General features: G+C 44.3%; 1 protein-coding gene across 12 annotated transcripts; it reads right to left on the bottom strand.

The window, feature by feature from the left end:
- Positions 1-13,308: 13,308 nt before the first annotated feature.
- On the bottom strand, positions 13,309-101,313 carry LOC147426615 (endonuclease/exonuclease/phosphatase family protein). Of its 12 annotated transcripts, none has more exons than XR_015186238.1 (12): positions 101,124-101,309; positions 100,656-100,767; positions 17,596-17,835; positions 17,411-17,496; positions 16,860-16,975; positions 15,733-15,813; positions 15,449-15,655; positions 15,006-15,157; positions 14,338-14,915; positions 14,038-14,243; positions 13,915-13,947; positions 13,309-13,776 (listed from the first exon to the last, which is right to left on the bottom strand). XR_015186238.1 is itself a non-coding variant. In XM_086498695.1 (11 exons), the coding sequence occupies exons 1-11, from the start codon at positions 101,229-101,231 to the stop codon at positions 14,175-14,177; spliced, it is 1,632 nt and encodes a 543-aa protein (XP_086354821.1). In that variant the 5' UTR covers positions 101,232-101,309; the 3' UTR covers positions 13,309-14,174. The 12 variants fall into 12 exon arrangements, 7 of the variants coding, with proteins under 7 accessions (XP_086354821.1, XP_086354819.1, XP_086354823.1 ...); XR_015186237.1 differs by having other exon boundaries at positions 13,915-13,953; XR_015186235.1 differs by having other exon boundaries at positions 13,309-13,947.
- Positions 101,314-121,360: the final 20,047 nt, after the last annotated feature.

Genomic DNA, 121,360 nt, shown 5'->3' on the forward strand with positions numbered 1-121,360 from the left:
AGCCCCCTTAGAGACTTGGTTATCATAGGATTAATAGATCACTATGTACAAGATCTAGCAGCTCAGCACGCCTTCTATTCAATGGGAAATGAACATCCCTAGTTTGCTTGCCATATACACAATGTTCACACAAAGAAAAGTTATTAAACCTCAACACTGGAAAATAAACAAAACGTGCTCATATGGCCTGGCCGGCTATGTTACAACTCAGTAGGGATGGCAACTTGGCTATAGAAGTAAAATTTCCTTTTACAAAAGACACATGCATGGAGTACAAAGTAACATGCTTTTGACCTTCACGAACCACAAGATTGTCGTTTTTTCTCGTCCAAGAGCTATTTACAAACATTGTATTGTATTCCAAGTCATCCAGTTGTAGCCAACTCAAGAACATGTCCGATATTATTTAGCAAGAATTCCATGCCACTTGGAAGTACGAGCTTTATGTCTCCAATTCCAATAATCTCAAGCCCATGAGAATCACTCAATATGAATATACCTTGATATCCCTTTGCATAAGAGGAAAATCATTCCCTATGCAGCATAACATGGAAACGCACACTAGAATCTATCATCCAATTCTATGCATTATTGGCATCTTGTGTGGCTTCTTGAGTGAAATCTGAGACGAAACCAAGTATGCATTGTCTTACAAACATCATGAGTCTTAGGAGACTCTACAACGTTAATTGCCTCAAGCTTAGCCTTGCCCTTTGCATCACTATGTGAGACTTCTTAGTCGCATGAGACTTCTTTTCTCTTTGTGTAGCATGACAATCTTTCTTCACATGCCCTTTCTTACGGCAATAGTAGCACTCAACATTGCACATGGAACCACAAGATTTACTGCAAGAGTTCTTGCAATCATTAGACTTGGCACGATCATAAGTGCAACCTCTCTCTTTGCAAGATTGTAAAACATAAGCATCGCCACTCTTGGTAAACTCAATAGATTTCTTGCAAACCTCTTTAGTGAGAAAACTATCGACTACATCATAATAGACAAACTTGCCTTTAGGTGCAGAGTTACTTATGGATTTGCAAAAAGTATCCCATGAGGAAGATACAAAGTATAACAAGAAGATATAATGAACCTCTATATCAAAATTGAGTCCTTGCGACATCAATTGACTAAAGATAACATTGACTAATTTAAGTGTCTGGACATGATGCTACTATCTTTCACACCAAGCTCAAAAAGCTTCTTCATCAAAAGTAAATTTTCTTTACTTGCACTCATATATATTGCACCAATTTATCCCATAAGGATTTAGAGTAGCTTCACCAACCATAGTGAAATACATTGACTCTACAAGATGAAACAAATAAACGACTTTACCATCAAGTAATTTCCACTGGGAATCTATGTAACCATCACCCTCTTGGTGTTCAAACAATGACTCCAATTGACCTATCTGGGTTAAAACATTATGAATATGCTCCTTCTAGGTATTTAAGTTTGTGCTATTGAACTTCACAATGTTATAAATATTCTTTTTCTTAGAATTAGAAGCCATAAGTACCAAGTGTCAACTTTATGGCAAGGATTTGAAAAAAAATTAGTAGAGCTTCCCTAGTAAAATGAGAAAAATCTTAATATTATATTGGCATAAAAGAAACCAAAACATTGAACATATGCATAAAGTGTAACCATTGACTATGATTGCATGTAATTGATCAATCTTTGACAATAAATGATTGCCAACACAATGTCAAAAGCACTTGGTCCTCTCTATACATATCTTATGGCAAGGCCTCAAAAAAGGGATACCCCAACAACATGTATCACTGAAAGGATCTCAAATTTAAGAGTTCCCCATGTCAATAAAACCTCACGACAACCCTTCAAAGGCCTTAGCAAATACTCAAAACTATTTTCACGCTCAACAATGACCATCTACTGATCAAGTCTCAAAAATGATCAAGACTATTGTAAATGCTAATATGGCGGCTCCACAATCAGGGTACAAGATAGTATCCACAACTCAACGTACATAAAACGTAGTAATCAATGTTAGATGTAGCAAGATCCGTGCATAAACAAGCAGCAAAGAGATGCCAGCATAAGACACTGTCTAAACTCCCTGCACAAAAAAAAACACTCTCTCAAAAGAGCACAAAAATTGTCAAAATTGCACAAAGAATAAAACTATGCATAACCATAGAGCAATCACAATACTCTATACATCCCAATATGCTCCAAATCCATGTGACTGTCAAAAACTATGTGTAACCTGTAAACCTATACCTATGAGTCTTGTAATTAATGATATATGTAGAACATGTTGAAGCATTCAATGAAGCCGATCTATGGTTGTGCAAAAACTAGAGTCTCAGTCTCTCAATACACAAATAGCATATATCAATCCAAGGCACATATGGTTCTGAAGCCCTCTCTTAGTGTGCAAAAAAGGACGCTTCCATCTAGGCGACTGTATTTGTATGCTTGCATATGCGTGTGGCATATTATCCACATATTCTCGGTCCAATCCTTTGAGATAAAGCTTGTCCCTTCTAGGTCCAATCGTTATCAACGTTGAACCGGACAACAATGGTACCCGCAGCTATAGTGAACCTAGACCAACCTGCAATCAGATAGTCATATCTCCCAAAATGTGCGGAATTTGCAAAAAGTTTCTTCTGCAAAACTGTAGATCTTGAAAACATGAATGATGGTGTCACAAGAGTTCTTTTGAAAATCAAATTTGAAGGAAACCATAATGAAACTACAAAATTCTATTGCTATTAACTAATGACCTACAAGTAGTCTAAACGCTCAATCGTAAATCAATGAAGAATCTAAAAGGAGCACAAAAAATCAAACGCGGGAATAATGAAAATCAATTTGAAATAAGCTGTTTATAAAGGGCAAAACAAATATGCAAAAACAAGCTAAATTTTTCTTTGCAAATATTTATGCACATTACCCAAATGCTTCTTTGAGCCAAGTGCAAGCTCACAATTGCTCCTTTACACATTATGAGATGAAATGAAGATCACCTAACCTTCTCTAATTTCCTGCAACTAAGGCTTCATATCTTCAGCTTTTTGTGAAGCTCTCGTGCACGTGAGGTCGATGAAGTCTCTTTCCCCTTGGAGCTTTGATACGAGTTGAAGGATCTTGCAGGAGTGGTGTGTTGTGGGTGCTAGGGAGGAGAAGGGAGAACATAGTATGGATGGAGTCACAATGTAGCAATTTCCACAGACTCCTTAGTTATTCTTTTCATAAGGATTAGTTAGATGGGTATTCGTAGTTGTCCGCCTGGCCACTTGGCTGGCCACTTGGCCGTTATGTTGCCAACACAAAACATGAATTTTGTAGTTTCTATGGGTTGTGCTATTTAGCCCATGTTAGTTTCCTCTATGAAGGCAACTTTTGCCTCAAGAGAAATCACCAGCCATGGCTCATAACAATGATAAATTGGATGGGGAAAACTATCGAGTTTGGGTGTACAGGATGCAACATTTCCTTGTTGCAAAGGATTTTTGGAGCATTGTATGTGATTATGATGTAAGATTGGGTTCTACGTGTACACGTTCTGTGGATGATGATGGTGTAGCTTTTAGAAGTTCTATTGCTAAAGTTGTTTTGCCTACTATTGCACATGCATGTTGGGATGCTAAGAATGCATAGGCCCATGCGTTGGGTGCGCACTATGTTAAGTGTTCCCATTACTCCACACATTTTCTCAACACAAATAGCAAGTATGCATGGGATAGACTAGATTTTATGTATGAAAGTCCTAATTTGGCAAAATTTTCTTACCTACGTAATGTTGGAATTAGGGTTGCAGAGAAACGCACACAGCTTGGAGAAGACGAAGGAAGCTCAAGGCACACAATAGAGAGTGTGTTACTTAGTGTGAAATGGAAAGATAGATAGCCCTAGAGTGATGGGCGTATATATAATGCACGGGGGAAAAAACCTCCTAAGGAGGGAAAAAATGCCTCGGCGGTCCTAATGTGTTACACACATCACTACCAAATGTATATGGTAACAAATCCCCCCTGGAGTGATGCGGTGAACGAGAGCTGGCACATGAGTAGAGGGAAGTGCCATGCCCTGAGGACATGATCGTTCCACAAAGGGGAGTAAGCCCAAAGCTTTGCGGAAAGCTTCAAGCTTCTCACGAGACAATGCCTTTGTGAAAAGATCTGCAAGGTTGTCTTGTGTTGGCACATAAGCCAAGCTGATCTCTCCTGCTGAGAGCCTCTCCCTGACATAGTGGTAATGCACCTCAATGTACTTTGTGCGAGCATGAAAAATTGGGTTCCTCGCAACTGCCAATGCGCTCTGACTATCAATGTAGATAGTGTTGGCAGTGTCCTGTCCAACACCCAAATCAGCCATAAGGCGTCTAAGCCATACATACTCAACCGTAGCTGTGAAGACTGCCCTATACTTAGCCTCCCAACTCGAAGTGGCCACGGTAGGTTGCTTCTTGCTCAACCATGATATACATGAACTTCCAAGCATGAAACAAGAATCACTTGTGGACACTCGCGTGTCAAAACAACCAACCCAATCTGAGTCCGAAAAAGCATGTAAGTCTGGCGGCAATGATCCGCCCTTGGGATAAAACAAGCCAAGATGTAAAGTGCCACTAAGGTAGCGGAAAATCCTCTTGACAGCCTGCCAATGCTTAGACCCTGGGCTATGCATAAATCTGCTGACCTGTGAGACTGCAAACTGAATATCTGGTCTCGTGTTGCATACATAAATGAGGCAGCCAACAGCAGTTTGGTAAAGGAGACATCAGCAGGATCGCCAGCATCATGTAGACTCAACTTCAAACTTGTTTCCATGGGAGTGGCAATAGGTTTGCAATCCTCAAGTCCAAACTTACATAGCAATGTTTCTATGTAACTTTTCTGACACAAAGCAATACCACCATCACACTGCTTAAACTGTATACCCAAGTAATGATGCAACAGCCCCAAATCTTTCATCTTGAAAGTAGCATTCAAATTAGCCTTAAATTCAGCAATATGTCTCTCATTTGGTCCAGTGATCAGCAAATCATCGACATAAAGAACCACAATGAGAAATACATCATCCTCGCGTTGTACATACAATGTGCTTTCTGTTGGACTGTTACGAAAGCCTCGTTTCACCAAATGAGTGTCTGCTTTCTCATACCAAGTACTAGGAGATTGCTTCAACCCATACAAAGCCTTCTTACATCTGCACACTTTGTCCTCTTGTCCTTTTATGACAAAACCGGTAGGCTGCGTTACATAAACTTCCTCAAATATGTCACCATTCAAGAAAGCAGTAACAATGTCTGATTGATGTACATCCCAACCAAAATGAGCTGCCAATGCACATAGAAAACACACAGTAGTCATACGACAAGTGGGAGCAAAAGTCTCTTCATAATCAATGCCTTTTTGTTGTGCATAACCCTTTGCAACAAGTCGAGCCTTATGGCGATCGATCTCACCATCCGGTTTGCGTTTCAACTTGTACACCCACTTCGTACCAATGGCCTTTTTGCCAGGAGGCAAATCACATAAAATCCATGTGTCATTTTCTATAAGTGCATCATATTCTGATTGCATGGCAGCCATCCAATTTTCAGAATTCTGTGCTTCATCAAAAGACAGAGGCTCCTCAACATCATGTAAACTAGACACAGCCAAAGCATAACAATCTGATGCATAAGATGCATGGCGAGAGCCTGAACGAGTACGACTACAAAAAGGTGCATCCAATTTACTATCACGCAAAGTGTGCACCAGCCATTTTGGCATACCTCTAGTCTGCTCATTTTTAGCCCTTTCCTCATCAAGTACATCATGTACATCTGCATCAGTAATAGGTTGATCTAAAACATTTTTCAGAAACCTCCATAGGCTGTACATTTTCCTCATTGGAAATTACATTCGTATTTCCACCACTGAAAAGAGGCAACAAAATGTCTTAAATGTCCTGGGAGCTTACATTACTGTCTCTAGTACATGACAGCAAGGGTTGAACAGAATCTTCCACAAACACTACATCCCGTGAAACCAGAATACGTTTTGTTTGCGGATGATACAACTTGTAGCTGTTGCTTTCAGCACTATAACCAACAAAAATACATTTGACAGCCTTATCATCCAATTTTCTGCGCTGCACTTGTGGCACCAAAGCATATGCCAAACAGCCAAAAACACACATGTGCTCATAGAAGGCTTTCTATCATGCCATGCTTCATATGGAGTAATAGACTGCAAAGCTTTCGTAGGACACCTGTTAAGTACATAAGTGGCACACATGATGGCCTCAAGCCAAAAAGAATGCGGCAAAGCTTGACTTTTGACCATACATCGTGCCATTTCCGTCAGTGACCTGTTTTTCCTCTCAGCAACACCATTTTGTTGAGGTGTATAAGGCACTGTACATTGGTGTTTTATCCCACGACTAGCCAGAAATGCATTAAATTCATGAGACATATACTCCCCCCCTCGATCGGAACAGAGGGTGCCCATAGTACATTTCGAGACATTTTCAGCCATAGCTAGAAATTGTTTGAAGCACGTAAAAACTTCGGACTTCGCTGAAAGCGGAAATACCCATGCATGCCTGGAGTAATCATCGATGAAAGTCACGAAGTACAGGTAATTGCCCAAGGACGGAGTTTGCATGGGCCCACAAAATTCACTATACACAAGCTGCAACCTGCATGTGGCCCGAATTGAACCATCCTTTCGAAATTTAGAACGCTACATCTCACCCAAAATACAGCCTTCACAACATGTTTGACAGGTGCTTCAAGAGGCGGCAAACAAGCAACCATATCAGATTTCTGCAAACGCAGCAAACTGGCAAAATTCAGATGACCAAAACGTGCATGCCAAAGTTTTGCATCTGAAATAGCCCTTGAATCTGCAACAACATTTACAAAATTTTGTCCTTCCTTGTCATACAAAGTGAGCTTATACAGCCCACGTCACAAAAGCCCAGATGCAACAATTTCATCACCAAACTGAGATCATGAACTATACATCTGTCATCCACAAATTTGACTACAAGTCCAAGTCTAGCAGGTGCGGATACAGACAAGAGATTCTTCTTGATCCCAAGTACATAAAGTGCATCAACAAGTGTGAAAGAACTGCCATTAGCAGCAGTGAGCACAATCTTTCCAACTCCCTGAACTGGATAAGAGACGTTGTTGGCACAAGTGACTGAATTCCCATGAGGGACAGACTCGAGAGAGGTAAACAATTCACGATGTGAGGTAATGTGCTTTGTAGCACCACTGTCAAAATATCACACATGTGAATCTACAGCAACTCACAAGCAGGATTGTAAGTGCACTCTGCGCTAAAAGCCCATTCTACATCAACATCGGCAACACAGTCTCCTTTCACAAAAGACTCAACCATGGCTGCATTTGTAGTGGAACCAGCATTTGCAGTGGAACCACCCTCTTTCTTCTTAGCCTCTTTGGCCTTCAACTTAGGACACGACTTGATCAAGTGATCATTGGCTTTACAATAATGGCAACGCATCTTCTTTTTGCCCTTATCACCAGAATTTCCAAAAAAATTGCTTCCAGCAATAGCATTAGGAACAGAATTTTTGCCACTCGTAGCAGAATCATAAGAAGTGGCTGCATTGCTATTACCACCCTTTCTTTGAGAAGCAATAAAAGCCTATTCAACTGCACGCTGTCTAGTCCTTTTTTTTTTGGAAAGTGACTCTTGCAACAGCAATGTGCATAATGCATCAAACTTGATAACTTCTGGATTTCCTTGGGTCATAAGTCTCCAAGTACTAGCAAAAGTCTGGTAAGAATCTGGTAAGGCATCAAGAACATTCTGCACAAGGGTACTGTGTGAAATAACTTCACCTGTAGAAATAAGTTGCTTATTTATATCCTTGACACTAGCAAGGAAAGTGTCCATATCATCTTCCTCATGCATAATCTTCAACTCCAGCTCTTTACGCAGCAAAGCAATTTTAGCCTCATTGCGGCTTGCATAAAGACCTGCTAGAATATCCCAAGCCTGTTTTGCAGATTTTGCTGAACGGATATGAGGAACAATGGTGCGCTTTTCAGACAACGCAATCAATGCATGAGCCTGCGCGTCCTTAATATCCCAACGAGCTTGTTCTGCCGTAGGCAAAACAACTCTAATAGCTGCAATCCTTGCAGCAAGACCTGCAACATCCTCAACCTCGCCTACATCCTCAGAACCAGGACGTACATCAATGCCCTGCACAATGTTCCAGACACCCTTTGACACAAGAACATGTTGCATCATATAAGCCCACATAGGATAGTTGTCCCCATCCAACCTGTCCTCAGCAGCAAACATCTTGAACACATCTGTGTTGTTATTGTCAGCCATGGTAAATGCTGCACCTGATGTGAAAACTGCCCGAAAATAGGAGAAACAGAGTGGGAACAACCTGTGCTATAAAGCACAAACCGTAGAAGACTATAAGACACCTGTTATGCAGAAAACGGCATTGACGAAAATTCTGCACAAAATGACGAAATAGCCTGTGCAGTACTGCATGTAGTGGAAATGGAGGTCGAAATGAGCCCAAATCAAAATTTTGAGCAGACCAAGCTCTACGAGCTTGCCCAGAATATTTGTCGACGTGCGAACGCTTGCCAAAGCTCACTGAAATCAGAGAAAGTGAGAAGGCGTGTGCTGGAGCAGCAGGCAACTAAGCCCGAGAGGATGTGACCTGCTCTGATACCAATTGTTGGAAATAGGGTTGCAGAGAAACGCACACAACTTGGAGAAGACGAAGGAAGCTCAAGGCACACAATAGAGAGTGTGTTACTTAGTGTGCAATGGAAAGATAGATATCCCTAGAGTGATGGGCGTATATATAATGCACGGGGGGAAAAACCTCCTAAAGAGGGAAAAAATGCCCCGACGGTCCTAATGTGTTCACACACATCACTACCACATGTATATGGTAACACATAAGGAGTTAGAGTCCCAAGGTTCTGCAAGAGGATTCTATGGATGTATTTCTTAAGGAGATAAAAAATTCTCAATGAGCAGTTATATGTCCTGCATATGTGTAGTGAGCAACATGTCATCAACATAGAGTACACTGATCATAAATACAGCATCCGTATGCTTCATATACAAATTCTCCCGATTGGACTATTCTGAAAACCATGTGCAACCAAGTAAGCATGAATATTTTCAAACCAAACCATAGAGCTTTCTTCAAACTATACAAAGCCTTCTTAAATTTGCACACCTTGTTTTCCTACGCTTTTTGAATAAAACCACAAGACCACCATTCAAACCATTATGGTTGCCAATGCGAAAAATGCTTCAAATGGTAGTCATACAACAAGCTGGAGCAAAAGTCCCAACAAATTAATGTCGTTCTCTGGAGTATACCGTTTTGCCACAAGTCAAGCGTTATGACGATTAATACTATCACAAGGCTTACATTTTAACTGAGAAATCCAATTAGTACCAATGGTTTTTTTATATCAAGAGGCAAGTCACACAAAGACCATTTTCCATTCTTCGCAAGAGCATCATACTTAGATTTGATTGTAGGTAACTAATTTTTGAATTATGTGCTTCATCAAATGACAAAGGTTCTTCCTCATCATATTATAGATATAACAAAAACGTGACAATTTGATGCATAAGGATCATGCTAAAAACTTGAACAAAAGATGCACCCAATTTGCTATCACACAAGGTTTTCATTGGTCATTTTGGGGCATGCTCATTTTAAGCCCTATCCACACCAATTATATCTTGTAAATCTACATCAAAAAATGGCTGATCTGTAACATCATTTGAACTTGCAAAGGCCTCACATGTATCTCATCAAGATTTATATTCATACGTCCATAATTAAAAAAAGACAAAAATGTATCATATACATATATTTATCTCCTTCACACATGCTAACAAGGATTGAATTGCATCTTCCATAAAAGTAGCATCTCTATTAATCAAGAGACGCTTTGATTTGCAAATGATACAACATGTAGCCTTTTCTTTCTAGATTGTAACCAACAAGAATACATTTCATAGCCTTATCAACCAAACACATGCAAGTGTCCAATAGTCGGCTTCTTGCCATGCCAAGCCTCATATAGAGTGATAGACTACAATGCTTTAGTTGGATACCTGCTTAGTTATATGCAACACATGATAGCCTCAAGTCAAAACACATGAGAAAAAGCTTTGCTTTTGATCATACATCTTGCTATCTCTATAAAGTGATTGTTTTTCCTATTGGAATTCTATTGAGGTCTATATGGCATTGTAGATCGGTGTTTTATTTCATGACTCACCATAAGTGCATTGGATTATTTATCCATACAATCATCCCCTTGATCAAAACTAAGAATGTCCACAATTCAACTGGATATGTTTTCTATTATAAGTAACAAATTCTTGAAGAAAATGTTTTTAAGAGGATACACCCATGCATGCCTAGAGTAATCATCAACGAGTCATGAAGTACAAATGACTCCCAAATAATGGAGTATGCATCAGGCCACAAATATCACCATGGACAAGCTAAAATTTATGAGTAGCCGTATATAAAACCATCCTTAGGAAACTTAAAAACATTGTATTTTGCTTAAGTATAGCATTTGCATACACCTTTCAATTGTGCTTCAAGAGGGGCAATAAGCAACCATATCTAAAATTTGCAAAAATAACAAACTAGCAAAATTCAGATGATCAAAAAGCGTGAAAAAGTTTTGTATCTAAATCAACCTTCAAATCAAAGATTACACGTGCAAAATCTTCCACACATTTCTTGTAAGCATTGAGCTTTTAAAACGGGTATACAACCCATGAATAAAAGAGCCAAACCCCACAATCACCAAAATTGAGATCAACACTTAGATTGCGCATGTTACTTGATGGCATAATGATTTGCTTTAAAATTATGGCATTTTATCTTTCTTTTGCCTTTATCGATAGACTTCTCATACCTTAGCGTTGTTTGAAGAAGCTATAGTTTCGATGATAAGCTTGCTTCTTATAGAAAGATTAGAGGTAACAACAATGGTGTTCTTTTTTCTTTGTGTAGCGACAAAGAATTGTTAAATAACACAATGCTTAACTCTATTTTTTCTAAATTGGGCCTCTTGTAGCAATACAAAGACATTCCGTCGAACTTCACATCATCAAATCTATACTCTATCACAAACATAAAGGTAGAGGAAAAAGTTTGATAAGAACATGGCAAAGCATCAAGAAGTGTCTAGCAGAAGTCCTCTTGGGAATGAACTCATAAAGTGCTTTAAAGACTAGTTTGATTGCCTCTTTTGAAATCTTAAATTTTGGGCTTTTGCATCATTATTTGAACATAAATTTTGAGTAGGTTGATGGAGGTATTTCTTCATGTTAGCCAAAGCACATTAAGGTATTATTGCATAGATTCAGGTTTGAGGATTGCAAGCCTATTCCTACTCTTATGAAGACGTATCTGAAGCTTAGTTTTCATGGTACTTTAGACTACTTTGATGTCACTCTCTATTAGTGACATTGCTTGCCTAAATTATGTATGCATTAGGAGGCTAGATGTCTAATATATAGTCTCATAGGAGGGCAAATTTATGAAAGCCCAAGGTTTGCACATTATAATCCAATTAAGTGGATATTTTGCTACTTTAAGTGGTATTATACATCTTGGGTTGTTTTATCCCAAGAGGGGATTTTCATGCCTTTTCAAATTCGATTGGGTTGGTTGCTATGACATACGAGTGTCCACTAGTGGCTTTTACTTCATGTTGCTAGGTCATGCATATCTTGGTTGTACAAGAAGTAACCTACAATGGACACTTTTAGTTGTGAGGCTAAGTACAAGGCAACTGTGAAGCTTTCACAACTATTGTTGAGTGCCTTTGGCTCAAACGCCTTTTGACTAACTTGGGTGTTGCTTCTACTTCACTCACAATTAGAATGCTTGGGCAGATGCGACGAACCAGTACTCCAATCCTATTGTAGTAATCCCATCTACAATAAAGTTTCACTTTTAAACTTCACCAACAGAATTATCTAGATTACTCTCCTTGTTCATAATACAAAATATCATTTCCGGTGTACCATGCCATGCCTATTTTCTCATGGATCAACTAACGACATCAAAGACTCAAAAAACAATTGTGGAAGTTCTTGTCATCTACTCCCTTTTTACACATTATCAATGCTTTGATAGTGAAGAAGTTGCAATATAGGGTGGCAAGCCAAAGCGTACTAGAGTCCTCTACTTTCTTCTCCACATGCGAAATGATTATGTCTACATGAATATGGATGAATTAGCAACCTATTAAGAGCATAAACAATGAAGTTGAGACAAAGATCAATATCAAAATAATCAATACATGGTCAAATGCAACAAGTTGCCCATGTAATACCATAACTTTACAAAGAAGCTTAACAATGCAAACCAATAAAATAGGGTACCCTAAACCTTTGCGGTGTCGCCCAATCAACAAAATAAACAATCAAGAAACAAGTATCATTACTACCATTGTACTACAACAAAACCCATTAACATCAAACTTTAAAAAATAAGCTCCTGAAGAAAATGAATGGCTCACGTGTTAACCCCTAACTATATGCTTGAGATTCTCTGCCTACCTCTCAATACGTGTTTGGTATGCTATCACTTACCATCAGTTCTTCATAGAGCTTATTCATGGATGCAGAAGCATATGTGGAGAGATGTGACGAATGTCAATAAAGGAAAGCACCTATGCAAAGAGACAAAATGCCTTCACCACCTATGATGGGGCAAGAGCTTTTGCCAAAGGGGGAATAGACTTTGTGGGACCAATCGCACCTCCCGCATAACGTATGCATACTCGTATCATTGTGGCCACAGACTACCTAACCAAATGGGTTGAAGCCAAAGCGACACAGAAAAACACTACAAAAATGACAGCACAAAATGACACATAAAAATAATGCAAAAATGACAACACATTCATGTAATGTCTTTACTGAATATAGCTTACCAATTGAGATAGTGAGTGAGGAAGAAGCTATAGCAACACCATTACGAAGGAACAGAAATCTTTGAATTTGCAAAAAAGAATGAAACAGAAGTGTAAGAGAGAACCTTCGTATAAAGTGACATGTCAAATTAGGAGGGAAAATGTTGAGCAATCAGAAACATTTCATCACACGCTTTTGCCAATGATTACCGGAGTACCAAAGCTTCACCTCTATTTTTGTATCTACAAATTCAACCTTTATTTTCTAAAGGCTAGGACTCCCAAAATTGCCACAATGGGTGAAGAAATTTCATATTTGGGCCACTTGTCTTCTCCACACAAAACCTCTAGTTGACAGCCGTTATCCAAAGTGACATTTCCCGATCACATTGTATGCAATGGTGTACAAACTTTTATCCAGGGGGCCATTTTCCGATCACATTTTATACAAAGGTGAACAAACTAAGTACTCATTTACAAAAATACAGAAAGGTGCCCCAACCAGGAACAAAAAAATGATGTGTGTGGTAAGTTGCAACCACTGATGAAAGGCTGACTCGATTCAACGAATGAAGGGAGTCAACCGCACCTCCAGAAATGCCAGGTCAGAAAAATATGTGGTGATCAGGACTGAGAATCATCACAAACCCCCCCAAAAAAACACACAACACAAAGAAAGAAGGGAATCGGTAATTTTTTGTACCCACTTTTAGCTAATGCAGCTTCTTTCTAGATCTTGTGTAGACCGACACCAAAGGCTAGATCCGAGTCCAATCTCCACTGTAGATGCTCCTGTGTCTCTGACAGCCCGCCTAGCCAATTTGAGAATCTGATACGAAGTCCAAGTTGCATGACTCCACTGTCGCAAAAGGAGGAAGCAGATCCAGGCCACAGAAGGTGTGTGTGTGTGTGTGTGTGTGTGTGTGTGTGTGTAAGGAGTTGCAAATCCGGCGCGAAGAGGTCTCACCTTGAGCTTGAGAAAGGGTTATGCCTTTTCCACCTTCAGCTTGTTGAATCCGTGAAAAAGAACTTTAGTACCTTGAGGGACTACTGTTGACTTGAGACTATTGCATAAAAAATCAAATAATACCTCAAGTTTGAAGTTCCTTCACTCATTAAGATTTTAGTTTTGCATACTTTGGTCCAGATAGATGGTGCTAAGTGCTGGAGCATAGGGTATGGCCTCTTTAACATCCGTTCGTAAGCACCTGGTGAAACATAACTTACTTACCTTCTTGACTTCTCTGAGGCCCACTCAAAATGATCACACCGAGCTTCGGGATTAGACGCTGGTCCCTGCATAGACACAACAGAAACATCTGAGCACTTCTTTGCTGCCTGGATTAACATTCATTAATTCATTAATTTCAAAACAAGAGAATTTGCTGACCTCAGCACGTGCACAAACATAAAATCCACGTCCATGGTTTGGTCCACTTTTCTTTACTATGCGGGCCACACACGGTTCTCCATGTCTACAAAGTGGAATGCGGCGAGCCATAAGATCTTTAATTCTCTTCCATTGGGCCTGTGCATTCTTTTCTTTAGCATTGGCATCCATCGATTTGAGAGGGCTTAGCTTACTCTCAAGGTTCATATCCGTACAATTGTACTCATTTGTAGAATCATCAGGTTGGATTGAAGTTTCAAAGTTATATTGAACTTGAGAATCTTCATCGTGCAGTTCAGCATTACTGCAAGAACCTCTTACTTCCTGTGATTGGCCCGAAACACCTCCATTATCCAAAGTTTCGTTCATTAATACAGTATTGCGGCCTGAAGAACGTGCAAAAAATGCTGTCAAGTTGGTTTGGCTTGTTTTTTGGACTACCTTTGTCTTGAACTTTTGTGTTGCTTGCACCTTCAGAAGACGGGTTGACCTCTTGTCCACAGAACCTTCTTCAGAATCAACATGCAGACTTATGTCCACCATGTTCATGGACTGATCCCCTTTTTGAAGAATAGCATCTACATAGCCAAACAAAAACTTTGTGCCATTAAATGCATGTAGGTGAATAATGAGCTATGATGTGATACAGTTAAGCATCTCTCTCTTACAAATGCTCTGCTGACGACCACGTAACTGTGGTAAGAAACGAGCAGCAAAGGTTGGGACATCATGAGGCTTTACAAGTGGTTGCTTGTTCAGTAACAAAAACACAGGCACGTGGTCTGAACCTTCCAGCTTCAAGCTTCTACCTCCAGACCAACTGCCAAAGGAACACAAAAATGCGAAGATGGGATATTAAAGGGAACACTTCACTTGGTATGTGAAGATTTTCCTCCACTCCTAGATCTTGCACAAATCTGTGTCTTTAGCGGCACAAATGTACAAGCGTGTGTATATCCATTGTGCTTGGTATGGACATCTACACACGACATGTGCACAAATAAAAGAAATGAGACTGCCTAGAATGCATGATGAATAGAAAGCACTGTGTGTGCATAACCATGTATGAATAGGTGCTATCAAGCATTAAGAGTAGAAGGCTCTCACATACCGTGGTGTACTGTCCTCTTTGAAACGTTTGAACTCGAGCATTATGTCACAATCCTTCAATGAACAATGTGCGAACCCCTTGCACTCCACAGAAGAAACAACATCCGTATGCATACATGAGCCTGCTGCAAGAATAAGATCAATACGAGTCCCATAATTGAACTCTTCTGCACCTGATGCCTGTGACCAACATGTGTAAGCCCCCTTCCTGCAGTTTATAATAATTGCTCAGCTCAGCAACTACTTCTGAACAAACAATAATCACTCAATAGTGTTAAAACATACTTCAAGCCGTGGACAGCTCTATAAACATCTGTGAATAGGCCACCATTTGTGCTGAGCAGAGACCTTAACCATTTTCGACACCTGCAAAGTGAACAAACACCTTAAAATACGACATAAGGTTGCCCAACTGTTTGAAGCTTTGCCTACAAACCCAAATGCTATAGGCTTCTTTGCTAAAACTTTGAAATTTTCCAAAAGGGAACAGGCATGCGAATGCTAAATGCTCACGCTGTTAATTAGGTCCTACTTACCCAATGAGCACTATCCTTGAGCACAAAGCGCATACAACAGTGTATGCACACCCACTACACTTGCTGCTCATACCACTCCTTGCGCACGCTCACCCTCTCACTACATACAGACACGCACATCCTCCATGCCCATCCACCTGTCACTGCCCTGCTACTCACACAATACACAGCCTTTTGCCAAATATTTGCAATTGCAACCTTGTTTTCTTTTCTACAGTCTGCTCAAGGAATTTCCAAATATAAGAAACTATGAGGAGGATATCGTATTAGCAGTTTGCACAACACTGTTCTAGTAGGCAAGGGGATATATGAGGATCCGAAATATAATGGTTAAAGCCAAGATTACGTGCACCAGAGGATGAAAATGAACAGGCAAAAGGCCATCAAAATAGGGGACCTGCAATACTCCCTTGCAAGATGTGAGAGAAACATCTTATGGTGTAACTGTGGGGCAACGTATCATCTCAAACTGCAGAAGGAAGTTTTCCCCCAAAAGTAACTGAATATCGACACCCTTTCTGCTAAAGACTGTTATGTCGCTTCTGTGGGGAAAATTGTGTGAAAGACAGTAGTCACGACCCACGCACTCACAACCCATTGCTGCCTCATGGACCAGGTCGCACGCTAAGCACGTGAATGGCTAGTGCCCCAAGCGAAAAAGCAATAGTCCAAATGAAACTCCCAGTTTGTGGTTCTTAGCAAGCGCCAAGTGCTCTGAGACATGTCCAACCACTCTCCCCATAAAGAAACGCTTCACACCTTATCAATAGAAGCTATCGCTGGAGATGGATTTGCAGAAATGCCAATCAGGGTCCCAAAGGCAGAACTTTTAGTGGATTCCCAAATGCAAATGATTGATAAGTAGTAGGACCTTACGGGTTAGAATTAAAATGTGGTCCTGGATTGCATGAGTCAATGGGATAAGCTGATATATTTAGGTCTCCAACGACGATGAGCCTCTTGCCTGCTCTAAGTAGGCTTTCCCATCGACACTGCATCCAAAACAATGAGTAGATAATGAGAGACCACTCCAAACCCTTCTTACGTCCGGTAAAATTTTTACAAAGATTGTTGTGTTGTAAAAGGAAAAAAACGCTCTCTTTGGTGCATAGACAGCACCTTCTGATGAAGCACACACACATCCATAGGTAACATGTAGGTACATATGTTTCATATGCGTGATGTATACATCTACATAATGGTCTGTGGATACACACATCTGCCAACAACATCGACAAGTAGATTAAGGTTGTACTCTACGCAATGGTCATGCATGCAGCATTTGAATGAATGGTACAAAAGGGGGGACTTAGACATAGCAACCAACTTCTTTTGTAATCTACTCTTCAGTACTTCCTTTGCTGAATTCTTCAGCTGCACAGAACTTGCTAACCGTTTTCAAACTCCAAAATTGCAACAGTTCTTACCTGCAACACCTGGTAAAACTTCAACTTGAAGTCCATGCGTGCTGTGTCGTCTGGTTGGACACAAGGGCCATAGATGTTGAAAAGCACTAAGCAGCATCAATCAGAATAGTATGCTTAGAGCTCTAATCAGACACGCTCTAATATAGAAAAGGAAGGTAGAAATTACATAGCGTCTGATTACTAACCAAAAGACCCATGGTCTGTAACAATACAGCGGCCCTCTCTGTCTAATTGTAGAAGCTCTTCTTGTGTCATCCCCATGTTCAAAACGTTATCATAGTAGCCAACTCTATCAACACCCTCTATCTCACCCCTTTTAGAGAGGTGCAATAACCCAGTAAAACCTTCATCAGCAGCAAGAGGCAAAACTCCAGATGTGCATGGCTCACACGAGGTGATGGATGCCCTACAAAATGTTGCCACCCCTGAGGCAAATCAAGAATAATACATTATTCCCATCTACAAAATGCCAAGTGTTTGATGTAGAAAATTAAAAGCTTAACAAAAATGTTTAAATAGCAACTAAGAATTTTCAAACCTTCTAAAAACCCAATGACAATTATTGTACATGCATATTTGTGTTACATCTCTTTCACTCTAGCTCGCGCCTTCTTCACATCTTGCATTTTATAGAACAAGCAATTCTGCTGCATGCATTTACCTAGTGTAGTATCCAGTTGGGTGCAGAACTATGTATCAGAGCATCAATACATGCTCCCAATCTCACACACACTACACACAGCATAAATAGATACCAATGTCTTCATACCGAGTTTATGTGCTCTGGAGATAAACGGGCAGATTCACCCATGATGAAGCTTAGCACTAAAACAAGCATTAAAAAGAAAAAATGAAAACAATAAAAAGGCGGTTAACAGGGCATATGGACTACTGAAGATAAAGAATTAACCCTTACGTATAAAATACCCCACCACCAAATTTGAATTCTGCAAATAGTCCCACCCCTTTAGCCTACCAAGAAAATTTAAAGAAAGACGTGATGCATGGCCAGCAGGCCCTCTCTAGTCACAGTTGATCCATACGTGTTGACTAGGGAGAATCATGTGTCTTATAACATCCATCATGCACCTGTACCATCTATTTGCATCTGAATACTCTCAATCACTATGAATGAATGGATCTAGTGTCAAAGGTGTAGCGGAAAAAAGGTGAATCGGATGAGGAACTTGTCTGCAATTGCGATCAAGACACCTCTCTGTGAGGGGCAACCAAGAGGTCTCGAATCTATCGCAATGGATCTCCTCACCGTGAAGGCACAAGTGCGTACCGCCCACCGACCACGCACTGGATCTCGCCGGGGATGCACAACCGCTATGGAGGCTAGGGCAAGAGAGAGGGATCGCAAGCAGAGGTCATTACCTGCAGAAAACGCTAGAGAGAGAATGTGCAAAAACGCTAGAGAGAGAGAGAGAGTGCTCGCCAGAAACTGCAAACGTTAGAGAGAGAAAACGCTAGCAAAGGTGTTAGGTGCAGCCGAATGAATGTTTGCGCTTTGCTCAAGATGAGTGCTCCGAACTATGCTCAAGGTTCCTTTTGTTCTTATGGCAGGGAGAGCCTTCCGTTCTTAGTGAGAGAGTGCTATGATCACAAACAAAGTGAATGGACACTGTGCGTGCAAGTGTATGAGACTGAGAGATAGAGAGAGAAGAGAGATACGACACCAGAGACGTTGTAAAACCCTCCTCCGAAGGCCCCACTCTCGTCGACGAGAGTGGTCTAATTATGATTGCACAATCTGGTACAATGACGATGCATGGAAACTGATGCAACTTGGGACTATGCCGGTGACGACGACGGGGATGACGACGACGACGACGACTCTAGGGCTGAAATCTGCGGTCTTCTATCTGCTGTCCATAAAAACGCTATGGCTGAAAATCTGGGTGTCACGAGGACGTGGCAACTGCTAACGTTAGTTGTTGGTTTCTTTCCAATGATTTTTGTTTAATTTTCAAGACCCCCTTTTTGAAGTTGCAAATGGTCGGACATTGTATGGCCAATGTGAACGGTAGTTTCACCCGCAGACGGGAAGTTGGTCGGCACTGGAATTCGTAAAGTAAGAGGATGTCTAGGCTCAGAGCAAGATCATGTAGGTCCCCCCGTCGCACTTAGCAAGTTGGTGGATACTAGGAAGTGAACTCAATAAAGGCATAAAGTCAAGGTGGGATCACCAACAGAAAGTATCCGACAGTTGGGCCACATTGCACTTTTGGATGCGGTCCCAATGAGGATAGATGGTCAGAAGACCAGCGGGAGCCCGACGGAAGCATCTCCTAAAAATTAGGGAACTGCTATTTTGGGCCGTGAAATGTGTTCGCGTCATTATCTTCGGTATGACCAAGGGAACATTTTATTACTCTGCTGCAAAGTCAACTGATGCACAAGTTGAGAGATTTTTAAGCAGGAAGCCCAATGCGGGGAAATTGCATGTATGAGTGCCAAGTGGCACTTTGTGGTCAATTTACCAAGTCTAGGAGAACAGAACTCGTAACTGACTTTCTGGAGCAGTTTTGGAGGCTGTTAACACTGATTTTCAGCCATTTCTCTCCATTCTTGAGCTTCCCATGACTTTGCCTAGGTCCAAGGAGCTCATTTTCAGCATTGGAAGACATCATATGCGTGTTTACAAGGCTGTTTTTCTGCGTTTTCAGCGATACGCAGGTTTTGGCAGCCATGGAAATCTTCTCCTTTTTGCATCTATTTGTTCACAGATGCATTACAGGTTAAGGGCAGAAGAGGGGGCCCTCGATTTATGCTGGGAGGATGCTTCATTGAGAACCTATCACAGGTTAAGAGCTATGGAGTGCATGCTTTCCTCTCTATGTACAGTGTGGTGCTAGGAGTGATGACCTGCACACTACACACTGCTCTCTCTCTCCCCTACGTGCAGTTATGTGATGCCCCACAAGAGGGCTACTCATTTGATTGATGTACAGTTGTGTGGGTTCATGCTTTTGTGCTGAGGCAAGAGCCTCCTTGAGCAGGAACAGGGGTAGCTAGCTGCTGCTCCAAAGCAGGCACTGGTGAGGGTCATAACCTCACCGTACAGGTGCAAAATCAGCGTTGTGTATGCGCTGTAAATTCACTGTTTTTCAGCCGTACGGACGCCAGGACCATTGGGAATCGTGCCCCACTGGCAAAGGACAGTTAGGGGACTGTTTAGGGTTGAAAACAAGGCAAAAACCAGTAAATACAGCGTGCTGAATTTACTGTTTTTGGACAGGAATCAGAGGGTATACGACAGTGCAAGCGAGTTCCAGCAGGGGAATTGGTTTCGCGCAAGTTTTGGGGCTGTTATGCTGCCGAAATTTTGCCAAATCAAATGGTATCTAGGTGGATACACGTGAAGGATTCCCAGGACCTTACCTTGTAATTTACCCTCCTAAAGAATAAAGAAATACCGAAAGGGGCGCCAATTTTGGGGCCTACAGGTTGTCGGTGTCTGCTCGGAGCATTCTAGTTTCCGAGCCGTGTGTGTTTAAGTGTTAACTCCCGTCGCAGGTTCTCTTTGCAAAGTGCTCTGTGTGTGTGTTTAAAGTAAAGAATTTCGGGTGAAAGCCAACGCCTACCGCCCTACGGGCCGGTTTCACTGGGACTGTTTCGGGTGGCTGAAAACTCTGTTTTGGCTACGTTTTTGAGGGCTGAAAATGGCTATCTTCTGCAATGTCTAGGGCTGAATTCGATACTGTCTTGAATGCTGAAAACGCTGCTGCAAATGCTTCACTTAAGGCTGAAAATAAAACGCTAGCAGATTTGGGTAGCGCTAGCAAAAACGCTAGGCAATCTGTGAAGTTGGCGATGACTGCAACTGGAAAACGCTAGGGTCAGGGGGAGGTGATGATGAAGACCAAAAACGCTAGTGCTGAGGGTGGAAAACGCCAAGGGCTTGATGCTCTTGATGGTTCTTGCTGAGAAGGTGTCTGTTGAGCAGGGAGCTCCTGCTGCCTCTTCTGCCATTAAGTGCTAACTTGGGTTTGCTTATATACAAACTTAGCAAAATTCCCCTACCTACTTTTGTTGGAAAGTCACTTAAAAATAATAAGTGAAAAATGTCAAAAATAGGGAAAATAGGCTAAATGCACTAGAAAAATCCCCTAACTGATTCTAATGGATTCTGATGGGAGTACTGATGATCACGCTGTGTGCAACCAGAGGATATGCATCTATGCTAAGTGACTGGGCATGCACCGGTCTATGAATAGACTCACAAAAAGTGCCAGATCACTTCTAAATCTAGTCTGACTGGACTGACTGAACCCTTGTCGTGCTGTAGCTTGTCCACGGATACATAGGGTTGGATGTGTCACGTGACATCCCCTCCTTTTTAAAGTGAGGTACTGGTACCGAACTGTATGGCGTCGAGGGAGATCGCCAATAGCATCCGGAATCCTGGAAGGGACTCTTCGCCGGCCCACTCTGATGTATGGGTCGTGCGGTACTTGAACTTCATAAATGTCTGCAAAGCTTGCTTCTTTGGGCCGCACCGAAAGCAACACAAAGTCTTTTGTGGCTCCTTCAATGCTTCAACTTCGTCGAGAGTCATGCTTTTTCCTTCTTCAAGAATCTGCATGGCTGAAAATTCTTGAAACCACTTCCAACACAAAACCATGAACATACCTATTCCATGTAAAGTGAGTGGAAAAAATCTCGTCTTCCTCAGAGACTGTGCATGCAATACAGATGAACAAAGAGACGGAGTGCTAAACCATTCACCACATACACGCAAACAATGAGATCGAATCTTTCTCTTCTGATCTAAAGCAATCAACTGTGGCAATTCACAATGGAAATGCCCATGCTTGGTGTTCATACTTTCATGTGCTCGTTCGGAAACTGTGTCATGCCAAGGAAGAGACATGGAATGTGACTTCCTTACATACATACTTTTCAGCTTTGCATGAAAAATCCGCATACATTCGTGCTCATCCATGAGTGAAACGTGCTCAACATACAATATGTCATGCCTAGTAAAAGGGATCACATAAGGATGTTGACCAAAATACAAGAAACGATCACGAAAGAAACACTCGAACAGTGCGTGCGTATCAATCATGCGAACACATAATACTTCCTGTGAGGGTTCTTTGGACCTAGGCTCGAGAGCCAAGATCGATCCTTCGCGATTGATCAAATCTGCAACGAGGTTAGCTTCGCTAGAAAAAGCATCAACTAACACATCATCCTTGTGAACAATCACCTCTTCTTCATGCAACTCATCATGCTTGTGAGAAATCACATCTCGATCATGCAAATCATCATGCTTGTCTTTATCATCCAAATCATCATGCTGCTCACAATCATGCAAATCCTGTGTGTCATGCTTTGGAGAAAAAGAGACTGAGAGAGTCTCCTTCTCCTGAATCCTTTCAATCTTGTCCTGCATATTAGCAATGAGAGATAGAGAATGAACAATGTCCTCTCCATGAATGACAATGGGAGAATCACTTTTGGCATTGAGAGTGAAGGTATTAGCCTCCCAATCAATGAGAGGGTTAGCATCTCGAAACCATCGAATGCCCAAAATCATATCACATCCTGAGAGAGGAGAGACAACAAATCGTCTAGTGAAGGTAGCTTGTTGGATTGCAAACAACACATCAAGGCACTCCTTCGTGATGAGAGCGTCCATACCGGAAAGAAAGCCAGAGACCTCGATAGGAGATCTCTGACTAACTTCGAGACGGGCTCTCTCAACAAGAGAGGGACTGATCACATCATACATACTACTTGGATCAAACAATATGACAAAACGCTGCCCCGACGTACGACCATAATATTTAATGAGGGAATCATCAATGGGACGGTCATGAGAAACTTGGGGCACACCCGTCTTATCATTAATTGCATTGACAGAGGAAGTGGGTTCTGTGGATTCTTTAGATTTATTCGATTCAAGCTTAGGACATGTTCTTTTTATGTGACCCTTAATGTGACAATGAAAACAATGACCTTCCTTAGAATAAGTGCTTTGCTCTTCCGACGTGATATATCCTCCTACAATTCCTTGTGCTACCTTTTCATCTGGAGTAATTAGCAATTGTGTTAGCCTTACCCTTAGATTCATTGGAAGAATTCTTTTTTGAGAGACTGTTGGAAGATTGGTTAGAAGAGTTACCATTCTTACGAGTCTTACCGTTCTGAGGGTTCTGACAAGTCTGCGAGGTACTTGTGGAAGTCTTGTTCTCCTTAGGCTTTCCCTTGTTGTGCTTCATCTCCTGTGCGAGAGCAATCGCTACCGCCTTGTTGAAATCGATTGGATCGAAGACTTCTACATCAAACTTGATATAGTCATCTAACCCAAAAAAGAATGCCTCTTTGCGTTCATCATCCGACTTGCGTAATTGGGTACCTAGCTGCAAAACACGACTAGAAAAAGACAGGACTGGCATACCATGTTGCTTGAGATTGCGCCAATCCTCCTTCAATCGTGCGAGGTACTGAGGTGGCATAAACCGCGCCTTGAGCTTGTCTTGGAAATCAACCCAACTAAAAGAGAGGGGCGTGAATTCGTCGGCTTCCTCTAGGTGCGTGGCTAGCTGTGCCTCTTGCCATGAGTGGTACCAATTGATGGCATCACCGGCAAGGTACATTGCTGCCGTCAAAACTTTGCTATTTCTTGTCTTCTTAGTTGTCGCAAAATAAGCATTAAATTGATGCAACCAAGAATGAATAACCGTAGCATCCATCTTACCATCATACTTACTGAAAGTCAACTTACTGAAAGTCAACTTCTCTGTAACTGGATGGTTGGAATCCGCATCGTGGCTTGCACCACTTGAGGAACTCCGATCTTTGGGTGGTTCGGATTTCGAGGCAAGTACTTGTCGAATCAATTCTTGAGTGCGTAGTTCTCATTGAGCCTCACGCTCGATCTCCAAAGCCACTCTTTGAGCTGCACGCTCGGCCTCAAAGACCGCGCTTCGTGTTGCCTCTTCCGCCTTTCTTTGTTGTTTTCTTTCTTTGCGTTCGTCACGCTCGCGTTCTAAAGCAAGGCGATTATCTTCTTGTTGTGCGGCAAGTCTTGCGTTTCTTTCGTCGCGCTCACGGTCCTTAGCTGCTTGTTCTGCGCAAGGTTGGATCAAAACGTACGTACTAATTCGTTCCGTACCGTACGGACGTTATGTACAGATCCGTACCGTACGGAACGATTCGTACACCGTTTTTTTTTTTTTTTTTTTTTTTTTTAAAGGGGGGGGGGGGGGGGTTTGGGGTGTGTGTGGGAAGCCCGTACAATGCTGATTTAAAAGAAAAATCCAAATCTCTTGCAATAGTTACATAGTATATGGTTGTCTTGTAAAACATGTCTTTGAATGTCTCTATAAGTTGTTGGCTTCTCTCTTGTTTTTTAATGGAAATGTCCTAGAAAATTTAGTACTTTGCGGTTTTTTTACAAGAGTACGTATTTTTACGTACGTAAAAAATTTTCCTGTATGGAACAACGTACAGTACGTACATATACGCCACGTACAGTACGTTTGGTACCACCTTGGTTCTGCGGCAAGTCTTGCGTTTCTTTCGTCGCGCTCACGGTCCTTAGCTTCTTGTTGTTCTGATTTGCTTGCGAGTTGTGCCAACGCAACTCGATTCGTTTCTTGTTGTTGTGCCATCATGTCCAACATCGACTTGACCATCGCCTCCATAGACGTGGGTCCAACTCGTGGCGTAGATGGCGAAGGGGGAGGGTTGGAAAAATCCTTTGGTGGGGAGAATCCTTCGTCGCCTCTCTCATGCTCATCACCTGTATGCGAAGTATCCATTCCGCTTCGAGCGACGACCATGCACTATGATCTTAAGTTCATGAGGAACTTGGGTTCTTGAGGGTCTTGAGGTTCTTGAGGTTCTTGAGGTTTTCTTTTGCTTGCAAATCGCGTTTGCGAAGGATCTTCTCTTCACCCGAGTTCTACTCTTTTCCGCGGGCGCACCCCTTGGCGGCCTTGCGCTCACACCAAGGTTGCTTTGTCCCACCTCACGTCGATTGGCCGGCCGCTAAGTGCACGGTCCGCTCTCAATGAGTGAAAAGAGACACAGGGGGAGGTTGGACAAGCCCTTCTTTCTTGGGATTCCTATCACTCTTCAAAAAACACGATTACGAATCGACACACCCAAGCGAACTTGGGTTCGTGCGACCGCAACAAGCAAAAAAATTCTTGTGGTTCTTTCCTTGAGTGATACAGAACACTGCCAAAGCTCTGATACCAATGTTAGGTGCAACGGAATGAATGTTTGCGCTTTGCTCAAGATGAGTGCTTCAAACTGTGCTCAAGGTTCCTTTTGTTTTTATGGCAGGGAGAGCCTTCCGTTCTTAATGAGAGAGTGCTACGATCACAAACAAAGTGAATGGACACTGTGCGTGCAAGTGTATGAGACTGAGAGATAGAGAGAGAAGAGAGATACGACACCAGAGACGTAAAACCCTCCTCCGAAGGCCCCACTCTCGTCGGCGAGAGTGGTCTACTTATGATTGCACAATCTGGTACAATGACGATGCATGGAAACTGATGCAACTTGGGACTATGCCAGTGACGACGATGGGGATGACGACGACGACTCTAGGGCTGAAATCTGCGGTCTTCTATCTACTGTCCATAAAAACGCTATGGCTGAAAATCTCGGACTGTTTCGGGTGACTGAAAACTCTGTTTTGGCTGCATTTTTGAGGGCTGAAAATGGCTATCTTCTGCAATGTCTAGGGCTGAATTCGATACTGTCTTGAATGCTGAAAACGCTGCTGCAAATGCTTCACTTAAGGCTGAAAATGAAAACGCTGGCAGTTTTGGATAGCGCTAGCAAAAACGCTAGGCAATCTGGGAAGTTGGCGATGACTGCAACTGGAAAACGCCAGGGTCAGGGGGAGGTGATGATGAAGACCAAAAACGCTAGTGCTAAGGGTGGAAAACGCCAAGGGCTTGATGCTCTTGATGGTTCTTGCTGAGAGGATGCCTGTTGAGCGGGGAGCTCCTGCTGCCTCTTCTGCCATTGAGTGCTAACTTGGGTTTGCTTATATACAAACTTAGCAAAATTGCCCTACCTACTTTTGTTGGAAAGTCACTTAAAAATAATAAGTGAAAAATGTCAAAAATAGGGAAAATAGGCTAAATGCACTGGAAAAATCCCCTAACTGATTCTAATGGATTCTGATGGGAGTATTGATGATCATGCTGTGTGCAACCAGAGGATATGCATCTATGCTAAGTGACTAGGCATGCACGATCTACGAATAGACTCACAAAAAGTGCCAGATCACTTCTAAATCTAGACTGACTGAACCCTTGTCGTGTTGTAGCTTGTCCACGGACACATAGGGTTGGATGTGTCACGAGACAAAAGGAGAGCCCAAACACTGGTAGTCTGCATTCAACAACGTGCCAAAAGTACGGGGGGGGGGGGGGGGGGGGGGGGGGGGGGGGGGGGGGGGGGGCTGGGGCCCTACTCAGCCAAAAAACCCCACTATTCTGAAAAATGGCTGAATGACTAATAAATACGTAAACTCACTAAAAGTGACCTAGAACACAAATTTAGTGGCCTAAGTGCAGATGACTCAAGACTCTGACCCCGAGAAACCCTAGGAACTCATGCCAGCCTATTGGTTGAGCCCTATTGGTTGAGCAATACATTGATGTGCACCGCTGAGAATAGGTACGTCCACCTCAAGTACGGCCGGGCACAGCCACAAAACAACCCTCACTCCCTAATCTGCTCCTAGCAGATACCGGAGCTACGACCAGACAGGAAGTTGAACTCTAACACCCCCTCTCAGCTCCTGGACGTGGAAGGAGTCCAAGGGAGCTGGCATGAGAGGATAGTGTCGCCTGTGGAAGAGGTTTGGTGAAGATGTCAGTAGGATTATCCGACGTCGGGATGTACTCGTGTCGAATAGAGCCATCCTGTGTCTTCTCACGAGCAAAATAATATTGTATCTCTATATGCTTGGTCCGGGCGTGAAACACCGGATTCCTCGCAATGGCAATACAACTCCAATTGTCGAAGAACATAATGGTGGTCTGCTGCGGAAAGCCCATTTCCAAAAGTAGCCTCCGAATCCACACTAACTCACATGTAGTACTACAAACAGCACGGTCCTCTGCCTTTGTGGAAGACAAGGCAACTGTTGGCTATTTCTTGTTGCTCCATGAAACTGCTCCTGAGCCAAAAGAAAAGGTAAACCTGTGGTCGACTGTCGTCCATCTGGATCACCTCCCCAATCTGAGTCACTCCATCCTCGTAGAATGAGCTGGGGATCCGAACCTCCAGTTGCATAGTGAATGCTAAATGACTAGGTCGCCTTCAAATACCGCAGGACCCTGATGGCTTGCTGCATGTGTGACTTGGCGGGTTTTTGCATAAAAGAACTGAGTAGAACCATCGGGAAACTGACATCAAATCGGGTGTTGAGTACCCAAATGAGAGAACCAACCAGTTTCTGATACTCTGTTGAATCTGCTAAAAGAGGAAGATCAAACTGTGACAACATATGATTGGGATCCATGGGAGTAGAAATAAATTTGCACTCGGTCATACCAAATGCTTCCAATAATTCATGGATGTACCGCTCCTGAGAGAGGAAGATGCCCCCCTCTGTCTGCCTAACCTCCAATCCAAGAAAACGATGAAGCAAGCCAAGATCTATCATCTCAAACTCCTCAGATGTCACGTGACACATCTAACCCTATGTGCACGTGGACAAGCTACAGCATGACCAGGGTTCAGTTCAGTTAGAATAGGAAGTGATCTGGCACTTTTGTGAGTCTGTTCGCGGACCGTGCATGTCCAGACACTTAGATTAGATGCATATCCTTTGGTTGCACACAACATGACCATCAGATTCCAGTCAGATCTCATAAATAGCATTTTTACAGTGCATACACCTATTTTCCCTATTTTTGACATTTTTCACTTATTACTTTTAAGTGACTTTTGTTGGAAAGTAGGTAGGGCAATTTTGCTAAGTTTGTATATAAGCAAACCTAGCGCTAGCGCTTTCTGGCAGAAGAGGCAACAGGAGCACCTTGCTCAACAGGCAACTTCTCCGCAAGACTGACCCAGCGACAACTCTAGCATTTTCAGCATTGCACAAGGCCTAGCGTTTGCATCAGATCAGCCAACGTTTTTGCACTTGTAGATTCACGACGACAGTAGACAGACCCATAATCAGCCCAGCGTTTTTCATCAAGGACAGCCTAGCGTTACCAGATTTCCACCACAAGGACAGAACCAACCCTAGCGTTTTTGCTTCAGCATTACCTCCTAGCGTTTTGCAGATTCATCGCGACAAGATCATCCCTTGCACCAGCGTTTTCAGTTTTCAGCAGGCAGATCCCGCAGTAGACCCCCGAACCTCGCAGATCTCACCTTCCCGCAACAGATCCTCGCCGCACGGTCAGATCCCGCATACTTTGCAGATTCAGCCCGGAAAACGCAGATTTCAGCATCTGCGTTTTCAGGGCATCGTCGTCACATCGTCGTCATCGACATAGAGTCAAAATTCAGCAGATAAAGATTTGCAGATTTCAGCCCTTAGCCTTTTCAGATTTCAGCCCGTCTCATCGTCGTCCTCATCGTTGTCGACATCGTCGGCAAGTCCAAGCATTGTAGAGATTTGTGCAATCATAAGTAGACCGCTCTCGCCATAGAGAGTGGGGCCTTCGGAGGAGGGTTTGACAACATTCTGGTGCCGTATTCTCTTCTCTATCTCTCAGTCTCAATACCTTCATTCACAATGTTCACCACTTTGTTTGTGTCCATTGCACTCTCTCACTAGAGGAACGGAAGGCTCTCCCTTCCGTAAGTAAAAGGAACCCTTGAGCACAGTTCGGAGCACTCATCTTGAGCAAAGTTCAACATTCACTTCCGTTGCACCTTACATCAGACAAGGTTGCCATAATATGCGGATATGCTCAACATGGCTACCTGTAATCACAAGATCATCAGTGTAAAGGACCTCCCTCACGGAAAATGTACAAATCTGGATCAGCGGAAGATCTTTAGGAGTGTCGTTGGAAAAAGGAATCAATCTTCTCGTACCACACTCCAGGCGATTGCTTGAGGCCATAGAGAGCCTCGAGCAACCTACAAACCATGTCTGCAAATTCTGGATCCTCGAACCCTGGAGGTTGCTCCACATAAACCTCCTCCTCTAGGTCGCCATTGAGGAATGCCGAAACCACATCCATCTGAAAAACCGGCCACCCGTGAAGGGCAGCAAGGGCAAAAACAATCCGGATGGTCGCCATCCGTGCCGTCGGTGCGAAGGTCTCCTTGTCACAAACTGGTGACGTGGCAGCCAGTGTACACACACACACACCTTTCTCCCTTTGGCATGGACAGTCCCGGGAAAAGCAGGTTGAAAAGATAACGTGGCGCTGCCGTACGGTAAGCACACGAAAAATGCGGCGTCATTTGCGGAAGGCTGTACGGACGACAGCGGATTTTTCGGCAGCTTTTGACAACTTTTGGCTTTTGCTTTTATTCTACGCAAGAGATGAGAGAGAGAGAGAGAGAGAGAGAGAGAGAGAGAGAGAGAGAGAGAGAGAGAGAGAGAGAGAGAGAAGCTCTTGCTTTATTTTATAAAAGCATAAGAGAAAGAGAGAGAAAGAGCCTCTGCTTTATTTTATGAGGGCTTTTAAAATATACCCAAGCTTTTGAGTTTTAGCTTTTGGGGATCTGCTTTTGGCATCCCTTGTAAACCTTTATATAGGTAGTTGGGCTCTCACTTCTCAGAGCATCTGGACGCAGAGTCTGAGAGTGAGTCCCGGCTACCCACTTGTACTTTGCAACAGATTAATACAAAAAGAAATACCGAAAGGGGCGCCAGTCTTTGGGGCCAATATCTCTAGGCACGGAACTCCGTCGGGCCAGTGTCGAATCCATTGTGAACAATGAACTGTTTGAAGTGATTATTTGTGGTGTCGCAGTAGATTCTTGACTTGGAGTGTCCAAGTCTGTTACAGTGGTATCAAAGCACGGCCGATTTCTCTTCTACGGCAAATCCTTTTTTTTTTTCCCGCGGCACCTATGGCTTCAAGCAAACATCAGTCGACTCCCTCTGCATCTGGAGATGCAGGAAGGGATCGCAACGAAGATTCAGGCAAGGAGCATGACCCGCCTCGGCCTACTCAAGGAGAGCATCAAGAGATGGACCGTCGACAATTGATCGGCGATGAAACAAAGATGATGCTTAATTTTGCCAAGGAACCGAAATTGGCAAAATATCTGAGCAAGACTTCTTTTGAGGAGGTGCACACGCAGTGGCAGAAGACCACAAAACCACCCCGAAAACCCGCTCTCAAGAAGTATACAGAGAAAGAATTAGAAGAGGTGGTTGATGCACGAAATGTTCAGCTTTTTGACGCGCAAAACAAAGCTAAAAAGCGCTACAAAAAGCAAAAGAAAGGCACTAACTTCCCGGGTTATTTGGGTCGTCAGTCTACATTTGAAAAGGCAAAGAAACAAAAGAAGCGTGTTCGATTTGAAGGAGTACCCAGTTCTTCTTCTTCTTCTTCTTCTGATAGTTCTTCTAGCTCTTCTGACTCAAGCGAAGAAGACACAAAAGGCAAAAAGCGAAGCAAAAGCAACGCTTCGGAAAGGGCAAGAAAAAGGTAAAGAAGTCTAAATCTCGCCCCGTGGTTGGCAGTTCTACAGAGGACTCGTCTACAGACAGTTCGGACTCTGATGACAACTTTTACGCAAAGAAGAATAATTTTTATAAAGCCAACCAGTATGACTTTCTGGAAGACAAAAGCAAGAAAGTCCAAGGAAGGTGGACAGTCAATTAAATTTGACACGTATTCTGGTTATAGAGATTCTTCGAAAGCTTTGTCTTTTGTACAGCAGTTTGCCATCGCTTTCGTGGGAGGGCGTTACTCAGAGCACTCTAAGATTCAGAGAGCTACCTCTTACTTTAAGGGAAATGCTCAAACTTGGTGGTCCACTCTTCTATTAAACAAGACTGCGCCAGTTAAATGGCTGAAATTCAAGAGGCTTTTTATTTCTTCTTGGCTGACTGGAGAGTATGAACGCGATATACGAACTGCTTGGAACCATCTTTGGATGACCAAGAAGGATACAGTGGACGCTTATTCGAGAGATTCTGGAGCTCTTTTCTATCCGCCTCTTCATTTAAGAAGATCTCGTTCAAGGAACAGATTGAGCAGTTTACATTGGGTCTTCCTACAGAGATCCGAGATCACTGCTTGGAACAAAAGTCAGCTTCTATTCAGGAGTTGATGAGTCATGCGAAACGGGGTTTTGCCATTCACTCAGGCAGTTTGACCTACCCCACCGATGAGATCATGACACAAAGAGCTGAACAGACTTCGACAAATGAGAGTAGAAAGTGGAGGGGCAACCCAAAAAAGAAAGATGCACGACCCAAACTCACTCCTCAGGAGAGAGCTCGCTACATCATGGAAGGGAAGTGCTTTGGATGCGGGGGAACTGGACATATCTCCGCGAAGTGCCCTAAAAAGGCACAAAAAGAACAGAATGACAAGGACGACGAGAGGCCTGAGAGTTCGAGAGCAGCTGAGGAACGTGGAAGAAAAGGCAAGATGAAAACAGACTGGTTTCAGATTGCGTGGGCACCGATCCCAGCACGATGGACGAGAGTACAGAACTTTGCCGAGTTTGGGGCAAAGTGAAAGACCAAGAAGCCCTCATCTTCTTTGATGGAGGAGCCAAGGCCAACTTCATTTCATCGGAATCGGCGGCGCGGCTCGAGATCACTCCCGATCGGATGGGACCACTTGCAGAGGCAGTTCTAGCGGCACCCGGCAGGGACGTAGCCATTACACCTATCATTAGCAAACTTCGGTTGCATTGTCAAGGGTATTTGGGCCATGAGGACTTTTACATAATGCCTTTGGAAGGTTCTGATATTCTCTTGTGAATTCCTTGGTAAAAAGAACAACGCCGTGGTCGACTATTGGGCGAGGAAAGCGACATTGACCACAGAGAAGGGTAGAACCATTGTACTCGATATAAAACTTAAGGGCGAGTCTGTCCCTATTGTATCGGCTTCGACCATTTCCAAATTAATGAAATCCAATCTATTTGTTTACTCGATCTTTATGAAAGAGTTGAGTGATGATGATAGGACAAATATGTCTGAACTTGATAAAGAACGCCAAGATTTTCTCCACTCTCATGCCGATTGCTTCTCAGAGGGCCTGCCAGGCGAGTTACCACCTGCTCGTCCTGAAGATCATACCATTGATATGATACCTGGAAGCACACCACCAAACCGGCCACCTTACCGTGTGAGCCGAGCCCAGAACGAAGAGATTATGAACCAAGTGAAAGACCTCTTGGAAAAGGGTCTTGTCCAGCCTAGTACTTCACCATACTGCTCTCCAGTGTTGTTGGTTTTGAAGAAAGACGGAGCTTGGAGAATGTGCATCGATTATAGAGCTCTCAACAAAAATCACCATCAAGAACAGATTTCCGATTCCTAGGATCGATGATATATTCGACAGATTACAATGATCCTCTTGTTTTAGCAGGATTGATTTGAAGAGTGGATATCATCAAATCCGAATCACGCCGAGAGACGTCTACAAGACAACCTTTCGGACAACTTTTGAGTTTCTGGTGATGCCTTTTGGCCTAACCAATGCTCCTGCGACATTTAACCGGACGATGGACAGGATTTTTCAAGAGTACAGGCTATTTGTTGGCACTTTCTTTGACGATATCTGTAAGGTGCAGCGGAATGAATGTGGTATTTTCTCAAGATGAGTGATCCATATCTGCTCAAGGTTCCTTTTAGTTCTTATGGAAGGGAGAGCCTTCCGTTCTTTATGGAGAGTGCTATGATCAGGAACAAAGTCAGTGGATATTGTGCGTGCAAGTGTATGAGACTGAGAGAAAGAGAGAAGAGAGATACGACACCAGAGACGTTGTAAAACCCTTCTCCGAAGGCCCCACTCTTGTCGGCGAGAGTGGTCTACTATTGATTGCACAAAGTGGTAAATGATGATGCATGGAAACTGATGCAACTTGAGACTATGTCGGTGACGACGACAGTGACCTAAAGGCTGAATTCTGCAATCTTCTAACTGTTGTCCACAAAAATACAATAAGATGATCCATAGGATTGAGAGTGTTAGCCTCCCAATCAATGAGAAGGTTGAGTTCACGAAACCATCTTATGCCGAGAATCATATCACATCTTGAGAGAGGAGACACAAGAAATTTCCTACGAAAAGAAGCTTGTTGAATGGTAAACATCACATCAAGACACTCCTTCGTAATGAGAGAGTCCATACCAGGAGCGAAGCCAGAAACCTCGAGAGGAGATTTCTGACTAACCTCTAGGCGGGCTCTCTCAACAAGAGGGGGACTAATCACATCATGCATACTGTCTAGATCAAACAATATGATAAAACGTTGACCTTCTACATGACCATAACACTTCATGAGTGACTCATCAATGTGTGTGTCAGAGTCAGGAGAAGATGCAGGTTGGTTTGTGATAGTGCTTGTGGTTGCTGTGGGTGCCTTTTGTTCTTTAGGTGGAACTGTCTTAGGACAGGCCTTCTTAATGTGACCCTTGACGTGACATTGAAAACATCTACCTTCTTTAGCATAAATCACTTGTTCTTCAGTCGTGATGTATCCTCCTGCAATTCCTTGTGTAGCTTTTTCATCTGGGGTTAGCTTAGGTTTTGCAGGTGCTTTAGCTTTACCCTTAGATTCATTGTTAGAGTTCTTTTCGAGGAGTTAGAGGAAGATGGGCTAGAAGAATTACCATTCTTACCGTTCTTACCATTCTGTGTGTTGTGAGAATTCTGAGAGGTTCCTTGAGAAAACTTGTTCTCCTTAGGCTTTCCCTTGTTGTGCTTCATCTCTTGGGAGAGAGCGATCGCTACCGCCTTGTTGAGATCCGCAGGGTCAAAGACTTCGACATCAAACTTGATGTATTCGTCTAACCCAAAGAGAAAAGCCTCTTTGCGCTCATCATCCGATTTGCGTAATTGAGTGCCGAGCTGCAAAACACGGTTAGAAAAACTTAAAAGACATGACTGGCATACCATGTTGCTTGAGATTGCGCCAATCCTCTTTCAATCGTGCGAGGTACTGAGGTGGCATAAACCGCGCCTTGAGCTTGTCTTGGAAATCAGCCCAACTAAAAGAGAGGGGCATGAATTCGTCGGCTTCCTCTAGGTGCGCGGCTAGCTGTGCCTCTTGCCATACGTGGTACCAATTGATGGCATCATCGGCAAGGTACATAGCTGCCGTCAAAATTTTGCTATTTCCTGTTTTCTTAGTTGTCGCAAAATAAGCATTAAATTGATGCAACCAAGAATGAATAACCGTAGCATCCATCTTACCATCATACTTACTGAAAGTCAACTTCTCGGTGACTGGGTTGGTTGAATCCGCATCATGGCTTGCACCACTTGAGGAACTCCCACTATCTTTGGCTGGTTCGGTCGTTGAGGCTAGCACTTGTCGAAGCTATCCTTGACTGCGTAGCTCTCTTTGAGCTTCACGCTCGGCCTCCCTTTCTACTTTTCGTTCATCACGCTAGCGTTCGAAAGCAAGGCGATTTGTTTCTTGTTGTGCCATCGCAACTCGATTCGCTTCTTGTTGTTGTATTGCATTTCTTTCATTTCGTTCTTCGCGCTCGCGTTCCAAAGCAATGCGATTCGCTTCTTGTTGTGACAGCGCAATGCGATTCGCTTCTTGTTGTGCCAACATTATGTCCATCATTCACTTGACCATCATCTCCATAGGAGTTAGTACAACTCGTGGCGTAGATGGCGAAGGGGGAGGGTCGGAAAAATCTCTTGGTGGAAAAATCGTTCGTTGTCTCTCTCATGGTCATCACCTGCATGCGAAGTATCCATTCCGCTTCAGGTCACGACCATGCACTAGGATCTTTGGTTCTTAAATTCCCGAGGAACTCGGGTTCTTGAGGGTCTTGAGGTTCTTGAGGTTTTCTTTTGCTTGCAAATCGCGTTTGAGAAGGATTTTCTCTTCACCCGAGTTCTACTCTTTTTCGCGGGCGCACCCCTTGGCGGCCTTGCGCTCACACCAAGGTTGCTTTTTCCCACCTCACGTCGATTGGCCGGCCGCTAAGTGCACAGTCCGCTCTCAATGAGTGAAAAGAGACACAAGGGGAGGCTGGACAAGGCCTTCTTTCTTGGGATTCCTGTCACTCTTCAAAAAACACGATTAGGAATCGACACGCCCAAGCGAACTTGGGTTCGTGCGACCGCAACAAGCAAAAAAATTCTTGTGGTTCTTTCCTTGAGTGATACAGAACACTTCCAAAGCTCTGATACCAATGTAAGGTGCAACGGAATGAATGTTGTATTCTCTCAAGATGAGTGATCCATATTTGCTCAAGGTTCCTTTTAGTTCTTATGGAAGGGAGAGCCTTCCGTTCTTTATGGAGAGTGCTATGATCACGAACAAAGTGTGTGGATATTGTGCGTGCAAGTGTATGAGACTGAGAGAAAGAGAGAAGAGAGATACGACACCAGAGACAACGTAAAACCCTCCTCCGAAGGCCCCACTCTCATTGACGAGAGTGGTCTACTATTGATTGCACAAAGTGGTACAATGATGATACATAGATACTGATGCAACTTGGGACTATGTCGGTGACGACGAGTCACGACGGAGACGACAACGATGATCTGAAGGCTGAATTCTGCAATCTTCTAACTACTGTCCACAAAAACGTTATGGCTGAAAATATGGGGCTGATTCGGGGCTGCTGAAAACGCTGGTTTGGCTGCGTTTTAAGAGGCTGAAAATGACGATCTTCTGCAAGTATCTAGGGCTGAATTGGGTGCCGTCTTTAATGTTGAAAACGCTGGTACATCTGCTTCACTGAAGGCTGAAAATGAAAAACACTAGCAGCCTTTGTAGCGTTAGTGAAAACGCTAGGTATCCGGGGATGTTGGCGATGAGGGCAAAGCTGAAAAGGCCAACTTGGGGGAGATGATGGCGATGACCAAAAACGATAGGCTGATGGATAGGGGGAATCGCCAAGGGCTTGAAGGTGTCTGCTGAGAGAGGGGAGTACCTGCTGCCTGTGGCCTGTTGTGCTCCTTGCTCATCTGCCAAAGAATGCTAGCTTTGGTTTGCTTATATATTTTCTTACCCAATTTGCCCTACCTACTTTTGTTGGAAAGTCACTTAAATTAATAAGTGAAAAATGTCAAAAATAGGGAAAATAGGTTAAATGCACTGGAAAAATCCCCTAACTGATTCTAATTTCTAATGGATTCTGATGGAAATATTGATGATCATGCTGTGTGCAACCAAAGGATATGCATCTATGCTAAGTGACTGGGCATGCACGGTCTACGAATAGACTCACAAAAGTGCCAAAATACTTCTAATCTAGACTAACTGGACTTGACGGAAACCCTGTTATGGTGTAGCTTGTCCACGAACACACAGGGTTGGATGTTTTACGTGACAATATCATTGTTTTCTCCAAGGATGAGGTAGAACATAGAGATCATCTGCTTCAAGTCTTTCAGGCATTACGAAATCACAAGTTAGTGATTAATGCGAAGAAAAGTGAATTTTTCCTACCAGAGATACACTTTCTGGGACACATTGTGTCAGCAGCAAGAGTGCAGATGGATCCGGCCAAGATAGAGACTATCCGTGAGGCCCGATGATTTGAAGAATGTCCATGAAGTTAGAAGCTTCTTGGGATTGTGTTCGTACTACAGGCGGTTCATTCGAAAGTTTGCAGAGGTTGCTTCCCCTTTGCATATCTTGACACAGAAAGGTGTCCCTTTCTCGTGGGAACCCACAGAGGTGACTGCCTTTCAGGCATTGAAAGACAAATTGACTATAGGACCAGTTTTGAATTTGTCGGATTTGCAGAAGTCATTTGAAGTATATTGTGATGCTTGTGGTCGTAGTCTGGGTGCAGTCTTAATGCAAGAAGGCCATGTCATTGCTTACGAGAGTCGATTGTTCTCAAGGCCGGAATTGACAGCACAGATTTATGAGAAAGAGCTTTTGGCACTTATCCATGCTCTTACTCAGTGGCGGCACTACCTACTCGGAGCGAATTTTACTGTCTTTACAGACCATCAGAGTTTGCGCTACTTCTTGTCACAGAAGCAGCTATCGGAAAAGCAGATGCGGTGAGCGAACATCTTGTCACAGTTTCACTTCCAAATTGTCCATGTTCAGGGACAAAAGTATTTGGTGGCCGATGCTTTGTCTCGGAAGCCGTTAGTTCTGGCTATTTCCGCGATACACCATAGGAGCTTCGAGGATATGGTCGATTAGTATGCCACAGATACAGATTTTGCAGATATTTTCACACGGATACGGGATGGGGAAACAGTAGCCGGATATTCCATTTGGGATGGCTACTTGATGAGGAAAACCATGTTGTGCGTTACACAACCGTTGAGGGAAAAGGTTATGCCTGAATGCCACTGTCCGCCTTTTACGGGTCACCACAGCATTGCTACCACCTTGAAAGGGGTAGAGAGATACTTCTTTTGGCCAAGACTCTGGAAGGATGTGGACGAGTTTGTGTGCAGTTGCTTGGTATGCCACAAGGTCAAGTTTGACAGGCATAAAGCACAGGGATTGTTAGAGCCTTTGCCCATACCCACCCGCCCCTCGGAAAGTATTGCAATGGATTTCATTTTTGATCTTCCAGAACACAGAGTGGTCACGATGGTATCTAGATTGTTATTGACAGATTTAGCAAGCAGGCTCATTTCATTCCAGTGAAGAAAACAGTCAAGCCAGATCACTTAGCAAGATTGTTTGTGGCCCAGATCTTTAGATTACATGGCATGCCCGAGACGATTGTCTCCGACAAGGACCCCAGATTCACGAGTTTGTTTTGGAAGGCAATTTGGGAGAACATTGGCACGCGGTTGCAGTTCTCGTCATCTTTCCACCCGCAGACTGACGAGGAATCTAAGATCGCCAATTCAGTGGTTTTAGATTTATTGAAGTCTTATATCTCGGATCAGAAGACTCAATGGAAAAGGTATCTACCTTTGGTGGAATTTGCCTACAACACGATACACTCTTCGATAGGGAAGGCGCCATTTGAGATTATTGAAGGTGCTGCGAAGGTTCCACCCTTCCTAAGCTCCAAAGATAAGATTGTTGAAGTTGATGAGTTTACGCGCGACTTAGACACGGCTTTTGCCAAGGTCCGCGAGGCTTTGCAGAAATCTCAGGAAAGACAACGAAAAGGCAGCGGATCACCATCGTCGCGGTTTGAAATTAAAGGAGGATGATTGGGTGCGGTGCTCTTACGTTTTGAGAAGGCACGCTTGAGAAAGAAGAAGGGACATGAGAGGCTTTTTCCAAAGCTTAGTATGAGATACTACGGACCTTTCCAGATCTCCAAAAAGATCAATGGTGTCTCCTTCCGACTAAAACTGCCTGACACTTGGAGGATTCACAATGCATTTCATGTGAGTCTCTTGAAACCTTTTAAAGGTGATGTGCCTGAAGATGGGGAGCCTGATGAGCAACCCGGAGTGGAGGAAAACGAGGAGATCCTTGTTCCTGAATAGATTTTGGCACATAAAGAAAGAAAGAATAAGGGTAAAGTAAGAAGGCAGTTCTTGGTTAAATTCAAGAACTATCCTACATTGGATGCGAAGTGGATGGAGGAGGAGGACCTAGCAGATACTCCTCAGATTGTGAACCTTTACCTTGAAGCTTTTGGTTTAGCATAGTCTACTCCAAATGAAACCCCGAATTCAAATTGGCGGAAGATTTGGTGCAGTGGGTTGCACAAGAGGGAAGTTACTCCGCTCCTTCGTCAACAGATGCCTCGAATTTTTGAATATTGAAGTCACTGATGTCTCTTTGAGCTTCAGGGATACTGAGAGCTGACAGTATTCTGCTCTATGACTTTAGGAAATGAAATTCCGGAATATGAAATTGATTTGTTCTTGACTTGTTTTTAAGTGCAGGAACTGATAGACGAAATGACTGCAACATTTTGGTCTGAATGATCTCGAATAGACATGGTTGCAATAGGGGTTAGTCAATCGGGTATCTCGATTGCTAACTGCATTGCCGATAAATCATGGTCTAAGATCCGCATGAATGTTGAATGTGATTGTCATGTGATGTCCTGTGATGTCTTGTGATGTCAAGTTATGTCCTGTGATGTCCTGTGATGTCAAGTTATGTCCTGTGATATCATGTGATGTGACTGTTGATTGGTACATGTGCTAGATGTGTGTTCCTAGTGCGTCGGTACTAACAGTCAGTGTCTGCTAAGGCAGTTTATGGCTTCTATCTGTTTTGCAGGCGTAATCGAGGGCGATTACAATGCTTTCAAAAGGGGGGTATGTCACAAACTGGTGACCTGGTAGCTAGTGTACACACACACACCTTTCCCCCTTTGGCATGGATAGCCACAGGGAAAAGCAGGCTGAAAAGATAACGTGGCACTACCATACGGTAAGCACCCGGAAAATGCGGCGTCATTTGCGGAAGGCTATACAGACGGCCACGTGGCAGGCTGTACGGACGCCAGCGGATTTTTTGGCAGCTTTTGGCTTTTGCTTTTATTTGCGAGAGAGAGAGAGAGAGAGAGAGAGAGAGAGAGAGAGAGAGAGAGAGAGAGAGAGAGAGAGAGAGAGAGAGAAGCTCTTCCTTTATTTTATAAAAGCATAAGAGAAAGAGAGAGAAAGAGCCTCTGCTTTATTTTATGAGGGCTTTTAAAATATACCCAAGCTTTTGATTTTCAGCTTTTGGGGCTCTGCTTTTGGCATCCCTTGTAAACCTTTATATAGGTAGTTGGGCTCTCACTTCCCAGAGCATCTGGACGCAGAGTCTGAGAGTGAGTCCCGGCTACCCTCTTGTACTTTGCAACAGATTAATACAAAAAGAAATACCGAAAGGGGCACCAGTCTTTGGGGCCAATATCTCTGGGCATGGAACTCCGCAGGAAGTCTGTTACACTCCTCGTAGTCTACACCGGGTTTCTGGGAAAAGCCTTTGGCAACAAGTCTTGCCTTATGCTTGTCCAAGAACCATCAGCTTTGTACTTGTCTTGTACCCACTTGACCTTGATCACTTTTCGCTTGGCAAACCGCGGAACCAACACCCATGTGTTGTTCTTCTTAATGGAATCAATCTCTTTCTGCATGGCCAACTTCCACTGAGGTAGTGAAACTGCCTCCTCGACTGTAAGAGGAACTCTATCCTGGATCACTGAAGACATCAATGCATAGTTCACTTGTAGTAACGGGACATCTATCTCGACAAGTCGAAGTCGATGTGAGCCTCGTGTAGTACCGACTTCACACCAATCGGGTGGAAAATCTAAGGTTGCTAAATCTCGCAAGGTCTCCAATAACCACTTCGGCAACTTGTCAAGCTTGCTCCCCTCGGGGGGAGCCACTGGCAAATCTGTCTCTACATCGGCACTGTGATGAGATCCACTGTCAACTGCATCTATCGGAATGGGTGCATCCTCCTCCGTGGCTTGAGGGACAGGGGTAGGAGAAGAGGGCACATCATAGGGCAAGTCAAAATCTAGGTCTCCAAGAATGGGAAAATCGAGAGTCGTCGTGGAAGGTTTGGAAGTGGAAGCCCCCTCTGAAGGTAAGGTCTCGTTGAAGACAACTCCTTTGGATCATAAAGTTGATATCCCACTGAAAGAGAGTCATAGCCGACAAAGATCATTCAGCGGGTCTTGGGGTCAAACTTCCCCCTTTGCTCCTTCGGTACATGGACATAGGCATCGCTCCCAAAAATTCTGAAATGGGAGACGTCGGGCTTCTTACCAAGGTCCAAAATAGGCTTCAAATGGTGTCATCGTTGGAACTGAAGAGGTCAGAGATCTGTTGATGGTGTGGACAGCCGTCGCAACTGCCTCAATCCACAAGGACTTAGGTAAATCTCGATGCTCAAGCATGCTCTTGGCCATCCCTACTACTATCCTGTTCTTCCGCTCCACAACTCCATTCTCTGAAGGTGTATTGTATTCGCAAGCTCTCGCTTGATACCATGGTCCGTACAAAACTAAATGAAAGCATTGGAGGTAAATTCCCCACTTTATTTGATCTAATGGTCTTCAATACATGATTGCTTTCCTTCTCCACAAGAGTACGTCAATTCTTGAAGAGGCCAAAAGCCTCATGCTTATTCTGTAAAAAATGTGCCCAAGTAAAGCGGCCAAAGTCATCCACCAATAACATGAAGTAAAGAGCCTTGCCGAGGGAAGGGGTCTGCATAGGTCCACAAAGGTCGGTGTGAACCAACTCTAGCACGGCAATGGCTCGGCGTGTAGAAAGCCTCGGGATGGATTCTCGATGTTGTTTCCCACAAATGCAGGCAATGCATTTCCCATGCTTATGTCCAGCATCTGGTAAGCGTTGCAGCATCTGTTCTCGAAAAGCAAGTCGAAGGGCATCATTCTTCAAATGGCCAAACCTATAATGCCATAAATCACCTGTGGGTATCCGTGTCGAGGAAGAGAGAGCGTGGAGCCGATAGAGGCCGTTCTCTACCGAGCCCCCTCTGACTTCTATACCGGTCTGCCGATCCCGTATAGATACTGAGTCCTCTGTGAAGATCACCTCCATGCCAAGCTTGCACACCTCGTGCACTGACATAAGATGAAAACCCAGCTTTGGAGCATAAAGTACCTTGGAGGTATGCATACCTCCTCTGTCGCGTCGGGAATGAGCTCCATGGAACCCTCGCTGTGAATAGGAATTTCAGATTTGTCGCCGATGAAGATAGTACCACAGTGTCGCCACATGTTGGACAATAGATCCTTCGTAGGTGTCATGTGCCGTGAGGCACCACTATCAAGGATCCAATCACGACTATCTCGAGGGGAATGGGTCACCATTGCCTCCAATGTCCTCGGAGAGTCCGTCGAAGGGAGAATTTCCAATTGAACAAGGGCCGGTGATTATACTACTGCCGCCGAGAAAGTCAAAGCCTCTCCAACTCGCTTTGGAAACTTCCTCCAATAAATGTCCTTTCTCACCACAATTGTTGCAATGCTACTCCGCCTTCAAAGCGTCAAGCTCGGCATCACTCTTCTTGTCTTTGGTGTTGGTGCTTTTCTTCTTACCCTTCTGCTTCTTGTTGTTGTTGTTGTTGTTGTTGGAAGAACCGGTCAAGGCTTCGGAGCCTGACTTCTTCCCCTTTTGGAATTGTTCCTCTTGGTCTAAAACCATTGGAACAAACACTCCCAAATGATAGTATTCAGCCTCCACTAGTAATCAAGGAAGAGTAGAAGTTGGTATATCGGGGAGGCAATTGAGCCAAAAGCTGAATGGCCATGTCCTCCAAACTGATAAGCTTTCCCATATGAAGTATCTCCTCTTGAAGCTCCTATCATCTTGTTGATATGATCCTGCATGGAAGTGTGCTTCGCATCCAAGGTTATCAACTACACCTCTAGGGCTATCCGCTTCTCGAGACAAATCCTCCAAGCTCGTAAGAGTCAAAGACCACCATCAAGGTTGCTTTCCAAATGGCATAATTGTCTCCATTCAATCGCCGATCCAAGGGAAAGGTAGGGAGTATAGGTATCTTGATTGGTTGATCACCTATGCCGGAATAGAACTGGGACCAATCTCCCCATTAGTCATTGACGGTGTGGTCACCGCCGGCGATCCCATCCTCATGGTGTTCTTCATCACCATGGGCTGAAAATGTGTCAGAGTCATCACTCTTCTCCATGGTGTTGAAAAATTTGCGCATGAGGTCGAAGTGGAAGATATAAAATCTGCAAATCTGTCAACTGCAGCCGAAATCAGCCCCAAAAGAGAGAAAAACGCAGAAAAAACAGCAAACTGCCTCTTTTTGTCACGAAAAACAGCAACTCAATCTCGCACAAATCACCGATCCCATTCAAGAGCACGTTGTGCTTTGATACCATGTCAAAGGTGCAGCGGAAAAAAGGTGAATCCGATGAGGAACTTGTCTGCAACTACGATCAAGACACCTCTCTGTGACGGGCAGCCAAGAGATCTCGAATCTATCGTGATGGATCTCCTCGCCATGAAGGCACAAGCACGTACCGCCCACCAAACGGGCATTGGATCTCGCCGGGGATGCACAACCGCTACGGAGCAATGGGAACAGGCCAAAAAGGGAAGCGCTAGGAGAAGAGAGCGATCGCAAGCAGAGGTCGCCACCTGCAAAAAACGCTAGAGAGAGTGCTCACCAGAAACTGCAAACGCTAGAGAGAGAAAATGCTAGCAGAGGAGAGAGCCCAAACGCTGGTAATTTGCATTCAACAGCTTGCCAAAAGCACAAGGGGGAGGACTGCTTATATAGGGCAAACTCCTGTTTGCCTTACTCATGGAGTTTGCCCTACTCAATCAAAAAACCCCACGATTCTGGAAAATGGCTAAAATGGCTAATAAATATGTAAACTCACTAAAAGTGACCTAGAACACATATTTAGTGGCCTAAGTGCAGATGACTCGAGACTCTGACCTCGAGAAACCCTAGGAACAAGGGTCCCGCCTCATGCCAACCTATAGGGTGAGCAATACAGTGATGTGCACCACCGAGAATAGGTATGTGTACCTCAAGTACGGACGGGCACAGCCACAAAACAGCCCTCACTCCCTAATCTGTTCCTAGGAGATACCGGAGCTACCGCCGGATAGGAAGTTGAACTCTTAACACAAATAAATTTTGCAGTACACTCCAACCCATATTCGGTTCAAAAAACTCCACTTTTACTTGTGAGGCATGCTCCGCTTATCAAATTACATAGCTATTTTTTGGGTGGAGCCCTTTCTTTCTCCTACTTCAACCACCATGCCATAACTGATTCTCTTTCTCACAAGCCTACACCAAGTTCCTGTTATGTCCCCAGACATCAAAATGGGCGCTTCAGCTAGGTTTGGCCAAGTGTGAACATGGCCCTATGTTAGGGCGGTAAAGGAACACTATATAGTATAAATAGGACCCTGGGCTCATTGGCGAGCATCTAGGGTGATCACCACACTTGGACTTTAGGCCCTTGCCAGCTCTACCCGCACACTCGTATTAGTGTCGGCTTGGCTAGTATGGGACACCAACCCTTGTGACAAGAGGCTAGCCCGTTGGCTGCACGCTCCGGGGTCAGGGATGAGCATGTACTGGCCCTATGGCTGGGAGGTGAGTCTGATGTCGGCTCTCTACGCTAGTTTATGCTTGAGTACGGCTTGTGTCATGTCATGTGTGTAGGATGGATCCGGCTAGGGACTACCAAATTCCAATTCCCATCTCCCATAACTCTTAACTGAAATCTCTCTCTCTCTCTCTCTCTCTCTCTCTCTCTCTCTCTCTCTCTCTCTCTCTCTCTCTCTCTCTCTCTCTCTCTCTCTCTCTCTCTCTCTCTCTGCTTGTGGCCATGTGCCCACGCGCTATCACACTCGTGCTAATGTCTGCTGTCCTACACACTTGCGCTGCTGCTGCCCTGCGCGCGCTCGCGTTGCCTGTTGTTGCGCACTCACCATCTACACGCCCACTGCCTGCCTTTGCCCACGCGTTGCCTGCTCCCCGCCCGCCTGTGCTCTCACGCGCTACACATGAGCCCCCACCACATTAACTGCGTGCTGCATTCCCCCCCACACACACACACACTTTTTTTTAGTAAATCTATTTTGATTGATTTACCAGTGGGAAACCTCAAAGCAAGGAAAACCGACCAAAAAGGTCAGATACAAAGGGAGGAACACAAAAGTGTTCTGTGATGTGAAATAGCTAAAAGCAAACATAGAAGAGTTGCAAGATTTCCAGGGATATGCCCCCAATATCAAAGGCAAAATGTAACGCTTGCCTCAGGGAAATCTTGAACGAGGAAAAAGGATCCGCCTCATGTCCGTGAAACATGTGGAAATGCGTTGGCACCACAAAGAACATAACAACCAAAATCTGACCATGTGAAGAAGATGGCAAATCGTTGAAGAAGAATCGCTTGTGGAAAACGGCCGAGGGAAACCGAAGGTGCATACAAGCAGAAACACGGCGAAGGAAAGCCCTGGTGCAGCGACAATCCCAAAGCACGTCTTACGGTCTCCACATGCAGAGCAACTAACAGAGTTGATGTGGCGCGGCACAAGGAGAGTTCCAACCGGAAGAACTCTTAGCAAACAACGCCAAAGAAACAGACGCTCCTTAAGAGGCAAGTGGGATTTCCAGATTGCAGTAAGAGCCTGTCTCCACCATTGATCAGCTTTGTGTAAAGACCAAAGCGCATTACAGTGATCAGCCAACCAAGAGTCCTGCATAAGAGAAACATAGATATGGTGGGCAGAAATCGCATCAAAAGGAGTGCCCCATAAATTCCAATCCTGCATACGGCATTCACTGGCCAGCGGCGGAATGGGGAGGAAAACAGCCAGCATATGCTGAAGGAGGCTCCAGATATGACGATAATGCAAGCCCAACCCAAAGCGTGCTGCCGCCCGAGAAAAAGTAAGCAAATTCCTTGATGAATCCACCACATCATCTACCGTGCGTATGCCTCGGCCAAAGAGGAAGTAAGCTTGGTGAGGCGACCGATCAACCATAGTAAGAGAGAACACCCTACTCCAGTGAATGCTTTCCAAACGCAATGAATTTCCATCTGCTTGTTGCCTTCCATGCCAAGAGAGATGATCCGTAACAACTTTCCAAGCAGAGAGCAAACCAGAGGTGATCAAGCAACCTAGAATTGACCGGCCATCTTGCCAAACACAATCTCCCAAAGGGAAGTCTGCCAATGACCAAATGCCAGAGTGGAAACATGTCAACATAGATCAACAACCATAACTTTCTATGGCTGAGATTGTTGTGCAAGAGTAGGCAATAACATGGCCTTCCTCGCCAATACGTGGTGGTGAAGGTCCAAAATATTCAGCCCCCTAAGACGCTTCGGAGTACAAAGTTTCTCCATTGCTAACAAACAGAGGTCCTTCTTATGAGAACTAGTGCACCACAAGTGAGATACAATACAAGACATAAGCAATGAGAGGCAAGAGCGAGGCCAGTGCAACCACGGCAAGTAAAATTGAACATATGTCATCATAATGCTTTGCACAATACGAAGTCGAACATGTAGCGGCCATGTAGACAATTTCCAATAGTGCAATTTGACATTTAATCGTTGCATGACCCAATCGATTTGCTGGGTATTAGTTACCCACCAACCAATAGGATATCCAAAGTGCCTGACCACCACATGCGGATCAAGAATCTCACCAGGCCAAAGAAGAGGATGTCAGTCGCAAACACCAAGAGGCAAGAGTTTGGATTTCCTAAAGTTAACCTTAAGCCCTGCTGTCAAGCCAAATGTATCCAATGCCTGCATAATCTCTTGCACATCATCCTCGTTATTACGGGACATGAACAACAAATCATCAGCTTAGGCATGCTCTCTGAAGTCTTTCCCATTGGGTAATTTCAGTCCATGAAGACGACCGAGCGAAGTCAAGTGATCCAAATACAGTAACAAGGGGTGAGTGGCAATGGCATACAACAAGGCGCTGAGTGGGAAACCCTGTTTGACAGAGCATCCAAGAGACCAAGGTTCTGTCAGCTCCCCATCAAGAAGGCCTGAGACGTATTGTGTGCATACAAGAAGTATACAACATTGACCAACTTTGGACCAAATCCAAGGGCCCGCATTGTAGCAACATGAAATCCCATTGCACCACATCCAAAACATTTTCAATGTCTTTGCATTACGAGAACATCCTGCTGGGTATACTTGGCATATTCCATTCCAATACATTAGCCAAATTATCCAAAATTTGGCAATGAGGAATGAAACCATATGTAACAAGCTTGGACACTCCAAGCGAGAAATCAATAGCGACACGAACAGAAACTTCAAAATCACTTAACTTTCATAGAGAGAGAGAGAGAGAGAGAGAGAGAGAGAGAGAGAGAGAGCCCGGCGTAGTTCCATGCCCAGAGGTATTGGCCCCAAAGTCTCGCACCCCTTTCGGTATTTCTTTATCATTAATAATTGCCATGTACAACTCCAGAGGGACCTTGCTCTTAGACTCTGCGTCCATATGCATTCATATCAAATCACATAGAACCCATCGAGATCTAGGACCATGACTCCTGGCAACATAAATAGCAATCGCATCTAGATCCACACCGGACCTCCTTGATGTCAGGTTAACTAATTCTTATTGCGATCATGTCCATAGAATCTCAAGACCGAAATGCTGCAGTCATTTCGTCTTTCAAACATGCACTCAACACAATCACATGAGTGAGCACATATAAATCAGATTCGTTCGAGAATTCTCATGTCGAAGTACTTCTTTCATAAAGTCATCCAGTAGAATACTGTCGGACCCATTAGCATCCCTGAATCCAAAGGAAAATCAATGACTTTATTCCATCTAGGTAACATGTGACAAAGGAGCGAAGTGACTCCCCTCGTGCAGTCCCCTCTACACCAGATTCAACCCTACTGATCCCCGGGATCTCTCGGAATAGTCAAAGCTAGACCAAATTTCCCATTGAGTCTTTTACTCCGAAATAGAAGACTTCACAAATCCAAAACCACTAAAATGGCTATCTCAAATTGCCCATCTGCCTGCGTGTGGAATGAGGACGAGAACTGCAACTGTGTGCCAATGTTCTCCTAGATTGCCCTCCAAATAAACTAATAAACCGGGGATCTTTGTTCAAAGCAATGGACTCAAGCATGCTATGTTGTCACAAAGTGATGACGTGGCTGCCTGACGGCAAAAACCCTAATTTCTACCAAAAACCCTAACCCTAAAGGCAACAGGGGAAGATCTTGCAAAATGCGCAGACATGATGACGTGGCAGATTTCCGTACGCATGCTGACGTGCAGCCCGCAAAACGCGGCGGAATTTTCGGAGGTTGCTTTTTACGGCAATTTTTGGACATTGCTTTTATTTTGCTACGCAATTTCAGCTCGTGAGAGAAAGAGCCTTTACTTTATTTTTAGGCTTTTTAATTTTAAGCTTTTGGGGCTCTGCTTTTGGCATCCCTTGTAAATAAATACATGGTTTGGGCTCCCAGTCTGCAGAGCATTTGGACACAGAGTCTGAGAGTGAGACCCAACCACTCTTGTACTTTGAACTGAGATTGATACAAAAAGAAATACCGAAAGGGGCACCAGTCTTTGGGGCCAATATCTCTAGGCACGGAACTCCGCCGGCCAGTGCAAATCTATTGTGAACTGTGAATTGTTTTGAAGTGGTTATTTGGTGTTGTCGCGGTTGATTCTTGACTTGGAGTGCCCAAGTCTGTTACAGTGGTATCAGAGCACTGCCGATTTCTCTTCTACGGGAAATCCGATCCCATTTTTTTTTTCCGCGGCACCTATGGCTTCACGCAAGGATCAGTCGACTCCCTCTGCATCCGAAGATGTGGCAAGGGATCACAACGAAGATTCCGGCAGAGAGTATGGCCCGCCTCGGCCTACTAAGGAGGAGCGACGAGAGATGGAGCGTCGTCAATTGATCGGTGATGCAACAAAGATGATGCTCAATTTTGCGAAGGACCCAAAATTTGCAAAATATATGAGCGAGACTTCTTTTCAGGAAGTGCACGAGCAATGGCACAAAACCACAACACCACCCCCAAAACTCGCTCTCAAGAAACCTTCTGCTCACAAGAAATATTCAGAGGAGGAGTTAGAAGAGGCGGTTGATGCACGGATTGCTCAGCTTTTTGACGCGCAAAACAAAGCGCGTCTGGTAGATAAAAGCAAGAAAGTCCGAGAGTTTGAGGAAGGTGAACAGTCAATTAAATTTGGCACGTTTTCAGGATATAAAGATGCTTCGAAGGCTTTGTCTTTTATACAGCAGTTTGACATCGCTTTCGCGGGAGGACGCTACTCAGAGCACTCCAAGATTCAGAGAGCTGCCTCTTATTTTAAGGGGAATGCTCGAACTTGGTGGTCCACGCTTCTTTTAAACAAGACTGCGCCAGTTAAATGGCTGAAATTTAAGAAGCTTTTTATTTCTTCTTGGCTAACTCAAGAGTATGAACGTGATATACGAGCTGCTTGAAACCATCTTCGGATGACCAAGAGAGATATAGTGGACACTTATTGCGAGAGATTCTAGAGCTATTTTCTACCCGCCTCTTCATTCAAGAAGATTTCGTTCAGAGAACAGATTGAGCGGTTTACTTTGGGTTTACCTACAGAGATCCAAGATCACTGCTTGGAACAGAAGTCAGCTTCTATTCAGGAGTTGATGTGTCATCCAAAACGGGGTTTTGCCATTCACTCTGGCAGTCTGCCCTACCCCACCGATTAGGTCATGAAACAACGAGCCGAACAGACTTCAGCAAATGAAAGTAGAAAGAGAAAGAGCAACCCTTAAAGAAAGATGCACGACCCAAGCTTACTCCTCAAGAGAGAGCTCGCTTCATCAGGGAGGGAAAGTGCTTTGGATGCGGGGACCATGGACATATCTCTGCGAAGTGCCCTAATAAGGCACAGAAAGAACAGAATGACAAGGACGACGAAAGGCCTCAGAGTTCGAGAGCAGCTGAGGAACATGGAAGAAAAGACAAGATGAAAAAAGGAGTGGTTTGAGATGTGTGGGTACCGATCCCAACACCATGGACAAGAGTACAGTACTTTGCCGAGCTTGGGGCAAAGTGAAAGACCAAGAGGCCCTGATCTTCTTTGATGGAGGAGCCAAGGCCAACTTCATTTCACCGGAATTGGCAGCGCGGCTCGAGATCACTCCCGATCGGATGGGACCACTTGCGGAGGCTGTTCTAGCGGCACCCAGCAGGGACATAACCATTACACCTGTCATTGGCAATTTCAGTTGCACTGTCAGGGGTATTTGGGGCATGAGGACTTTTACATAATTCCTTTGGAAGGTTGTGATGTTCTCTTGGGAATTCCCTGGTACCACACGACCAACGCCGTGGTCGATTATCGGGAGAGGAAAGCAACATTGACTACACAGAAGGGCAGAACCATTGTACTTGACATTAAACTGAAGGGCGAGTCTGTCCCTATTGTATCGGCTTTGGCCATTCTAAATTAATGAGATCCAGTCTGTTTGTTTACTCGATCTTTATGAAAGAATTGAGTGATAACGATAGGACAAATATGTCTAAACTTGATAAAGAACGCCAAGATTTTCTTCACTCTCACGCCGATTGCAGCTCAGAGGACCTACCATGGGAGTTACCACCTGGTCGTCCTGAAGATCATACCATTGATCAGATACCTAGAAGCACACCACCTAACCGGCCACCGTACTGCGTGAGCCGAGCACAGAATGAAGAGATTATAAATCAAGTGAAAGACCTCTTGAAAAAGGGTCTTGTTCAGCCTAGTACTTCACCGTATTGCTCTCCAGTGTTGTTGGTTTTGAAGAAAGACAGATCTTGGAGAATGTGCATCGATTATAGAGCTCTCAACAAAATCACCATCAAGAACAGATTTCCGATTCCTAGGATCGATGATATACTCAACAGATTATAGGGATCCTTGTGCTTTAGCAGGGTTGATTTGAAGAGTGGATATCATCATATCAGAATCGCACCCGGAGACGTTTACAAGACAGCTTTTCGGACGACTTTTGGGTTATTTGAGTTTTTGGAGATGCCTTTTGGCTTAACCAATGCTCTTGCGACATTTAACCGGATAATGGATGGGATTTTTCGAGTGTTAGGTGCAGCGGAATGAATGTTGTATTTTCTCAAGATTAGTGATCTTTATTGCTCAAGGTTCCTTTTAGTTCTTAGGGAAAGAGAGAGCTTTCCGTCTTGTAGAGTGTTGTGGTCACGAACAAAGTGGGTGGATGTTGTGCGTGCAAATGAATGAGACTGAGAGAAGGAGAGAAGAGATATGACACCCGAGAGGTTGTAAAACCCTCCTCCGAAGGCCCCACTCTCGTCGGCGAGAGTGGTCTATTCTTTGATTGCACAAAGGTGTACAATGCGTATGCAATGGACTATGCAACTTGGTCTATGCCGATGACGGCGACGGTGACGACGACAATGATGACGACGACGATGGCTGAAATCTGAGATCTTCTAATCGCTGAATTTCGGGACTGTTTCGGTGGCTGACAATGACTGTTTTGGCTGCGTTTTGTCGGCTAAACTTGGGGGTTCATCTGCAACTGAATGGGGGAAATCTGCTAAGGTTCTGCTGCTGAAAGAAAACGCTGGTTTTTTTAGGGTTTGCTGCGTTTTTAGGGTTTGCTGAAAACGCTGGAATCTGCAGGTATTCCAAGGCTGGAAACGCTGGGATCTACAGGTATTCCAAGGCTGAAAACGCTAATGAAGCTGAGGTTCTGCTGTGGATTGAAAACGCCAAGGTAGTCGCGGGGGTGGGTCTTGCTGAGAAGTTGCCTGTTGAGCAAGGTGCTCCTATTGCCTCTTCTGCCAGAAAGTGTGAACTTTGGTTTGCTTATATATTAACTTAGCAAAATTGCCCTACCTACTTTTGTTGGAAAGTCACTTAAAAATAATAAGTGAAAATAACCAATAAATAGGAAAATAGGCTAAATGCATTGGAAAATTCCCCTAATTGATGCGAATGGATTCTGATGGGAATTCCGATGATCATGCTGTGTGCAATCGGAGGATATGCATCTATGCTAAGTGACTGGGCATGCACGGTCTACGAATAGACTCACAAAAGTGCCATATCACTTCTAATCTAACTTGACGGAATTGATTGAACCCTGTTGTGGTGTAGCTTGTCCACGGACACATAGGGTTGGGATGTGTCACGTGACATCCCCTCCTTTTCAAAGTGAGGTACTGGTACCGAACTATATGGCGTCGAGGGAGATCGCCAAGAGCGTCCGGAATCCTGGAAGAGACTCTTCGCCGGCCCACTCTGATGTGTGGGTCGTGCGGTACTTGAACTTCATAAAGGTCTGCAACGCTTGCTTCTTTGGGCCGCGCCGAAAGCGACAAAGTCTTCTGAATCTCCTCTCTTGCTTCAACTTCGTCTAGAGTCCTGCTTCTTTCGTCTTCAAGAATCTCCATGGTTGAAAATTCCTGAAACCATCTCCAACACAAAACCATGAACATACCCATTCCATGTAAAGTGAAGGAAAAAAATCTTGTCTTCTCTAAAGACTGTGTATGCAATGTAGATGAACATAGATACGGAGTGACAACCCGTTCATCAAACACATGCAAACAATGCAGTCGAATCTTTTCTGTATGATCGAAATCAATCAACTGTGGCAAATCACAATGGAAATGCCCATGCTTGGTGCTCATACAATCATGTGCTCTTTCGGAAACTATGTCATGCCAAGGAAGAAACATGGAATGTTACTTCCTTATAGACATACCTTTCAACTTTTCATGAACAATCCGCATACATTCGTGCTCATCCATGAGAGAAACGTGCTCAACATAGAGTATGTCATGCCTAGGAAAAGGGATCACATAACGATGCTAACTAAAATACAGGAAACCTTCACGAATGAAACACTCGAACAATGCGTGCGTATCAATCATGCGACAATGCGTGCGTATCAATCATGCGAACACATAATACTTCTTGTGATGGTTCTTTGGACCAAGGCTCGAGAGCCAAGATCGGTTCTTCGGGATCTATCGAATCTTCTTGTGGGGGATCTGTGGACCTCGACTCGAAAGCCAAGATCGATTCTTCTTGAATGATCGAATCGTCCTGTGGGGGTTCTTTAGAGCTCGACTCGAAAGCCAAGATCGGATCTTCGTGATTGACCGAATCTACAACGAGGTTAGTTTTGCTAGGAAAAGCATCCACTAACACATCATCCTTGTGAACAATCACATCATCTTCATGCAACTCATCATGCTTGTGAGAAATCACATCTTGATCATGCAAATCATCATGCTTGTCATTGTCATCCAAATCATTATGCAAATCATTGGCATCCAAATCATCATGCTTATCATTGTGCTTCAAATCATCATGCTTAGCAATATCATTCATATCATCATGCAAGTCATGGTCAATCAAATCATCATCATGCTTCACACAATCATGCAAATCCTGTGTGTCATGCTTGGGAGAAGAAGAGACTGAGAGAGTCTCCTTTTCCCGATTTTGTTGCATCTGTGTTTGTATTCGAGAAAAGAGTCGCAACATCTCTTGCCTTATTGCTTTGTTCTCGCGATCAAACTTGGCTTGCATTTATTTGTTCTCTCGATCAAATTCTGCTTCTCTTGCTTTGGCTTCCAAGCGTGCTTGCTCGCTCTCACGCGCTATGGCTGCCATTCTTTCTTGGTATTGACACTCTATGGTTGCCATGTCTTCTTCGTAGGCTTTTCTTTCTGCTTCTCTTTCTTGGTCTAACTCCTCCCTAGGAGTTAGTACAATCTTTGTCGTAGATGGTGAAGGGGGAGGGTCGGAAAAACCTTCTGGTGTGGAAAATTCTTCTTCGCCTCTCTCATGCTCATCACCTCCAAGCGAAGTATCCATTCCGCTTGGAGTGATGACCATTCGGAAGTCGTGGCTTCTTGTGGGTTCTTGGGCGTCTTGGGTTCTTAAGTTCACGAGGAACTTGGGTTCTTGGGGGTCTTGGGTTCTTGAGGTCCTTGATTCGTGAGAATCTTGGGTTCTTGAGGTTCTTGAGGGTTTCTTTTGCTTCTTTTGCTTGCAAATCGCGTTGGAGAAGAATCTTCTCTTCACCCGAGTTCTACCCTTTTCTGCGGGCGCACCCCTTGGCGGCCTTGCGCTCACACCAAGGTTGCTTTTTCCCACCTCACGTCGATTGGCTGGCCGGTAAGTGCACGGTCCGCTCTCAATGAGTGAAAAGAGACACAAGGGGAGGCTGGACAAGCCCTTCTTTCTTGGGATTCCTGTCACTCTTCAACAAAACACGATTAGGAACCGCCATGCCAAAGTAAACTTGGGTTCGTGCGATCGCAACAAGCAAAAAAAATTCTTGTGGTTCTTTCCTTGAGTAATGCAGAACACTTCCAAAGCTCTGATACCAATGTTAGGTGCAGCGGAATGAATGTTGTATTTTCTCAAGATTAGTGATCTTTACTGCTCAAGGTTCCTTTTAGTTCTTAGGGAAAGAGAGAGCTTTCCGTCTTGTAGAGTGTTGTGGTCACGAACAAAGTGGGTGGATGTTGTGCGTGCAAATGAATGAGACTGAGAGAAAGGAGAGAAGAGATACGACACCCGAGAGGTTGCAAAACCCTCCTCCGAAGGCCCCACTCTCGTCGGCCAGAGTGGTCTATTCTTTGATTGCACAAAGGTGTACAATGCGTATGCAATGGACTATGCAACTTGGTCTATGCCGATGACGGCGATGGTGACGACGACAATGATGACGACAACGACGACGACGATGGCTGAAATCTATGATCTTCTAATCGCTGAATTTCGGGACTGTTTCGGTGGCTGAAAATGACTGTTTTGGCTGCGTTTTGTCGGCTAAACTTGGGGGTTCATCTGCAACTGAATGGGGGAAATCTGCTAAGGTTCTGCTGCTGAAAGAAAACGCTGGTTTTTTTAGGGTTTTCTGCGTTTTTAGGGTTTGCTGCGTTTTTAGGGTTTGCTGAAAACGCTGGAATCTGCAGGTATTCCAAGGCTGGAAACGCTGGGATCTGCAGGTATTTCAAGGCTGAAAACGCTAATGAAGCTGAGGTTCTGCTGTGGATTGAAAACACCAAGGTAGTCGCGGGGGTGGGTCTTGCTGAGAAGTTGCCTGTTGAGCAAGGTGCTCCTGCTGCCTCTTCTGCCAGAAAGTGTGAACTTTGGTTTGCTTATATATTAACTTAGCAAAATTGCCCTACCTACTTTTGTTGGAAAGTCACTTAAAAATAATAAGTGAAAATAACCAATAAATAGGAAAATAGGCTAAATGCATTGGAAAATTCCCCTAATTGATGCGAATGGATTCTGATGGGAATTCCAATGATCATGTTGTGTACAACCGGAGGATATGCATCTATACTAAGTGACTGGGCATGCACGGTCTACGAATAGACTCACAAAAGTGCCAGATCACTGCTAATCTAACTTGACGGAACTGATTGAACCCTGCTGTGGTGTAGCTTGTCCACGGACACATAGGGTTGGGATGTGTCACGTGACATCGAGAGTACAGGCTATTTGTTGGCACTTTCTTTCACGATATCATTGTTTTCTCCAAGAATGAGGCAGAACATAGAGATCATATGCTTCAAGTCTTTCAGGCATTTTGAGATCACAAGTTAGTGATTAATGCAAAGAAAAGTGAAATTTTCCTACTAGAGATACACTTTTTGAGACACATTGTCTCAGCAACCGGAGTGCAAATGGATCCGGCCAAGATAGAGACTATCCGTGATTGGCCTGATTTGAAGAATGTCCATGAAGTTAGAAGCTTCTTGGGACTGTGTTCGTACTACAGGCGGTTCATTTGAAAGTTTGCAGAGGTTGCTTCTCCTTTGCATATCTTGACATAGAAAGGAGTCCCTTTCTCGTGGGGATCCACAAAGGTGACTGCCTTTCAGACATTGAAAGAGAAATTGACTATGGGACTAGTTTTGACTTTGTCGAACTTGCAGAAGTCTTTTGAAGTATATTGTGATGCTTGTGGTCGTAGTTTGGGTGCGGTCTTAATTTGAGGCCATGTCATTGCTTATGAGAGCCGACTGTTCTTAAGGCCGAAAATGACAGCACAGATATATGTGGGCGAACGTCTTGTCACAGTTTCACTTCCAGATTGTCCATGCGCAGGGACAGAAGAATGTGGTGACAGATGCTTTGTCTCAGAAGCCGTTGGTTTAGGCTATTTCCGCGATACATTATAGGAGCTTCGAGGATATGGTCGACCAGTATGCCACAGATACAGATTTTGCAGACGTTTTCACACGAATACGGGATGGGGAGACAGTAGCGGGATATTCCATTCAGGATGGCTACTTGATGAGAAAAACCATGTTGTGCGTTACACAGCCGTTGAGGGAAAAGGTTATGATGAATGAATGCCACTGTCCACCTTTTACGGGTCACCGCGGCATTGCTACCACCATGAAAGGGGTAGAGAGATACTTCTTTTGGCCGAGACTCAAGAAGGATGTGGAAGAGTTTGTGCGCAGTTGCTTGGTATGCCAGAAGGTCAAGTTTGACAGGCATAAAGCACAAGGATTGTTACAGCCTTTAGCCATACCCACTCGCCCCTCGGAAAGGATTTCATTTTTTATCTCCCGAGAACATAGAGTCGTCACGATGGTATCTGGACTGTTACTGACAGATTTAGCAAGCAGGCTCATTTCAGAAAACAATCAAGCCGGATCACTTAGCGAGACTGCTTGTGGCCCAGATTTTCAGATTACATGGCAAATTTGGGAGAACATCGGCACGCGGTTGCAGTTCTCGTCATCGTTCCACTTGCAGACTGACGGGCAATTTGAGATTGCCAATTCAGTGGTTTTAGATTTATTGAAGTCTTATATCTCGGATCAGAAGACTCAATGGAAAAAGTACTTACCTTTGGTGGAATTTGCCTACAATAACACGATACACTCTTCGACGGGGAAGGCGCCATTTGAGATTGTTGAAGGTGCTACGAAGGTTCCACCCTTCCTAAGCACGAAAGATAAGATTTTTGAAGTGGATGAGTATACGCGAGACATAGACACACCTTTTGCCAAGGTTCGCGAGGCTTTGCAGAAATCTCAAGAACGACAGAAAAAGGCAACGGATCGCCATCGCCGCGACTTGAAATTGAAGGAGGATGATTGGGTGCTCTTACGTTTTGAGAAGGCACACCTGAGAAAGAAAAAGGGAAAGGAGAGGCTTTTTCCAAAGCTTAGTATGCGATACTACAGACCTTTCCAGATCTCTGAAAAGATAAATGATGTCTCCTTCCGAATGAAACTGCCTGACACTTGGAGGATTCACAATGCATTTCATGTGAGTCTCTTGAAACCTTTCAAAGATGATGTGTCTGATGATGGGGAGCCTGATGAGCAACCCGAAGTGGAAGAAAACGAGGAAAACCTTGTTCCCAAACAGATTTTGGCACATAAGGATACGAAGAATAAAGGTAAAGTCCGAAGGCGGTTCTTGGTTAAGTTCAAGAACTATCCTGCATTGGATGCGAAGTGGATGGAGGAGGAGGACCTAGCAGATACTCCTCAGATTGTGAAACTTTACCTCGAGGCTTTTGGTTTAGCATAGTCTACTCTAAATGGAACCCAGAATTCAGCTTGGCCGGAGATCTGGTGTAGTGGAATCCACAAGAGGGGAGTTACTCCGCTCCTTTGTCAACAGATGCCTCGATTTTGATACTAGAGTCACTGATGTCTCTTTGAGCTTTAGGGATACTGAGAGCTGACAATATTCTGTTGTATGACTTTTTGAAATGGAATTCCTGAATATGATATTGATTTCTTCTGGACTTCTTTTTAAGTGCAGAAACTGATAGACGAAATGACTGCAGCATTTTTTGGTATACTTGATCTCGAATAGACATGGTTGCAATAGGGGTTAGTCAATCGGGCATCGATGAGGTCCCAATTGGATCTAGATGCGATTGCTAGCTACATTGCTAATAAATCATGATCTAAGATCCGAATGAATGTTGAATGTCATGTGATGTCCTGTGATGTCGTGTGATGTGACTGTCGATTGGTACATGCGCTATAGGTACTAACAGACAGTGTCTGCTAAGACGGTTTATGGCCTCTGTCTGTTTTGCAAGCGTAATCGAGGGCGATTACAATGCTTTCAAGAGGGGGGTATGTCACAAAGTGATGACGTGGCTGCCCGACGGCAAGAACCCTAATTTCTGCCAAAAACCCTAAGCCTAACCCTAACCCTAAAGGCAGCAGGGAAAGATCCCGGAAAATGCGCACACATGATGACGTGGCAGATTTCCGTACGCAAGTTGACGTGGCAACCCGCAAAATGCCGCGGAATTTGCGGAGGTTGCTTTTTACGACAGTTTTTGGACATTGCTTTTATTTTGCTACGCACTTTCAGCTTGTGAGAGAAAGAGCCTGTCTTATTTTGCAAGCTCAAGAGAGCTTGTGAGAGAGAGAGCCTTTGCTTTATTTTTAAGCTTTTTAATTTTAAGCTTTTGGGGCTCTTCTTTTGGCATCCCTTGTAAATAAATACGTGGTTTGGGCTCCCACTCTGCAGAGCATCTGGACGCAGAGTCTGAGAGTGAGACCCAACCACTCTTGTACTTTGAACTAAGATTAATATAAAAAGAAATACCGAAAGAGGCGCCAGTCTTTGGGGCCAATATCTCTAGGCACGGAACTCCGCCGGGCCAGTGCAAATCTATTGTGAACTGTGAACTGTTTTGAAGTGGTTATTTGGTGCTGTCACGGTTGATTCTTGACTTGGAAGTTGGAGTGTCCAAGTCTGTTACATATGTAATCGGAAAATCTGCGAGACAAATAGTTTCGCCAAATGATCGGGCTTAATTGTCTTCTTTACCCGAATAAAGTGGGCCTGCTTGCTAAATTTGTCAATGACTGTCCAAATCTCATCATGCCCACTTTGGGTCTTCGGAAGATAAAAAATGAAATCCATAGCAATACTTTCCCAGGAGCGGGAGGGTATGGGTAAAGGTTGTAGAAGTCTTGGTGCCTTATGCCTGTCAAACTTAATCTTTTGGCATACTAAGCAATTGCGAACAAACTCGTCCACACCCTTTTTGAGCCTCGGCTAGTAAAAGTAACACTCTACACCCTTCAAGGTGGTATCTATGCCGCGGTGGCCCCAAAAAGGTGGACAATGGCACTCTGTCAAAACCTTTTCCCTCAAGGCTATGTGACACACAACATCGTTTTCCGCATCAAATAGCCGTCCCGTATGAATAGCCTGCAACTAGCTCCCCACGTGTATCCGCTGAAAGATATCTGCAAAATCAAGATCAGTGGCGTACTGATCAATCATATCTTCGAAGCTTCGATAATGTATTACGAAAATAGCCAGAACCAAGGGCTTTCTAGACACGCATCTGCCACTAAATTCTTTTGTCCCTGAACGTGGACTATCTGGACATGAAACTACGACAAGATGTTAGCCCACCTGTAAGGTGTAGCGGAAGTGAATGTTGAACTTTGCTCAAGATGAGTGATCCGACTGTGCTCAAGGGCTCCTTTTACTTACGGAAGGGAGCGCCTTCTGTTCCTTTAGTGAGAGAGTGCAATGGACACAAACAAAGTGAATGACACTGTGAATGAAGGTACATGAGACTGAGAGATAGCGAGAGAAGAGAATACGACACCCGGAAGTTGTCAAACCCTCCTCCGAAGGCCCTTCTATCGATGGCGAGAGAAGTCTATTCTATTGATTGCACAATCTAGTACAAGATGCTGATGCAAATCTAGGTGGTGCTATGTCGAGGTCGAGATGCTAAGGCTGAAAACTGAATGCTATGAGTCGGTTCCTGCTGCGCCAAGTTGGGGCTGGCCCGTGTACTTGATGCCTTGCTGAAAACGATGTCTTGCTGTCTACAAAAACGTTGTCTTGCTGTCTTTGAAAACGATGTCTTGTTGTCTAGAAAAACGTTGTCTTGCTGTCTTTGAAAACGCTGTCTTGCTATCTACAAAAACGCTATCTCTGCTGGTCCAAAAACGCTGGTCATGCTGGTTTAAAAACGCTGGATTTGCAGGCTTAAAAACGCTGATCTTGTAGGCTTCAAATGCTGATCTGCTATCCCTTCAAACGCTGATTTGCTGTCCCTTCAAACGCTGAAGTTAGGGCAGAAAACGCCAGCCTTAAGGGGCTGAAAAACGCTGAGGTTCTTTGGTCTTGGTTCTTGTTTGAGAAGATGCTCCAGAGGGCCTGCTGCACTAGGTGCCTGTGCTCTCCTTCCTGCTTCTGCCAGAAATGCTAGCGCTAGCTTTTCTTATATATTGCTTTAGTCATTTTGCCCTACCCAGTTCCCAACAAAAGTCACTTAAAAATCATACGTGGAAAATGTCAAAAATAGGGAAAATAGGTCTATGCATTGTAAAAAAGTTACTGATGGATTTTGATGGTAATGTTGATGATCATGCTGTGTGCAACCGGAGGATATGCATCTACTCTAAGTGTCTGGATATGCACAGTCTGCGAACAGACTCACAAAAGTGCCAGATCACTTCCTATTCTAGACTAATTGGACTGAACTGAACCCTTGTCATGTTGTAGCTTGTCCATGGACACATAGGGTTGGATGTGTCACGTGACACCACCGCATCTACTTTTCCGAAAACTGCTTCTGTGACAAGAAGTAGCGTAAACTCTGATGATTTGTGAAGACGGTAAAGTCAGCTCCGAGTAGATAGTGTCGCCACTGCGTAAGAGCATGGTTAATTGCCAAAAGACGTGAAAACATCCTCCTCTTGTTATCTATGGCATGGCCTTCTTGTATCAAGATTGCTCCCAGATTGCGACCACAAGCATCACAGTAAACTTTGAATGGCTTTTGCAAGTCTGGCAAGGCAAACATTGGTCCCGTAGTCAACTTTTCCTTGAGAGTCTGAAAGGCTGTAATCTTTGTTGAGTCCCAAGTAAAAAGAACCTCTTTCTGAGTCAGTACACTATCTCTGCAAATTTTTGAATGAACCGTCGATAATATGAGCACAAGCCCAGAAAGCTTCAAACTTCATGAACATTCTTCAAATCAGGCCAATCAAGAATAGTCTCAATTTTAGTCGGGTCCATCTTTACCCCTTCTGCTGAGACGATGTGTCCCAACAACTTTATCTCAAACAAGAAAAAAAGTCACTCTTTTTCGCATTTATAACCAATTTCGATAATATGAGCACAAGCCCAAAAAGCTTCGAACTTCATGAACATTCTTCAAATCAGGCCAATCGAGAATAGTCTCACTTTTAGCCGGGTCCATCTTTACCCCTTCTGCAGAGACGATGTGTCCCAACAAATTTATCTCAGACAAGAAAAACAAGTCACACTTTTTCGCATTTATAACCAATTTGTGATTCGGCAATGCCTGGAAAACCTACAACAAGTGATGTCTGTGTTCTGCTTCATTCTTGGAGAAGACGATAATGTCATCAAAGAAAGTGCCCACAAACGATCGGTACTCTCTGAAAATCCTATCCATCATGCGGTTGAATGTAGCTGGACCATTTGCATGGCCAAATGGCATCACCAAATATTATATAAACTCAAAAGTCGTCCTGAAAGTTGTCTTGTAGACATCGCCATGAGCAATTTGGATTTGATGATAACCACTCTTCGGATCAATTTGGCTGAAGCAACTAGAACCCTCAAGTTTGTCGAGTTTATCATCGATCCTCGGAATGGAGAATCTGTTCTGGTTCATTATTTCTTCATTTTGGGCTCGGCTAACTCTGTAAGGTGGCCAATTTGGTGATGTAGTACCAGGAATCAAATCAATCGTGTGATCTTCAGGACATCAAGGAGGCAACTCTCCTCGTCAGCCCTCAGAGAAACAATCAGCCTGAGCTTGCTGAAAATCTTGTCGTTCTTTTTTTCGAGGCCTGACATATTCGAAGAAAATCGAATAAACAAAAAGACTAGATTTCATCAAGTGGGACGGACTCGTCTTTCAGTTTTACATAAGTACAATCTCTTTGCCCTTCTCATTCTTCAAGATGTCCTTCCTTGCACTATAATCGGCCACGGCACTATTCTTGGGGAACCAAGGGATTCCTCGAAGGATATCACACCCTTCCAAAGGCATGATGTAAAAGTCCTCGTGCCCTCAATACCCATGACAATGCAAATGTAGTTTGCCAATGACAAGTGTAATGGCAACATCCCGTCCGGGTGCCTCTAGAACAGCGTTGGTCGGTGGCCCCATTTCCTCGAGCATATTTCCAAGTCAAGCCGCCAATGCGGTTGAAATGAAGTTGGCCTTGGCTTCTCCATCAAAGAAGATAAGGGCTTCCTAGTCTGGCACTTTGCCCCATGCTTTGCAAAGTTCAGTACTTTCATTCAGCTGGCCAGGGTTGGCGGTTCCCACAAAATCTGGTACGAGTCCTGCTTTCGTCTTTCCTTTTCTTCCGCGCTTGGCTTCTGCTCTGTAACTCTCCAGCTTATCTTCTCGTGGTCCTCTGGTTCACCTCTTTTCAAGAGTTCTGTCCAACTCTTTCTGTGAGTACAAGATCTGCTTTTTTTTTTTTTTTTTGCACTCCTCTTTCATTTTAGCTGGCCATCTCGAATAAATCTCATCAATTGGGTAATTTTGCAAATCTCGGGTTTTTGAAGTACTTGATCAATCTTTTCACACATGTATCAACTTGCAGTCGACGTTTGTACTTGGCTCTGACAAACTTTTCCGCTAGGAATTTGTCCAAATCTTCATTCTTTTCTTCAGTTCCTGCGCCGGATTTCAACTTTTCTTTGCCTGTCCATCGAGAGGTGTTATCTCTGTCGGATTCTCCGCAAAAACCGAGGTGTAATCTGGGGTTCTTTATGGCTTATGCCCTGTAAGACAGAGCGATAAAGATGGGAGCGCGCCCAATGCGTGATGAAGTAAGGGTGGAAGTGGCTAATAAGTCCAAGGTCAAGGCACGAAGATTCTCTCACAGAAACATGTGTGCTGCAAAAAGGATCCTCCATAGGAGCAGAATCTTTCTGAGCTCTGATACCACTGTAACAAGCTTGGACACTCCAAGCGAGAAATCAATAGCAACACACGAACAAAAAATTCAAAATCACTGAACTTTAACGCAGAGAGAGAGAGAGAGAGTCGACACAGCCCGACATAGTTCCATGCCCACAGGTATTGGCCCCAAAGTCTAGCGCCCCTTCCGGTATTTCTTTATCATTAATCATTTCCATGTACAGCTCCCGAGAGACCTTGCTCTCAAACTCTACGTCCAGTTGCCCTGCAGAGTGAGGCCCCAAGGGCTCTTATAAACAGTACATGGGATGCCCAAAAGCAATCAGTTCAAAAGCACTTTCACCCAAAAGCTAGCGCTGGAGATTCCAAAAAGCAGCCAGCGTAATTTGCGGAAATCCGTACAGCCTGCCACATGGCACCTACAACGCAAATCGCGAAAATTTCGTATGGCCCTGCCACGTCAGCATGTCAATGCATTTTACGAAAATTCAAGGTTCAAGCTTTTGTCTTTTAGGGTTTCGGGCCTTCCAGCCGGTGCTTCATAAGTTCTTCAAGTTACTCCGTTCAGTTTCTCCTACTACTTGGCCATTTCTCTACCAAATGGTCATGCCAAGGTCTCTCTCTGCTGCCACACGCAGGTCACAGCAGGCAAAACACAAGCAATGTGGAGTAGGCAACGTGTGGGTGCAGAAGCACAAAGAGCACAGAGGCAAGGGAGGTTCTTGCAAGCCAGCACATGTCCTGTAGGTTGCACATACATAGATGATGAACCAACCAGACAACACTTTTGATCTAGATGCATTTCAAACACCGCCCAAAGTAAAGGTCAATTTTAGGCGGAAAAGTCACGACAGCACATTATCTCCTGGTTCTCTCAGAGCAGAAAAACTATCCAAGGTAAAGGATGACCAATATATGAGAAGGTACAAGTGAAGATTAAGATGGAAAAAGAGATGCTTGGTGAGCCTGTGCCATGATGAGATGTACACGGCACTGAAAGGGGAGATGCAAGCCATTGTGAGGGCAAAGGTGCAGGTTATGGAAGCTGTGATGCAAAAAAGGCTAGATGAGGCATTTGCCGCTCATGAGTCCTGGAAATCAGATATGAAAAAATGCTTGAAGTGCAAAAGATACACTGATTGAAGAACTTAAGGGAGAACTGGCAGCTTGTAAGAGTTAAAATATTCCAGGTAAAGAGGGAGAAATTCAGCCCTCAGTGATCAAGGAACTCGAGAAGATTAGAGGAAGAGGAAGAGCAGAAGCCGAGAACAACCACTTTTTAATGGGTAGATGTCCTACACAAAAGAAGGTTGTTGAAGCTGAAGAGTGGATTGAGGTTGCAAAGAAGGGTAAAGCCAAGATGGTTGAAGCTACATTGACAGCCACCATTATCAATATAACCATTGAGGAAGAGCCGAAGAGGAAGACTAGAGCCCTCCATGTGCCAGTCATTGGACAGGACTTAAGGACATTGGAAATGTGGAAGAAGTGAAAGAACTCTTGAAACACATGGGCAATTCTGAAGCTACATATACACGTGCATGGAGAGTGGGGAAGAAAGGAAACCGTGGGGAAGGAAGTTCCAAGGATAGAGCACTCATTTTACGTTTCCCTATTGTGGAAACTAGGAGAGAGTTCTAGAAGAAGAAGCCAACGCTTAAACAAATTGGGATATTTCTTGGCGATGACCTCACTTTAGTGCAAATTGCACACATGCAAGAGCTGATGCCAGAAATCAAGGCTGCGAGGGAAAGGGGAAAATTTGCCTTCTATAGAGGGGGAGAGTGGAGATCTTGGAAAGACGCACTGCATGACGGTGCAAGTGCCAAGACCTATGGGACCAGCCTCAAAGTGGCAATATGGAGCTGTAATGGATCAATGAAGCTAGATGTTGGTGCATTTGAGGATAGCTTTAGGGGAAGAGACGTTATTTTCTACTCGGAGACACATCAAACTCCCGGTGTCACATTGCCTAGAGTGACGGGATACCATTAAGAGATCACTTGTAGACAAGAGGTGAGATCAAAGCATAGAGGACGTGGGTCGAGAGGTGTAGCAGTTTTATTTAAGGACGAGTTGCATCCTCTCATTCGTATTGTTTCCAGAGATGAGCATGCTAGATATATGTGGGTCAAGGTGAGAGCAGAACGGGAAGGCCACTTTATATTGCAATATGCTATTTCCCTTGAGCGCATCTTTCTATGCACCACCCAAGGGGCAGTCACCATACACAATTTTAGATGAGGACATATGGGAGTTCTCTAGAGATGGGGATGCCATCCTCCTAGGGGACTTCAATGCTAGGACGGCAGGTCACTCTCAAACGGCCTTCTATGATACCTCAGAGGAGATGTTAAGAGAGCTAGATGTCAATGATATGCGATTTGCCAGGTGCTCACAGGATGTGGTGCATAATGAATATGCACAATATTTGATAGACATAGGGACTGCACATGGATTGGTCATCCTGATTGGCCTGCAAAGGTTTCCAACAGCAAATGGGTTCCTCACCGACATGGGGCTAGCACGGTGGACTATGTTATGCCTCGGCCCAGTTTAATACCATCTATTCAAGATTTTACAGTTGGCTGGCTAGCACTAGATCACGCCCTCTTCACATTTATAGTTTCATTCCAATTTAGTGCAAAACGCTAGCCGACGCATCTATGCATACTAGATACACTCTTACATCGGAGACCGACTCTGTCTACATATTTACAGACGCACAGAAGCTTGGCCACAAGGAGCCGAGACGCCCATTAGAGGAGATTACCCAGATATTGACAAAGACTTTACATGATGCAGCAGTAGAGGCATACCCAGGCACCTAACCTAGGCACAGACGACATTCTAGGAGTATGCCCCATAATAGTTGTATGATGAGAAGTGTAGAGAGACAAGAGCCACACTTCAGAGAGAGGTGCTCTTGGGAGCCATTACTCATACTACATAGACAGTCGCAAGCGCCTAGTGAGACGGAAGAAGAGGACTTATCTTGCTCGACTAGAGGAGGAGTTGTACAAGCTATTCATGAGCTAGGACTCAGGCGAGGCATTGCGATTTTTTCATGAGCATTTCCCCCACGAGCTACCACATCAACCGAGATTTGGGGCATATATACAACATATCTTTACAGAATTCCAGGACAACACTCTCTACTCGACCCTCCAGAGCCATGCCCACAGACATGCACTCTCTTTACCCGCTGAGATGGTAAAGAAATCCATTGATAGGATGAGGACAAGGAGAGCATATGATCATGATGGATTGATAGTGGAGCACTTTATACATGCTAGAGATATGCTCACAGAGCTTCATGCAGTAATATTCAACCGAGCCATGTGTGAGGGTTTTCCGGATACTTAGAGCATGTCTATTATTGTGCCTATCTTCAAGGTAGGAGACTCCATGATACCGGAGAATTACCGTACTATCATGATTGGGCACACACTAGCTAGGTTGTATGCATCCATTCTTGAGCAGTTGCTGAGTAGATGGGCAGAGAGAGCATGCAATCGACCATCAGGCCAGGCAGGTTTCAGGAGGGGCTTTTCAACTCTTGATCATATATTGACACTCAAAGTTGCTATCAAGGAAAGAAAATCACATGGTAGGAGGGATTTGTCACAAACTGATGACGTGGAATGCCCAACTAATAAGTTGTGCCAACTATGGACAACTACCTAGGGGCCAAAGGAACAACTAGGCATTAAATACTACATAGAAGCCTGCTGACGTGGCAGTTCTACCTACGCCACAGATCAAGCTAACTGCTGATGTGGCTGTACGGATTTCCGCAGATCACGCTGACAACGCTGACGTGGCACTGTACGGATTTCCGTAGGCTGCGTTGACTGCTTTTGGCTGCCAGCTTTTGGGAAAAGGTTTCTTTTGAGTTTCATGCTTTTGGGGCTCTGCTTTTAGCACCCCTTGTAATGTTTATAAGGACCCAAGGCGGCTCACTTCTCAGAGCATCTGGACGTAGAGTCTGAGAGTGCGGGAGTTGTTCTTTGCTCAAAGATTAATATAAAAGAAATACCGAAAGGGGCGCCAGTCTTTGGGGCCAATCTCTCTTGGCACGAAACTACGTGGGGCCGTGTCGAGTCTTGAATTGTGAATTGTTTTGAAGTGAATCTCTATTGTCTCGCGACAGACTCTGGACTTGGGGTGTCCAAGTTTGTTACAGTGGTATCAGAGCATGGCCGATTTCTCTTCTACCTGGAAATCCGATCCCTCTTCTCGCAACACCTATGGATTCCGAAAAGAATCAATCGACCTCTTCTGCAACTGTTGAGGCGGAAGGAGGCAACACGAAAAATTCAAGTGACTTAGCAGAAGATTAGTACGGGCCACCCCGGCCCACACAGTATGAACTCATGGAGATGGAACGTCACAGCAAGTTGACGAGTTCACAAGGCAGATGCTTCAGTTTGCTAAGGATCCCCAATTCGCAAAAATTTTGACCCAGCAATTGATGGCTGAAGTGCATACTCAGTGGCAGAAAGCCACAGAACCACCAATCAAATCGGCAATCAAGAAATATCCTACTCCGAAGATGTTTACTGAAGAAGAACTTCAAGATGTGGTCCAATTTCCAAACCCAGATCAGTTAGCTCCTGGACACGAAGAAGCAATTGAAGAAGCGCAAGAAGGGGACCGACTACCCCGCTTACTTGGGCCATCAATCTTCTTTTGCATCTGCAAGAAAGCAGAAGAAGCGTGTGCGTTCTGAAAGACTACCCAGTTCTTCTTTCTCTACTTCCGATAGTTCTTCGAGCTCTTCCTCTTCTAACTCGAGAGAGGAGGACAGAAAGTGCAAGAAGCAAAGCTTTGAAAAGAACAAGAAAAAGGCAAAGAAGATCAGATTCCGACCAGTTTTTGATAGTTCTACAGAGGAGTCATCCTCTACAGTTCAGGCTCTGACGATCACATGTTTATGCGAAGAAGAAGCACTTTTACAGAGCCAACCAGTACGATTTCCTCGAAGATAAGAGCAAGAAGACAAAGGAATTTAAAGAGGGTGGACAGTCAATAAAATTTGAATCCTTTTCTGGATTCTGAGATTCTTCGAGGGCTTCGGCTTTCATTCAGCGGTTTGACATAGCCTTCTTCGGAGAGCATTACTCAGAGCTCTCCAAGATCAAGAGGGCCGCATCCTTTTTAAAGGGAAATTCTCTAACATGGTGGTCCGCTCTTCTTTTGATGAAAGAAGCCCCAGTCAAGTGGTTGGCGTTCAAACGGCTCTTTATTTCTTCTTGGTTGACCCAAGAGTACGAACAAGATGTGAAAACCACTTGGAACCATCTTCGAATGACCAAGGGTAGTACTTTGAGCGCATATTGCAAGAGGTTTTGGGATTTTTTCTACTGACCTCTTCATTTAAGAAGGTCACTTTAAAGAACAGATTGAGTAGTTTTGTTGCAGACTGCCTACAAAGATCCAAGATTATTGCCTTGAACAAAAGTCTAAGTCTATACAACAACTAATGGGACATGCGAAACGTGGATTCTCGATACATTCAAGGAATTTGACCTACCAACTAATGAAATTTTGACTCAGAGGATTAGACAGACCTCGACCAATGAAAATAGAAAGAAATACAATCCCTAGGAAAAGAAAGATACATGACCCCGATTGACTATTAGAGAGAGAGAGATAACTAGCTCAAAGAGGGGAAGTGTTTTGGTCATAGTTACCCGGAACGCGGAACGGGAACGGCGACGGGATCCCCGCGTAACGGGGGAACGGCTAGGGGTCCGGAACGGGAACGGCGCGGAACGGGAGGTTAAAAGACACCCAAATAGTGCATTTTTTTAGCTCCTTGTGTTTAAATACAAGGAGTATTAGAGTGCTTTGACTCTAATACTCACAAAAAAACTCGTTTTGAAGACCATTCAACCTTGCTATGACTAGATGAAGATGAGAGAGAGAGAGAGCTTGAGAGAGTGAGAGGGAGAGACTCGAGAGAGTGAGAGGGAGAGGGAGAGATTTGAGAGAGTGGGAGGGAGAGGAAGAGAGCTTGAAGGCTTGAAGCCTTGAGCCTTGAGAGAGTGAGTCTTGAGAGGGAGAGATCTTGAGAGTGTGAGAGGGAGAGAGCTTGACCCTTGAGGATTAGCTTGTGGAGAGAAAGGGGGAGGGGGGTGCATTTTATGAGTCCTCGAGGCCTTGCACACTTCAAAACGAAGCCCAAACATTTACTTCAATTTTTCCAATTTTTGCCAAATTTGTTTGTAGCCGTTGGCCGTTCCAGGGGCATTCCGGAACATTCCGGGGACGTTCCGGAACGTTCCGGAACGGCTATTCCGGTTTGCACTGGCCACCTGGAACGTCAGACGTTCCGGGACGTTTCGGAACGTTCAAGAAGGGAACTGCCCCCCGGAACGCCGGAACGGGGGCTAGGGGGCGTTCCCCGGTAACTCTGGTTTTGGTTGCGGGGAACAAGGGCACATCTTCGCAAAGTGCCCCAAAAAGGCACAACGAGACAGACTGAAGACACAGGCCTAAGAGTTCTAGAGCAACGGAGGAACAGTGGCAGAAAAGGTAAGATGAAAGCATGACTGGTACCGGATTGCATGGGAACCGCCCGACCCAAGCCATATGGATGAAAGTACAGAACTTTGTCGCGCATGGGGCAAAGTGAAAGATCAAGAAGCTCTTATCTTTTTTGATGAAGGAGCCAAGGCCAACTTCATTTCACCTGAATTGGCCGCGCGGCTTGAGATTATGCCCGACAAGATGGGGCCACCGGTAGAGGCAGTTCTAGCAGCGCCCGGACCAGGATGTAGCCATTACGCCTATCATTGGCAAACTTCGTTTGCATTGTCAGGGGTATTTAGGGCACAAGGACTTTTACATCATGCCTTTGGAAGGGTGTGACATCCCCCTAGGAATCCCTTGGTACCATAAGAACAACGTCGTTGTCGACTATCAAGCCAAGAAAGCAACTTTGACAAATGAGAAGGGCAAGAAAATTATACTCGATGTAAAATTGAAGGGCGAATCTGTCCCTATTGTATCGGCTTTGCCCATTTCAAAATTAATGAAATCCAATCTCTTTGTTTACTCGATCTATTTGAAAGAATTGAATGATGAACAACAAACGAACATGTCTGAACTAGACAATGACCAACAAGAATTTCTACACACACATATTGACTGTTTCTCAAAAGGCCTACCAAGCGAGTTACCCCCATCACGTCCGGAGGACCATACTATTGATCTGATTCCTGGAACCACACCACCGAACCGGCCACCTTACCGTGTTAGCCAAGCCCAGAATGAAGAAATCATGAACCCAATGAAAGACCTTCTTGAAAAGGGTCTCCTCCAGCCTAGTACTTCACTTTACTGTTCTCCGGTTTTATTGGTGCTAAAGAAAGACAAATCTTGGAGGATGTGCATTGACTATAGAGCTCTTAATAAAATAGCTATCAAGAACAAATTTCCGATTCCCAAGATCGATGATATTCTTGATAAACTTCAGGGATCCTCTTGTTTCAGCAGGATTGATTTGAAAACCGGATATTATCAAGTCAGAATCGCTCCGGGAGATGTCTACAAGACAGCCTTTCGGACAAGCTTTGGTTTAAACGAATTTTTAGTGAAGCCTTTTGGACTTAGTAATGCTCCAGCAACTTTCAACCGAATGATGGATAGGATTTTTCGAGAGCATCGATCTTTTGTGGACACTTTTTTTTATGATATTATTGTTTTCTCCAAGGATGAAGCAGAGCATGGACATCGTCTGCTACAAATCTTTCAGGCATTGCATGATCACAGATTGGTTATCAATGCCAAAAAGAGCGAGTTTTTCTTGCCGGAGATGCACTTCCTAGGACACATCATCTCAACAGCAGGAGTAAAGATGACCCGGCCAAAATTGAGACTATGCGTGATTGGCCAGACTTGAAGAATGTTCATGAAGTTAGAAGCTTTTTGGGCTTGTGTTCTTACTACCAACGCTTCATTCGAAAGTTTGTAGAGGTAGCTTCGCCTTTGCACTTAATGACTCACAAAGGAGCCCCTTTCTCGTGGGGTTCCACAGAGGTGAATGCCTTTCAAACACTTAAGGAAAAACTGACTACTGGACCAATGTTGGTTTTGCCAGACTTGCAAAAGCCATCCGAAGTTTATTGTAATGCTTGTGGTTGTAGTTTGGGAGCAGTCTTGATGCAAGAAGGCCATGTGATTGCTTATAAAAGCAGAATGTTTTCAAGGCCAGAATTGGTAGCACAAATTTATGAGAAAGAGTTATTGGCAGTCATCCATGCTCTTACTCAGTGGCAACATTATCTACTTGGAGCCGATATCAGTCTTTACTGATAATTAGAGTTTACGCTACTTCTTGTCACAGAAGCAACTTTCGGAAAAGCAGATATGGTGGGCTAACGTCTTGTCACAGTTTCACTTCCAGATTGTCCATGTTCAGGGACAGAAAAACTTAGTGGTAGATGCATTGTCTCGAAAGCCCCTCGCCTTGGCTATTTCCGCAATCCATCATAGGAGCTTCAAGGATATGGTTGACCAGTACGCCCTGATCCAGATTTTGCCGATGTTTTTACTTGGATACAGAATGGGGAGATAGCGCCAAGATATTCCATACGGGATGGCTACTTGATCAAGAAAACAATGTTGTGTTTACATAGCCGTTGAGGGAAACGCTTTTGACTGAGTACCATTGTCCACCTTTTACGGGTCACCGCGGCATTGACACCACCTTGAAAGGTGTGGAGCGTTATTTCTTTTGGCCGAGCCTCAAGAAGAATGTGGACGACTTTGTTCGCAGTTGTTTAGTATGCCAGAAGGTCAAGTTTGGCAGGCATAAGACACAAGGATTACTACAACCTTTACCCATTCCCACCCGCCCCTGGGAAAGTATTGCAATGGATTTCATCTTTGATCTCCCGAAGACACAGAGTGGGCACGATGGCATTTGGATTGTCATTGAGCAAGCCAACTTCATTCCAGTCAAGATAACAGCCAAGCCGGACCATTTAGCGAGACTGTTCATTGCACAGATATTTCAATTACATGGCATGCCTGAGACAATAGTCTCCGACAGAGATACACGAGTTTGTTTTGGAGGGCTATTTCTTTATAGAGATCCCTTTGGGTTTCAAGGATACTGTTGGGCTGACAATATTTTGCTGTGTGACTTTATGAACAGAATTCCCGAAATTGAATATGATTGATTTGTACTCTCATTTGACTTGTTTGAGTGCACGAATTGCAAGACGAAATGATTTCAACATTTCGGTCTCATAAATCTCTATAGACATGATCACAATAAGAATTAGTTAATCCGGCATTAGTGAGGTACGGGATGGATCTAGATGCAATTACCAAATACGTTGTTGTATGGTGCAGCGGAATGAATGTTGTATTTTCTCAAGATTAGTGATCTATATTTGCTCAAGGTTCCTTTTAGTTCTTAGGGAAGGAGAGAGCCTTCCGTCTTTATGGAGAGAGCTATGATCACGAACAAAGTGAGTGGATATTGTGCGTGCAAGTGTATGAGACTGAGAGAAAGAGAGAAGAGAGATACGACACCCGAGAGTTTGTAAACCCTCCTCCGAAGGCCCCACTGTCGTCGACGAGAGTGGTCTACTTTTGATTGCACAAAGGTGTACAATGCGTATGCAATGGATTGATGCAACTTGGACTATGCCGACGACGACGACGGTGGTGACGACGACGACTTGATGGCTGAAATCTGGGATCTTCTAATCGCTGAATTTCATGGCTGTTTCGGTGGCTGAAAATGACTGTTTGCTGCTGTCCTTATGGCTGAAAATGAATGGTTTCATCGGGGTTCATGCTGATGACAAAAACGCTGAACTGTTGCACTTTCTGGCTGCGTTTTCTGCTGTTGTTGAAGGCTGAAAAACGCTGGCTATTGCAGGGGGCAAAGCTGCGTTTTGAGGCTGATTTGTCCTGCTATTAAACCTTGTATGGCTGCATTTTTACCAAGGCTGAAAGCTCCAATAAAAACACTGAATCTTCTGTTTTGGCCGGCGATCAAAAACGCAAGTGAATAGGGGTTGTTGGTCACGGGGGAAACGCCAGGAAACTGGGGTGTGATGGCGACGGCCTGCTGTGGAAGAAAACGCCAAAGTCTGGAAGAGGCTAGGCGATCCCAAAACGCTAGATCAGACGGGGGGTGGCCTCACAAAGTGGCTTGACTAGGTTCTTGCTGAGAGAGGGAGGGAACATCTGTTGCTTGGGGAAGCATGTTGTGCTCTCTGCTCATCTGCCCAATTGTGCTAACTTGGGTTTGCTTATATATTAACTTACCCAATTTGCCCTACTGAGTAACCAACAAAAATCACTTAATAAATAAGTGAAAAATGTCAAAAATAGGGAAAAATGGGATAAAGTCACTTGAAAAATCCCCAAACTGACTCTGATGGAATATGATGGAAATGCTTATGCTTATGCTTATGCGGTGTGCAACCAAAGGATATGCATCTACACTAAGTGACTGGGCATGCACGGTCTACGAATAGACTCACAAAAGTGCCAGATCACTTCTAATCTAAATTGACTGGACTGACGAGAACCCTGCTATGGTGTAGCTTGTCCACGGACACATAGGGTAGGATATATCACGTGACATCCCCTCCTTTTTAAAGTGAGGTACTAGTATTGAGCTGCATGGCTTCCTTGTAGTCTGCCCATAACTCTGGATAACCCTTGAAGAACTCTTCGTCTACCCACACCGCTTCGTGGGTTCCTCGATCTTTGAACTTCAAAAATATTGTTGTACTTGTTTCTTCGAACCATGGCGAAACCGATGCAACAAGACTTGCTCCGGCTCCATGACTTCACCTTCATCGATGATCTCTGAATCTTCTTCTTCCGAAACGTCCTTTGGAGGTGTTCCATGAAACACTTTCAACCAAGAAACATGAAAAACGTTGTGCATTGACCATGAGTTAAACAACTTCAATTTCATTGAAACCTCATTAATCTTTTTGATGACTGGAATTGGACCATCCATACGAAAAGATAACTTAGGACATTTCTTTCCAACTTGCTTAAGACGTTGTTTCATGATTCGTAGATACACCCAATCTTCTTCCTTGATCGAGACCTCCTGACGATGCTTGTTAGCCTTTCTAGAATAAGATTCATGAGCCTTGCTTAGCCGAAGCTTCACACTCTCAGAAATCTCATCCAATGACTGACTCTCAGCATTGACATCAGGCATTTGACTAACCGATCTAGTCAAAAGTGACTGGAACGGACGGCCAAAAGCTGCCTCATACGGTGTTCGACCAATAGCAGAAGAGAAGGAATCATTTAGGATAGCCTGAACCAATGGGAGATAGAGCTCCCATTGAGACTGCTGATCATGAACATAAGATTTTAACACATCAAAAGCCAACTAATTATAAATTTCGGTTTGACCATCTGACTGTGGATGAAAAGCGGATGAAAATTTCAACTTTGTGCCAAAATTTTCAAAGAGTGCACGCCAAAAGTTGGACGTAAACTTAACATCCCTATCTGAAACAATGAACTTTGGCAAACCACAGAGGGGGTACCGATGCTTTATGAACAATCGTGCAACATCTTGTGCAGTAACTGTGGCCTTACAAGGAATCAACATGCAGAATTTGCTGAAACGATCAACAATTGTTAAACATTGAGTGTTCCTTGAATGCAGACTTGGTGTTAAGTTAGTCACAAAATCCATAGAGATATCCTGGAAAGGTCCCTCGGGAATAGACAGCAGAAGCAAGAGGCCTTGCTGCTTACCCCGAGGAGCTTTTACTTTTTGACATACAGTGCAACGTGTGACATAACTAAACACATCTTTTTGCATTTTAGGCCAATAGAAAAATCGTTCAATCTTTTCCAATGTGGTGTTCATACCCCTGTGCCCACCCATGAGAGAATCATGTGCATTATGCAATATGGTTTGCCTGAGAGAGAGCAACACACATAGACGCTAACAAAAAAATAACAATCCATCACGAATGAGATAGTTGTTGGGCCCTTGGGAAGCAAGAGTCTGCAACCAATACTTACCAAACTCTGAATCTGCATACTGATTCTTCATGCTGTCAAAAGACTCACCCTGTATAGAAAATGTCGTTCTTGACTCAAGAGCCAAAATCTGTCCTTTGCGACTCAACGCATCTGCAACAGGGTTAGCTTTTCCAGGCGCATACTCAATCAAACCTCCAAATTGCTCAAAAAATTGTGACCACCACGCTTGGCGATCACTCCAATGTGCACTAGGCATAGACTGGAGCCACTTGAGGGCTTGATGATCTGTGCGCACTGTAAACTCTCTACATACAAAAAACGCTTCCAATGCTTAAGAAAGTGAATGACAGACAAAAGTTCTTTATCATAAACCGAATAATTCTTTTCGACACTATTGAGCTTCCGGCTAAGGAAAGCTACTAGGCGACCATGCTGCTAGGGCACAACGCCTATGGCGACATTGCTCGCATCCGTCCATACCTCATCGGGATCATCCCAAGAGGCAAGGATAAGACACTGTGCTTCTGTCACCGCAACCTTGAGAGCTGCGAAAGCCTCAATGGCTACTTCGGGCAAGCCTACGCACTGACGGCGAGTCTTAACCCCTTTCAACACATCGGTCATAGGTGCAGCAATGCGTGCAAAATTCTCTATGTACAAACTATATGCTTGACATAAACCAAGAAAAGAATGCACATCATATGCAATTTTGGGCAAATCCCAATTACGAACCTGTTCCACCTTCGCGGGATCTAGCTTGACGCCTTCTGCAGAAATGATATAACCCAGATAAGTGACTTCAGTAAGAAAAAATTCCGACTTCTTAGCTGCAATGTACAACTGACACTCATCCAAACGAGTTAGTACCCTTTCAACATCTAATTCATGTTGCTCCCACGATGCAGAAAAAATGAGAATATCATCTAAAAAGATGAACACACATACACCTACCATATCGCCGAAACGACCTACCATAAGACGATTGAACGTATCCATGACTCCTGTCAATCCAAAAGGCATAACAGTATACTCCCATTGCCCTCGCTCGGTGCGAAAGGCGGTCTTGAAAATGTCGCCTTTGAATACCCGTACCTGATGGTATCCACTTTTGAGATCTACCTTGCTGAAAACCTTTGCCCCATTGAGCCTATCGAAGATATACTCAATGCGAGGCATCGGAAACTTGTTCTTGATGGTCATCTTGTTTAATACCTTGTAATCAACACACAAACGAGACGAACCATCTTTCTTGCGAACAAACAAAATAGGGGCAGCAAAAGGACTTACACTCGGACGTATCAATCCTCTAGCCACCAACTCCGCGAGTTGTCGCTCTAACTCTTCCTCCTGTGACTTGTTCAAACGGTAGGGAGCCTTATTGATAGGCTGCGCTCCCTCCATAAGCTCGATGCAATGGTCCTCCGACCGCTCGGGTGGGAGACGAGGTGGAAGATCATCCTGCAAAAAGAGATGTTTAAACTTCGTAAACAACTCCGAATACTTACCTGGAGCCTGAATGCTCTGGGAAACTGGGGCAGCATAAATGAATGCCGCTTACGCTCCTCGTCGTAATTCACGCTTTACCTGTACATGCGAGATGAGAGGCAAAGAATGCAAGCCCTCCTCAGCACGAATGATGAGGGGGGAATCAGTATCGAAATGTAAAGTGATCGTGTTAGCACCAAATTTAATGTGAGCATCAAGTTCAGGAAACCATTTAATGCCCAAAATCATATCACATCCTGAGAGAGGAGATACAAGAAATTTCCTACGAAAAGAAGCTTGTTGAACGGTAAAAAGCACATCAAGGCACTCCTTCGTGATGAGAGAGTCCATACCAGGAGCGAAGCCAGAAACCTCGAGAGGAGCTTTCTAACTAACCTCTAGGCGGGCTCTCTCAACGTGAAGGGGACTAATCACATCATGCATACTGCCTGGATCAAACAATATGATAAAAAGCTGCCCTTTTACATGACCATAACACTTCAAGAGAGATTATCAATGTGTGTGTCAGAGTCAGGAGAAGATGCAGGTTGTGTTGTGACAATGCTTGTGGTAGTTGTGGGTGTCTTTGGCTTTAGGTGGGACAGTCTTAGGACAGGCCTTCTTAATGTGCCCCTTGACGTGACATTGAAAACATCTACCTTCTTTAGCATAAATCACTTGTTCTTCAGCCGTGATGTATCCTCCTATAATTCCTTGTGAAGCTTTCTCATCAGGGGTTAGCTTAGGTTTTGCAGGTGCTTTAGCTTTACCCTTAGAGTCATTGTTAGAGTTCTTTTCCGAGCAATTAGAGGAAGAAGGGCTAGAAGAATTACCATTCTTACCATTCTTTCCGTTCTCACCATTCTGTGTGTTCTGCGGGTTTCGTTGAGAAGTCTTGTTTTCCTTAGGCTTTCCTTTATTGTGCTTCATCTCGTGGGCGAGAGCAATTGCTACCACTTTGTTGAGATCGATTGGATCAAGTACCTCGACATCATACTTGATATACTCGTCCAATTCGTAAAGAAATGCTTCCTTGCGCTCCGCATCCGATTTGCGTAATTGAGTGCCGAGCTGCAAAACACGATTAGAGAAAGACATAACCGGCATACCATTTTGCTTGAGAGCGCGCCAATCGTCCTTCAATTGTGCAAGGTACTGAGGTGGCATAAACCGCGCCTTGAGCTTGTCTTGGAAATCAGCCCAACTAAAAGAGAGGCGTGAAATCGTCGGTTGCCTCTAGGTGCGCGGCTAGCTGTGCCTCTTGCCATATGTGGTACCAATTGATGGCATCACCGACAAGGTACATAGCTGCCGTCAAAACTTTGTTATTGCCTGTTTTCTTAGTTGTCGCAAAATAAGCATTGAATTGATGCAACCAAGAATGAATAACCGTAGCATCCATCTTACCGTCATACTTATTGAAAGTCAACTTTTCAGTGACTGGGTTGTTGGAATCCGCATCGTGGCTTGCACCACTTGAGGAACTCCCATGATCTTTGGGTGGTTCGGTTTTCGAGGTTAGTGCTTGTCGAAGCAATTCTTGAGTGCGTAGCTCTCGTTGAGCTTCACCCTCGGTCTCCAAAGCCAATCTATGAGCAGCACGATCGGCCTCCAAGGCCACGTTTCTTGCCGCCTCGTCCGCCTTTCTTTGTTCCTTCCGTTCTTTGCGTTCATTGCGCTCGCATTCTAAAGCAAGGCGATTGTCTTCTTGTTTTGCGGCAAGTTTTGCGTTTCTTTCATCACGCTCACGTTCCTGAGCAAGGCGATTGTCTTCTTGTTTTGCGGCAAGTTTTGCGTTTCTTTCATCGCGCTCACGTTCCTGGGAAGGGCGATTTGCTTCTTGTCGATCCATCATGGCCATCATCTGCTTGACCATTGCCTCCATAGGGTTTGGTGCACTTGGTGGCGTAGATGGCGAAGGGGGAGGGTTGAAGAAATCATCTCCGGGTGGGGAAGAGTCTTCGTCGCCTCTCTCATGCTCATCACCTGTATGCGAAGTATCCATTCCGCTTAAGGTGACGACCATGCACTAGTATCTTGGGTTCTTAAGTTCGCGAGAAACTTGGGTTCTTGAGGTTCTTGAGGACCTTGATTCGAGAGAATCTTGGGTTCTTGAGGTTCTTGAGGTTTTCTTTCGCTTGCAAATCGCATTGGAGAAGGATCTTCTCTTCACCCGAGTTCTACTCCTTTCTGCCGGCGCACCCCTTGGCGGCCTTGCGCTCACACCAAGGTTGCTTTTTCCCACCTCACGTCGATTGGCCGGCCGCTAAGTGCACAGTCCGCTCTCAATGAGTGAAAAGAGACACAAGGGGAGGCTGGACAAGCCCTTCTTTCTTGGGATTCTTGTCACTCTTGAACAAAACACGATTAGGAATCGACACACCCAAGCGAACTTGGGTTCATGCGATCGCAACAAGTAAAAACAAAATTCTTGTGGTTCTTGTGGTTCTTCCCTTGAGTAGTACAGAACACTTCCAAAGCTCTAATACCAATGTAAGGTGCAGCGGAATGAATGTTGTATTTTCTTAAGATTCATGATCTATATTTTGCTCAAGGTTCCTTTTAGTTCTTAGGGAAGGAGAGAGCCTTCCGTCTTTATGGAGAGTGCTATGATCACGAACAAAGTGAGTGGATATTGTGCGTGCGAGTGTATAAGACTGAGAGAAAGAGAGAAGAGAGATACGACACCCGAGAGTTTGTAAACCCTCCTCCGAAGGCCCCACTCTCCTCGGCGAGAGTGGTCTACTTTTGATTGCACAAAGGTGTACAATGCGTATGCAATGGACTGATGCAACTTGGACTATACCGACGACGACGGCGGTGGTGACGACGACGACTTGATGGCTGAAATCTGGGATCTTCTAATCGCTGAATTTCATGGCTGTTTCGGTGGCTGAAAATGACTGTTTACTGCTGTCCTTATGGCTGAAAATGAATGGTTTCGTCGGGGTTCATGCTGATGACAAAAACGTTGAATTGTTGCACTTTCTAGCTGCGTTTTCTGCTGTTGTTGAAGGCTGAAAAACGCTGGCTATTGCAGGGGACAAAGCTGCGTTTTGAGGCTGATTTGTCCTGCTATTAAACCTTGTATGGCTGCGTTTTTACCAAGGCTGAAAGCTCCAATAAAAACGCTGAATCTTCTGTTTTGGCTGGCGATCAAAAACGCAAGTGAATGGGGGTTGTTGGTCGCGGGGGAAACGCCAGGAAACTGGGGTGTGATGGCGATGGCCTGCTGTGGAAGAAAACGCCAAAGTCTGGAAGAGGCTAGGCGATCTGTCACAAAACGGGAGCGTACACGAGCACTTAAAAATCTGAAAATTAAATAACTTTGCAAATGTGAGAGAAAGAAGAACAGTATTGGGGACCAGAAGATGGGCTGGTTGTCACCAGCGTGTGACTACTATCTATCCTTTTTGTTGATTTCTTTTTTATTATCTATTTACTTTCACTTTTTGGAAACACCCCTCGAGAAATCTAACTGCTCTGCATTGCATAGCTAGTGTGGAACTGTCCAGAGGGAGTCCAGGCCTGAGGGCAAGAGAGCACTAAGGTTGGACAAGGACTATGGTTAGCCAAGTGGGGTCATTGACTAGCCAAAATGGAATCCTTTGCTACAGAGGCTACAATTCAGTTCTGGATGTGGCCGCAGTGTACAAAGAGGGTCGGATGACCTAGAAAGATACAATGGCAGTATCTCCTAAAATTTAGGGAACTGCTATTTTGGGACTTGAAAATGTGTTTGCGTCATTACCTCCGGAATGACAAGGAGAACATTTTCTTACTCTGCCGTGAAGTCAACTGGGCGACCGGTTGGGAGATTTTTAGGCGGCAACCCCGAAACGGGAAAATGCTTATAAATGTGTCAAGTGGCAACTTCTGGTGCACTTTCCTCATGCAAGAGAAGGGGGCGCTGAATTTTAAGCTGAGAGAGGCTCATTTTCAGATCTTGTCACAGGTTAAGAGCTATGGAGTGCTTGCTTTCCCTCCTATGTACAGTGCAGTGCCAGGAGTGATGCCCTGCACGCTACGCACTACCCTCTCTCTCCCCTTTGGCAGTATGTTATGCCCCACTAGTGGGCTCTTCATTTGACCAATGTACAGTTGTGTGGGTTCATGCGCGATTGCCGAGGCAAGAGCCTCTTGTGCAGGTACTGGATTAGCTAGCAGCTAATCCCCCCGCAGGTACAGGTGAATTCGGAGAGGTTTCACGCCAGAAATCTCGTCCGATTCAAAGGGCAAGTAGCCCTACAGGTGCGGGAGCTCGAGGACTTGCTACGGATGCGACCGGCACGCGAAACGGAGCCCGAAACAATGAATTACAGCCTGCTGTGTATTTTTGCAGGTTTAGGGTTTTGGCCCTAAACGAACCCTAATACCCCCAGGAGGTTCGGGGACGCAAGGGGACTGCTGTACAGGTGATCTGGCGCATTTTCGGCATAGTTACCCGGAACGCGGAACGGGAACGGCAACGGGATCCCCACGGAACGGGGGAACGGCTAGGGGTCCAGAACGGGAACGTCGCGGAACGGGAGGTATAAAAAACACCCAAATAGTGCAACTTTTAGCTCCTTGTGTTTAAATACAAGGAGTATTAGAGTGCTTTGACTCTAATACTCACAAAAAACTTGTTTTGAAGACCATTCAACCTTGCTATGACTAGATGAAGAGAGAGAGAGAGAGAGAGAGAGAGAGAGAGAGAGAGAGATTTGAGAGAGTGGGAGGGAGAGGAAGAGAGCTTGAAGGCTTGAAGCCTTGAGCCTTGAGAGAGTGAGTCTTGAGAGGGAGAGATCTTGAGAGTGAGAGGGAGAGAGCTTGAGCCTTGAGGATTAGCTTGTGAAGAGAAAGGGGAAGGGGGGTGCATTTTATGAGTCCTTGAGGCCTTGCACACTTTCAAAAGAAGCCCAAACATTTACTTCAATTTTTTCAATTTTTGCCAAATTTGTTTGTAGCCGTTGGCCGTTCCAAGGGCATTCCGGAACGGTCCGGGGGCGTTTCGGAACGTTCCGGAACGGCCGTTCCGGTTTGCATTGGCCACCCGGAATGTCAGACATTCCGGGACGTTCCGGAACGTTCTGGAAGGGAACTGCCCCCCGGAACGCCGGAACGGGGGCTAGGGGGCGTTCCCCGGTAACTATGATTTTCGGGGCTGAAAACAGAGAATTCAGCGTGCTGCAGATTCTCGCCAGGTTTTGCAAAGTGCCCGCATGCGTCGGGAAAGTCAGTCAATGCGTGGGAATACTGACTGTGAAGGGTCCTAGTACAGTTATGCTGCCGAAATCAGGCCGGAACAGTTGAAATTCAACCAAGTTTGTGCGGGGCAGCTTGTAGGGATCCACAGCATTTATTCCCTCTTCTAAACAATAAAGAAATACCAAAAGGGGCGCCTAAGTTAGGGTCCTAGTACAGTTATGCTGCCGAAATCAGGCCGGAACAGTTGAAATTCAGCCAAGTTTGTGCGGGGCAGCTTGTAGGGATCCACAGCATTTATTCCCTCTTCTAAACAATAAAGAAATACCGAAAGGGGCACCTAAGTTAGGGGCCAATCTAGTGTCGGTCTTCTCATACAGGTGCATTCTAGCATCTGTATCCCATTCCCCTCTCTTGTGTCACTATAGCGCAGGTATAATAGACGACTAATAATGGGTGAAAGCTAAATCAAGGTTTGAAGTAAAGTCTACCGCCCTTTTTGGATTGAACAAGCCGGTTTCACTGGTCCCCCCCCCCCCCCCCCCCCCCGTCAAGAGTATTCTTTATTCAGGGAGAGTCGTATACAAGCACAAGAACCCGAGGAAACCCCTCCGTTCTGTAATCTTAGACCCGAAGGTCGTTCTTTCCCGAAAAGGACTTAGGCACGAGGCCGTACTTTCCCGTAAGGGACTTAGGCACGAAGCCGTACTTCCCATGAGGGACTTCCCATAAGAGGGAGATTCCTGCAAAACAAGCCACACAAAGCAACAACTCGCAATGCGTATCGACAAATTATACCTGTCGCTCCTTGCTCGACCTCCGTACTCCGTCGTCACTGAACACTTGCTGAATTTCCTCCGCAATGACTGCTCCAAATTCTCAGCGCTAAATCCTCTTGCTGCTCCTGGCGTGTAGAAAACTGCAACGCTAACTGCCCTTTTATAGGCCCTTGCACCCGGCGGGAATAGGAGCCGAAAAGCAAAAGCCTGGCGCCCCTAGAGAGAGGAGAGAGAGAGATCGCTGAATTCAGCCGTCCGTACAGCCTTGCGTAGGCTTTTTTTGTAGAGTTTTTTTAACGTAGGATTTTTGAAGAGCATTGCTTTATTTTATTATAAGAGGGCTGGTCACTTAAAAGTGACCCGCCACTTTATAAAATAAAGTGTGAACTTGTTTAAACTTTAAAAACTCACTCAGTTAGTGAAAACAATGCTACACGAACACATTCCAGGCGTCCCCGGGTGCAGAACACGGCACAGATGCAATGCAGACATAGATTCCTTGCGGGAAAGCATCTGCCCTCCCGCGAATGTTCCTGCTTTTCGTAAAAAGCTTCTTTGAACCCATCTTTATTCTTGTGCTTGCGTTCTTACGCGTATTTTCTTACTCAATTCGGATTTCCTCCTCAGCCTACGGAATGCCCCCTTTCTAATGCACCCGTCACCCATCATGTGACGCATCAGGGGCATTCGTAACCCGGCCCTTTCCACCGAACTTACAGAAACTCCTTCGCGATGTTTACCGTCACCCATCAAATGACACATCAGAGTTGTCCGTTCTTGATGGCATTTCCTATAGCTACAATCTTTTAACAGTTCTTAGTGTACACAATAAAATATCCTAGAAAAAGAAATTAATCATTAAAAATAAGAAAATAGTCCAATTAGCAACATCCCTCTGGCTTCTAAACAATTGACCTCAACTGTAGTGCTTGGACATATACCTCCAGTATCTCGGGATAAGCTACTAATTCCTCCTACGTCATCCACTGAACATCTAGATTCAAATAGTTCTTAAACTTAACCAAATACTTCCGTGTTATTTTTCCGGACTTGAGGGGCCACTCCTGATGACTTACTGTCTCCTCCGGTTGGAGTATTTCTTCTGTTTCCTCAACCTCAGGAGGTTCCTCAGCACTAGGCTGACTCGGAGGCGGTCCCACATATGGCCGGAGTAAACTGACATGGAAAGCATTATGGATCCTCCAATTAGGCGGTAGCTCTAATCGGAATGTGACATCATTCACTTGCTTAGTGATCTTAAACGGTCCATAATAACGGGTAGAAAGTTTTACCACCTTCCCCTTATGAGACGCTTGTTTCTTAAGTCTTGCCTTCTCAAACTTGAGTAAGACTAACTGTCCGACTGTTAAGTCTAGATTCCTCCTGTGCTTGTCTGCAACTTTCTTATGCTTTTCCTGAGAGCGTAGAATAGCTCTCCTAACTTGCCAGTAGGCTGTGTCCAAATCCCGGACAAATTCATCTGCTGCAAAGATCTTATCCTTAATTAAAAGGATCGGTGGAAGCAAAGGCTTACCATAGAGAATCTCAAAAGGTGCTTTCTCCGTCGATGAGTGTATGGTATTGTTATACGCATACTCGACAAGAGGCAAATATTTCTCCCAGTCAGATTGCCGGTCTGACACATAAGATTTTAACATATCCAATACTGTGGAATTGGCTATCTCACTTTGCCCATCCGTTTGAGGATGGTAGGCAGATGAAAAATTCAACTTCGTACCAAGATTGTCCATCAAGGCACGCCAGAAATTTCCTGTCATGCAAGGATCTCGATCACTCACAATAGACTTAGGCATTCCATGATGCTTAAAGATCTGTGCCAGAAAGACCCTAGCCATATGATCTGCTTTGATCGTTTTCTTGACTGGTATAAAGTGTGCTTGCTTGCTAAACCTGTCCACAATGGTCCAGATCACGTCATTTCCAGTATGAGTTCTAGGGAGGTCCATGATGAAGTCCATGGCAATACTTTCCCAAGGTTCATTAGGCATAGGCAATGGTTGTAGCAACCCAGGCGTCTTATGCCGATCATACTTCACTTTTTGGCAAACCAAGCATTCCCCTGACATACTTATCAATGTCTGCTTTAAGGCTAGGCCAAAAGAAATATCTTTTCATTGCTAAGGTCGTAGGGAGAATACCCCGATAACCCGCATAGGGCGAAGCGTGTGCTTCATTAATGATCTTCTTTCTTAATGGTTCCGCCACACATATGGCCTAATGGTGGTAGGGAAACTCATTCACTCCACGATGTAGCTTTCCCCAAACGGTGGAGAAGTCTGGATCATTCAGATACAAATCCGGTAGTGCTTCTAATTCTTCGTCATACACCGAAGTGATAGCGTTCACCCTTGGCCGCCTAGACAATGCGTCCGCGACCACATTCTTACTCCCAGCCGTGTGAAGGATCTGGAAGTGAAACATGGACAAAAAATTTGCCCATCTCATCTGCTTCTCAGATAGTTTCCTTTGCGTAAGAAAGTACCGCAAACTCTGGTGATCAGTCTTGATCACAAAATCCGCTCCTAGAAGATAGTGCTTCCAATTGGATAAGCGTGAATCACAGCCGTGAGTTCCTTTTCGTAGATTGATGCATGCAACTCTGCATCCTTAAGCCGTCTGCTTTCGTAGGCCACTGCATGGCCTTCTTGGTTTAACACTGCTCCGATGCAATCGCCTGAAGCATCGCAGTGAACCTCAAATGGTTTCCTTAAGTCAGGCACTATCAAAATAGGTCCATGGCTTAGCAAGTACTTGAGCCGATCAAAAGCTCCTTGTTGTCTCGATCCCCATCTAAAAGGAATCTTCTTCTTTGTCAAGTCATGAAGTGGTCCTGCTACATGGGCAAATCCTCGGACAAACCTTAGATAATACGAACATAATCCCAGGAAGCTACGTACATCATGTACCGTAGTGGGAATAGGCCAATCTTCTACCACTCGGATCTTGGCAGGATCCATACTCACTTGATTGTGAGAGACTATATGGCCGAGATAGAGTATCTCTGAGAGAAAGAACTCGCTCTTCTTTGCATTCGCATGCAACTCATGCTTTCGCAATTCTTGAAACACTAGGTCCAAGTGCTTCCGATATTCCTCTTCTGACTTAGAGAAGATGAGTATGTCGTCAAAGAATACTCCCGTAAAAGCTCGATACGGGCTGAAAATGCGGTCTATCATGCGATTGAACGTCGCAGGAGCATTGGTCAAGCAGAAAGGCATTACCAAAAATTCATATAGTCCAAAGGTTGTGCGGAAAGCAGTCTTATGGACATCCTCAGGGGCGATCCGTATCTGATGATACCCACTCTTTAAGTCTATGCGACTAAAGAAACTTGCACCCTGCAACTTATCAAGTATATCATCAATCCGGGGGATCGGAAAGCGATTCTTGACCGTGATCTTGTTTAAAGACCTATAGTCTATGCACATTCGAAACGTGCCATCCTTCTTCTGCACCAGTAGAACTGGAGAGCAGTAGGGTGAAGCACTTGGCCATACTAACCCTTTCTCTAGAAGCTCGTTGACTTGCTTCAAAATTTCCTCTTGCTGAGCAAGACTCACCCGATAAGGGGGTTGATTGGGACGCGAGCTACCCGGTATGAGATCTATGCAGTGATCTTTCGGGCGTACCGGAGGTAGTTCATCAGGGAGTGTTTCCGTGAAACAATCTTTGTACTTTTCAATAAATTGAAAACGCTTAATTTCCAGACTACAGAGTGAATCCCCACTAGTTTTATCCTTCTCACGTGCAAAAATCAAGTAAGCAGAAACACACTTCTTCATTTCTTTCTTAATGGAGATATGACTTACAATTGGGAACTGCCAATCTCCTACATCAACATGAATCTTTAGTTTCTTACCCCCATGATCAAAGGTGAGGGTCTTTTCCACATAATCAGGCACAGGTGTAATGTGGAAATGCCTTGGCATACCCAAGATGATATCACATCCCTCGATGGGTGCCATCAAAAATGATTCGCGGTCCTTGTACTCGCCAATCCGAAGATTGAGCTGTCCTTGCACGGGAGTTGCATTGATTGTCAACCCCTCGAATGCCGATCCAGATGTAACCGGTGTGCCAAGCTGAGCCGGTGTGAGGCATAAACGTTCCGCAGTATCCAGGGAGATGAAGTTATCCGTGGATCCTGGATCATAAAGAATCAGTACTCGCTGGTTGTTCAAAGACCCCCAGCCCTTCAGAAGCTGACGCTTCCCTTTCTCCGTTTCTATGTTTCCTTGAACATCTGGAATAGAGTTCAAGCTTGGTGGAGCGGGTTCCTTCCTTGCTTTATCTTGCCTCGTAGGGGCATGTTCTTGCCGTTGCTGCTTTAGCGGGCAACCTTTTCATATGTCCTTTCTCGCCACAGTAGAAGCATCTTCCTTCCTCTCTGAAAGTTTGAAGTTGAGTAGGAGAGAGATACTTAGTTCGCTTGCCATTTCCCTCTGGCTTCTTAGAATAATCATAGTCCCTAGATGGAGGACGTTTTCTTCCTTGGCCCCCTTGGTCATCGTAGACCCCTCTTTGTCTCGCACGGTAAGTGCTATGCTCCATTTTTCTGGGCGTCCCAATTGAGTGCAAATCCTCAGCAATGATTGCTGACTCCATCATCCTCTGAAGAGTGTCATGCGGATACACTTTCATACTCTTTCGAAGCTGCGGTTGGAGACCCGCTTCGAACTTTCGTTTCTTTTCCTCGTCGGCAATCTTCATGAAGGGAGTGACCTTCAGTAGAACCGACCCATACTTGTCCACATAGGTCGTGACTCTCTCATGTTCCTTCTGGGCTAGCCAGTCCCATTCCTTCCGTATGTCCTGCTCGAAGTCAGGCAGAAGAAACTGTTCATAAAATTCAGATTTGAATCTCTCCCAAGTTCTGGCCTGAGAACCTTCCAGAATCTTGGCTAACCACCAATTACTTGCCGTTTCCTTGAGGTGCATCCCCACATGGCGCAATTTGGATCTTTCTGTGAAGTGCCCATTGGTAAAGGCGACTTCAAACTATCTGATGAAGGACAGTGCTTTGGAGATATCTCTCCGTCCGTTGTAGGTTTCGAACTTGATGTCCTTGTCGCCTGATTTGAAGACTCTCATGCGATGTTGAGACTTGCGACCATGCTTCTTGAATCGAGGCTTATCTTTAGGTTGATGTAGGGTAGTAGTAGTAGCAGCTTCCTTCTTTTGGCGAGACGATTGAGAAGTAGAAGTATAATCAGGAGAGTAAGATGGAGATGAGATAGAGATGTCCTTGCTCTCGTCTAGCAAAGAGAGCGCTTTTTCCTGGCCTTTCCTTGGAGTAGGCCGTTCATTCCGATCCGAAGATCCTTTGTGCACCTCGGCACGTTCTTCTTCTCTTTCTTCCTGTGGTCTCACACCAACAGTGTGGTCTGGATGCCAGGCTGCATCGATTCCATTCGTTCTCTTCATTCCGCCCAAGAGCTTTTGGACATCTGGCAATAGTAAGACTTGTTGCAAATCCGCAAGCTGAGCTCGCACTTGTTGAAGCTCCTCTTCAACGCTTCTCCCTTGGCTCGACATGGTTCTTCCCGTTCTTCCCGGAACCGTCCTTCTTTGTAGAGAAAGAGAGGAGTCCGAGCTCTGATACCACTGTCACAAAACGGGAGCGTACACGAGCACTTAAAAATATGAAAATTAAATAACTTTGCAAATGTGAGAGAAAGAAGAAGATCGACACAGTATTGGGGACCAGAAGATGGGCTGGTCCCCCCCCCCCCGTCAAGAGTATTCTTTATTCAGGGAGAGTCGTATACAAGCACAAGAACCCGAGGAAACCCCTCCGTTCTGTAATCTTAGACCCGAAGGTCGTTCTTTCCCATAAAGGACTTAGGCACGAGGCCGTACTTTCCCGTAAGGGACTTAGGCGCGAAGCCGTACTTCCCGTGAGGGACTTCCCGTAAGAGGGAGAGTCCTGCAAAACAAGCCACACAAAGCAACAACTCGCAATGCGTATCGACAAATTATACCTGTCGCTCCTTGCTCGGAAAAGCGACCTCCGTACTCCATCCTCACTGAACACTTGCTGAATTTCCTCCACAATGACTGCTCCAAATTCTCAGCGCTAACTCCTCTTGCTGCTCCTGGCGTGTAGAAAACTGGAACGCTAACTTCCCTTTTATAGGCCCTTGCACCCGGCGGGAATAGGAGCCGAAAAGCAAAAGCCTGGCGCCCCTAGAGAGAGGAGAGAGAGAGATCGCTGAATTCAGCCGTCCATACAGCCTTGCGTAGGCTTTTCTTGTAGAGTTTTTTTAACGTAGGATTTTTGAAGAGCGTTGCTTTATTTTATTATAAGAGGGCTGGTCACTTAAAAGTGACCGGCCACTTTATAAAATAAAGTGTGAACTTGTTTAAACTTTAAAAACTCACTCAGTTAGTGAAAACAATGCTACACGAACACATTCCAAGCGTCCCTGGGTGCAGAACACGGCACAGATGCAATGCAAACATAGATTCCTCACGGGAAAGCATCTGCCCTCCCGCGAATGTTCCTGCTTTTCATAAAAAGCTTCTTCGAACCCATCTTTATTCTTGTGCTTGCGTTCTTACGCGTATTTTCTTACTCAGTTCGGATTTCCTCCTCAGCCTACGGAAGGCCCCCTTTCTGATGCACCAGTCACCCATCATGTGACGCATCAGGGGCGTTCGTAACCCGGCCCTTTCCACCGAACTTACGGAAACTCCTTCACGATGTTTACCGTCACCCATCAAATGACACATCAGAGTTGTCCGTTCTTGATGGCATTTCCTGTAGCCACAATCTTTTAACAATTCTTAGTGTACACAATAAAATATCCTAGAAAAAGAAATCAATCATTAAAAATAAGAAAATAGTCCAATTAGCAACACGATCCCAAAACGCTAGATCATGACGGGGGGTGGCCTCACCAAGTGGCTTGACAAGGTTCTTGCTGAGAGAGGGAGGGAACACCTGCTGCTTGGGGAAGCTCTTGACCATATCTTGACACTCAGAGCCATCATTGAGGAGGGCAGATCGCGTGGGAGACGGATCTATTGTAGCTTTGTGGATTTCCGCAAAGCATTTGACATAGTGCCCAGAGCTAGATTGATGCGCAGATTACAGCGGATGGGAGTACCCACAAAGGTCATTTGGGGGGTCATGGCATTATACAAGTCAGTAGTGGGGCATGTACGCACCCCAGAGGGTCTATCCACACCGATTTACTCCACTATTGGGGTGAAGCAGGGCTGCCCGCTCTCTCCTACTCTATTTGGTATGTATGTGGATGAGGTTTCTGACTACATTGAGAGAGATGGTGATAGAGGTGCACAACTGGCAGGGACATGGATTCCACTATTGTTATATGCTGATGATACTGTGTTGATCTCCGACTCTCCGGAGGGGATGCAACGTCGCTTGGATGATTTGCATAGGTTTGCCCAGGAAAGTGGTTTGTCCGTCAACCTTGGTAAAACCAAGGTCATGGTATTTAATACCACCCCACAGTGGATCAGGAGGTCAGCGCCCGCATTCACATACGGCCACGAGAAGGTGGAATATACAGATGCTTACACTTACCTTGGAGTGGTTTTTAGTGAGCCAGCATTTTCATTGAGGAGGGCAGCAGAGACTAGATTGACCAGAGCCCATGCAGCATTGGGTAGATTGGAAAGGATGTGTTCACAGGTTCAGTTTCAGGAGCCTCGGACGAAGCTTTGGCTCTTTGAAACTTTGGTGGCTTTTGCATTGCTTTATGGAGCTAAGATTTGGGGACCTTCACTGGATCATCATGGGAGGACAGGCCGCAGTGATGGATGGGGGGACATGGAGAAGCCTCTGGTCTCTATGATCTCGCGGCTCATTAGAGCCAAGGCTTCAGTACCACGTGCTATTGTACAAGCAGAGCTAGCTGCCTCCCCACTAGTGGTTGAGGCGCTCACCAGATCTGTCTCCTTCATACACTGCATGTGGGAACTTCCCAGAGATAGATATGCACGCCTTGCACTTGAGTCCTCTCGACAGTTAGCCATGCAGGGAGATACAGCATGCTGGTATGGGGAGATGACATCATGGTTTCAAGCGCATGGGTTCAGCATAGACAGATTGCCTCCCTTCCAGTACTCACTGGATGCACCCTCTCTGAATCTTACACAATCCGAGATCACCAGGCTCATTCGCCAGGACTTGACTCAGTTAGACACCAAGAGGACATGGATACAGCCAGCACAGGAGCTGGGCACGAAGATGGCTTTCTACAGAGAGCATCTCGTCCAACTTACGGAGGATGGTTTTATGACGAGGCCCAGATACATGGACACCCACTTATCTCATGGGATACGATGTGCTATTGGCTAGATACACACATCTTCACACCAGTTGCGGATCGAGACTCGGAGATACAGCAGAGTACCAGCAGAGGCCAGGACATGCCCCCTGTGTGACATCGAGCCTGAGACAGAGTTGCACTACACATACCACTGCCCCGTCTACTACGAGATACGAGGCCGCTTCCATTGCTTGTTCAGAGAGGGCTTTGGACCATTCTCTAGAGTCATGCGGTATGAGGATCAGAGATGCCTGGGTTTGTTTTTGCTCGAGCTGCGCAGACACAGAGAGAGCCTAATGAGAGGAGAGACTAGCCAGTCTCAGAGACAAATCACAGACTTCTTTAGAGCTGCCACCGGACACCCGGAGGAGTTACTACCACAGCAGAGCTCGTCGCCTTGGGTAGCCTTTTTTTGTAGAGTTTTTTTAACGTAGGATTTTTGAAGAGCATTGCTTTATTTTATTATAAGAGGGCTGGTCACTTAAAAGTGACCCGCAAGTTATAAAATAAAGTGTGAACTTGTTTAAACTTTAAAAACTCACTCAGTTAGTGAAAACAATGCTACACGAACACATTCCAGGCGTCCCCGGGTACAGAACACGGCACAGATGCAATGCAGACAAAGATTCCTCGCGGGAAAGCATCTGCCCTCCCGCAAATGTTCCTGCTTTTCGTAAAAAGCTTCTTTGAACCCATCTTTATTCTTGTGCTTGCGTTCTTACGCGTATTTTCTTACTCTGCTCGGATTTCCTCCTCAACCTACGGAATGCCCCCTTTCTGATGCACCCGTCACCCATCATGTGACGCATCAGGGGCATTCGTAACCCGGCCCTATCCATTGAACTTACGGAAACTCCTTCGCGATGTTTACCGTCACCCATCAAATGACACATCAGAGTTGTCTGTTCTTGATGGCATTTCCTGTAGCTACAATCTTTTAACAGTTCTTAGTGTACACAATAAAATATCCTAGAAAAAGAAATTAATCATTAAAGATAAGAAAATAGTCCAATTAGCAACACGATCCCAAAACGCTAGATCATGACGGGGGGTGGCCTCACCAAGTGGCTTGACGAGGTTCTTGCTGAGAGAGGGAGGGAACACCTGCTGCTTGGGGAAGCTCTTGACCATATCTTGACACTCAGAGCCATCATTGAGGAGGGCAGATCGCGTGGGAGACGGATCTATTGTAGCTTTGTGGATTTCCGCAAAGCATTTGACACAGTGCCCAGAGCTAGATTGATGCGCAGATTACAGCAGATGGGAGTACCCACAGAGCTCATTTGGGGGGTCATGGCATTATACAAGTCAGTAGTGGGGCATGTACGCACCCCAGAGGGTCTATCCACACCGATTTACTCCACTATTGGGGTGAAGCAGGGCTGCCCGCTCTCTCCTACTCTATTTGGTATATATGTGGATGAGGTTTCTGACTACATTGAGAGAGATGGTGATAGAGGTGCACAGCTGGCAGGGACATGGATTCCACTATTGTTATATGCTGATGATATTGTGTTGATCTCCGACTCTCCGGAGGGGATGCAAAGTAACTTGGATGATTTGCATAGGTTTGCCCAGGAAAGTGGTTTGTCCGTCAACCTTGGTAAAACCAAGGTCATGGTATTTAATACCACCCCACAGTGGATCAGGAGGTCAGCGCCCGCATTCACATACAGCCACGAGAAGGTGGAGTATACAGATGCTTACACTTACCTTGGGGTGGTTTTTAGTGGGCCAGCATTTTCATTGAGGAGGGCAGCAGAGACTAGATTGACCAGAGCCCATGCAGCATTGGGTAGATTGGAAAGGATGTGTTCACAGGTTCAGTTTCAGGAGCCTCGGACGAAGCTTTGGCTCTTTGAAACTTTGGTGGCTTCTGCATTGCTTTATGGAGCTGAGATTTGGGGACCTTCACTGGATCATCACGGGAGGACAGTGAAGGAGTACGAGCGGAAGTGCGACGCGAGAGAGAGTGCGAGAAGAAGAGCATGACGATATGGTGAACTCGCTCTACTGTAATGTGTAGAGCATAGAGAGTTCTTATTAGGTTTTTACAAAAGAATATGTATACATACCTGGCGGCCCGCCCACTTGCTGGACGACCACATTGGGCTTTATACCCCAACAACCTCCCACTTAAAGTCCAATGTGGTACTTTAAGTGTGAGAGAAGCTACTATACAAGCTAATATACAAGAGATGTAGAGAAGTGATGTACTACCCTACACCTAATTGCTTGCGAAAATGCGCAAAGCTCTCTGAGGGAAGTCCTTTTGTAAGTAGATCAGCAGGATTTTCTGTGGTGTGAACTTTGACAAGCTGAAGTTGCTTATCCTCGAGCATTTCCCTGATGAAATGATACTTCACATCCACATGCTTTGTCTTTGAGTGATAAACTGGATTGCGAGCCAATTGTATAGCACTTTGACTATCACAATATAACACAGACATCTCTTCTTTGATTCCCAAATCTGTTACCAGTCGATTAAGCCAAATTGATTCTTTGCATGCCTCTGATGCTGCAACATATTCAGCCTCTGTAGTAGACTGAGTAACACAATCTTGTAATCTAGAACGCCATGATACTGCTCCACCAGCCAATGTAAAGACATACCCTGACGTAGACCTACGGTTGTCTAAGTCACCTGCATAATCTGAGTCTGTAAAACCCTTTACACTTAGCTCCTGACTCCCATAGCATATACGCATACTCTTTGTAGCTTTCAGGTATCTCAATATTCCTTTCACTGCCTCCCAATGTTTCTTGCCTGGGTTTGACATGTATTGACTTACTACTCCCACTGCAAATGCAATGTCTGGGCAAGTAGCAATCATTGCATACATCAAACTACCCATTTCAGCCTGTTCTTCCTCAGACACAGGACAATCTTGTTTGCTAAGTTTCACATATGGTGGCAATGGAACACTCAGTGCCTTTCCCTTCTCCATATTGAAACGTTGCAAAACCTTGTCAATATACTCTGTTTGAGATAACCAAATCAACTTCTTTGATCTGTCTCTCTCAATGCGCATACCAAGTATATGACTTGCCTCACCCATGTCTTTCATGTCAAACGATTTTGCCATCTTTGACTTTAAAGCTGAAATTTCTTCCAAGTGCTTGCCAGCAATCAACATGTCATCCACATACAAAATAAGGATCAGCCAACTACCATCCTTAGCCTTCTTTGTATATACACAGTGATCGAACTCACTACGTTTGTAGCCTTGAGAAAGCATAAACTTGTGGAATTTATGGTACCATGCCCTCGGTGATTGTTTTAAGCCATAAAGACTCTTTAACAACTGGCATACCCAATCTTCCTTGCCTTTCTCAACAAACCCTTCTGGCTGCTGCATGTAAATTTCCACATCTAAATCACCATGCAAGAACGCTGTCTTGACATCCATTTGGTGCAACACCAAATCTAATATGGCAACCAATGCAAGAAAGCATCTCAATGTAGTCATCTTGACCACCGGAGAGAAGACTTCCTCAAAGTCAATGCCTTGTTCTTGCTTAAAGCCCTTGGCAACAAGCCTTGCTTTGTACTTTGGCTGACTATCATGAGCGGTGATCTTATACCTGTAAACCCATTTACAAGGTAGAGCCTTTTTGCCCTGTGGTAATTTAACTAGCTTCCATGTCTTGTTTTTATGCAGAGCTGTCATCTCTAACTGCATGGCCAATTGCCAATTCCCGGAGTCCTTCATTTGCATTGCTTCCTTGTAACATGAAGGCTCATTGCAATCAGTCAACATGACATAGTTCATAGATGGAACAAACCTATCAGGAGGTCGCGTGATACGTCCAGATCTACGCACAATAGGTGGCTCAGGCTCAGCCACAACCTGTGGTTCCACTGTATCCTGTCCTTGCTCCTCTTGAGCCCTGACATTTTGTCTTGCACGTGCAGGTCCATCTTCTTGGAAGACAACTCTTCTAATCTCCTCAACCCTCTCTGGTTTAGAATGATATTTGGATTCATTAAAGTGAACATCATTGCTACGGACAACCTTTCTGGATTCGGGATCCCAAAGTCTGTACCCCATCTCACCAGAATTACCATAGCCTAGAAAGATGCACTTTCTACTCTTTGGCTCAAGTTTGTTCCTAAATTCCTTTGGAACGTGAGTATATGCCTCACAGCCAAAGACTCTGAGATGCTTGTATGAGGGCATTTTGCCTGACCATACCATCTCTAGCACTGAATCCTTCTACAAAACCTTGCTAGGAGATCTATTTACAAGATGAACAGTTGTTGATACAGCTTCAGCCCAAAACCCATTTGGCAGCTGTGCATTAGACAACATACTTCTGACCTTCTCTTGTATGGTCCTATTCATCCTCTCAGCAACACCATTTTGAGGAGGATTGTAAGGAGCAGTAAGTTCACGTTTTATACCTTTTGACTCACAAAAGTCCTAAAAGGCCTTTGAAACATACTCTCCACCATTGTCAGTGCGTAAGCATTTAAGCTTCTTGCCACTCTGATTCTCCACAAGTGTCACAAACGTTTTGAAAACACTAAACGCTTCATCCTTGTGCTTGAGAAAGTAAACCCATACTTTCCTCGAGTAATCATCTATAAATGTCATAAAGTAAGAAGCTCCCCCTAGAGATAGGTTAGGCATAGGTCCACACAAATCACTATGAACAAGTGCCAACTGTGTATCTCTTCTACTGCTTCTATGCTTATGTGGCTGCTGTGTTTGCTTACCATACAGACAATGTTCACAGAATTCAAAATCATTAAATGAAAAGCCATGCAAATAACCAGAACGAGACAAGATTTTCATTCCCTTCTTGGACATATGTCCTAACCGGCTATGCCACAAAGAAACGTTCGGCTGCTCGGTTACATTGATTACATTTTTAGAGACATTTGATACATAAATCATGTAAAGTCCTCCAGACTTTACTACATGTGCTACTGTCATAGAACCCTTGGATATCTTCCACATGTTCTGTCCAAAAGTGGTGACGTAGCCAGTCTTCAGCGTGAAAGAAGAGCCATTCTGAAACTTCAATTGAACATCTCCAACACCTAAGATCTCACATGTCTGCCCATTGCCTAGCCGAACATGATCTTTAGTGGTCACATAAGAAGTAAACCACTCCTTGTTTGGAGACACATGAAGTGATGCCCCTGAGTCTATAATCCAATCACTCAGTGCATTTCCATCAGATGCTGTAAGAAGAGCTGAGTCCATTGTATTCTTCAAGAAGTAGATGTCTCCTGACACTAGACTGTCATCCTCTGCAACAGTGTTTGTCACATTTATTTCTTGAATCTTCACTGAGGACTTGTTCTTCTCACCATGGTCTTCAGCTTTCTCTTTGCCTTTTTCTGCTTTCCATTCTCTGCAGTCTCTTTTCATGTGACCCTTCTTGCCACAATGGTAGCATTCTATGTCACTCTTTCCTTTAGCACTGCGGGACTTGCTGCGAGACTGATTCCTCTTTCCACCTTTGTACTTTTCTTTGGTCCTTCCCCTGACAACTAAGGCTGTTCCTTTGCCTTTGTCCATTGTCTTTCTATTGGTTTCTTCAGTAAGCAGACTTCCTTCTACACCTGCTATGTTCAAACCATCTGGAGGTGCAGAATTACTCAAAGCTGTGCGAAAAGTGTCGCAACTTTCCGGCAATGTGATCAACAGGAACATAGCTCTAACAGGTTCATCAAACTTGACACCTTGAGCTGACAACTGACTATAGATTGTGTTGAATTCATTCAGATGATTGGACATAGGTGTCCCTTCTTTCATCTTCAAGTCAACAAGCTTCTTAAGCCAGTATACCTGTGAAGCTGCACTCTGCTTCTCATAAAGATCACTCAGCTTTAACCATGCTTGATAAGCCGACATCTCGTCTGCTACATTGAAGTAAACGCTTTCTGCCAAAGTCAGCATAATGGTAGAAAGTGCCAATTCATCCATTTCGCTCCATTCATCTTCGTCCATATCTTCTGGTTTTATCCCCTTGAGCTTTTATAGGTTTTATTTGCTTCTTTTGTACCAACACGTGCCAAATCTACTTCTTCCACAATGGGAAATTGGTTCCATCCAGCTTCTTGATATTGTAAAGAGCAGTGTCCTGTGATCCAGCCATAGCTACGCTTCACAGTAGTTTACTTTTCTGGGAAAAATTCCACAGAGTTTCCCCTGTAAACTGACCTCTGAACCAATATCAACCTGTCAAATGAACCAAGAAAGCTTCAGATTCTGCATAAATTTCGGCACAGTCTCCTTTGTAAAATGGCTCTGGTGTACTAAAAACAGACAAAAAACAGCTCAAAAAACATTGTCTCTCTGACACTGTAAGCTGCGGGTAAACCTGTCCTGCACCTGTACTGTCTCTCACTGTCCTGTCACTGTCCTGTAAGCATAGACTGCGACAATGCCTCAACGGCAGTAAAGCAAAGATGCAATCCCAACTGTCTAACTCACAGTCAATACATCCTAGCTGCCTATCTAAGGGTGCTCGAGGGATCGCTCCAAGACCTGTATCACCGAAAGGATCTCAACATTCGAGAATCCCCCGGCTCAATAAAACCTCACTCGACCCTCAACAAAGGCTGTAGTAAATCTGACAGTACATAGACTTCCCACAAAGTCATACATCCACAAATTTCCCACTGTATGCTGTAACCGCTGCGGCGGTTGTTTGCTGCGTGACTCACAGCCAGCAAACCCTCAACAGACATACATCATCTCTAACAATACATCCCATGTGGAAGTACCTGCAATGTCAGGATGAAATCTGGAATATCAAGCAGCAAACACAAGCTACCTGATGAACTAGTGGATGTCGCCTACAGTCTGTGTGTAGATGCGCTCGTGTCGTATGTGACGCCTCCAAGAGCTGTGAGCCGTCCTTCGATGTGTAGACAGCCACAAATCAACACTCTGGGAGTGTCGATATCCTCAGCACCTGCAGTTGTAGGCCGAAAACCCCAAATTTGCAGAGTCGGATCTGCACCCGTCGAGACCACGTAGTCGAAAATGGCCTGCACAGACCTTTGTCGAGGCCGAACGATGGCCGAGATGACCTCAGAATGAAATTTTGGGACAGTCTTCGCCTGTCGAATTTCACTCCAATCTGAGTTGGTGACTCTAGCCTCCTGCAGTGCTGCCCAGAGCCTCGATCTGAGCTCTGATACCAGTTGAAGGAGTACGAGCGGAAGAGCGACGCGAGAGAGAGTGCGAGAAGAAGAGCATGACGATATGGTGAACTCGCTCTACTGTAATGTGTAGAGCATAGTGAGTTCTTATTAGGTTTTTACAAAAGAATATGTGTACATACCTAGCGGCCCGCCCACTTACCTGGGCGACCACATTGGGCTTTATACCCCAACAGACAGGCCGCAGTGATGGATGGGGGGACATGGAGAAGCCTCTAGTCTCTATGATCTCGCGGCTCATTAGAGCCAAGGCTTCAGTACCACGTGCTATTGTACGAGCAGAGCTAGCTGCTCCCCCACTAGTGGTTGAGGCGCTCACCAGATCTGTCTCCTTCATACACTGCATGTGGGAACTTCCCAGAGACAGATATGCACGCCTTGCACTTGAGTCCTCTCGACAGTTAGCCATGCAGGAAGATACAGCATGCTGGTATGGGGAGATGACATCATGGTTTCAAGCGCATGGGTTCAGCATAGACAGATTGCCTCCCTTCCAGTACTCACTAGATGCGCCCTCTCGGACTCTTACACAATCCGAGATCACCAGGCTCATTCACCAGGACTTGACTCAGTTAGACACCAAGAGGACATGGATACAGCCAGCACAGGAGCTGGGCACGAAGATGGCTTTCTACAGAGAGCATCTCGTCCAACTTACGGAGGATGGTTTTATGAAGAGGCCCAGATACATGGACACCCACTTATCTCATCGGATACGATGTGCTATTGGCCAGATACGCACATCTTCACACCAGCTGCGGATCGAGACTCGGAGATACAGCAGAGTACCAGCAGAGGCCAGGACATGCCACCTGTGTGACATCGAGCCTGAGACAGAGTTGCACTACACATGCCACTGCCCCGTCTACTACGAGATACGAGGCCACTTCCATTGCTTGTTCAAAGAGGGCTTTGGACCATTCTCTAGAGTCATGCGGTACGAGGATCAGAGATGCCTGGGTTTGTTTTTGCTCGAGCTGCGTAGACACAGAGAGAGCCTGATGAGAGGAGAGACTAGCCAATCTCAGAGACAAATCACAGACTTCTTTAGAGCTGCCACCGGACACCCGGAGGAGTTACTACCACAGCAGAGCTCGTCGCCTTACACGAGAGGCACAGTGATCGACCGAGCGACTGAGTTGGGGAGATCCAAACGCCCACAACTGCGGAGGACTACACAACATCGACGGAGGCTGCATCAGAGGATTCGGATCACTTTGGCTCGACATGCACGACGCCCGTCAGACTACTGACCATGGAGGAGATAGATGAGATCCGCCAACGACCGATGCTGGATCTCCTGTGATCTAGCTATCCCAGCTAGCTGTTTAGCTGCTTAGTTCACACCTAGCAGTTTAGGATTCTACAGTATTTTATTTTGTCATTTTGTCATCTTGTTACTCTTGTTACTCTGACTTTGTATCAGATCCACCACATTGTAACTTTTTGGTCTATAGGTCACTTTGGCCTTTTGAAGACGTTAATATAACATTTCAATTCATTTCATTTCTCTCTCTCTCTCTCTCTCTCTCTCTCTCTCTCTCTCTCTCTCTCTCTCTCTCTCTCTCTCTCTCTCTCTCTCTCTCTCTCTCTCTCTCTATATATATATATATATATATATATATATATATATATATATATATATATATATGCACGCTTCCGAATGCAAGATCATTATGGATTAACATGCAAAAGCTACACAAGATTGGGCCTTGAGAGCATTTTGTTTGTACACTGGAGTGTGCTCATATATAGCACTCATGGAGAGAGTAGGTGGTGGCCTCATGTGTGAGGTGTCCATGGGATCTTTCTAGGAGGATGGACTCGTGGTTGTTCTAGGTAGAAGTATCTTATGCTTTGCCACATTTAGTGAAGCACTTTTGACCTTCCATGTGTGGCTCATGATCATATCATGCCATACCATGCCTTGGGAGACTCATGCTCATCCATCGCATGGGTGAAGAGTAGGTGCACATGCTAGGTCGCCCTAGCACGCAGAAGTACATACACCCACTCCACCAGCAATGATTGTTATTGCACAAATGTCCAGATACCATTATGTGCAAGTGCGTGCACACAAACACTCACACACTTAATACAAAGACATAAACCATCTAGATCTTTGCTCGAAAACTGCATTCGCTAAAAAAGTTTTTTCCAATGAACAAAAAAAATCATCCAGCATGAGCTATCGTCCACATGAAGTAAGAAATCCAATGGCTTATCCTACGGTCCCAAATGCATGGCCAGAACTCAGACAAAAAAGCACGTGCTAGCCTTTCATGAAGCCAAGCTCTAAAACGAGTCGGTTGAGGCTGCTGGAGGTGGAGGTTATGATGACAGTGTATTGAAAGAATGAAATTGATGGGTTATCATGAGGTCCCGAAGGCATGACCAGAACTGAAGACAAAAAAACACACGATAGCCTCTCATGAAGCCAAGCCCTAAACAAGTAGGTTGATGCCGCTGGTGGCAGAGGATATAATGGCCAATGCTTAGGGTGAAATGAGACAATAATTGCAGGATCCGAAACAGAAGGCCAGCACCACTACCTAGGGTCCCCACATAATTAGGACAAAGGGAGACCCTCCCACACCCACAACCATCAAAGTTCAAACACAAGAGCGTGGTCCAGCTTGCCTACAATTGCAAACCACTCAAATGACCTACCATGCAATAGTGGTGATATCTGCAGGTATACAAGCATCAAGTAACACGCTCCCATTTAAACCAAATTATTCCCTTCTTCATATTCATGGTTTTACTCCTGACAGCATTAAATGTAATCGAGCTTCATGTAGGACAAAGGATGAGCCATGTCATACCTGAATATCCTATTTTGCCTTTGTTAACAGTCCTGGTGCAAGAAAAAAAGGCTTCATACCCTTCAGCTGTAGCAATGTCACCAGTGAGTTCTTGTTTGGAAAGCTTAGTCTCCTACCCAAAAACAAGTAGTGAAACCTATGTTATTTCCATGTTAAGTCAATGTTTGTTCAGGCTCCCAAAAAAAATGCAAACCACTTTAGATGTTTCTTTATTGCTCAAATGGACATGGACATTAAGTTACGTTACATACATCAATTGAAGGGTTATTCCTGTGAGTATTTTCTATAAAAGAGCAGGCTCCCACCAAGAAGATGTGGAGCCCTTAGCAAATATCATATTCCTGTGAGTGTAAAGAGGTGCCCCTAAAAAGTAGCTTCTTGATGGCGATTCCCATGCATTCTGCGTTGTGAGTGCAAGCCAAGCATGCAAGGGTAACAGCACGTGTGTGCGCGCGGAAAACAAGGTACCTGAAAGCAGATAATATCTGCATCGAGGGCACTCAAGAAAGCGTGAAGGGTCTTGTAAGGTATGATACGAGCCCTCAGCCCATTCACGTTGTACGAAACGATCTTCATGCTTCTAGCTGCTGCACTGCGTTGTAGGAAGCTTATTATGTGAGTAAATTCAAATTTAAGAGGTGGGTGGTCTTCCTCTACACTATCTCGCACGGGCATGCTGAAAATGGGATCGACGGCTGAGGTGATCTGGGCCGTCGGATGTGCATTTGGTAAATTCGGGAAGAAAAGTAAATTCGGGCAGGTTTGTAAATTCGTGTCAATCCGCACTCCATCTCTCGAACCCCCGACCTCCCCACCACGAGCCATGTGCACTAATCACTACACCCTCATGTGTAAGTTGAAATATAGGCGATTCGAGTATGTCATATTGTAAATGTGGGCCGATTAGTAAATTCGGGGCAACCTCATATCTGACGGTCCATAATTGACGCGTGTCGCTTTTTCCTCCTCCACCATTGATCCCATTTGACTATGACCGTGTGACGTAGTGATGAGGGGTGGTCTTGGTGGTCAAGCTTTTTCCTCCTCCACCATTGATCCCATTTGACCATGCCCGTGTGATGTAGTGATGAGGGGTGGTCTTGGTGGCCAAGCTTATGAGCACTTGAGAGTCAACATGGAGTGTTGCTTGGTGAGCCAAAGCTCCTTTTTTCAAATAAGGCCACGGTCTTGAGCCACTTGGCTCAATCGTGACTATAGAATCGAGATCTTTATCAATAGTCGTGGTAATGAGGTAATTGAGAAGCTTTTCCTTTCCAAGCTCTCAATTTTGCTTTTCAGCGTTGCTATAAACGAATTTTAGAACGCTTTCAAGCTTAGCTTTTCAGCGCTTTTATAAACGATATGCACCATTCATACTCCATTACTTGTTGAGACGCCAGATGATGTTGAAACCCCTGACGTTGGCACCTGGACAAATTTCTACTTGTTTGGCCACCTCCAATTATCATTTCAATCTCACCCCTTCCAATTAAAAGCATGACATGTTTCGACATGATCAATAGTTGCAAACGGCATCAACCTTGAATTTTTGCTACAGTGGGAAGTCTGGCTATCTGCACTAAATTGTTGAACACATGAAGCGACATCCTTTGTAAGCTTGCCTTGCTTGATGAGAACCTGAACCATTTGTGTTAAGTTAAAAGTTGAATGTAGTTGGACACCTTTTTGTGCAAGGTTTGGTGTGCCACCTTGGTTGCGGTCAACGAGAGTTGTTGGGGTCTATAGGACCAACCTTGCCTCCACCACCTTAGGTACGTTGTGTTTTTCAGATGCACGCGACATTGCACAATAAGTTGAGAAGGAAATGGCTAGGTATGTGTCCTCATCGAAGTCGAGCATTAAACAGGTTATTGAGTGTGTGGCTAGGCTCTATGGCTATTGATCACTGCAGTTCTCATGAAGCAGGGTGTGCTCTTTCCCATGCTCATGCATAACGGACACAAGAAGTATTGCCTGCACTACATGGGTGTCACTAATCATGCTTCTGAGCATGGGAAGGTGGACAGTTTGCAATGCTTAATTCTCGAATGTCTACTCGTTTGGTGGTTGAAGTTGGTTGCAGCATAATGAGGTTTCCATGTGCATTTTATTCTTCAATGTCTGCTCTTGTGGTGGCTGAAGTTGGTTGCAGGACAATGAGGTTTCCATGTGCACTACGAATCTATCTAAGAGAGAATTACCCAGCAGGAACATTCCCAATGAAGTGCCTTGGGATTGAAAATTTGATCTTCTGGTGGTTGAAGCTAGTTGCAACACACAGTGAAGATGAATCGCTACGATGAGAGCTAGTGGGCAAAGGAGCGGCATCGAGGTCTCTTGTGGCAACTAGATAAGGGGTGGCTTAGGCTCACGAATCAGGGGCTTTAAGTTGTTTGGGGCTACATGTATCCAATGGGGGAAATTGGGACATGATGGGTGAACAAAAGGCATGTGGCACAGGCTGAGTCTAGACCTTCCCAAACGGAGAGAGATGGTCACGGGTAGAGACTATATTGGATAAGGTAGCAGAGATTTGATGTGGTCCCTCCAAGAGGCATGGGCAATGATAGCATAGCTTGGATTGCTTTGGAGTACGAGGCCTAAAGGTAGTGGGAAAAAGAGTGGGTGGTTGAAACGTGCATACAATCCGGCAAGGGGTGAAAGAAGGCATGGTAGAGTTGTGTCAAGAGCAAGGGGGCCAAAGCCAAGGTGGTGCTTCAAGAGCAGGCAGAAGTAATGGCTCATGATGATGCTTCAAGAGCAAGCAATGTCAAAGAGCCGCAAAGGGCTTGAAGGCCTTTTGAAGACAGGACGACAAAGATCAACACCCTTGAGGGGCCAGAGGCAGCTTCGATTGTAGTTGATTGAGAGCAGTGAGTAGCAGACATCATCATCGAGGAGGCTTGGGCACAGAGGCAATGGAATGAATATGCAAAAGAGGGCCTAGATGAGAGGTGGCACATAGTTAGGTCTATCATTATCAGAGTGCTCTTTTTATCTGTGTGGTATTGGCCACGTTGCGTAGGTGGGACGCATGCTTTTCGGCGCGTAGAAGCGTGTGACAACAGGTTGAAAACTTTAAACCTCGGTCAATAGTTGGTCTGAAGGAGACGATGAGCATGGTGGAGGTGCTACTAGAGCGCTCAAAAACTACACTTGCCCATCTAATTTAGACACGCCCGACACCCGTCACCTTCTCGGCAACAGCTATGTCTTCAAAAGAAGACAGTTGTTAATGATTGAGATATGTACACTTTGCAATTTATAAGATGGTTCATGGCAACAACGTGTTTCACTAGGTTCCTCTGGGGCTTTCAAACTGAGAAGTCATGAATACAATAAATCCTACACCATCTATGACGTGCAATATAAAGTTATCTCTGCTTCTATTTAAGTTTAATCTATATCTTGCATCTTTTGTATTTTGGTTAACTCCTATGTTGTGTGTGACAGAAAGGACATATGTAACATTTAATGCACTAGTAACTTGTGTGTAGCGGAAAATGATAACATAGTGAGCACTCCATTAAGAACAAGTTCCTAATGAGCATAGAGAGAGTATTTAGTTTGACAAAGCAACTTAGCAATTTACACCTAGCTAGTTTGGCATAGACAATACTTGAAAGGAGAGAGAGAGAGGGAGAGAGATAGAACAATTGATAACAGTTGAGGACCGGATTTACATGGAACCGGTCCCCCCTCTTACAAGGTTTTGTATTATAGCTTCTCCCATCAAAGGAGACTTTTGTACAATACAATCTTCGTGTTCCTTGACAAAACTCATTGGTGCAATGAAGATGGAAGCTTCATGCACCAAATTATGCTTGAAAAACACACCTAGTGGGCCTAGCCTTAGTCCCAAGACCTCACACACCTTCAAAGATGGTGAGAGTAGCAGTGAATGAGGAAAGATTGTGAGGAAGAAGATGTATCTTACGAGAAAGAAGTATTCTCCTCACATAATCACTCTAATAGCATACCTTAGCTTAGTAATTAGCATGGTAGAGGAGATGAGCATGCCATTAAAACTTGGCTCTTGGTTGGATTTGCATTCCATAGCCAAGAGTTGTTGGTGTAGGCCTCTACTTCTCAATGCTTGGAGAAGGAGATGGAGTTCTTGCTCAACACATGAGTTGTGTGTGTGTGTGTGTGTGTAGCAAAGTGAGTTAGTGTAAAATGCCAACCTCTCTCTCTCTCTCTCTCTCTCTCTCTCTCTCTCTCTCTCTCTCTCTCTCTCTCTCTCTCGGTCGACCCCTCTTCCCAAAGCTCTTGTTGGCTTCCCATTGGTTCCTGCAAAGCTTAGCCAATAGGAATTAAGAAGCATAGTTGATAGCCTTGTGACAAGTGTCCCCCTTTCCCCTTTTGTGAGAGGTTTAGGTATTTAAAATAATTTATTTAGACTCTCATTGGACCTTTTAGTCTTCTGGCCAATAGGAATCAAGCAAGCCATTAGGCTGCTTGGTGCTCATTTGGACCCCTTGGTAGACTGTCCAATAGTCTTCTAGGGAGCTTAATTTCCATTGGTTCTTTTACAATCTTTTTTAAATTGATGAGACTAATTTTACTCTAGCCTAATTCTCATTGGTCCACCTCTATGGCCATCCAATAGGATTTGCGGGGAGATTGAGGGCAACTGGGCTAGGAACCTGCCATGTGTCCATTATTCCCTTTGTGTAAAGGGGAAGCTTGGGAGAGTGTGTGTGTGTGTGTGTGTGTTTCTCTCTCTTCCCGTACCATTAGGGCTCGCCCCCTCCTTCCTAGGGATGTGGGAAGACTTTTTAGTCTTCCCATAACCATCCAATTTTCCCCCACTTTTGGCCATGGGACAATTTAATTAAATTTAGGAACTTTAGCCTATGGAAGTCTTAATGGAGCCGAACCTTAGGTCTTTTAAGCTCCATTGATACACATTGCTCTTTTGCAGACTGTCCTCCTTTGGATCCCTGCTGAGACCAGTCTGGCAGCCTTACCAATATTCTAGCTTTTACTCCCCTGGTACCTCCCCATATTAAATGATCAGTTTAACAGGAGAAAATCATTTGGGAGAATTAGATATTAGTTTTTATGGCATTACCTCTCTCTTGAAATCATAGTCGTCCTTGACTATGAGGTAGAGAAGATAAAGCCTAGTCATTAGTCCGTTTGCTAGCGAGTAGAGGATCCCTACTTTACCCTACGACACCGTTCCAGAATGGATGATTAATCCATTTGGTGCTTGAGAGCCTTAGCTGCCGCAAGCATGTCTGCACATTAGTCCGTATCAATCTTCCATAGTAGAGTGACAAGCTCTACTTGGTGTTCGGGAGACGTCGTCTCCACAAACATGATCCTAAGCATGCATACTTCTTAACATTTGTGCACAATAAAGAAAAGAGAGTCTTATAAGACAAAACTTTGTTTATTTATACATATTTACATTGCTTACTCTAGGGAGTCATTGTAAGCATTGACAAGGTCTAGGTTATCATTTAATTGTATGCCTTGCATCCATCTAGCATCTTCAAAAGGATAATTTTTAAACTTGATAAGATATCGTCAGATAGTCTTACCGCCTCTCAATACCTTGTCTTCATGTCGGAGAATGGACTCGGCCTGCAACACCTCTTCTTGCTCCTTGATCTCCGGTGAGTCTTCAATGGTTGCTTCTTGAGGTGGCTCTCCTTTGTAAGGCTTTAGTAGGCTGACTTGGAAAGCATTGTGTATGAGCCAATGGTTGGGCAACTTGAGTTGATAGGCCATTTCATTGATCGACCTAAGAATCTGAAAGGGGCCATAGTACCTTTTTGCGAACTTAACATAGTAATTTTGGTGTCCCGTAGGATTCTTGCCCGTCGTGTGCCTTAAGCGAGCCTTGGGAAACTTAAGCAAGACCCAATCTATAATGGAAATGGGCTATGAGCTTTGAGAATATCGGAATTAAGAGAATTAGAGTGAGCATTTTTGTGAGATCGCATTGAAATCATAGAGGGTGAACTTGATTGATGGTAGCAACATAAACATAGTACTTAATTAACTTGGCATAAACAATACTTTTGCAAGAGAGAGAGTATTAGAGAACATGACAATAGTTGAGGACCGGATTTACTTGGAGCCGGTCTCCCCTCCAAAAGGCGTTTGTATTATAGATTCTCCCATCAAGAGAGACTTGGTACAATACAATCTTTGTGTTCCTTGTGACCTTGGTGATGCTATGAATATGGAAAGCTTCATGCATCACGAGCATAACATAAACCAAAGCCTATCCAATAGGATTCAAGCACATTATGAGGGCCGCATGTAGAGAATTTTTCCATGTGTCTTTTATGCTTCTTAAATCATTTGGTTTGAATTGAACACTTCAAGCACTTAGTCAATCAAGCATGGAAATTGTTTATGCCTCGTGAGAGTTTATCTTTGATTTGGACACTTCAAGAACCTTAATCATTTAAGCATGAGAATCACCTCAAGCTCGGGCAAGGTTCCCACAAACACTTTAAGCACTTTATTTAGCAAGCCGACAAGCACCTCATGCTTGGGTAAGACTCCCACCTCAAGGTCAGCAGCCTAAGGTCAAAGAACTTTTTAACACTAACTTTTGGAGGTTTTTAATGAAGCTAACCCTAAGGTCTTTTAAGATCCATTAGATGCACGCTGCTCTTTGATAGACTACCTCCTTTTGGACCCCTATTGAGATGTAACCATCTCTCCTCTTGGTCCCTTGCTGAGGTAAATCTAAAAGCACTTATTGCAAATTGCTCTCTGGTAGACCGTCTCCTTTTGGACCCCTATTGAGATGCAACCATTTCTCCTTTTGGTCCCCAGTTGAGATAGGTATAGAAGCATATATCTATATCCTAACTCTTGTTCCCCTTTTATCTTCACATATTAAATGATTAGTTAAATATGAGAAAATCATTTGGTAAAGTTAGAGATTATATTTTATGACATTACCTCTCTCTTGAAATCATAGTCGTCCTCGACTATGAGGTAAAGAAGATAAAGCCTAGTCATTAGTCCATGTTTCTTAGCGGATAGAGGAGTAATCCATTTGGTGCTCGGGAGACTTAGTTGCCGCAAGCATGTCTGCTCTTTAGTCCATATCATACTTCCAAAGTAGAGTGATGACAAGTTCTACTTAGTGTTTGGGAGACGTCGTCAGCACAAACATGATCCTAAGCATGCATATTTCTTCAATTTTGTGCACAATAAAAGAAGGAGAATGAGTCTTATAAGACAAAAAAATTGTTAATTTAAAATGCAGTTTCATTTGCTTACTCTAGTGTAGCATTGTAAGCATTGACTTATCCTTAAGCTAGGTTCCTTGCATCCCTCTAGCATCTTTAAAAGGATAATTCTTAAACTTAACAAGATATCATTGGATAACGTTACCGTTTCTTAGTACCTTGTCTTAGTGTCAAAGAATCGATTTGGGCTACAACACCTCTTCTTGATCCTTGATCTCAATGGGTCCTCCGTTATTGGTTCTTTTGGTGGTTCTCCTTTGTGAGTGTAAGACCTAGGGAAACTAGACTAGAGATCCTCCTCCCAACCTCCCATTATATAGGCGGGCTCCTAGCCCCTTGCCCTAGACGGATCCCCTGTCCACACTATGTAGCCCGGCCCTTGGCCGTAGTCCATGACCATCCTAGTCCTTAGGTTTGGGCCTTGCCCCTATAGAACCCTTGTCCTGACATTACTCCCCCCTTAAGAAGAGTTTTCGTCCTCGAAAACAAAAGTGGGAAACTTCTTCTTAAGAACACTAATGGTTTCCCAAGTGGCACCTTCTTCAGGTCGATCTTTCCACTTGATTAAGGCTTGTTGTCGTACGTGATGTCGTGTACGCAACTCATGATAATCCAGAACAAGTTCAGGTTCATGTGGTAAGGTAGGAGGTTCAATGTAATCAACCAAAACCTGTTGGTCAATGACATTGTCGTCCCCATGTAACCTCTTTCATAGACGGCTTACATGAAACACCGGATGAATGCGAGAATGTGAAGGTAGTAATAGTTTGTAGGCACGATCACCGACTCGCTTGAGTATTTTGAAAGGCCCACAATATTGGGGAGATAATTTAGGTGTCGGTCCAATTTTCAGACTTTCTGAATGTTCTGGCACACGTAAAAATACTTCCTCCCCTTCTTCGAAGGTAACTTGCCGACATTTCTCATCAGCGTATTTCTTATACGGATCTTGTGCTTGCCGGACATTCTGACGAGCAAGTTTCAGCATATCCATGTGGTCTTGGAGAAAATCCTTACCCTGTTGGAGTTTTTCGGTTGCCAACCCCACCGTAACTGGTGACCTAGGTTGAAACCCGTACATGAGCATGAAAGGACTAAAACCTGTTGTGACATGCTTAGCACTGTTTTAGGCAAACTCGAGAATAGGTAAGTATTCTTCCTAGTCTAACTGTTTTTTGCTGACATATGCTCTTAGCATATCCTCTAGCACCTGGTTAACCCGTTCCGTTTGACCATCCGTTTCTGGATGATCAGTTGTACTGAGGTTTAGTTGTGTACCCAATCGTTTAAATACAGCTCTCCAAAAGTGGTTGTTAAACTTGGGATCACGGTCACTAACAATGTTACTTGGCAAACCATACAATTTGTATAGATTGTCCACAAATAACTTGGCTAGTTTCGATGTCTTAACCGTTGATTTGGTCGGAATAAACTTACATAGTTTAGTCAACCTGTCTACGACCACCCATACTCAGTCATGACCTCGTGTAGTGGTTGGTAAACCTACAATAAAATCCATAGAGATACTTTCCCATTTTCCATTGGGAATCTCCAAAGGATGTAAGAGTCCTCTTGCTTTTAGGCACTCTGCCTTGTTGACTTGACATTTTTGGCAATGCAAGACATAAGCTTGGACAAAGCCATGTAGACCTGGCCAGTAAAACTGTCGTCGTACGAGAGAATAAGTTTTTCGAATCCCCGGGTGCCCTGCACTTGGACTATATGTACACAAACTCTCCCCTTGTGGAGTAGGTACCCATTGTCGATGGTAAAATGCTTCCATCACTGTAGTTCATCACTTGGTAAAGGAGAACTAGTTCTGGAGGTTAACTGTACACTACCCTCATTGGAGTGAGAAGGATCCCTCTTTTGAACATGGCTCCACACTTTGGAATATGCTTCATCTTGCTCATATTTGCCCTTGAGAGAATCTAAAAATTCTCTACGAAGTTCCGTGAACAAGAGCGAATTGATCTCTGGCATTCGACTTAGAGCGTCTGCCAATACATTGTATCGGCCTTTGCGATACCTTAATTTGGCGTCATATTCCTGAAGGATCTCGGCCCACCTGGCTTTTTGACCCTTTAAATCTGTTTGTTGTGTAAACCATTTGATGCTTTCATGGTCAAACACAATCTCGAACTGAGCACCATATAGATAATGCTGCCATGTCTTTAAGGAAGACACTATTGCATACAGTTCGCGTTCGTAAGCAGAATAGTTCTGTTGAGCTGCATCAAGCTTCTTACTTTCAAATGCAATCGGCCGTCCGTCTTGTAATAGGACTGCTCCAATAGCACGATTACTGGCATCTGTTTCCAAAATGAATGGTTTCAAAGGATCTACAATAGCCAGTATAGGAGCTGTAGCTAATGCATCCTTGAGCGTATCGAGGCTGTGCTGTTGAGCGGATCCCCACTGAAAAGCTTTACCTTTGCCTTTTAGTTGATCTGTCATAGGAACAACAATTTGAGCATAGTTTTTTAAGAACCTTCGGTAAAAACCTGCAAATCCTAAAAATATTATAATTCTTCCAGATTTTTAGAAGGAGGCCATTTCCTGATGGTATCCACTTTCGATTAATCCATGTATAGGCCGTTAGCTGAAATAACATGCCCTAAATAATGAATTTCATCTTTGAGAAAATCACATTTAGATTCCTTGGCATATAACTTGTTTATGCGTAACAACTCAAATACCTGCCTGAGATCTGGTAAGTGTTCTTCTTCAGAAGCACTATAAACTAAAATGTCATCGAGGAAAACAATGACAAATTTGCCCAAATATGGCTTCAAGACACTATCCATAAGTGTCATGAATGTTGCAGGCGCATTGGTTAACCCAAAGGGCATCACCAAAAACTCGTAGTGTCCAAACCATGTTCGGAATGCAGTATTAGGTATATCGGCAAGCCGAATACAGACTTGGTGATATCCTGACCGCAAGTCGATTTTTGTAAAAAGCATGAGTTAGCTTATCGAATAACTCATCTACTCTTGGCAATGGGTATTTGTTCTTAACTGTAACTGCATTTAAGCCCCGGTAGTCTACACACATGTGCATAATGCTGTCCTTTTTCTTCAGTAAAAGGATAAGTGAAGCCCATGGTGAAGAGCTGGGTTGTATAAACCCTCTGCTAAGGTAGTCAGCAAGCTGACTTCCACCTCAACAGCTTCTGAGTAACTCATACGGTAAGGTGGTTTACTAACAGGTTTACAGCCTGCAGCCACGTCAATGCTATGTTGTACTGAGAGTGTCGGTGGTAATCCTGATGGCAAATCATTAGGAAATACATCTTGAAATTCCTGTAATAATTTTTGTAATTGATTAGCAACGTTTGCTTGTGTAGAATTAGCAATTGGTGGAATAGAGGAGAGAGAAGCATGCGGCGTTGAGGAATGTTCAACAGACTCAATGTTAGAAAGAAAATGAGACAATGAGTAACACAAGAAAACCTGTTCTATTTCATTATCAGAAACGAGCTGCATAAGATCAGCAGTACAAATCAGTGGCGATGAAAGTATATCCTTTTCTCCTAACAACAACACATGTGCGCCATGGGATTCAAACATCAAGCTGTTGTGCTCATAGCTACGCTTCAGTGATGGTCCTAGGCTATGCAACCACTCCCTACCAAGAACCACATCAGCCCTTTCCATGTTCATAACCTGAAAATCCAAACAAGTAGAGTACCCTTGTACTTCCAATGGAACAGCTCGGCATTGAGTATCCCATATTTCAATATCATGTCCATTCATCATTGCTACCTTGTAGCGGTGGGTACTCGGAGTTTGAGACAATTTGAGCTTTTTCACCAATCCATATCTACCAAGATGCGCACCTTGTGCCCTTGTAGATATGTTACCATATACATGTGGTAGTGATGTGTGTGAACACACTAGGACCGCCGGGGCATTTTTCCCTCTTTAGGAGGTTTTTTCCCCCGAGCATTGTATATACGCCCATCACTCTAGGGCTATCTATCTTTCCATTGCACACTAAGTAACACACTCTCTATTGTGAGCTTCCTTCGTGTTCTCCAAGCTGTGTGCGTTTCTCTGCAACCCTAGTTCCAACAATTGGTATCAGAGCAAGTCACGTCCTCCTGGGCTTAGTCGCCAGCTGCTCCAGCACACGCCTGCTCACTTTCTCCGATTTCAGTGAGCTTTGGCGAGCGTTCGCAAGTCGACAAATATTTTGGGACAGCTCGTAGAGCTGGGTCTGCTCAGAATTTTGATTTGGACTCATTTCGGCCTCCGTTTCCACTACAGGCAGTACTGCACAGGCTATTTCGTCATTTTGTGCAGAATTTCTGTAAGTGCCGTTTTCTGCATAACAGATGCCTTATAGTCTTCTTCGGTTTGTGCTATATAGCACAGGTTGTTCTCGCTCCGTTTCTCCTATTTTCGGGCAGTTTTCACATCAGGTGCAGCATTTACCATGGCTGACAACAACAACACAGATGTGTTCAAGATGTTTGCTTCTGAGGACAGGTTGGATGGGGACAACTACCCTATGTGGGCTTATATGATGCAAGATGTTCTTGTGTTAAAGGGCATCTGGAACATTGTGCAGGGCATTGATGTACGTCCTGGTTCTGAGGATGTAGGCGATGTTGAGGATGTTGCAAGTCTTGCTGCAAGGATTGCAACTGTTAGAGTTGTTTTGCCTACGGCAGAATAAGCTCGTTGGGATGTTAAGGATGCGCAGGCTTGTGCATTGATTGCGTTGTCTATGAAGCGCACCATTGTTCCTCACATCCGTTCAACAAAATCTGCAAAACAGGCTTGGGATATTCTAGCAGGTCTTTATGCAAGCCGCAATGAGGCTAAAATTGCTTTGCTGCGTAAAGAGCTGGAGTCGAAGATTATGCATGAGGAAGATGATATAGACACTTTCCTTGCTAGTGTCAAGGATATCAATGAGCAACTTATTTCTGGAGGTGAAGTTATTTCAGACAGTTCCCTTGTGCAGATTGTTCTTGATGCCTTACCAGATTCTTACCAGACTTTTGCTAGTACTTGGAGACTTATGACCCAAGGAAATCCAGAAGTTGTCAAGTTTGATGCATTATGCACATTGCTGTTGCAAGAGTCACTTTCCAGAAAAAACAGGACTAGACAGCATGCAGTTGAACAGGCTTTTATTGCTTCTCAAAGAATGGGTGGTAACAGCAATGCAGCCACTTCTTGTGGTTCTGCTGCGAGTGGCAAAAATTATGTTCCTAATGCTTCTGCTAGCAGCAATTCGTCTCGCAATTCTGGTGATAAGGGCAAAAAGAAGATGCGTTTCCATTATTGTAAAGCCAATGATCACTTGATCAAGTCGTGTCCTAAGTTGAAGGCCAAAGAGGCTAAGAAGAAAGAGGGTGGTTCCACTGCAAATGCTGGTTCCACTACAAATGCATCCATTGTTGAGTCTTCTGTGGAAGGAGATTGTGTTGCTGATGTTGATGCAGAATGGGCTTTTAGCGCAGAGTGTACTTACAATCCTACTATCCATGATGCATGCTTGTCAATTGCTGCAGATTCACATGTGTGGTATTTTGACAGTGGTGCTACAAAGCACATTACCTCACATCGTGAATTGTTTACCTCTCTCGAGTCAGTCCCTCATGGGAATTCAGTCACTTGTGCCAACAACGCCTCTTATCCAGTTCAAGGAGTTGGAAATATTGTGCTCACTGCTGCTAATGGCAGTTCCTTCACACTTGTTGATGCACTTTATGTACCTGGGATCAAGAAGAATCTCTTGTCTGTATCCACACTTGCTAGACTTGGACTTGTAGTCAAATTTGTGGATGACAGATGTACAGTTCATGATCTCAGTTTTGGTGATGAAATTGTTGCATCTGGGCTTTTGTGTCGTGGGCTGTATAAGCTCACTTTGTATGACAAGTGTGGACAAAATTTTGCAAATGCTGTTGCAGATTCAAGGGCTATTTCAAATGCAAAACTTTGGCATGCACGTTTTGGTCATCTGAATTTTGCCAGTTTCCTGCGTTTGCAAAAATCTGATATGGTTGCTTCTTTGACGCCTCTTGAAGCACCTGTCAAACATGTTTGTGAAGACTGTATTCTGGGTAAAATGCAGCGTTCTAAGTTTCCAAAGGATGGTTCAGTTAGGGCCACATGCGGGTTGCAGCTTGTGCATAGTGATGTTTGTGGGCCCATGCAAACTCCGTCCTTGGGCAATTACCTGTACTTCGTGACTTTCATTGATGATTACTCCATGCATGCATGGGTATTTCCACTTAAAGCGAAGTCCAAAGTTTTTACGTGCTTCAAACAATTTCTGGCTATGGCTGAAAATGTCTCGAAATGTACTATGGGCACCCTCCGTTCCAATCGAGAGGGGGAGTATATGTCTCATGAATTTAATGCATTTTTGGCTAGCGGTGGGATAAAACACCAATGTGAAAGGCAAAAAAGCATATATTATGAAGAGACTTTTGCTCCCACTTGTCGTATGACTACTGTACGTTTTCTATGTGCATTGGCAGCTCATTTTGGTTGGGATGTACATCAATCAGACATTTTTACTGCTTTCTTGAATGGTGACATATTTGAGGAAGTTTATGTAACGCAGCCTCGCGGTTTTGTCATGAAAGGACAAGAGGACAAAGTGTGCAGATATAAGAAGGCTTTGTATGGGTTGAAGGAATCTCCTCGTGCTTGGTATGAGAAAGCTTACACTCATTTGGTCAAGCAAGGCTTTCGTAATAGTCCAATAGAAAGCACATTGTATGTAAAGCGTGAGGGTGATGTACTTCTCATTGTTGTTCTTTATGTAGATGATTTGCTGATCAGTGGACCAAATGAGAGACATATTGCTGAATTTAAGGCTGTTTTGAATGCTACTTTCAAGATGAAAGATTTGGGGTTGTTGCATCATTACTTGTGTATACAGTTTAAGCAATGTGATGGTGGTATTGCCTTGTGTCAGAAAAGTTACATAGAGACATTGCTATGTAAGTTTGGACTTGAGGATTGCAAACCTATTGCCACTCCCATGGAAACATGTTTGAAATTGAGTCTACATGATGCTGGCGATCCTGCTGATGTCACTCTTTACCAAACTGCTGTTGGCTGCCTCATTTATGTAGGCAACACGAGGCCGGATATTCAGTTTGCAGTCTCACAGGTCATTAGATTTATGCATAGCCCAGGGTCTAAGCATTGGCAGGCTGTGAAGAGGATTTTTCGCTACCTTAGTGGCACTTTACATCTTGGCTTGTTTTATCCCAAGGGGGGATCATTGCCGCCATACTTACATGCTTTTTCGGACTCAGATTGGGCTAGTTGTTTTGACACGTGAGTTTCCACAAGTTGTTTTTGTTTCATGCTTGGCAGTTCATGTATATCATGGTTGAGCAAGAAGCAATCTACTGTGGCCACTTCGAGTTGTGAGGCTGAGTACAGGGCAGTCTTCACAGCTACGGTTGAGTGTGTATGGCTTAGACACCTTATGGTTGATTTGGGTGTTGGACAGGACATTGCCAACACTATCTACACTGACAGTCAGAGCGCATTGGCAGTTGCGAGGAATCCAGTTTTTCATGCTTGCACAAAGCACATTGAGGTGCATTACCATTATGTCAGGGAGAGGCTCTCAGTAGGAGAGATCAGCTTGGCTTATGTGCCAACACAGGACAACCTTGCAGATCTTTTCACAAAGGCATTGTCTCGTGAGAAGCTTGAAGCTTTCCGCAAAGCTTTGGGCTTACTCCCCTTTGTAGACTGATCATGTCCTCAGGGCATGGCACTTCCCTTTACTCATGTGCCAGCTCATGTTCACCGCATCACTCCAGGGGGGATTTGTTACCATATACATGTGGTAGTGATGTGTGTGAACACACTAGGACCGCCGTGGCATTTTTTCCCTCTTTAGGAGGTTTTTTCCCCCGAGCATTGTATATGCGCCCATCACTCTAGGGCTATCTATCTTTCCATTGCACACTAAGTAACACACTCTCTATTGTGTGCCTTGAGCTTCCTTCGTTTTCTCTAAGCTATGTGCGTTTCTCTGCAACCCTAATTCCAACAAGATATTTATGCATGCGTACTAACTCATGTGGTCCAAAGGTTTGTTGCCACATGGAAGCTGTGAGACAGCATTCATGCACCACCTCAGTGTGTGTTACTTCCACTGTGGAGAATTTTGAGGAAGACTGAGAAGGCAGTAGTTGCATCATGTGCACTGCTTTCTCCTTCCCCTAAGCAGCAGATTTCCCCTTGGGACAATCCTTTTTGCCATGGCCTCTTCTTAAACATTGAAAACATAACTTCTCTTTCTTGGCTTTATTAAAATCCTCAGGAGAGAGAGGACCCCTGGACCCCTTGGGTTTTTTAGATGCATTTGAATTAGCAACTAGAAATTTTCTTTTATTGTGCCCGTACTGAGTGCGTGTATTACCATGTATACTAGTAGGGCACGTAACTATTATGTGTTTTCTTATCATCAGGATCATCATGAATATGTGCTTTCACTATGGCTTCCTCAAGTGTTTTAGGGTCTTGGGTTTTAACATACTTCTTAAGCTTCGGTGTCAGACCTCGTAGGAACCCTCGTACTTGTTGAAAGGTATCCAAGCCTTCCAACTTGAGGATAACGTCCCGGTAGTGAGAGATATATTCAAGGAGTGATGGGTATTGGTGCATGGAACATGTATCCCAAGCCGTCCAATTCCGATCGGCCTCGTTTGTAGGAAAACATTCCTTGCTAAACATTGCTTCAAAGGCTGCCCAACTCTGTGGTATATGATGTTCTTCTCCTTGAGAGACATCCACCATTTGTAGGCCTTGCCTTCCAAAGTTAAGCTCGTTTGCAGAGCTCCGACTGCATCTGGAGTACGCAGTAAGGCGTGAATTCCATCCCATTTGCTGAGAAAGATGTTCACTGCATCCTTATTGCGGTCTCGGTCTTCGTCCTTAAAAACTGGTGGTTTAAAGTTCTTTAACAAGTCTTCCACCTCTTTGGCAGTGAGAGTATGCAACGTATCATTAATTGGGCCTTGCCCTTGTGTTTCAACGTGCTCATGCGTGTGGGTGTCAGCAGGACTCTTAAACTGCCGATGCATTAATTGAATTAATAATGTGGAAAGTTTAGTAACATTTTCATTTAAAGCTTTAAAATTTTCATCCATGACTGTCATGCATGTCTGAAGTGCACGAAATTCTTGAATATCGAGCAATTCGTAAGTATCTTCTCATGCTATAGCGTCGCGGGTACTCTCCTTGAGAGGATCCAGCCGCGAGCCGTCATTCGTAGGATCAGGAGTACTTTGCTCAAAATCGGATGTCATATTGATATCCGAATCCATGGCTACACAGTGCGGTGAAAGAAGTACTCAGAAAAAAATACCTGATGTTGAGAGCACTTGCCAAGTATAGGAGCTTTGCTAACTCCACTTGTGCGTCGTAGCACCTGACCGTCGAAAAAGAAAGAACTTGCACAATCGGCGTAGAAAGCGAACTCCGAAAAATTGTCCTTAGCTCACAAGACGATTGAAATCTTGTAGTGGAGATGGTTGAATTGTTAGCGCTTTGAAGAAGCTTGATAGTTGAAAGCTTCCGTAATTGGAGAACTATTATGGTGCATAAACGCCAACCGAAACTATCACAAGTGTAAAAATATGCAGAATCTGGAAATTCTGCAAGGACTTAGCGGAACGTCAAGCTCTAGTAAAAGCCGACATGGCTTGATGCTTGCATTGAGCACGGAGGTTCTTGCTCGTGACTTGCCTTGCCTGTGGGAAAGACCACCAAGGAGAAGAAAGGCTCAAAATATCGAACTTTTTGGCCTTGCCATGTGAAAAAAAAAACCCAATTTGACGAATTCTGTCGGCAGCGCGCAAAGAAATTGTGAGCACAAGGGGAGGTGTGTGCGGCTTGCACATCAACAATTAGGCCAAGGGCTCCTGGAATCTCCGCATTGAAGCCATGGCGCTCCTCCCAAGCCCCAGCTTGCACGATTTCGTGCACCACACAGCAGCATCCAAAACGGGAAACGGTACCCGAATTAGTAAGGAAAGTCGGCTATTTTGGGAAAAGCTCTAAAAAGAGCACGGTTCACACCTTAAAGCCGTTCTTTTAGGAGTCAAAATTGAGAACGCCTAGAGAGAGAGTGGAAGGGAAACCTCCTAGGCCAACCAAGCTCTGATACCAGTGTAAGAACTAGGGAAACTAAACTAGAGATCCTCCTCCCAACCTCCCATTATATAGGCGGGCTCCTAGCCCCTTGCCCTAGATGGATCCCCTGTCCACGCTGTCTAGCCCGGCCCTTGGCCGTAGTCCATGACCATCCTAGTCCTTAGGTTTGGGCCTTGCCCCTACATAACCCTTGTCCTGATAGGCTTGAGTAGGCTCACATGGTTAGCATTGTGAATGAGCCAATGGTTGGGCAAATTTAACTAATAAGCCATCTCATTGATTGGCTTAATAATTTTAAAGAAACGACCATATTATCTTTTTGCTAGTTTAGCATAATACTCTTGGTGGCTCATAGAATTGTTGCCCGTAGTATGCCTTAGACGAGCCTTGAGAAACTTTAGCAAGACCCAATCATTTTTCTTAAAGGCTAAGGCTCTTCTATGCTTATTAGCAGCAACCCGTTTTGCCTTTGCTTTGAGATGGATATAACCTCTTTAATCTTTGGAAAAGATTCTTATGAATCTCGGCTATATTCATCACAGCAGTGAAGATCTTCCCATGTACTTTAATTAGTAAGGGACTTTTGGATCTTCCCTCTTTAACCTCGAAAGGTGCTTTCGCCATAGAAGTATGTACAATGTCATTGTATGCATACTCTATAAGAGGTAGGTACTTCTCTCATTGAGAATGTTGATCTACTTCCATGACATAGGCTTTTAGTAGATTCAAAGAATCGTTAAATTAGTTATTTCACTTTGGTCATCCGTTTGTGGATGATAGACCGAAAGAGAAATTTAATCTACTTCCTAGATTCTCAAAGAGACCCTTCTAGAAATTATTGGTCATTCTAGGATCTTTGTCCGACACTATGGATGTTGGCAAGCCATGATACTTGAAAATTTGAGTTTTAAAGAGGGTTGCCTATTGATGTGCCTTAATAGTCTTTTTGACAAGCATAGAGTGTGTTTTCTTGCTAAGCCTGTCGATTGAAACAATCCAAGTTGCTTCTCTTGATCAAATTTCAATTTTTGATATACCACGTATTTTGAAACATACTTTTGTATGTTTACTTTTCATGGTAGACCAACAGAAATACATTTCTACTCCTCAAAGAGTAGATTATGGAATCCTTCTTTGCCCCGCATAATGAGAAGCATGGGATTCATACATGTCTTTCTTATTGTATGGGTGAGTAACACATAGCTGTATTGCCGTTTAGAAGATAACCATCCTCCAAGGTGAATGGTTCTTTTTTCCTTCCCTAATGCAACGTTATAATTACCTACTTAAAGTCTCGGTCAGTAGCATACTCATCTATCATAAAAGATAGATCTTTGTAAGTTGCTATAGATACCACATTTAACCTTGGCCATTGTGAAAGTGCATTGACCACTTGATCGTGCTTGCCAGCAATGTGAGCAATATGAAATTTAAATTACGAAAGAAAATTTACCCACCTCATTTGTTTGTTGAAAAGCTTGGTTTGTGTCATGAAGTTCTTGAGGCTTTGTGATCCATTCGTAGGATGAATGGAGCCCCCAAGAGATAGTGCTTCCACGTGTCTAGGACATGTAGAACAACTAAAAGCTCTTTTTTGTATATGCCCAAGACCCGTTCATCAGCATTGAGCCTTTGGCTCTCATATGCTATGGCATGCCCTTCTTGAAGCAAAACTGCTCTAAGGCAATCACCACAAGCATCACATTGGACCTCAAATGACTTTGAGAGATCTAAAAGCATAAGGACTGGTTGAGAGGTAAGCTTACCTTTGAGCTTGTCAAAATCATTTTGCTCTTTAGTAGCATTCCATGAGTACTTAACGTTCTTCTTTGTTAAGTCATGCAATGGTCCTACTATTTGAGAGAATTTTTCTATGAAGTGTCTATAGTATGCACACATACCAATAAAGCTTCTTAGATCATGTAGATTCCTTGGATTAGGCCATGCTTTTATTACCTCCAACTTTGATGGATCCATACGGATACCATCTTGAGAGATAATGTGACCTAAATATTGAATCTTTTGTAGGAACAATTCACTTTTCTTTTGATTAATGAAAAGCTTATTCTCTCTCACAACTTGAAAGATTACCTGGAGGTGTCACTTGTACTCCTCAAGAGAATTTGAGTGGCCTGAAGATTTTTGTCCATCGTGAATTTGAATGCGGCTGGAGCATTTGTCAGGCCAAACCTTGTAGCTTATCGAATATCTTCTACTCGTGGCACGGGAAATCTTTCTTTTTTTTTAGTGATCCTATTTAGTGCTCTTATAATCGACACTCATGTGATATGTGCCATATTTCTTTTGCACTAAAGGTACTCGTGAACAGAATGGAGAGGAGCTAGGCATCACCACTCCTTTTTCCACCAATTCATGCACTTGCCTCATGATCTCCTCTTGTTGAGCTTGTGAAACTCAATAAGGAGGTTTATTAGGCGGTGAGCTTCCTAGTAGAAGCTCTATTGCATGGTCATCATCTCCTCATCTTGGAGGTAGCTCACTAGGGATGTCATCAATGAAAACATCTTGGAATCCATTTAGGAAATTAGACAACTCTAATTCCTCTTGATTCCCTTTATTGCTACTTGTAAAAACATTAGAATCATTTACAAATTCTCTAACAATAATCATATACACAAAAATAGAGCTTTTCATTGACTTATCAAAAGCAAGCGTATTTAATAGCAATATGGTGTTCCCCGACTCATTAGCATCTATGTACATGCTCTTTTCCTTGTAGGTGAAGTAGATTCTCCTTTCAGGGAACTTCATATTGGCAGCCATGTGGTTGAACCATGGTGCCCCTAGGATAGCATCCTCATGTTGGAGAGGAGAGATTAAAAATAAAAGTCTTCTTTGTCGATGTAGCTTTGGACATGAAGCCTAAACTTCCCAATCAAGGGAGTAACGGAGGCTTGCTGTCCCTTGAAAGCTCATTCGGTAGTTACAGTATCTCCCATCTTGAAAGCTTGAATGCCCAACTTAGTGGCCAACTCCGTTGATATAAAGTTGTGAGTAGAGCTGTTAACCCTCACGGCTCACGGACACCCTATCACCTACGAGACAGACGTTGTAACCTACGGTGGACATTGTATTATTTATTTGGTAGAGTCAGGTACCGGGCTTGTCGGTTCAATAGGAAAAGGGTAAAAGTGATCGCCGATGAGAGGCGCACTCTAACTGGGACATTCAAGGGATTAGTTGGCTAAGCATGGGCGCCCAAGTGTGAATGGGGTGAGCTCATATAAAAGCCAACTAAACCTAAAATTCAGGGATTCTCTCATTTGTGCAATAGAAGAGTGCTCTTGCTCCATCTCCATCTCCATCTTCT

This window comes from Adiantum capillus-veneris, chromosome 24 (genome assembly GCF_014529385.1).
Source record: "Adiantum capillus-veneris isolate H3 chromosome 24, ASM1452938v2, whole genome shotgun sequence".
In the NCBI taxonomy this organism is placed as follows: domain Eukaryota; kingdom Viridiplantae; phylum Streptophyta; class Polypodiopsida; order Polypodiales; family Pteridaceae; genus Adiantum; species Adiantum capillus-veneris.

Coding starts and splice junctions, on each gene's coding strand:
- LOC147426615 (XM_086498693.1), bottom strand. CDS start 101,231: ATGAAGATCGTTTCGTACAACGTGAATGGGCTGAGGGCTCGTATCATA. Junction 17,497..17,595: donor TACAGACCATGGGTCTTTTG/GTTAGTAATCAG, acceptor GATGCTGCTTAG/TGCTTTTCAACATCTATGGC. Junction 14,916..15,005: donor TGGTCGTCAGCAGAGCATTT/GTAAGAGAGAGA, acceptor TTGGCTATGTAG/ATGCTATTCTTCAAAAAGGG.